This window comes from Protopterus annectens, chromosome 1.part1 (genome assembly GCF_019279795.1).
Source record: "Protopterus annectens isolate FY-2018-M chromosome 1.part1, PAN1.0, whole genome shotgun sequence".
Lineage (NCBI taxonomy): Eukaryota > Metazoa > Chordata > Ceratodontiformes > Protopteridae > Protopterus > Protopterus annectens.
Window position 1 is genome coordinate 862,566,498 of NC_056726.1, and position 144,179 is coordinate 862,710,676.

Sequence of the window (144,179 nt, forward strand, 5' to 3'; positions counted from 1 at the left end):
ATTGGGATGTTGTTCTGTGTGAGAAAAGGCTTCCATCTTCCAACCCTACCCCATGGGTCAGACATGTGGAGAATATGTGAGATTCGTGTCACATGTAGTACACAACCATTACATGCCAAAGATTCCTGCAACTTCTTCAGTGTTGCTGTAGGTCTCCTGGCAACCTTCCTGACCAGTTTGGGTCTTGCCTTTCAACACATTTGGAGGCATGTCCACTTCTTTGCAATGTCACCTATTCCCTGTTTTTTCACCACCTTTTGTTGACTGTTGTCACTGTGTTCCATGGTATATGCAATGCTGTGGAAACGTTTTTCTACCCTTCTCCAGGCAGAGGCCTTTCAACAATGACATCCCTTTGATGCTTCATAAGCTCTATGTAAACCATGGCTGTTGCTATTGCAGGCAGCTGGGTAAATGTCAGGGAAATCCTCGTAGGACAGCTGACCTTTATTTGGTGTTAATCAAAGAGTGTCTGTAATTGATGGCAGGTGTGTACCCAAGAAGACGTAATACTGTAATTATATCCAAAGCTGCTTCAACACAGTATTAGCTTCAGCTCATGCACACTTATACATGTAGCTTACTGTACATTTTTTTATTTGTCATAATTGTTCCCCTAACAGATCTGTTTATTTTACAATTGAATTGTACAGGTTATAGGTCACATTAAAAGTTGGAAGAGTTTGGAAATGTTTTATAGTGGTCTTTTGTTTGTATTTCACAGATTCCTGGCATTTTAACAGGGGTGTGTACACCTTTTGTATGTACTGTATAAAACTAATTTCAAAATAAGTCATTTTGGGCCTTTGCCCCCCCCCCCCATTTTGTCAGTCTTTGTCCATATTTCTTGCAATGATAGGTTGTAAGGGATGCTACAGATATGTTACATCTCCTGCAAATAGGCCTCTATGACCCCAGGAACTACCGCCCCATTAGCCTGACAAGCCTGGTTTGAAAGGCTATGGAATGTATCATGATGGAACTTATAAACAATGACATTGGTAATCTCCAAACTCTGGACCCTACCCAGTTCGGTTTTGTAAAAGGCAGATCATGTCTCCTAAACCTGATAGACTTCTTTGAAGCGGTCACCACAGTCGTAGATGATGGTAAGGATGTTCACACAGCCTATCTAGATCTCGCTAAGGCTTTTGACACCATCCCCCACTCTGGAATTATAGGAAAACTCACTAAACTAGGTATACATCCCTATGTCACAAGATGGGTTGCCAACTGGCTCACTGACAGAACCCACACTGTGAAAGTAGCAGACTCTAAATCCAAATTCAGACCAGTGACAAGTGGAGTACCACAGGGGTCAGTCCTAGGTCCTCTCCTGTTTGATATTTACTTCTCTGAAATACAGGCTAACACAGAAGGTCTTTGGCTAACAAAGTTTGCACATGACTGCAAACTAGGAGCCATAATCAAAACTCCTAATGATGTGAACATCCTACAAAAGGACCTCACTGAGACAGATGCCTGGTGTCAAAGCCATGGCCTCAAGCTCAATGCCAAAAAGTGCATTGTCATCCCTTTTGGTAAAAACTATGTACCCTTGAACTACCACATAGGCGGTAGTCTACTTAACACCAAAAGTTTGATAAGAGACCTTGGGACACAGGTAGACAGTAGTCTCTCCTTTGATAATCACATTGCCACAGTAGTCAGGAAATCCTTCTACGTAGCACATCTCATCACAAAATGTTTCACATCCAGGGAAAAAAGAGGTCATTGTTCCGCTCTACTCATCACTCATTTGACCTATTATAGAGTACAATGCCCCTCTTGGTATGTACCTCACAAGACATCTACAACAACTGAAAAGGCCACTGAAATAGCTTACAAAGAGGATTACCAGCTTCAAACAGATGCCCTATGCAGACCATCTAAAAAAACTCCAGCTTTACTCTGTTGCATTTCGACTACTCAGAGGCGATCTCTGTCTAACATGCAAAGCTATGTCAAACCCAGAGCTGTTAGACATGCTCCACTTAAAGAAATCCCAATCCCTCTGAGCTACACGCTCTAGGGACCTAAATCTTGTCACCACAATAAACAAAACATGCTGGAGGGATAGATTCCTGTCCCAGAGACTTCCCATACTCTGGAACAAAGTGCCTATCTATATCAAACAAAGCTCCTTATTAGCACTCTTCAAGAAAAATCTTGATGATTGGATGGGAGATAGGAAATTCACCCCGGGGATTACCTCTGTGGCTCTGCTCGACAGGGGCACAGGAAAATAAATGTCTAGGGTGGCAAAAGCCAGGGGACCTTTTGGCTAGGCTTATATAGGCCCTAGGGCCAATAGCCTAGTACCCACCTATGAACCTATGAACCTATACCATAGTTGTATTCACAAGTAACCTTTTATTTATTTATTTATTTATTTATTTATTTATTTATGTATTTATTTATTCATTTATTTATTTTACATTTGTTAACCGGGATAGTCTGAATGGATATATATCAGTTTTCAGTGGAGGCCCGGGGAGAAAAGCCTCCAAGGTTCATAATACACATACACATAAAGAAACATTTAGTAAATAGTAGTTACATACACACACATAAAGAAATTTTAGTAAAAAGTAGTTATACACATGTTGCATACTTGAACAGTACAAGTATTAAATAGAGATAATATGTGCATATTAACATTCAGGATAATCGCAAACTAAAGAAACAGATAAACTTGTAAAAAACAGAACTGCAGGCAACCTTATGTCCGGAAAGCAGGCTTTAACAAGCAGAAAGCACGAAACCAAATCTCCTTTAACGCACAAATTTAATATTACAAGAAAAGAGCGTTTTCGCCGTGACCCATGTCACAGCTTCATCAGAAGGAAAACATTTAAAACAGTTAAACAGCATTCATTTATATACAAACAGACAGGAAATGACTAAAAATTGAATTTCCTGAAAACACTTCAATTAATTAGTAAAATTCAATATCGTAAAATTTCATCAAATGTAAGCAATAAAGCTACAAGTCAATGACATATAAAACAACTTAAAATACAAAAAAAATGGGAATAGTAAATATAAAATAAACATATCTTATCAGATTAATTTAGTGTAATACACATACATTACATTTAGTCATGGCATAATAGTCACCTCAAGTAACTCTTAAGTTTTAGTATACTTGATATATTACAATTTTCATTCAGACCAGGTGGTCTGAATGCATCCAAGTTTAACTGCCATGCTAATTCTACATTTTCAAGAATAATTGAAAATGGACCTCCCCGAATCGTTGGAACAACCTGATCAATGCCCATAAAACTAAAGTTATGACCTGGGTTGATGTTTACATGCTTAGCCAAAGCATTTTCTAAAAGTGTTTTTTTTATTGCATAAGTGTGTTGGTAAACTCTCTCCTTAAGTTTACGGTTAGTCTTCCCAATATAAAAAGATGGACAACAATTGCATAAAGCAATGTAGACTACCGATTTCGATTCACAAGTGATCTTATATTGAATAAAAAACTTAGAATTCCTTATAGTAAAAGAGCTACCTGGTCTCATGAATTTACACATGTTGCAACAACCACATTTAAATGACCCCTTAAGCCTAGTAAAATCAGTAAAATTAGTGTTAAGTTGTAGTAACTCCTTAAGGTTACTTCCTCTTCTATAAATGACAAAAGGGCGAACTCCTAACTTGTCAATTAAATTTGAAGAGTTAATTACTAAGGGCCAGTTTTTTAAAATAATGGCCCAAGTATCAGTTGAATTTAAACTGTATTGGGTGATAAAACTCAAAGAAAAGTTCCTCCCTTGTTCTGCACGGTCAGTAAATTCATCCTGGGTATCAGTTTCATTATTCATCAAAACCCGAACAGGGTTGTACTGATCAAGCAAGGGTTTGTAAATGCCTCTAATTCGTTTAGAATTGACCTCTTCAATGAGGTTATTAACTAACGAGGCAGGGTAACCCCGATTCAGAAAAAGTTCTTTTAGAAACTGACATTCAATTCTGAAGTCATCTAATGTAGTGCACATCCTTCCTGCACGAACAAGCTGTCCCTTAACTATAGACTTTTTTTGTTTAGGTGGATGGGAACTAGTGTAGTGCAGGAAGGAATTGCAGTAAGTTGGCTTTCTAAAGATCCTAGAAAAGTAAACATCTTTATTGACATCCTTCACTAGTCTAACATCCAAATAGTCGACTTCAACAGTTGAAAAATTGAACGTGAATTTCAAAAATTCTGTAGTACTATTTAATGAATCAACAAACGTTTTAGCCTCATCTTCGCCACCATTAAACAGAATAAAAATGTCATCCAAGAATCTGGTGTAGTACTTAATGTTCTGCACCAAATTCTGGTTAGACATTAGAAAATGTTTTTCCCAAAAGGCTACAAATAAATTTGCCACGCTCGCCCCACAAGGCGAGCCCATGGCTATTCCACACTTTTGTAAGTAGAAATGCTGGTCAAATGTAAAGAAGTTACTAGCAAGAACAATACTTAAAAGTTCAGTGACTACTTCTATCTCTACTTGGGGCGCATCAAGATTTTTGAGTAACAGTTGAATCCATTCAACTGCCTCATTGTGTGGAATAGATGTATATAGATCGATAACATCAATTGTCAAAAAGTTCCAATGAGCATTAAACCTAATACTATTAATGTCTTGCAAAAAAGACCACGAGTCTTTACAAATAGTAGAAATCTTTTTTACATATTTTGACAAGATGTTATCAATTAATTTAGAGCAAGGGTAGGTCATGGATGACCTACCATCAATTAGTGCTCTCATAGGGGGGTTATTATGATCTTTATGTATCTTCGGTATTCCGAACATTACAGGTAATTTTGGAGGTACAATATCAATATAATTGTACGTATCCAAATCTATTTTACCTGCTAAAAAAAGATCACGGAAGTAACACCGTATGCGCCCATGGGACATATGAACCTCATTAAGAGAAGAAGGTTCATAAGCTGTTGAATCAAGTACCTGTAACATTCTTTCTTTGTATTGGTAATCGTCGAAAACAACAAGTCCACCACCTTTGTCAGGTTTTAAAAATCTGACCGGTAGGGACCTCAAGTTGTTAAGCCATTGACGTTGTTCTACAGATATATTAATCTGATAAGATATGTTTATTTTATATTTACTATTCCCATTTTTTTGTATTTTAAGTTGTTTTATATGTCATTGACTTGTAGCTTTATTGCTTACATTTGATGAAATTTTACGATATTGAATTTTACTAATTAATTGAAGTGTTTTCAGGTAAAATAGATTTGGATACGTACAATTATATTGATATTGTACCTCCAAAATTACCTGTAATGTTCGGAATACCGAAGATACATAAAGATCATAATAACCTCCCTATGAGAGCACTAATTGATGGTAGGTCATCCATGACCTACCCTTGCTCTAAATTAATTGATAACATCTTGTCAAAATATGTAAAAAAGATTTCTACTATTTGTAAAGACTCGTGGTCTTTTTTGCAAGACATTAATAGTATTAGGTTTAATGCTCATTGGAACTTTTTGACAATTGATGTTATCGATCTATATACATCTATTCCACACAATGAGGCAGTTGAATGGATTCAACTGTTACTCAAAAATCTTGATGCGCCCCAAGTAGAGATAGAAGTAGTCACTGAACTTTTAAGTATTGTTCTTGCTAGTAACTTCTTTACATTTGACCAGCATTTCTACTTACAAAAGTGTGGAATAGCCATGGGCTCGCCTTGTGGGGCGAGCGTGGCGAATTTATTTGTAGCCTTTTGGGAAAAACATTTTCTAATGTCTAACCAGAATTTGGTGCAGAACATTAAGTACTACACCAGATTATTGGATGACATTTTTATTCTGTTTAATGGTGGCGAAGATGAGGCTAAAACGTTTGTTGATTCATTAAACAGTACTACAGAATTTTTGAAATTCACGTTCAATTTTTCAACTGTTGAAGTCGACTATTTGGATGTTAGACTAGTGAAGGATGTCAATAAAGATGTTTACTTTTCTAGGATCTTTAGAAAGCCAACTTACTGCAATTCCTTCCTGCACTACACTAGTTTCCATCCACCTAAACAAAAAAAGTCTATAGTTAAGGGACAGCTTGTTCGTGCAGGAAGGATGTGCACTACATTAGATGACTTCAGAATTGAATGTCAGTTTCTAAAATAACTTTTTCTGAATCGGGGTTACCCTGCCTCGTTAGTTAATGACCTCATTGAAGAGGTCAATTCTAAACGAATTAGAGGCATTTACAAACCCTTGCTTGATCAGTACAACCCTGTTCAGGTTTTGATGAATAATGAAACTGATACCCAGGATGAATTTACTGACCGTGTAGAACAAGGGAGGAACTTTTCTTTGAGTTTTATCACCCAATACAGTTTAAATTCAACTGATACTTGGGCCATTATTTTAAAGAACTGGCCCTTAGTAATTAACTCTTCAAATTTAATTGACAAGTTAGGAGTTCGCCCTTTTGTCATTTATAGAAGAGGAAGTAACCTTAAGGAGTTACTACAACTTAACACTAATTTTACTGATTTTACTAGGCTTAAGGGGTCATTTAAATGTGGTTGTTGCAACATGTGTAAATTCATGAGACCAGGTAGCTCTTTTACTATAAGGAATTCTAAGTTTTTTATTCAATATAAGATCACTTGTGAATCGAAATCGGTAGTCTACATTGCTTTATGCAATTGTTGTCCATCTTTTTATATTGGGAAGACTAACCGTAAACTTAAGGAGAGAGTTTACCAACACACTTATGCAATAAAAAACACTTTTAGAAAATGCTTTGGCTAAGCATGTAAACATCAACCCAGGTCATAACTTTAGTTTTATGGGCATTGATCAGGTTGTTCCAACGATTCGGGAGGTCCATTTTCAATTATTCTTGAAAATGTAGAATTAGCATGGCAGTTAAACTTGGATGCATTCAGACCACCTGGTCTGAATGAAAATTGTAATATATCAAGTATACTAAAACTTAAGAGTTACTTGAGGTGACTATTATGCCATGACTAAATGTAATGTATGTGTATTACACTAAATTAATCTGATAAGATATGTTTATTTTATATTTACTATTCCCATTTTTTTTGTATTTTAAGTTGTTTTATATGTCATTGACTTGTAGCTTTATTGCTTACATTTGATGAAATTTTACGATATTGAATTTTACTAATTAATTGAAGTGTTTTCAGGAAATTCAATTTTTAGTCATTTCCTGTCTGTTTGTATATAAATGAATGCTGTTTAACTGTTTTAAATGTTTTCCTTCTGATGAAGCTGTGACATGGGTCACGGCGAAAACGCTCTTTTCTTGTAATATTAAATTTGTGCGTTAAAGGAGATTTGGTTTCGTGCTTTCTGCTTGTTAAAGCCTGCTTTCCGGACATAAGGTTGCCTGCAGTTCTGTTTTTTACAACATTCAGGATAATGACACAATGAGTTTCAGATTATTCGGTTTACCCTTCCTGGTATGAAAAAAAAAAAACTATTTCTAACAATAGAGGCAAAAGAAATAGAGAAATATGGAGAACACTAGTCAGGGTTAGAGCAAGGACATTATCAGTGTGTTTTGAGGTAATTCTTGAGTTTGTTTTTAAATGAGTTTAGCGATGGTTCTAAAGTCAGGTCTGCTGGAAGTGAGTTCCATGTTTTACCAACAGAGTTGGCAAATAGCGAGATTCCAGCAGAGTGGTTGGATTTGACCATTTGAACTAGGAGTCTTGTGGATGAGAAGAGTGGGTGGTTGTTACTGTAGGGGCTGATTATATTTTTTAGTGCAGGAATATTTTCTGGCCAGTAAAGAACTTTATGGGTTACTATGAATTGATTAAACTGCAGTAGGTAAGGCAGTTCTAGCCAGTCTAAGAGATTTAGGTTGAGGCAGTGATGAGTCTGGTAGGGTTTGCCAGTAGCAAATCTGGCAATCTGGTTAATTTATTAAGCTCTGTTTTGTTCAAGTTGGAGAAAAGAGGTGAGGCATAAAGAAGGGTTGATAGTAGCTGGGATTGGGCAACTGCAGTTCTAGCAAGTGGAGTGAAGAATGATTTGATCCTGTAAAGAGAGACAAGTTTTTTATAGATAGTTTTTATAGTTTGAGTGATGTGTTTGTCAGACCTGAAGTTGTTATCAACTATGACACCTAATAGTTTGGCTTGGGCTTCCGGGGAGATGATAGTGTCATTACTGATGTTATGTTGAAGGGTAGTAGTGGGGTCCTGCATGTAGGGGAGAAGAGAATCAGCTTAGTTTTGATGGGGTTTAGGAACAGACATTGGTTTGAAAGCCAATTTTATACTGTGTTGAAGGTGTTTTGGGTTAACATGAGTAGGCTTGCTGGGGAGGTTGTGGAACAAATCAGAGTAGAGTCATCCACATATTGAATGCAGGTAGGGATGACTGAGTGAAAGTCATTGATAAAGATAAAGAAAGAAGGGGTCCTAATATGGAGCCCTGGAGGACTCCTAGCATGATGAGAAGGCATGATGATAACTTATCCTGAAAAAGGACTGCCTGTTGCCTGCCCTGTAGATAAGATTCAAACTATTGGAGTGCCTGATTGTTTAAAGTAAAGACCTTCAAGGTGTTCATAAGCATTATATGGTCAACCATGTCAAAGTCCTTGGAAAGCTCTAAAAAGAGTGCAGAGGATAGTTTGTTGTCTTGTTTGTGATATAAAATGTTAGAAAAAGAGAGGAGGGCTGATGCAGTGCTGTGGTTTGGCCTAAAGCCATGCTGAGTGTTAAACAATAGTTTGTTCTGGGTGAGATAGTGCATAAGTTGTATGTTCATAGGTTCATATGTTCATAGGTAGGTACTAGGCTGTCAGCCCAAGGGCCTACATAAGCCTAGATAACAAGGTTCCCTGGCTTACGCCACCCAAGAAAGTTATTTTCCTGTGCCACTGAACAGAGACACAGAAGTGATCCCCGGGGTGTATTTCCTATTTCCCATCCAATCATCAAATTTTTTCTTGAAGAGTGCTAATAAACTTTGCTTGACATTGATGGGTAGCCTGTTCCAGAGTATGGGAAGTCCCTGGGACAGGAATCTGTCCCTCCAGCATGTCCTGTTTATTTTGGTGACAAGGTTTAGGTCCCTAGAGCATGTAGCTCAGAGGGATTGGGTTTTCTTTAGGTGTAGCATGTCCAACAGCTCTAGGTTTGACATAGCTTTATATGTTAGGCAAAGATCACCTCGGAGTAGGTGATATGCTATGGAGTAAAGCTGGTGTTTTTTGAGACGGTCACTGTAGGGCATTTGTTTCGGGCCAGTAATCCTCTTTGTGAGGTACTTCTGTGACCTTTCCAGCTGCTACAGATGTCTTGTGAGGTACATTCCAAAAGGGGTGTTGTACTCTATAATGGGTCTAATGAGTATCGAGTAGAGAGGAACAATGACCTCATTTTTCCTGGATGAGAACCCTTTTATGATGAGGTGTGCCACGTAGAAGGACTTCCTGACTACTGTGGCGATGTGACTATCAAACGAGAGACTACTGTCCACCTGGGTCCCAAGGTCTCTTATCGCACATTCAGTATTAAGTAGATTGTTGCCTATGTGGTAGTTCATGGGTACAGAGTTTTTACCAAAGGGGATGACACTGCACTTTTTGGCATTGAGCTTGAGGCCATGGCTCTGACACCATGCATCTGTCTCAGCGAGGCCCTTCTGTAGGATGTCCACATCATTTGGGGACTTGACTATGGCTCCTAGCTTGCAGTCATCTGCGAACTTCGTTAGCAAGAGGCCTTCTGTGTTAGCCTGTTCTTCAGAGGATTAGATACCAAACAGGAAATGCCCCAGGACGGAACCCTGTGTACTCCACTTGTCACTGCTTTGAGGTCAGATTTGAAGTCTGCAACTTTTATAGTGTGGGTTCTGTCAGTGAGTCAGTTGGCAACCCATCTTGTGACGTAGGGATTTATACCTAGTTTAGTGAGTTTAGCTATAATTCCAGAATGGAGGATGGTGTCGAAAGCCTTGGCGAGGTCAAGATAGGCTGTGTGAATGACCTTACCCTGATCTACGGCTTTGGTGACTGCCTCAAAGAAGTTGATCAGGTTCAGGAGTCATGATCTGCCTTTCACAAACCCTAACTGGGTGGTATCCAGAGTTTGGAGGTTACCAATGTCTTTGTTAATGAGTTCCATGATGATACGTTCCATGGGCTTGCAGACCAGGCTCATCAGGCTAATAGGTCAATAGTTCCTGGGATCAGTGGTGGGCCCCCTTTGTGGAGTGGGATAACTGTTGCTGTGTGCCATTCAGTGAGCACAAAGCCTGATGCAAGGCTATTATTGAACATGGTGCTTAAGTGGGGAGCCAGTTCATTCTGAAGTTTGTGTAAAATGCAGCCTGGGATGTAGTCTGGTCCCATGGATGCTGTGTTTTTGGCTTTAGAGAGTGCAGCTTTAACCTGCATAGTTGTTATTACAGGGACTCTGCATTCTTCCTGTATAGATATGGGCCCTTTAGGGGTGGGGGGGTAAAGTTAGCACTGAACCTATCTGCCAGGATGTTGGCAATATCAGTTGGTTGTGTAATTTTCATGCCATTGTGCTGTAACTCAGAGCAGATCTGGGTGTTGCAATCGAGATTCTTGACATAACTATAGAATGCTTTGTGTTGTCCTTAGAATTAGTGTGATTTTGTTTTCGTAGCTAGCTTTGGAGGATCTTATTAGGGATCTCAGCTTCTTACTGAGGCTGACCAGGTAGCTCCTCCACTCATGGTATTTTACTCTCTTTTGCAACAGTTTCTTCCTTCTGTTGTACAGTTTGTTTATGGCAGGGGGACCACCAGATTGGCTTCCTTTTTTGGGGGGATAGCGTCTTGGTTCTGTTTGGGATAGCACGATCCATGCACTCGTGTAAGTGCCTATAGAGTGCATTTGTGTAGGATTCAGCAGGCGTAACTGTATTGTCCATCTGCATGGGTGTCATGAAGTTCACCACTTCTGTCTTAAGAAGCATGAAGTTGGCTTTGGAGACATTTTTTACCATGGTTTCCTTAATGGGGGGTGGAGGTGGGATGTGCATATCATGGGTGATTAGCTTATGGTCGGATCAGACCAACAAGGAGTTGACTTCAGGTATGGAACACTGGTCACTCATGTTGGTAATGACCAAGTCTAGGATATTGTTGCCCCTGGTGGGGGTGTGGATAAGTTGATCCAGAGCAATGGAGTTTATGAATTCCAGAAAGCGAGCTAAGGAGTTGGTACACAAGTAGTTTTCCCAGTTAATGGTGGGGTAGTTGAAGTTGCCCATTATTAGGGTGTTTGGTTAAACCCTAATATTTTTCAGTACATCAAGAAAAGAGGAATGATAATCCTGGGGCATGGTGAGGGATCTTTAGCAAGCTACAATTCTGATTGCAGTTTTGCCCAGAGTTAGCTGCACTTGGATAACCTCGGATACATTATGCTGAGCAACTAGCCTGGAGGTGTGGATATCCTTAATGAATATGGACACACCTCTGCCTTTGGTGTTTCGGTCCAGGATACATGACCGAAAAGTGTGGTATGAGTTATAGCCTGGTAGTGCAGGGGTGCTCTCTGGAGCCTTGAACCAGGTCTCAGTCACTGCACAGATATCGATGTTCTCCATTTTAAGGAGTGCCTCGAGTGACTGCATTTTGAGATTTAGACTTCTAGCACTGAGTACAATTACCCTCAGTTTTTGCTTGCCTGTTCCTGCTATGGTGGTGAATTTCTCATTTTAACCTTGCCTAAAAAAGGCACTATAGGGTCAGCAAGAGCCTTAGCCAGTATCCAGAATCCCAGGGGAGACAAGTGCAGGCCATCTGTGGCAAAGCATCGTGGTCTGTCCACCATGTCATCCCAAGCAGACAGATACTGGATCCCCTTAGAATAACACCAGAATCTTAGCCAATTGCTGAAGTCAATCATTTTGTCCTTGTACTGCGGTGTCAGTCTGGGTGATGGCAGAATGCTACTCAGGGCTAGGGTCATACCTGCCTGGGCTACCAGATCGGAGAGCTCTTCCATGTCTCTTTTCATGTAGTCCAGGGAGGTACGTCTCAGGTCATTCACACCAACATGGACAATAACAAAGTCATATTTGTACTTGTTGTGAAGTGACCTGAGTGTGTGGGTTATGAGGCAGATCCTGGCACCCGACAGGCAGCTGACAGTGACCTTCTCCTTGTTTAGCCTGGTGAGTGGGACATCAGTTTGCCTGACTATAGAGTCACCTATGACTAGTGTATTGGGTACATTGTTTTGCTTTATTGGCTGTGGTTGAGTGGCACACTGAGTCTGTGGGCTATGTGTCATTTGGGTTGTGTTGGGGGATGGAGATTGCTTGCATTTCTGCTTTGGAGGTCTCTGTTGCTTAGACAGATTATTATTGAGAGCCTCCATGAATGTTTTTGTGTTACTATGTGTGGATTTTGGTGGTGTAGATTCAGTGAGACTATGTGTTGAGTGTGGAGTGGTGCAAATGTTTACTTTCTCCTCATGACTGTCAAGTTCAGTCTTGGTTGGAGAGAGCTTTACCCAGTTTGGCTAGATACGTGCATCTCTCACAGGTTGTAGTGTCAGGTGGTAGGAGGAGAGGATTGTCTGTGTACATGAGGAAGTTTCTACATTGCCTTAAGATGCCCAGATTCATCAGATAGACAGGAGAGAACACTGGGAGCTGATCCTTGGACATGCCAGAATAAAAAATTATTTTCCTCTAGATAAGTGAGGAAAGTGAGTACGAGAGCTGTTTTTTTTCTCTAAGCAAGTGAGAAAAGTTAGTACAAAAACTGTTTTCCTCCAGGTAATGAGGAAGGCTGAGTGCTATAGTAATTAGTAGCTTATTTAGTGCTTAAAAGTTCTGAACAAGTGCTGAGCATGAATAAGCAAATTTAAGTGCTGAAACTAAGAATATGTATCTGCACTAGACGAGTTACAGGACAGAAACAAGTGCAAATGCAGGCTTTCAGATCAGAAAGTTGAGAGATATGGAAGAGATTGCCCAAAAGGCCAATAACTACAATTTCTGGGCCAGAACTACTCCTTATGTGGTAGACAGGTTACCTAGTGCTTACCACTCCCACTGATAAGCTAGAAGGCTTCCCTCCAATACAGAAAGGCTTGGGGGGCTCAGAAGCTTACATACCATCCTGGATACAGCAAATCTGTATCTGGAACACTAGTTACAGGAAAGGTAGGAAACAGGCTTACATTTTTTTTTCAGAAAAGTAGCTAAAACAGTAGTAAAAACAATTCACATGCAGTGCAAGCTAGCACACTTAAGTATGTAGCAATATTAGACCAAACACAGTTTAAAAATGCAAGTAAATTAAAAAGGACTAAAAACAAGTTTAGAAAGAGTTTATTAGGTAGAATGTGGTAAAAAGATGGGACTAGGGGAGTGTCCCAGATCAAATCTACAGTAGGGCGGGCAACTGCAAAAGCCACCAAATTTAACTACAAGCCAGAAATAAGGAGATTGAGTGGAACAAAACTGTTTCAACAGAGATCTAAACAACAATTAACAGTACAAACTCTAAAATCAAAAAAGATATACTCAGCTTTGTCTATTTGCAGATAGATTGGAAGGCAGTTTCTCAGAACACAGGTTCCAGCAATTAAATGCAGGCTGTTACTAACAAGTCTAATTTTATGGAAGTGATCCTTGAGTTAGATAAGACACAAGCTGTAAAAAACAGTTATACCAACTGAAGACACGGCAGAAAATAGGGGGAGGTAGGGCAAAACTGTGTACACACTTCTCCATAAATTTAGCTAGTGGTGACAAAATTGCTATAGGCCTATAGTGTGACAGTTCAGTGGAACTGCCTCCCTTATGAAGAGGCATGACATGGGAGATTTTGCATATGGTGAGGATAGTGGCTTCAGATATAGTCTCGTTAATCAGGATAGAGACAGGGTATTATATAGCATCTGCAGCCTTTTGTAAGTAGTCTGCAGGGAGGAGATCTGGAGCCAGAGTTGTGGGTCTTAGAGTAAGGTCATAATGAGTTGGGTAGGAACAGGTTGGAAGCTAAAGGATGCTTGGGTATTGGTAGGGGCTGACCTTGGATTAGAGCCATCGGGAGTGAGTTGGCTGGCCAGAGATTGGATAGTCTCCATGAAAAATGTGTTAAAGGTGTTAGCAATATCTTCAGAGGATTTTTGTTTGAGGCTGAGGGGGTGGGGGGTGGGGGGTGGTTTGGCTTGGGTGGAAGAGTTTGTTTAGTCCTGCCCAGAACTTCTGAGGTTTATTTTGATGTATTTGTTGTAAATGGCAGTAGTACTTCTGTTTATCTAAGGTGATAGATTTTTAGTGTCATTTCTTAGCTGTCTAAATGTAAGTTGATCAAGTGGGGTTTTTGTTGTTTGGTAGGTGGCCCATGTTTTGTTTCTAAGTGTGATTTTTGCTTTGGTGTCTTTAGAGATCCATGGTGCACTGTTAACTTTCAGTCTGATGATACGGTTGGGAGCATGAGAGGTGAGAACAGCAAGGATTTTGGCATTAAAGTATGAGATAGGTTCGTCTAGGGGAAGATTTTTTAGGGCTGACAAATTACATGCCTTGAGTTCATTATTAAATTTATTGAGATTAAAGTTCTGGTTGCTTCTTATGGTTCTATAGATGGACGTTGGGAGTAGTTTACCTTGAGCTTGATTATATAGGTGAGACAGTGATCACTTTGGTCATCAGGTAAAGTGCCTGATGTATACTATTGCGGAAGGTTATTGATGTGTATCCAGTCCAGGGTACTTTCTTTATTGTAGGGTTTACCTGTCCTAGTGGGGGAGGATATGGTTTGAGTAAACCCATGGAGGTTTACATGGGTTGTGGGGAATTCAAAGGAACAAGCATTCCAATCAATGTTGAAATCCCCGAGAACAATGGTTTCTTGTGGATAGTTAATGGACAACCAGTTTAAGAATTATTCTAGGGTATCTGTGTTCCTTCCCAGGGGAATGTAGACACAGACAATGTTAATGCTTTTGTTACTATTAATATGTAGTTTTGAGATAAGAATTTCAGTGTTATTGATTTGGGAGGGGGGTTGTTGGACGTCCATGGTAGCAAATAAGTTAGACTTGTAAAGTATTGCTACCCCGCCACCCTTTCTAGAGGTACGATCTAGTCTAAACATATTATAACCTGGTGGCAGAACCTCATTGTCCTTAGTGGCAGGTTTTAGCCATGTTTCTGTGAGGCATAGTATATCAGGTGTATGAACAGCTACGAGGGCATGTGGATGATAAATTTTCTTATTTATGCTCCTGATGTTTAGATGGCAGGCCATCAGGGAGTCTGGTGGTCTATTTGATGGAGCAATGTTGGTAGGGGTATTGGTATGGTGATTAGGGTTAAAAGGTGGGGTTCGGCCATAGATTTTATGGATGTTGCCATCCATTGTGAGGTTGTTTTTTAACCCAGGTATTAGTTTCCAGATTTAGAAGAGAGTTTTATGATAGTGTGCAGGTTTGGGACTAATGTAGCTAGGTCTAGTAAGGATGTACTACTGTGGGGTTGAGGAGTAGGGTACAAGGGAAAGGGTGAGGTGGGCATTTTTATTTATTACTGGTAGGGTGGAAGTTTGGAATTTAGGGTTGTGGTAGCCCAGGTGACCCTTGATTTCATAAGCTGAGTGGAGATATGGGATGAGCAACAGAGATGGTAGCAGGCTTAGGAACAGTATTTTGGGAGACAGCATTGCTAATTAACTGACACCAGAGCTGAGGAAATAGCAGGGGGAGGGGCAAGTAGTAACAGACAGAGAGTGACGCTAATTAGATTATAGGTTGTTACTGATTAGTTTAGTAGATCTACGACATCACAGTAGCTGGCCTAGCATTGTCACAGTCAGTATTGTTCAACAGACACTCCAGTACTGGTCATATGTGAGCCATTCCTTCCTGGGGTGACTCAGGGGCCTGAGCTGTGATCTATGTCACTGTAGACAGACCCAGATGCTATGGCCATAGGTGCTGATCAGCAATATATCAGTACAGCAAGTCTTGTTGAGACATATTTGTTTAACAGCCTATATCCCATTATTGCATACCCCCTACTGCATTCCATTACATGCTTACTTGTTTGACATACCTTTTTCTCGCCCAAGTATTGTCATTTGGATTCCAATTACTGTTTCTGTTTCTGTCTGTGTGTGTGTGCCTCTCTCTCTCTGTCTACCCATGTAAAGGTATAGACCTGTTTTGCATAGGCAGCAGCTTGCCTTTTATAGGTTCATAGGTTGGTACTTGGTTATCAGCCCTAGGGCCTATACAAGCCTAGCCATAACAATTCCCTGGCTATTTCTTCCCACACTATTTACTTCCCTGGACCCTTGTCTAGCAGGGCGACTGATGTGATCCCCGGGGTGAATTTCCTTTCTCCCATCCAATCGTCAAGCTTCCTTTTGAAGAGGACCAAAGAAGCACTCTGCTTGACATGTATGGGCAATCTATTCCAGAGTCTGGGGAGTCTATAGTCTAGTATAGGTAATGCTCATGAGCAGGTGATGGCCTGTGCACCAATTGGTGTCCCACACCTGCAAATTGCATGAAAACCAGCTGTGCTGTTATTCCTATAACCACTGGCATGGCAACACACTCCTATAACTGAGTACTTTGTGTGGGCATTGCCCCTTTTCATTGCCTGTGAGAAGAACATCATGGAGGTGTGTGAACAACAGCATCACAGAGGGTAGTTGGAAATATCTCTTACAATGGAACATGTGGAGACAACCCAACAAAATGGGTGAGAAGGTCCAAGACTTAGGAACAAAACGTGAGAACTGCTGTTATACATTTGGATTCATGCTAGTTTAATAGTGTTTCTGTGGACATGGACATTCTGCATAGGTCTCAGTCTGACATGACAGGGCTAGCTGCAGAATGGCCATAGGTTTGACTCTTATGTTTGGTATGTTCCTCTGACAGTTGTTGTCCTTGGCAAATCATCAGGATACCCTGGGTATTGCAGTCAGTAAATGCTAACTTCCATTTGTGCTTCTCACATCATATCCCTCAGTTAAGATATGTTACAACAAACCCTGTAACATTAGCAACTTTCTCAGTTTAAAACAGCAATATTTCAGTTATGCCCCTGTCTTTAGGCCTCTGTCCTCCAATTATGTCTGGCCCTGTCCAGATGTCGCGCAGTAAGAGTTTGATAGGTATGGTATATCATTAGTTAGTGCCTTCCTTCCTGATATCATCCCAGTGATGTAGCAGAATGCCAGACATGTTATGAGGAAGGGGACATATATATATGAGGACAGAGCCTGAACATTCTATGATAATCTGTACAGTTTAGGGGTCTGTGTATGTGTATCAATTGTTAACAGACTGTCAGGGTTGTGTAGTAGTGTAGTGTATAAATGTTTGTTGCGCTGTGTAGGGAGTGAGATACATGTTAGTGTCATGGCTCCTTTCCTATCTGACTGTGCATTGCATGTTGCTCCAGTTTCTGGTGGCCTATCGGCTGTATAGGTTAGATTGAGACATGTCCAGTACCAGTGCAGGAGTCAGACAACACTGTGACTTGGGACAGTATATGTAGGGGTACTGTGTGAGTGTCAAACATGATATTTATGTTCACACCATCATTATACTCTACTGTTCATTTGGGTTACACGTATGTCACTGTGACTGTGGTGAAATCGGTTGTGGGTATGCAGGTTCACACTGGTGAGTATTTTTCACTACTGTTACATCCCTGTAGTGCCTGATAGTTTTGTAAATGCATGTGTAAATAGCCGACTTGGGGTAGTGTTGTGTCAGTTTGGCTGTAGTTTGGACGGTGCTTGGTGACATGCTAAGCAGCTCAGTGTACTTTCCCTAATGTCATGTTATGTCCAGATATTCATAGGATGTCCAGTTGTCTGGCTCATATGTTTGTTGTAGTCCCCATAAGTGTTGTGTATGTCTAACAAATCAGTGGGATGATGTAAGGATTTCAGGCACTAACTACTGAAAAGCAATTGAGTCTTGGAGTTGTGCTATTTCGGTCAATATATGTTAGAACAGACGGTGTTACTGTAGCAACTGTCTCAGCTTATCTAGTCAAGTATGTAAGATATGTCCCTATTTTCATGGCTTTCTCCCCTCACTTTGTCAGGCTTGGTCCAGATCCGTTGCACTAAGGAGTTCTTCACATACCTCTCAACTGGCCAGTTTGTTGCGGATATATTGCTCATATTTTGTCTCTGTTCCACAATTTATTTTAAATTCTCTGGTAAGTCGCTGTGATGATCTGAGGATGTCTGTCGGTAAATGATGACATAATTTCAGTTCCAGACCTCATATCCTTCAGATTGTTTATACTGAAACAGACCCTGTTACTCGAGCAACTTTCTACATTTCTAAGAGCAATATTTGAAATATGTCCATAGTTGTGGCCCATTGTCCCCCCGTTTTACAGCCATTGCCCAGATTACTTGCAGTAACAGGTTGAGAGGTATGGTTCTGAGATATGAGTGCACTACATGTTATGAGCATATATATATATATATATATATATATATATATATATATATATATATATAAATGTATAAATGTATCTATATATATATATATATATATATATATATATATATATATATATATATATATATATATGTATACGTATATGTATGTGTACGTGCAGATCAGTTCAGTGCTAACTTTACCCCGCCTCTCACCCCCTAAAGGGCCCATATCTATACAGGAAGAATGCAGCATCCCTGTAATCACAACTATGCAGGTAAAAGCTGCACTCTCTAAAGCCAAAAACACAGCATCCATGGGACCGGACAACATCCCAGGCTGCGTTTTACATGAACTTCAGAATGAACTGACTCCCCACTTAAGCACCATGTTCAATAATAGCCTTTCATCAGGCTTTGTGCCCACTGAATGGTGCACAACAACAGTTATCCCACTTCACAAAGGGGAAGCCACCACTGATCCCGAGAACTATCAACCTATTAGTCTGACGAGCCTGGTTTGCAAGGCCATGGAACGTATCATCATGGAACTCATAAACAAAGACATTGGAAACCTCCAAACTCTGGATCCCACCCAGTTTACATTTTTGAAAGGCAGATCATGCCTCCTGAACCTGATTGACTTCTTTGAGGCAGTCACCAAAGCTGTGGATGAGGGTAAGGTGGTTTACACAGCCTATCTTGACCTCACCAAGGCTTTCAACACCATCCCCCATTCTGGAATTATAGTTAAACTCACTAAACTAGGTATAAATCCCTACGTCACAAGGTGGGGTGCCAGCTGGCTCACTGACAGAACCCACAATGTAAAAGTTGCAGACTGCAAATCTGACCTCAAGTCAGTGACAAGTGGAGTGCCACAGGGATCCGTCCTGAGACCTCTCCTGTTTAGTATCAACTTCTCTGAAGTACAGGCTAACACAGAAGGCCTCTGGCTGACAACGTTTGCAGATAACTGAAAACTAGGCACCATAGTCAAGTCCCCGAATGATGTGGACATCCTACAGAAGGGCCTCACTGAGACAGATGCCTGGTGTCAGAGCCATGGCCTCAAGCTCAATGCCAAAAAGTGTATTGTCATCCCCTTTGGAAAAAACTCTGCACCCATGAACTACCACATAGGCAGCAATTTACTTAACACCAAATGGGTGATAAGAGACCTTGGGACCCAGGTGGGCAGTAGTCTCTCCTTTGATAGTCACATCGCCACAGTAGTCAGGAAGTCCCTCTACATGGCACACCTCATCATAAAAGGGTTCTCATCCAGGAAAAAAAGAGGTCATTGTTCCCCTCTACTCGTCACTCATTAGACCCATTATAGAGTACAACACCCCTTTTGGAATGTACCTCACAAGACATCTGTAGCAGCTGGAAAGGCCACAGAAGTACCTCACAAAGAGGAATACTGGCCTCAAACAAATGCCCTGCACTGACTGCCTCAAAAAACTCCAGCTTTACTCTGTAGCATATCGCTTACTCCGAGGTGATCTCTGCCTAACACATAAAGCTATGTCAAACCCAGAGCTGTTGGACATGCTACACCTAAAGAAATCTCAATCCATCCAAGCTACACACTCTAGGGACCTAAACCTTGTCCACCACAATAAACAGGACAAGCTGAAGGGATAAATTCCTGTCCCAGAGACTTCTTATACTCTGGAACAAGCTACCCATCTATGTCAAGCAAAGTTCTTCGTTAGCACTCTTCAAGAAAAATCTTGATGAGTGAGTGAGAAATAGGAAATACACCCCAGGGACCACTTCTGTGTCTCTGCTGGACAGTGGCACAGGAAAATAACTTTCATGGGTGGTGTAAGCTATGGTACCTTGCTGGCTAGGCTTACGTAGGCCCATGGGCCGATAGCCTAGTACCTACCTTTGAACCTATGAACCTATGAACCTATATGTATATATACAAAACCTAAGTGATCCACAGAGCTTTTTCCCTACTGTTAAATGACTCTACTGCATGATATGTTTGAAAAAGCATCAGGAATTCCTACACATCAAATGGTGTAGTGGTACATTACTCTGACACTAGTGTATAGGGTCCTGGGTTTGAGACTTATCAGGACTGATTATTTTGTTGCTAGGCTTTAAGTGACTTTAAATGGGTTTGCATGGGTTTGTGTGACATTAAGCAATGCCATCATATGGTTAACTGTACAGATGCTTAATCTGTTTTGGCTTCACTTAGCTTTGCGCAAACTCGCTTACTCCCGCTTACTCCCACTTACACCCATGCTAATTCCATTAAAAAAAAAGAAAAAGGTGGTATAGGAAAGTGTTGAAGAAGGGGCACGCAGAGGGGAAAACAATATGAAAGGTAACTAGGGATGTGCGAGACAGGTGTAGGGAAGGTCCATAGCTGTCCATTTCCTATACAGCAACATCTGTGCATTTGTATGGAATATGGAGGTGAATTTGGACACTCAAACCCCAGCGAGAGGGATGAGGACAACAGACATGTTGTCAAGCCAGTTTGACCAGATTACATGTGTCCAGTGGATACCTGTGCAAAATGGTCAGCTATGTATGTGGCAATAGTATTTTTGGGGACAGATTCCTTTTTTTCTTCATTGAGGTGAGAGTGGGATGTTGGGGAAGGATTGTAGGTAAGTCTGTGGAGGTAGTTTGGGTAGAGAGACAGACAAGACAGGACAGCTGACAGGGGCAGTGTATGACACATATGGGGGTAAACACCGTGGACTGGGAGGGTGCTTGGGAATCAGAGGCCCATGAACCCCTAGATAGATATGGTGGGACTGACATCCCTACCTGCAGGCAGTCACAACTGCACTTTCACAGCCCCAATGGGGCTATTGTACTGTACCTCAGATACATATATCTCAAACAGTAGAGGCCCCCAGACTGCTAGACCCCCAGTCCGATCCTTGGGGTACATCGTTGTGGATGAATCTGCTATTAGAGGTGGGTTCTACTAATTTGACTGAGTGGGTACTATCATTGGGCTTGTTAGCTACCCATCTAGTAACTTACAGTTTGGTTCCAAGCTGTGTAGGCTTATGTATCCTGTCCACCTAGGGACTAGTGTGAGACAATTGGGCTAGGTGAAGGTAGTCATTGTTCATCATCTTCCCCTTGTCCCTGTGTTCGTTGACCACTGCTGGAAGGTCAATCAGGTTTTACAGGCCTGTTCTCCTTTTGATAATACCATGGTGTGTGGGCCCAGCCATTTTAATGTTGCTGATGTCCCTGTTCATAATGTCTTTAATATTGTATCCTATGCCCTTGCAGAGCGGCTAGTTAGGCTGATGTGCATCATATTGGCTGGGTCAGTGGATTGCTACACCTTTCTGTATAGAGATGACATTGGCTGTCCTCTGTGCAGAAGGGATGACACTGGTGCTAAGGCTGTGGTTGACTACAGTGCGGAATGGATCTGACAGCCCATGCCTGTGTTCATGTGGGATGCAGCCAGAGATGGTATCATGACTATGGAGACCTATGTGTGTTGCCTTTGAGAGGGCATTATGGACCTGCTTCCTGATGATGAGGGGAGGGTGCAGGTGCTCTACATGCATCATATTGGCTGGGTCAGTGGATTGCTCCACCTTTGTGTATAGGGATGACATTGGCTGTCCTCTGTGCAGGAGGGATGACACTGGTGCTCAGGCTGTGGTTGACTACAGTGTGGAATGGATCTGACAGCCCATGCCTGTGTTCATGTGGGATGTAGCCAGAGATGGTATCATGACTATGGAGACCCATGTGTGTTGCCTTTGAGAGGGCATTATGGACCTCCTTCCTGATGATAAGGGGAGGGTGCAGGTGCTCTACATGCACATGTGTATCACTGGGGAGACAGGGGGTGGTGTTTACACTTCACCTGTCTGCAGCTGGTTGCCTATATCTATGCCATATGTGCATGTGGTGTTATTAACCATCACTACAGAGCAGATTACTGTGTTCCATCTGGAATTGTAGACACATGTGTGGAAGGCCTAGTGATTTTCCTTGGTGGATATATCCAATTTGCACTCAATTACAGCCTGAGGGTACATCACCTGTGTCATTATTTGATTGTACAGACCAAGGTGACATTGCTTCCGATGAGCAATTTGTTTTTACTTGGCCCATCCAGCAATTGTTTCCCCTTATTATGGTATTTCTGTATTGCTGTCGTCTACCACAGGCATTTACCCTACCTTGAGGGAGGTACTGCTGAGTCCATACAGATATGTGGGTGCCCACATAGTATTGAGATGTGGGCTGGGACACTGCTGCCAGTTCCAGCAAATGGGACATTGGCTGTACAGCTGCATCTACCTACTCTGAGGGGATTTATAGTAATTTCTGTAGAATTCATTCTGTTTGACGCTGTAAAGGTGGGTGGTGAGCAGTGGAGATGGTGACCTGAACAGTGATGGCTATGTGGTCATGTTCAGGTGGCATAGGTGAGGCACACTATGGTTGGGTATTTGAAGTCACCCAGGAGCAGGGTAGATGATTGAACCTTGACAAATTCCAGCAGGTCCCAATAGGTGTGGTGGGTGTCCATAGTCATGGTTGGAGGCCTGTAGCTAGCTATGATTTGAGTAGGTGTTTTGCCAACTGTTAACTGCACTCAGGATATCACCCATGTGACATACTGTTTGGCCGGCCTGCAGATCTGTATATGTATGCTAATGTTTAACACTCCACCTCCTGTGCTTTTATGGACCTCCATTTGTGGTCTGAATGTCTGATGGGATGAGTGACCTGGCAAGGTTGGTGTGCTCTCCACAGCTAGAAAGCAGGTGTCAGTGACTGCACAAATGTCAGCATCCTACAGGAGAATGGACACTTGCATTGACATGGGTGTCATGGTAAGCCACCTAGCTCCTGTTAGAGCAAGATATCTGCACAAAGGCACACATCAATGGTGGGTAAAAGCCAGTAGTGGCACTTTCCGAATCGAGCTGGAACACACTTATTCGCCGGCAAAGATGGTGTCACATTCACATGTATACTCTTTGGAATATGACATCTGACAATGAAATGTATGCTAATTTGTTATGACTTCAATTTTTAATGGGTTGCCAGTGATGTGCCAGACAATACACAACTGTCTGAGGCATTGACTACAAATATGAGGCAGACATGTGGTCAGGGTGGTTGGGAATCAGAAGCCCATGACCCTCAAATGGATACAGTGGGACTGAGATCCCCACCCATGGGCAGTCACCACTGATCCTTCACGACCCTGAAGGGTGCTGTGCTGGGGGCTGGACAGGAGGTGTGGCCTGCCCTCAAGGTGCATCAGGCGGCCTTCAAACTGGCACAGCGGCCCATCCAACTCGGATCAGATGGCACTGTGCACCAAACCCAGGAACTGAATGCAGGTGACACGCCCTTACTTGAGCACTTCCCAGGGGGGGATGGGCCCCGTCTCCTGAAGCAATTCCACCCAAAGGTGGTGCAGGACCATCATTTGAAGAAGTCCTGGGTTGGATCCCAAATGTGCTGGGACCTGGTGCCACAGACAGATGAGGTGGGACAGGTGGATCCACCAGGATCTGCCCTCCCAAGCATGCTATGGTGTTGAGATTTTAAAAAAATATGTTTGTTACTCATGACAACACATTTCCAGATTAGTTATAACAGCATGCATAGGTGATCCAGTTATCACCATAAACAGATTTGGAACAGTTGCATAGCAAAACAAACACATGCATAAATGAAACAACAGTATGCATCATAAAAGCATGCCAGTAACATTGATGGCAACTGGCCACCAACAATGGTATATGAAAAAGGTATATTAACATGCAACCAATCAAATATATGTACAATAATAGAACACAAGTCCCAACATTAGGTTTAGAGTAAAACATACCCATAGTATATGAATTATTGTATTTATCCAGATTTGGGGGGGGGGGATTCCATTGACAACTGTTTATGCTTCTATTTTCCACAACAGCACTGCCCAATACTCTATGGCTCTGACCTCACTTTATATCTGCCTATGGCCCATAGCTTCTGCAGAAACCTATTAAACTGTCAGCCTGGAATGGTATGGGGCAAATTGTGACAAATCTCGGTACATGACTAGAGGGGACTCGTACATATTAGGGTACCCTGAACTGCTGTTATGTGAGTGTGCTACTGGCATACTTCAACAGGTTTCCTATCTGCATCCAGGGTTATTGGCACCAGTGACCACTAGCCATGACAGTGTGACACTTGAGAGACATGTATCAGGAAGAGTACATGTTGTATGTACCTATCCTGCTGTCATTTGCAGGCCTGTAGTGGGACAGTTGAACCATACCTCTCAACTATACCGAATTCCTCAGTAAATACCAGTTTTGAGGGCAAAATATTGGGGTGCCACAAATTCCCGCTTGGCCCCTTTAATTTCCGATTTCCTGTTTTTTTTTTTTTTCGTTTTGACATCATCACGTGCAGGGCATCACAATGACATCGGCTTCTGCAGACCGGTCTGTGTGTGCACAAGTATTGGATTACTGTGTGAGCTTTACTTATGTAACATGCAGTTGCTTTTATTTTTGTGATAACTGTGTAATGGCTGTTGCTTTTATTTATGCGATTACAACTGTGTACTAACTGCAAAGAAACCTGTGCTTTTTACATTAACTGCTACAGAAAAACTTGTGCTTTCTTTTTACTGTGTGTTGCAGGCAGGTTACATTTATTTAAATTACTGTATGAGGCACTGTGATTTTTATTTATTTAACAGCTGAATGAGCTTTACGTATTTAATGGCTGCAGGCAGGAGAATGAGCTTTACATATTAAACAAACAGCAGCATTAAATTACTGTGTATGAGCTTTACTTATTTAACAGCTGCTTTTATTTATACTGTGTAAAGGCTGCAGAGAAACTTGTGCTTTGTTTTATGTACAGCTGCAGAGAAACTTGTGCTTTATTTTGTGTTTAGCTGCAGAGAAACGTGTGTGTGTGTGTGTGTGTGTGTGTGTGTGTGTGTGTGTGTGTGTGTGTGTGTGTGTGTGTGTGTGTAAATGTCCAAGTTAGTTATAACTGGACTGTTTGGCTCATACTATTGGTCTGTTAGTCTTAAAATTTGTGGTTTTCTGACAAATCAGTGAGAACTGAATTCACTAAATAATGATAGCCATTTAAGTTTCAGTCTTCCTATCTTTCAGGAAATGCATGGTAACAAAACATATTATTCTAGCAACATTTCTAAATTATACAAGCGATGTTTAAAATATGCCCCGGGTTTTGGGTTTTTGCACCCCCCCCCCATAAACTTTGGCTTTTTCTGGATTTCTTGTACTGCATAGTTCTACAGGGGGAGAGAAGTTTAGTGCTGCTTATGCCAACTCATTTTGTGTTGTTAGTCATGCAACAGGTAGAGTACTTGCTATTTGATATAGAAGGCTGTGAGTTCTATTCCCACAGTATGTAGATGGATTGCTGATACCATTCTATATTGTACTTTTAAAGGGGTGGCTGCTGCAGTCCTCAGAATGTCCTCTTTGGTGGAGATACCTAATAAATATGAACCTGTTATCAGTTTGCCATCCATTCCCTATTGGCAATATTACTAGCTTATAATTCTTTTTTATGTAACATAGACCATTTATTCCTCAAGGGCAATGGGCACTTTATTTGTAGATGAAATAATGAAATATTAAGTTGTTTGCTAGCAGCAACCTCTTCATTAGTTACAGACCTCTTTAATGTGGAGTTATTTAGATGACTTTTACTTTTGCAGAGATTGTGCATATTTACTGATACTGGTGGACTGTAGAAGTTTGAGTAGACTTTTATGATGGAAATGTTCTGAAGTGGGCAGTTTTGTCATTATTGATTCATGCATTTTGTTTCATTCCTTAATGGAAAAATGTTCATAACAGTAAATTTAAAACAAGCTCTAATGAGTGTGCTGTATTATACAAGAAATATAGTTTAATACAGTCAGGAAGGTGTATCAAAGGACACATGTATGCTTTTGTGTGCAAGAGGCCTGTGATTTGAAAACAGCCCAAAGGTAATCTTTATCCACCACTGGACAGATGCATTTTCATTGGATGTGGGTTTCAATGCTGTTAAAATGAATATGAATTTCAAGAGAAGAGAAGGTTTAATGCTAAGTCTGTTTTCATTGTCAACTCTATTGCTTTGTTTAGCAGATGTCTTAGTGTTTGTGCTATAAAATGTAAAATAAAATCCAAATAATAATTGTAGAAGTAAAGCAGTATGCACATTACAGTGTTTATCGTAAATGGGGAGAAATAGCCAAGTAATGGGATATTGGAATGGCTGCAGAGGGATTCTGGGGCCATATTTTGATTGTCTGTCCTTCAGATTGCACTTGAAATGTGGTGTCCCACAATTCCATTGGAGTGGGCGGTGTTACATAATTATGTATGCAAATGTTATGTTAATCAGCGCACCAATTTGTACCTATTTTTCATGGGCCTTTGTCCAGATGTTTGATGTTTCAAGGTTGAGAGGTATGAGTTGAACAGTTGTACACAGTTTATTAGTATACCCTTCATACAGCTACTACCAACATTTCCTTACCTGTACAAAATGTGGAGAAAATATCTGTTAACACTACCTGACTGTTTTTACATTTATTCCTGATTCCTTGCGTGTAGATATGCACACATCTTAGTACCATGCCCCGGATTCAAACCATGTCTGTGTGTGCAAAATTAACAACTAAGCTATTTCTCATCACACTGAGCTACTGTTGAACTGCTGTTTCTTCCTTCACTGGTTTCTACCTAATAGTCTCTTGTTTAGATAGTCTGAACTTGTAATCCTGTGATTCATTCATGACAGATAGCTATTGTACTGTGCATTAATCCTTTGGATTACTACACTCTGGAAAGCAAAGGTTAACACAAGGCAATGTTGGATGGAACACAGTTTGAAACTTTACACATTACTGTTCAGGGTTCAGACCTTAGTGCATTATATATTTCACATTTCGGTTATATCTTATTTTACAGCTCCACCATCTACAGTTTTTCTTACAGCTGGTTCACAGAAAAAGCTCAGTTAATGTATGCTGTCATGGCCTCACTTGCTGTGAAGAAACTGTATACATTATATATGTCTACAACATACCAGAATAAACATAACAGTTTTTTTGTAGGGAGTTTTGTTGCACAGTGATATTAGTCAGTCAAACTTTTTTATTTATTCACTTCATACAGTAACAGTATACCTAATAGCAGTAAGCAATGTACTCCTTCCTTACAGCCATGACCCTGGACTCCTGCATGCTCTAGTGCTGCATCCGAAAGAGCTCTCCCTATCCAACACCAGACATGTTCCTGCAGAGATCAAACTAAACAGGTTATGGATGTATTCCCAACTGCATGGCTTAAATAAGGCCATATTCTTGCCTTTTGCCTTTCATTGGACCATTTCAAAAATGCCGAACACAGCTTAGCAACGCACAAACCCACCAAGATAGGTTAAACAGTGCTTAAAGGGGTAATTACTGAGCACTGCTTAACAGTGCACACATCTGCTTAGCTGAGCTACCTGCTGCTTAGCAATGACGTCTAAGCAATGCTTAAACCTGGTAAGCATTGCTGGACATTGCTGACTATTTCTCACTTTTCATTTAAAAAAAATATCAGGATAATGGCTTCCTTTAGTAGGTGTATATGAGTTACTTTACATGACATCTCTCTGTGTGCTTTCATTACATTAGCAAGGGGTGTGACTATACTGTATGGGACACTTGAATAACATTGGTGATTTCACATGTTATATGTACTCACACTTCCATTTTACACCAGCTACACTACTTTGGTTGACAATAGCCAGTTACTAAATAATTTAAGTTTAAAAAACATTCTTATTTATTTTATTTATTTATTTAACATTTATTTAACATTTGTTGACCGGGAAAGTCTGACTAGATTCCACAGATCCTGTTTTCAGTGGAGGCCCGGGGAGAAATGCTCCAGAAACATGTCTTTAGACTTTTAACTTAAATAAATAAATAAATAATAGTCACTTTTAGATTTTTAACACTGCTTTTGGATATAAAGATAACTTGGCTGTCTTGGTACTTAAACCATGAATGACTGCATGTAAAGCCAGGATTCTACCCACTACACTATCGCAGTTTAGGAATTTCAGCTGTATATTTCTATTATCTCCTATGAGATGTTTAAGCAATGCTAAACAGAGAGCCATAACATACACACATGCTTAGCTATGCTTAAACATTGCTTAGCATCTAAAAAAGATTTGTTATATTATTATTATATTATTATGTTATATAGTGAGTATTGTTGTTTTCTGACAAGTCACTGAGGACTGCAGTCAGGAAAATAATGGCATACATTTGACTTTCAGTCTTCTACCATTCAGAAATTCATGCTAATGCATGACCTGTTTTCTATCAACTTTATAAGTTTTTATGGGCAAAATGTATGGAATGTTCATATTTTTAAGGCTTTGTCCCCCATTATTTGTGCCTTTCTCCACATGGACTGCTGTCAGGTAATAATGGCATACATTTGTCTTTCAGACTTCTATCCTTCGGAAATTTATGCTAATGCATGACCTGTTTTCTATCAACTTTCTAAGTTTGTGAAGGCAATATTTAAGAAGTGTCTCTTTTTTGACCCCCCCATTATTTGTGCCTTTGTCTAGATTTCCTGCTATACCAGGTTGCAAGGTGTCATACGGCATATTTACTATGCAGGGGGTGTGTCACAGAACCTGTCACACAACCTCTGCATTGCTTTCCTGCTCCCGTATGTATTTCAGTGTCCATGGACACTGAAATACATTTATTTTATTTCAGTGTCCATGGACACTGAAATACTGGCATCATATTAGAGAAATTCTCTAATATTATGCCACATCAGGTTTAAAAAGTGCCATACGGCACTTTCTGAGTGCAGGGGGCATTTTCATAGTCTGTACAGTACTTAAACATGCCCCATGCACTCATTCATGTTTTGTGTCCATTTAGCCTTAACAGCAACATGCCTTCATGAAGATGCAAGGCACGCTGATGTTAATGCTAATGTTACACGCAAGGGCGCCCGCAGGCAGGTGCAAGGGGGTGCACTTGCACCCCCCTGGAATCGGCTACGGCTAGATAATTAAACAAAAAAGTTTTTAGGAGTCCAGTCGCAGGCGTGCTGACATCATCGTTGTCAGTTTAAGGTTTGTGAGTGGGAACTCACACAGGCGGGACCTAGCAAGCGGCAACACTTTCAGGAAGAGAGAAGATGGGAGCGGGACCGGACACTTAGCAGAAACGAACGGAAGATGGGGCACTTTCAGGTAGTGTGTGTGTGTGTGTAAAATGCCCCAGGTGTACATGGTGGTGGGTAGTGAATAAGGCTTGAACCCTGTACCTTGGGCCCAAGTGGCAAGACCCTGAATTCCCTACCCACCACCATTTGTGAAAATGTTGCAGGATTTTCCCTCATACTTTTTCTGTTTTTCTGTTCCTCATAAAATCTGTGGTTTCTGCATTTGTGTCCTTGTTGCCTGACAGCTACATGTTCTCTGGTTTTATTCTTGGCTGTCTGGAGTGTTTCTCCCTGGGCCTCTGCTAAAACTTAGCTTTTTTTTTTTTTTTTTTTTTCAAAGTCAGACTTTCCTGGTTAACAAAAGTTAAAAAAAATGGACACTTGTCAGACTTCATATTCTTCAGAAAGTGTATGTTAACAAAAGCTTTTATTCTAGCAATTTTCTAAGTGTACAAGATGGATATTTGAAATGTATCCCTGTGTTTGGGACTGTATCCCCCCCCCCCCCATTATTGGCTTCGTCCAGGTTTTGTGCTAGGGTTGAGAGTTATGGTAAGAACTGAATTCACTGAATATGTTTGAGGGCTGTATTCACCCAGTATTGGCTTTGTTCAGGTATTTATTGGCTTCATCCAGGTTTTTGCTAATGTTGAGAGCTATGGTAAGAACTGATTTCACTGAATATGTTTGGCGGCTATATTCTCCCATTACTGGCTTTGTCCGGGTGTTATTTGCTAAGAGGTTGAGAGCTATGGTGAGAACTGAATTCACTGAATGTTTGGTGGTTGTAGTAGTCACCCATTATTGGCTTTGTTCAGGTCTTTTGTGCTAAGAGGCTGACAGCTGTGCTATGGTGAGAACTGAATTCACTAAATGGTAGCTATTTAAGTTTCAGTCTTCCTCTTTCACAAAACAGTTTATTTGGCGTAGTGGTATGTTGCTCTGACTGTTTTGCACGGGTCCCCTGGGTTCAAGACGTGGCAGTGAAATGTATGGTGGTAACGCAGCATTTTATTCTAGCAACTTTCAAACATTATACAAGCAATGTTTAAAATGTGTCCCTAGTTTTTGGCCTTTTGTCCCCCCCCAATAAATTTTGGCTTTTTCCAGATTTCTTGTGCTGAAAAGTTCAGAGATACAGCTGGGTGTCGGAGTAGATTTTACAAGGAGCTGAGAGCTGCAGGGGAGCAAAAGTTTAGTGCTGCTTGTGTTTAGTCTGCTTGCATTGTTAATAGCACAACAGATAGTGTACTTGCTTTAGATGCTGAAGGCTGTGGGTTCTACTCCCACAGTAAGTAAATGCATTGCTGATGCTGTATTGTGTTGTAAAGGGGGTGGATGCTGCAGTCTTTTTGGCAAAGATACCTAGTAACTATGAACCTGTTAACAGTTTGCTATCCATTCCCTATTGCGGTATTACTAGCTTTTCATTTTTTTATTGCATGCAACAAAAGCAATTTATTCTTCAAGAGTAACGGGCACTTTATTTGTAGATTAAACAATGACATATAAAGTGTTTGCTAGCAGCAACCTCTTTATTAGTTACAAATTTTTTCAATGTGGAGTTTACTACTTCAGAGATTGTGTATATTTTTTACTGATACTGGTGGACTTGAGTAGACTTTTATGATGGAAATGTTCTGAATTGGGCAGTTTTGTCATTAGTGGATGCTTTTGTTTCATTGTTTACTGGAAAAATGTTCAAAACAATAAATTTAAAATGCCCTCTAACAACTGTACTGTATTGTACAAGGAATATAATGTAATACAGTCAGGAAGGTGTATCGAAGAGCATGTGTATGTTATATTCGAGGGGCCTATGATTTTGTAGACAGCCCAGAGTTAATATTTGCCATTGGCAAAATGTATTTTCTCTGAAAGTGGGTTTCAGTGCTGTTTCAATGCATGCGAGTTTCAAGAGCAGAGAAGTTTTAATGTTGGTCTATTTTCATTGTGAGACTGCATTGCTTTAACAGATATGTATTAGGGTTTGTGCTGTAAAATGCAAAATAAAACTTTCAAATGAAATCCTAAATCATCGCAGAAGTGAAGCAGTATGCACATTAGTGTTTATGATAAATGGGACATTGGAATGGCTGCAGGCGGAGGCTCCATTTGACCATGATTTTGTGAGGGGGGGGTAGCAAGCTCAGACAGCCCCGGTTGAACTATACCTCTCAGTTGTCCATATCTTTGCAGAATGAATAGATATTTGCTGCTTATTTTGGTTTGTTCTCAAATTTGTGATTTTCTAGCAAATCATTTAGGAATGAAGCCATTAAATGACAGACATTGAGTTTCAGATGTCATAACCTTCAGAAAAATGCATGCTAATGCAAGACTGTCTTTACGCTTATACAAGAGCAATTTTAGTAGTGTTTGTATGTTCCCCAATATATTTGGCCTTGTTCAGATTTCCTGCATTAAGAGGTTGAGAGGTACGTGCAAATCACTTTGTAGATTAGGAATATCCAAACATCTCAATTGTCCCCAATTCTGGCTCAAAATGTTGCTCTCCCTAATAATCCCTCCTCCAAAATGGCAATTTTGGAAGAAAATGTGGAGGGTTTACAATTATATATAACTGTAATGATCACTTATAGATTACCTTTATTTCAGAAATGCATGTGGATGCTCTTATTTTGTTAGCTGCTTCAAGTTAACTGTTAATATTAAAAGGTGTCCCTTTTTGACAGGTATTTTGCATCACATTTTGGTCCGTTTTTCATAAAATTGTGTTTTTCTGGCAAATTAGTGGCAAGTCATTAAAGATTGAAGTTAGAAAATAATGGCAGACATTTGAGTTTCAGATTTCATACCCTTCAGAAAACTTGTACTAATGCAAGATCTACCTGTTCTATTTAAGTTATAATAGCAATATTTAAAAATTGGCCTTATTTTTGGGCTTGTCACACTTCTAGTTCTATGTATGGCTTTGTCCAGATTTCTTGCTCTGAAGTTGAGAGGTATGAGTGTCAGAGCCATCACTGTCAGCCAGAGACATTTCAAATTGTGACATACTTATTGCCAGAGACATTTCAAATTGTGACATACTTATTGCACCCCACTCTCCCCATTGTAGTGGCTCTGGATGTGTCCATGGAAGGCAAGGAGCAGTTATGCAGTGTAAATGTGCAGAGTATTCCCCCATCCAAAGTAGATCACAAATACGACCGTGGCTTTTCATCTGTCCTTGATTTTGCAAAATGTTCTGGTTTTCTATCAGATTTTTGTACTGTTGATTTATGCTTCTTATTCTGGAACTGTATGCTGTCAGTGCCCTGTTGCTCTGTTTAAGTAGCCATGGTTTAATGAACATCAGGTAAGCTTGTCGGAGATTGTAAGATGCAAGTAAGCTTTAGTAAGCTTGTCGGATATTGTAAGATGCAAGTAAGCTTTAGTAAGTATATTGTTAAAGAATTACCAGCATTGAAAGCCTTTTCGTTGTTGCCATGCAGAGAATATTTACATGACTAGATAATGTATAAGCCTTGGGTATTGAAATGCATATGACAGTTTTATTTATTTTATTTGCAGTTGGTTTGCCAGGATAGTCCATTGGGCCAAATGAACCCGTTTTCAATGGAGTCCTGGGGAGAAAAGCTCCAAAACTAAGTAGGTTATTAATAGATATACAAATTATACAATTACACAGAAGTTAATCATACAAGAAATAACAATTTGAAAATAATACAACTAGAGCGAGTACAATCTAGTGATGAAATTAATAGGTAATACAGACTAAAGGGAAATTTAGCACAAAAGCACTGAGAAATAACATATTTGGAAGCATTTCATGACAATATTGAGGAATAATAACATATTAGGAAGCAATGCACAAAAGTACTGAGAAGCAATAACGTATTAGGGAAGCAATACTTGGGAAGTGTGGCCTAGTATATTCTTTCTGATTATTCTAGGAATAATAATATGTATGAGTTAGGGTGGGTAATTAGGAAAGTTGCAGGAGGAAACAGAGGAAGAAAGAAGATGGAGTTTGCAAGTGTTATGTGGTGTGGGAGCAAGAGCATTCCCACTGGGATACTAGATGTGAGTGAAGAGATCTTTTAAATATAAAATGGTTGGGGTGGTGCGAATGGAAGGTGGTAGGGAGTTCCAAAGGCATGCAAGGAGAAGATTTTTGCCTGGGGACTAGTTGGTTTATATACTTCTAATAGATTTTGATTGTTGGATCTTGATACTCTTGCAGGAAGGTGCATTTTAAAGGCTGATGAAAGGGAGGGACAAAGGGAGGGGTTGAAAATGAGCTTATGTGCAAGATTTAGTTGAGTATATGTGAGATAACTGGGTAGCTCTAGCCATTTTAGTTTTTGGAGAGAGGAACAGTGGTGGGTGGAGGACTTGTGGTTGGTAGCGAACTTGGCAATTTTGTTGTAGCAAGAGGAAAGTTGTGTTGGAGGTCTGTAGATTAGTTAGGAGTGGAGCTCCATAGAGAAGGGAGAGGATAAGAAATGAGGTAGAGGGTGATTTTGGTAGCAGGTGTAAGGTAATGATTTTGTCGGTAAAGCATACCAGGCTTTTCTTGATATTTAACTGTAGGTGGGAGTTGAATTTGAGCTGGTATCAATTTGGACCCCAAGTAACTTGGTCTCTGACACCAGTTCCAGGAGTAGATTATTTTGTCTAGAGATGTGGAATGTGTTTATATTGAAAGAAGTTGCCTTGGAGGGGATGAATAACATTAATTTGGTTTTAGAGGCATTGAGTGCTAGGTGATTCCTTTTCATCCATTGCTCAGTTGTTGTAAAAGCATCTTGAGTCAGTTTTAGGAGTGAGGGGATAGAGGTGGCAGTGCAGATAATAGCAGAATCATCGGCATATTGGATGATGTCTGAGAATGGGATAGAGTTGCGGAAATCATTTATAAATATATTTAAGAGAAGGGGACTCTGTATAGAGCCCTGGGGTACCCCAGTAGGAGTATTTAGAAATGAGGAGGTGGCCTTTTCCATTTGACTGCTTGAGATCTGTTAGATAAGTAGCTGGAGAACCAGTTCAAGGAGGAGGGAGATGGGTAAAGTTTAGTTAGTAGCAGGCTGTGAGAGTGTGTCAAAGGCCTTAGAGAGGTCGAGTAGTAGGGTAGAAACAATTTGGCCAGAGTCGGGCTTTATTTACAGTTTAAAGGAAGGAGAGGAGGGCGGTCATAATGCTATGATGTGGTCTGACTCCATGTGTGGGAGTTAGTAGGTGATTATCTAAGAGATGTGGAAGGAGTTGTAGTTGGATACACTTTTCTAGGAGTTTAGAGATGGGGACAGAATAGCGATGGGGCGAAATTAGTAACATTGTTGTTGTTGCCACCTTTATGTAGAGGTATGATAAAGGCCCTTTTCCAGACTTGGGGTACTATACATTCTTGGATAGAGCAGTTGATTAAAATGCTAATAGGGTAGCGATTGCTTCAGCAGCTTTGCCAAGAAAGTAAGAAGGGATGTTATCAGGAGCATTGGTGCATGGCTTCAGTTTCATAAGGAATTTCTTTATAGTAGAAGTTGGGTATAGGTTTAAATGAGAAAAAAGGAGTGTGAAGAGGGAGAATTAGGGGCAGATGAAGCTGATGAAGTAGTAGGAGGAGTGGAGGGATGGGAGTTAGTAGATGGGAATGAGGAAGTAGTAGCAGTGTAGTGGTGTTAGAGAAAGATGGCGTTAATTTGGAAATGGATTCAATGAAAAGAGTTAAATTGAGTAGCCAAGTCTTGGTCAGGAGCGTTTGGGTCTGGGGTAGGGGTATCTGGTTTGCTGGGGTTAAGTAGAGTAGAGATACCTTTCCAAAATTTCTGAGGGTTTGATTTTATTATTTTGAAGTGTGGAAAAGTTTTGTCGGTCTAAGATTATGAGCTTTTTTACCTTATTTCGAAGTATTTTATATTCATTGTAATAAAAGGACAGGATTACAGTATTTTCAGAAGCTCATTACATTTTATTGCAGACCAGTGTCTTATAGCAGTGTCTGTGTGTTAGTACACTTGTAGTTGGGTCAGGGTGGCTTTAATGGTATATGGTAAATAAGCATTGCTACCTTATTTAAAAGCCAAGCCCTGCAACAACTAGCTTTCCAAAATTTCTGAGGGTTTGATTTTATTATTTTGAAGTGTGGAAAAGTTTTGTCGGTCTAAGATTATGAGCTTTTTTACCTTATTTCGAAGTATTTTATATTCATTGTAATAAAAGGACAGGATTACAGTATTTTCAGAAGCTCATTACATTTTATTGCAGACCAGTGTCTTATAGCAGTGTCTGTGTGTTAGTACACTTGTAGTTGGGTCAGGGTGGCTTTAATGGTATATGGTAAATAAGCATTGCTACCTTATTTAAAAGCCAAGCCCTGCAACAACTAGCTCCACACTGAAGTCAAAACACAATAGCTCTGGTGGGTAAATGTACTCTGTAGTAATCAAAAAAGGCAAATGTTTAAAATAACTACAGCTTATGTGCAAACACAATAGGTAGTGATGAAACAATGCTCTGCTAAAAATGCTTTAATGCTCCACAATGCTGAGCTGCAGATCAGTTATCACTGGCTACCAGGATTTCACCCACTTCAGCTCAAGCACGGTGCCGTTCAGTGCAACCTTCCCAGAACTAATTTGTCTGACCAGAATTATTTGGTGTGTGTATTAGAGGGAGGTAGCATACCCCTCAGCTGTCCAGATTTTTGCCCCATATTCCTCCTAAAAGGATTGAAGTTGCTAAATGAGACATTTCAGTTTTAGATGTCATGTCATTTAGAAAATGCATACCAACACAAATCCTGTTACTCTTGCAATTTTCTAAGTTTCTGAGAGCCATATTTATAATCTGTCCCTATTTATTTTAGGCTATGTCCAGATTTCTTGCACTAAGGTTGAGGCCTTGAGGGTATGGTATGTTTGTGAGAAAGTGAAATGCCCAAGTTAGAGTTAACAGGTGGAATTTTCAAGTGCATTTTCAAGGAACTGTGAGTTTTAAGGGAAGCTAAGTTCACTGCTGCTCATGCCAAGTCTATTTACAATGTGCAACTGTTTTGTTTAGCAAATGGTATCTCTATTGTGGTATAACGTTTTAAAGCTATGTTAGTAGCACCACAAGTAGAATACTTGCATCTTAATGTAAAGGCTTGAGGTTCTATTCCTACAGCATATACATTTGTATGTTGCAGTCCTCAGGATGCCCTCCTTTGGATGAGATGCCTAATAACTATGAACCTGTTTTTCAGCTTGTCATCCATTTTCTATTGCAATATACCAGCTTACCATTATTTTTAATTTAACATAGGCAATTTATTCTTTGACGGCAACAGGCACTGAATTTGTAAATGAAACACTGAAATATACAGCAACAACATCTTCATTAGTTTCAGATATCTTTAATGTGGAATTATTCAGATTACTTTTACTTCAGCAGAGTCACTCAAACAAGTGCTGCTGTATAATACAAGGGATATAATTCAATTATATATTATAATTAATACAATCAGGTAAATCTAATAACTTTTGCATGGCCCTAACGGTGTGCAAGGAGCCTATTGCTTGAAAACAGTTCAAAGGTAAATAACCTGCCACTGGCCAGATGCATTTTCTTTGAATGTGGGTTTCAATGCTGTTTCATTGAATGTGAGTTTCAAAAGTAGAGAAGCTTTAATGCCAAGTCTGTTTTCATTGTAAGACTATTGCTTTGTTTAGGTTTAGTAAATGTCTCAGTGTTTGGGCTATAATGTTTGAAATAAAAGTTGTAAATTAAATCCAACTGCCTGTAATCATTGTAGAACTAAAGCATAAAACAGTATGCACACAGATTTGAACAGTGTCTACAGTAAATGGGGAGAAATAGCCAAGTAATGGGACACTGGAATGGCTGTGTGGGCGGGGCTTGGGTGGGTGGACTTGGGCGGGGCTGTGTTGGCAGGGGGCGGGGTGAGCTATGTGGGTGGGGCTCTGGGTTTGCACCCCCCTGCAAAAAATCCTGCGGGCTCCCTTGGTTACACGGACACGAACTTCTCCATGCAGGAATAGCACTATTCCTGCACAGAGTTTACTGAATCCAGGGGATGGTTTTCTCCTCAGCTTTCTGAAATTAGTCTCAGAGGAGTGCTCAGTTTCTGACTTTCTCTGTGTGGTTTCTCTATCTCTAAGACTATTTTCAGAATGTGCTAGTATTTTCAGTGGGAAAACAGTGAGATTTCTCAATCCCTCAGAAAATATAATGAGTTGTCACAGAAGGAATTTCTAAAACATTCACCCATTCCCCCAGTTCTGCCAGCTTTGGAGTTTGTATGTGCTTGTGTGTGTGCGTGTGTGTGTGGTTGTATGGGTGTGTATCACTGCCTGCAATTTTCCTGATAATCAGCCTGCTGCCCCTAAAAAGGCAGTTAGAATGTATAAAGTTCTTCAATCTTTTAAATTTTTGTGTAACTAAGTAAGTTATTTTTTGAGCTATGATACAGAATCAAAACTGCCTAGATGTAGTAAGGCCTTGCTGAGTGTAATTGTGATAGCTGACAAAAAAGCAGTTACTAGAAAATGGAAATCAAAGTCTAAACCATCTTCACTAGAAGTAGCAAAGATAGTGACAGAGGTAAAACAATTGGAATTGGGATCTTTAGAAAAGGGTAGGAGCAAATTACATAGGAAAATAATGGAAACTGTGGGATCAATACCTGCAGAGGAGGAATGCGGTTTAAAAGAAGGCAGGATTTAAATCAGCTATGCAATGTTTGACTGATGAAGACTGGATAGATTATAAGTAATGTATAATATTTTGAACTACAGTTCTGTCAGCATGGTTTGTAATGTATAATGTTTGCAACTCAAATTGTGTTTTTATGGCTTATTTTCATTTATATAAATATAAAATTGTCTATGTTATACATGATAATTTAATAAGGATGTTTCTTATTTAAAAAAAAAGACAATCTTTTAAATGTTTATACACTCTTCCCAAACCTGACACAGCAGCTACAGCTTTAATTCATCCTACTGCAGCTAAACATTTGGTTAATTCCATTCTTAGTTTTCTGCCAAGGATGGGAAGATTATTAATAAGTATGATAAAAAAAGTTTATGCTTCTTCAGTTTTGATTTTCAGAATTTAGAATTGTCAGGCTCATATGTTAAAGTTTATTTTGACTATTTGCAAAAGTATCAAGAACGTTTCATCTGCATTCTTATTTTGGGGAGAAATCTGTTCTAAATAATTTATTTCCTTCTGGTATACAAGTCACTGGTCATTGGTTACAGTGTGTGTATTACTCAGTTGATACTTCTTCCAGTAATAGTGCCACTGGTAATGTTCTGAATTGGTTTCCCTGGCTGAATTCTCAGTACTTCCCAGATTATGTAAAAATCAAATGTTAAATTCTCCTTTAGATATAGATTTAGTTGTTGCCTCTTCTGCTGTAGAGGTTATCAAAAAGTGTGATGAAAGAAGTTAATTCAGAGAATCTCTATGATTTTCAGCTCTCCATTTCCAAATTTTCTAAGGGGATCTCCTCATCCTGCTTCAGCAAAAAAAAATAAATACATAAATAAACAGTATCAACAAAATGCTGGTAAACTGATGTTTAAGAAGAATTGACATGGGGGTTCCAAAAAGAATTCCGGACCCCCCCCCCCCCACACACACACACACACACATGCACACACACACACACACAAAATGTAGGACTGTCTAACAAGTCTGAATGACTATTTAAGAGACCTTGTCCCTCCTCCTCCCCCTCCCACCCTAGCAGTTTTTTTTCAAGGAAGTTTTCAGTGCCAAAGAAAGAAGAAGCTCAGAGACCACTTCTGGCTCTTCCTTTCCTAAACCTGTTTGAGATAATGCCCATGTTCCAATGGTGTCACTTTACAACTTGCCACTTCTTCTTCCTCATTTAATTTTCCTGGTAACACAAGATTTAATCACATCCTTATTCTTCCAGACTTCATGTGTTTCTGAAGATTTTGTGTGTTTGTATCACATCATCAGTTCTCTGCCATGCCCTTTGGACTACCTATTGCCCCAAGTCTGTTCACAAAGTGTCTAGCTCCATTTATTGCTCATTGCATGCTACAGAGTATCTCCATTTTTCCATATTTAGATGACTTGTTTATCTTTGCAGAGTCTTTTTCGGTGTGTCAGGAATCTGTCTTCTGAGTAAGAAATCTCTTACAAAAGCTCAGAATTCAAGAGAATATTCAGAAGTCTTTCTTGACTCCGTCACATAGGATTGTGTTGCTGAGCTATCATCTAGATATCTCAATTCAAAGCGCCTTTCTTCCATAGAAATAACATAAATCTATATCTAGATCTATTCTTAAGGGTTTCCTCTCAGGCTCCAGTTATTGCAAAGTAATATCCTGAGGATGTTGAGTCTCATGGCATACATGATTCACATGATATTCTTGACAAGACTTTATATGAGAAAGATACAATTGCATCTGAAGTCTCTTTGGTCCCAGCACCAACACACATATTGTCTTTCCAAATTCCAGTGCTGGGATTTGTCAGAAGAGAAATCACGTGGTGGAGACAGCAAACTTTCATCCAGGTCTCACCTTCTTCCTCTCTGCTGCAAAGTAATCAGTCACCACAGATGCCTTGGACTGTGCTTGGAGAGCAGAGTCAGGAAAGATGAAAGTGCTAGCTGTGTGGGAAATCAAGGACCGACACAAGCACATAAATATATATGAGAGGCTTTCCTGATCAATTCACTTAATTCTCTGCATCATCTTCGGTCCCTGAGACCTCTTTAAGTTGTTACAGACAAATGCCAGAGTCATGTAGTACATCAACCAACAATGGGCAACTACGTCCTACCCCCTTTGCAGATTAATGATATTACCTTGTCATACATCTTCACAGCACAGTGTCACTTTATAATCAACCTGAATTCCATTCGAGCAAAACTGTAGTAGACAAGGTGAACAGGACAAGGGCAGACCCTCATGAATAGAAACTAGATCAGTGAGTCTTCCAAGATTTGATCCATCTAAGGGGGGGGGGATTCCTTAAGCAGACCTCTTTGCCTGCTTTTTGAACAGTCATCAGGAAAGGTTCTACTCCAGGACTCCACGCAAGAAGGTCTGGAAAACAAAAGCCTTTTTTTTTCTTTGAGCAGGCATGTTCCTGTATGCTTTTCCACTAATATCCAGGGTACATCTGAAGATTTAGAAGGAATCCCCTCAGATTATTGTAGTGACTACATTTTGACCCAGGGAAGAGTGGTTCTCACTTCTTTTGGAAATGGCCAGAGGCAATTACCCAAGATTTCTTACAGAATAGATCTACTCACACAAGACCAGGGGTGTTTAATACACCCCAACCTAATCAACTTCAACTGACTGCCTGGATGATAGGATCTTAATTCCCTTTAGGCACCTGCTTACTGTGAGTGGTACTAATTGATGCAAGACATCTGTTACTAGAAAATTATATATTAGCAAATGGTAACAGTTTTCTACTTGGTGTAGCAACATAACCAGCACACATTCAGGGTTAGTTGTTCTCTAATTTTACAGTATTTGGTGTGAGTTGCTATCATATGGTTCTTCTTACTCCTCCATCCAGGTTCATTTACATTTATAAGGCATTCCAGAATATCTGCCCATGGATCCCCCTCTTTAAGTCCAATCTTGTGTCAAAATGTTTTCTGAAAAGGATTTTGCATAAAAGACCTCAAAAAAAAAAAAAAAAAAAAACTGAAGGTCCCTCCTTGGGATCTTAATTTTGTGCTAGATAAGGTAACACTTGCTACATTTAAGCTACTTAATCTGGCTAGCATAAGCATCTTAACCTGGAAAACCTCTACTTGATAGAGGCACTGTGAACTAACGTCAGGCAGAACAATGTTAGGGCACGTCTATGGGCTAGGCTTGTAAAGGCTCCAGGGACATTAGCTTAGTACACACCTATGAAACTATGAACATATGAAAACAGTGTTACTGACTGCTGTGACCTCTGCAAGAAGAGTATCTGATTTGCAAGCTCTTATAGTGAGTCAACCCTATCTCATCTACCACAGAGACAGAGATTCTTTGAGAACTAATCCTTCATTTTGCCTAATGTGTTAGCCATGTTTACTTTAAAGTAAACTATCTATCGCCCCTTTTTCTTTCCTGAACCTAAAAATGAAGGAGATAGGATAATCTATACCTTGGATGTCTATAGCCAACTCAGGTACTTTCTTGTCAGAATTAAATCTTTCCGATCTTCAGATCAATTGTTCCTTTCTTGTGAAGGTAAGAAAAAAGGACATCATGTGACTAAACAGACTATTTCCAAATGGTTGTCTAAGGTTATTACATTTTGTTATACTCTACACAACAAAACTATTCTAGGCAGGGTCAAAGGCCATTCTACCAGGACCTTGGATTCATCTTGTCATAACAATACTATCAAAAGCCAATAGATAATCCCAACTACAACACAAAAAAGTTTTGGAAAAGCACCAACAAACTCTTACAGCCAGGCAATCCTTCTACCCCCAGCCCCTGTCCTAACAGCTCACCAACAGACACTGCCTCCTTTCTAAATTCCTTCCTCATCGACTCTATAAAAAGTTAACTATACCTGACAACACCTCCCCTTCTGATCCCCTTCCCTCTACCAATTCCTCTCAGTTTTCTCTTAAACCTGTCCCTACTGCATAGATCAAATCTCTTCTTACCAAACTGAAAACCTGCTCCCACTCTACTGACAACTTACCTCCTATATTCCTTAAAAATGAAGCTAACTCTGTTGCATATCCAATTTCCATATTAATAAAAAGGTCAGTTCAAGAGAACACAGTCCCTGAGATCTGGAAAAAATCCTATGTCATATCCCTCCACAAAGGTGGCAATTCAACTGAAACAACCAACTATAGACCTATCACAATACTTTCCCCCTTATCCAAAATTCTAGAAAAATGCATTCATAACCAGCTTCTGAAACATATCACACAAGACAACCTGTTAACTCCCACCAAACACGGTTTCTGTCCTCACCACAGCACCTCTACAGCTCTCTTTTCATTTACTCAGAATATCGCCAAAGCATAGGACAATAACAAATTAGTCCCATGCCTCTCCTTAACCTATCTAAAACCTTCAACACTATTTCACATACCCTATTGCTCTCAAAACTTTCTTCCCTTAACCTCTCCTCTTCTATTATACTATGGTTCTCCAGTTTCCTCAAGAAAACAGATTCCAGTCCATCATATGGCTTTCTACCTCCTACCCCATCCAAACAAGTGTCGTCCAGGGGTCAATCCTTGGACCTCTCCTATAGATAGATAGATAGATAGATAGATAGATAGATAGATAGATAAGTACTGGGCTTACTGCCCTTGTGGGCCATTTTCAGCCTAGCCATTACCCCATGTGAGAATCAAACCCTGCACCTTGTGTCTGTAAGGTAAACACCTTAACCATTTTTACCAACCTCCCAACCCTGTATTTACAAATAACCTACACACTTCCTGTACAAGCTTCTCACTAATACAATATGCAGATGACTTCACTATTATCTCGTGCTCTGATAACCTTCCCCACCTCTTTGCTTTTACTCAAGTGTCCCTCCTTTCAGCTAAAAAATGGTTGACCAATAATCAACTACTTCTCAATCATAAAAAACAAAACTTCTACTCTTCCTCCTCAAATCACTACAGCAACACAACAATACCTTCACAGTATCTTCTCTTAATAATACACTTATCTCTGCTGAACCACATACTAAACTTCTGGGTGTAATCATAGATGACCAACTAAAGTTTGACGTGCATATTCATCAAGTCATCAAAAAGACCCACCAAAAACTTGCTCTCTCATACAGACATAAAAAATACCTCACTATTAATGTCAAACATTCTTTAGCACAGACTTTATTTCTGCCAACCTTAGTTTATTCAGCCCCTATTCTCACCAATATTCAATCGAATCTATTAGCTAAACTTGAAACCACCTACAACAAAATAGCCAGATTCACTGCCAACCTTCTCTATAGCTCTCACCACTTCATAACTTAAAAAAAACTACAATGGCTTGAGCTACATAACCATCTCCTTTTTCCCCAACTCCACCTCACACACACTGTCTTAAATCAATCTTCCCACTGTCCTGCCCTCACAGACCTCATCACTCCCCACTCTCCTAAGTGTAACCTACTCACCATAGACCTATACATTTTAGACATCTAGAAACCCAATAAAAATATTGGTAAACTTTTATACAGCCACTCCTTCGCCAATGCCTGGAACAAACTTCCCCTTTTTTCAAGAACAAACACCAACTTCCTTAACTTCAAAACCTTCTAAAGGACTTATTTACTAATTTCTGGACCTATCCTTGTCCTACTCCCACCTAAACTACTCCCTCTCCTCTTCCCTGTCCCCTTCCCCTCTCAGCTTTCACACTTTAATATAACTACTCACTTAAAGTCTTTCTGATGTTCTAACAACCTTGAATTTCTCTCTGATGGTAAATTTTAGATAGAATCTAACTTTTTATATAATAATTTATATACTTAATGTGTACTATGGCTGTTTAAACCCTAAATATCACTCTTGTATTCTAACATGTTCATTTATAACTTGTATTCTGTTTCTTCGGTGTATATACACTTGCATGTTAATATTGTATTATGTTTTGTTTTTGTATTTGTTTATTTGTGGAGCTTTTCTCCTTGGGCCTCCATTGAAAAAGAGTTCTGCTGCCCAGTCGGCGGACTAACCTGGTTAACTAATGTAAAATATATATATATATATATATATATATATATATATATATATATATATATATATATATATATATATCTATGGGTGTCGACTAGCATATGTCTGAATCACAAAACATCGAACACACATACATGAAAGCGCTTAACATCGAAAAGCGCTTCCGTGTATGTGTATTTCCAAAAAAAAAATCTACATTTCTGCAGGGGGGCTTCACCCCCCTGCACCCTCCACACCCCCCTTTCTTTATTATTCTCACTCCGAGATTGCACTACAGTGAGGAAAAGGGAATGTTCCCTTACCCGCACTGTAGTCCGATCTACGAAACAGGCACACATACACGGAAGCACTTTTCGATGTTAAGCGCTTTAGTGTATGTGTGTTCGATGTTTTGTGATTCGGATGTATGCTAGTGTCTGGCTCCTATATATATATATATATATATATATATATATATATATATATATATATATATATATTTTTTTTTTTTTTGGAAAGGGTTGGTTTTTAAAAGTATTCTACAGGCAGCAACTTGGTCCTCTTTTCATACTATTGAAAAGCACTATAACACTTGATTCCTTCTCTAGATCTAGATCCAACTCTGCTAGTAGCATTCTCATGGGGCTCCTGGAACCTTTTCATTCCACCTCCCAAATGTAGTAAGCTGTAGTAATCAACCAATATAGTTCTTGCTACTGAAGCAGTGATCAGTTTGAGGAACATATTGCCTCAGCTGCTTCAATTGCCTAACTGTGTGACTGAGCAAGTCACTTAACCAGACACCACTCTTGGCTGAATGCAAAAAAATGTCTATGGAGATCAATGTTCTACCCTGAAAATAAATACAAACAAGCAAATAAAATAAATAAGCATAGTACAGTTAAGTAAGTTTAATTTTCCATAACAGTTGATATTCATATGATAACTGCTGCAGTAGTCATTACCTCCATTATCCCCCCTTGTTTATGGTGTATTGTTTATGCCAGGGTGTGGGTATTTACTTTATTTTTTTTGTTCCAAGTATTGTTCTTTCAGGGCTCAGTCTCCCTCTCTCTATTGGTATAAAAGGATTGTCACCTAAACCTGTATGTTTAGTCAGCTCAGCTTGAAATGACTGACAGTTTATGTGCATGGAATGTGCCCTGAACCTTTAGAAGCTGGTCAGCTATTTTATCCTTGGCAGGATAAAACCTATATTGATATGACTATTGCAGTAGTGGCCATTCAAACATCTACCATTATGACAAATTTACTCACACAACTCTGCTTTTGTCAAGAAAGTGCTCAAAGAATTCCTATTCCAGAATCCCAGGCACACTTTGTTTCCATTATACTGATTAAGTGAATGCATTCACTCTTTGAACCTTTCAGCTGCTCCTCAACAAAAAGAAATAATGTTCTATTTAATTTCAATGTATAAGCAGTCTCCTAAGTAGATATATAGTACATGCAATAATTATCCTACGTAATTATTTACAACAAATTTCCAACTTGTTCATACAGATGTAAGTTGCTTGTATTATTGCTATTTATTTTGTATTACCGTGATAGTTTTTGCACCTTTTGTACCCGGGTCATGATTGAAAAGGGTCTCTGATATATATATATATATATATATATATATATATATATATATTAATAGATAAATAAATAATTAAAATGTGCCCTTTTCCAGGAAAATAACACTATTTTTTGCTTTTCTTTAAAAAAATACATTAATTTGGATGTATACTGAGTTTGACAACTTGAAAAAAAATGCAAAATATGTATTTTTAGGGAAACAATTTCAAAACCAGAGAACCCAAATGTTTATAAGACTATTGGTGGCACATAGCAATAATGAACAATTTCAAGGTTGCTATACAAGGTGTTATAGAAAGTTTTTCAGAGTAATATAAAATGACTCTCGGATACAAAATGGACTTAGCTGGTGATTCCACCTGTAAAAAGTCATGTGTAACTTTATCTCCTTGTAAATGTATATACATCTAAATGGGGGATTCATAGATCCAGTGACAAGAAATATATGCATTCATGAAAAATAAATAGAAATTTTACATCTGGTTTATTGTCAGCTCAGAAAGAAGTATCTTAGCCATCACTGTGTTCAATATACTGAGCAGAAGTCTACCACACCACATAATCTAAAAATTAAGTGTAATGAAAATGGCAGGCTATGGCAATAAAGGTACATCAACAAAAACACTGGAGCTCATCTTTATAGATTATATCCCTGTCCTCTTTAGAAATTGTATTACAAATCTTTAAAGTAATAACAATGTAGTATTCCACTGAGAAACATACTTATGTAGTACATATCTAACTTCAGGACTTTCAGTGCAGTAAACAACTGAATGTGACTCCATGGCATGTTATAGCTGAACAAAGCTAGCTAGATAGATAGATAAGATAGATAGATAGATAGATAGATAGATAGATAGATAGATAGATAGATAGATAGATAGATGGCTAGATATGTAGATAGATGGATATATATGTAGATAGACAAGTATTTTTTTTCTGATCTGCAACAGATGCTTTTTACTTCTGATGTATTCACACTCAATAAAGTAATATTTCTGGACAGTAATGTATTAAACCTAATGAACAGAAGTTCAGAACTGCACATACAGTGAAGACTGAGTATAACACAAATGTTAAAAATTGTGGCTGTAATGATTCATAATATGGGCCCAGCTACTGAGAAGCTATAGCTATGCCTCTCTGAAATTTCATTATAATAGTTTCAGGAACTACAACAACAGGGTATTTTATACAAAATAAACTTAAGACTATAATTCTAAATTAAGAGCTTCTAGTGCAGTAAACTTCTTAATTTGACTGCACAGTGACATTGCAATTACAGCATATTACTGTGTATATGTTTTTTTTTCTGTTGCATATGGAAATGTTTACATTTGATATACTGACAATGCACTGAGGAACCATTTAATGCCATTTGTGTAATTAGTGTACATTGGTGAAATTTACCACAGCACACCCAATGAAAGTCAAGTATCGAGAAAAATATCAAATGAGCAATGAAGGGCAATTAACTGAAGGCATATGCCAGAGCCTGTCTTTGAAAGGCTGTATCTCTATCTCACTTTAAGATTACATGTAAAACTTTCAGGCAATATAAACATGATAGTCAACTATAAAATACAGCTAAGCCTGCAAGTCTGACCTTAGAGCTTTTAATGTAACATAGCTCTAAATTTGACTCAAAGCATTATCAACTTCATAGCATAGCATTGTAGAAACATTTTACAGATTAATAAAATTATAATTTTTCTAGAAAAATGTACAAGATTTTAATTCTGATGTAATGGCAATTCATTAAAGAACTATGCCATGCTACTATCATGCTCTGCATTGTTAGAAGATGCTCACCAAAGCATGCATATTTAAAACCAAGCAGAATGTGAAATGTCAAACAGTGGCAGTGAAAGCAGATGAACTAAACCCACTGGGAGCTCTCTTTGATAGCCAATATCTCTGCACCTCACCTTAGAGTTCATTATGAAGCTTACAAGTAAGAGCATTAGAGTATTAGCACCCATAAAAAACACCTAAGTCTGCAACTCTGACCTCAGATTTCCCATTGCAATTCAGCTCCGAGTTTGACTGCACATCTTTAGCCACTCAAAACCATGGCATACACAACATTTCTGATGAAGTCTGTTTGGAGACGAAAACATGTGAAAAGCTGTAGTGTTTATTTTATTAAAAGGTTGACTTTATCCTGCAACCTGAGCTCTTCCTTGCACCTTTTGATTTGTTACTGGCTTTGAGTTGGTGGAAGCTTTATCTCCCATTTTTTGTTGAATACACAACATGTTACAGCCAAAGAAAACATTCTTCTCTCATGAAATAAATAAGATTTTTCTTCTGATGTAATGAGAACTTAGTGCACATATATTTTAAGACATTAGTTTTACACATCCTTTTGTGCAGAGGTCAAATAGCCAGTCAGTAAACACCAATCACAGTACCGATCACAGTGTCAGACTGTGATAGCTAAAAACCCTAGGAAATGCTGATCTTACTAATCATATATCAGTTTCCTTAAGGCAGTTCTCAAGAAAAAAATTAAGGACTTCTAGTAAGAAACTAGGTTGCAAAACACATAGACATAGACACACACACACACACACACACACACACACACACACACACACACACACACACACACACGCACAGTGACTTAATGGGGTGTTCCCTTTAGAGAGTATACTCCATCTCTAACTGTAAAGGAATAATGTAAGTATAGTGGCTATATTGTTCTTTTGGAGACATTGCCCCCAAACAAACCATATCAGTAATCATTCAGAAGCAATCCCGTAACTGTCATCTGCTTTCATAAATCATCTGCACCTCAAATGCTACCTACATTCTATATACTTTAAATGCTTCTTTAAGAAGAAAATGAAAATCATAGCAACCAGAGCAAAGTAATTCCACTTGCTGTTGTATGGCACATCCCGTGTAAATTGCAAAAAAAAAGTTAAATAAAAAACAAATATAAAGAGGTCAGTCTGGGAATCCCACATTACCTCTCACTGGAAAAAATCAGACATTATTCCTCTGCTCAAAGAAGGAAACTCAACAGACATTACTAATTCTAGGCCCATAGCAATCTCTCCAAAATAATTGAAAATATTTCTAGACTTGTCTAAAGCTTTTGACACAGTTTGTCACTGCAAACGTTTACTTCAAATGTCCTCAATTGTCCTCATTAGGTCTCTCTTAGCCCAGCATTCTGAGGTTCAAAAGCTACCTAACCAATATGTATCAATTGGTAAAATGACACTTCACCCTCTCTCCATACTTCCCAGTACCACAAGGCTCTATCCTTGGTCCCCTCCTCTTTAACATTCTCACCAACACCCTACATACATCTACATAACAGGTCAGCCAAATAGAGTATGCAGATGAATCCACATTCAGTTGCACATCTGACAATGTGGCACGTCTCCAAAAATAAAACATGGCTTTGTAACTCACAACTCATGCTCAATCCTAAAAAAGCAAGCTACAGTTTTTGTCCCCAGAATTATTCTCCCATAAAAAGTCATCTCTGTTGATAATACAACCACTGAAGTCACTTCTCATAGCAAATTTTTATGGATGATAGTGGATGATAATCTTAAATTCAACCTTGCGTAACAAAACCTTATAAAAATAGGGATGCTTTATAGAGCCAAAAGCTTGTTCACTGATACAGCTACAGCTGCACTTACCACTACTTATCTCCTCTATTTCCTTATGGTGCTCCCATCCTTACTAGCCTTCATGCGTCACAAAAATCAAACCTTGAGCAATGCTAAAACAAAGTTGCTAAATTTGCAGCAACTAACCCTTTCAGAATCCACCACTGTATAGCACTAAAAAGCCTAAATTGGTCAGAACTACCTCATCGACTCACATATACACAGGTTCTTACCACCTATAAAACTATCCAGAATCCATCTACTTGTCCAGCACTAAATAACGCTCTACACAACTATGTTTCTAGTTGGTCATTATGATCCAGTGACCAAAAACTCCTGTCAGTCAACAAACCTATCAAATCTGCTTGGGCTTGCCTGTATTCACACCATATTGCTAAGGCCTGCAACTCCTTATCTCTATTCATCAGGTCAATACCCTCCCCCCATCCTTCAAAACCATCCTGAAAGACTTTCTAGCCAAAAGCTGTCTATGTTCTTGCTCAGTGCCAGGATAAAGTATATCCCTAATTTGGACAAATACCTATTCATACCTTATATTTCCATATAACCACTTCTTCACTCACTTCCTTTCTTCTAAGCATTTCTCTCCCCAGGCTTTTCCTCTAAATATGCAGTAAGCCTGCTTTTCTCTCACTTTGTATTGCAGTTCCTGTTTGTATTATACTAACTTACCTCTATTTTTTTCTATAAACTGGCTAAAATTTCTTTATTAAATCATTTCATGTAACTTATATCCCCTCTTAACCAATTTTTCAAATTATGTCTACTCTGGTATAATTATCTAAACTGTATTTGTGTTTTGAATTATTTATAAAGAGTGTAAAATTATTATTCTTAAAACATTTTGTAACACTTTTGAGCTTTACACCTGGGCCTCCCATGTATATAGGCTCCTACCCAGTCAGACTTTCCCAGTAATCAAATGTCAATAAATAAATGAACCCCAGGATGCAATACAATCAGTGTAGGCTCTGCATACAGCCTACACAGAATTTATCAGTATACATGGCTATGGTTCCCTCTCAGCAGCGCGCCACTCTTATTAATCATGGCATACTGCAAAAGGAGATCACAGTAACACAGATATTGAATCAATTTAGGCAGTAGTATAGTGTCTCATGGTTGTGGATTGTCCAGGGAATTTCTGGACAGATGTTATGTACAGGAGAAGAATCCCTGAAATATACCCTGCTAGTGTAGAAATATGTATGAATTTTAATACGTTTTTTTTTATTTTTGCAATTTTTAAAAATGTTTTAATGCCCATTTGGTACGGTGAGGAGTGCAGCAGTGCAGATCTGCACTTGCACATACACAGCTGACACCTGGCAGACATCTAAAAATAGAAACTGGATATAATTAATTATGTATTTTGCTTCCTTTTAATGCTTGTTTGTGCAGCACAGAGTGGAGCGCAGCAATGTCGAGCTGCACTTACACACGCACAGGTGACATCTGCCAGACATCTACAATAAACAGAAACCAGATGTAATGTAAGTGAATAATGTAAGTATAGTGGCTATATTGCTCTTTTGGAGATATTGCCCCCAAACAAACTATATCAGTAATCATTCAGAAGCAATCCCGTAACTGTCATCTGCTTTCATAAATCGTCTGTACCTGAAATGTTACCTACATTCTATATACTTTAAATGCTTTTTTAAGAAGAAAATGAAAATCATAACAACCAGAGCAAAGTAATTTCACTTGCTGTTGTATGGCACAGCCCGTGTAGATTGCAAAAAAAAAGTTAAATAAAAAACAAATATAAAGAGGTCAGTCTGGGAATCCCACATTGCCTCTCACTGGAAAAAATCAGACATTATTCCACTGCTCAAAGAAGAAAACTCAACAGACATTACTAATTCTAGGCCCATAGCAATCTCCCCAAAATAATTGAAAAAGTATCCAGAAACAATTTTTAAACTTTCTCCTGCAGGAATAACTCCCGTTCCCCACACAAGATGGCTTCATCCCTTTCCTTAGTATTAACACTGCACCTCTAACCTATAAAGATGCTGTCAATAAAGCTAGAGATAACAAAACTACTCACCTCCTTATTTCTAGACTTGTCTAAAGCTTTTGACACAGTTTGTCACTGCAAACCTTTACTTCAAATGTCCTCATTAGGTCTCTCTTAGCCCAGCATTCTGAGGTTCAAAAGCTACCTATCCAATATGTATCAATTGGTAAAATGACACTTCACCCTCTCTCCATACTTCCCAGTCACCACTAGTGTACCACAAGGCTCTATCCTTGGTCCCCTCCTCTTTAACATTCTCACCAACACCCTACATACATCTACATAACAGGCCAGCCAAATAGAGTATGCAGATGAATCCACATTCACTTGCACATCTGACAATGTGGCACGTCTCCAAAAATAAAACATGGCTTTGTAACTCACAACTCATGCTCAATCCTAAAAAAGCAAGCTACTGTTTTTGTCCCCAGAATTATTCTCCCATAAAAAGTCATCTCTCTTGATAATACAACCAATGAAGTCACTTTTCATAGCAAATTTTTATGGATGATAGTGGATGATAATCTTAAATTCAACCTTGCGTAACAAAACCTTATAAAAATATGGATGCTTTATAGAGCCAACAGCTTGTTCACTGATACAGCTACAGCTGCACTTACTACTACTTATCTCCTGTATTTCCTTATGGTGCTCCCATCCTTACTAGTCTTCATGCATCACAAAAATCAAACCTTGAGCAATGCTAAAACAAAGTTGCTAAATTTGCAGCAACTACCCCTTTCAGAATCCACCACTGTATAGCACTAAAAAGCCTAAATTGGTCAGAACTACCTCATCAACTCACATATACACAGGTTCTTACCACTTATAAAATTATCCAGGATCCATCTACTTGTCCAGCACTAAATAATGCTCTACACAACTATGTTTCTAGTTGGTCATTATGATCCAGTGACCAAAAACACCTGTCAGTCAACAAACCTATCAAATCTGCTTGGGCTTGCCTGTATTCACACCATATTGCTAAGGCCTGCAACTCCTTATCTATATTCATCAGGTCAATACCCTCCCCCCATCCTATAAAACCATCCAGAAAGACTTTCTAGCCAAAAGTTGGCTATGTTCTTGCTCGGTGCCAGGATAAGATATATCCCTAATTTGGACAAATACCTATTCATACCTTATATTTCCATATTCCTCCTTCTTCACTCACTTACTTTCTTCTAAGCATTTCTCTCCCCAGGCTTTTCCTCTAAATATACAGTAAGCCTGCTTTTCTCTCACTTTGCATTGCAGTTCCTGTTTGTATTATACTAAATTACCTCTATTTTTTCTACAAGCTGGCTAAAATTTCTTTATTAAATCATTTCTTATAACTTATATCCCCTCTTAACCAATTTTTCAAATTATGTCTACTCTGGTATAATTATCTAAACTGTATTTGTGTTTTGAATTATTTTTAAAGAGTGTAAAATTATTATTCTTAAAATATTTTGTAACACTTTTGAGCATTTCACCTGGGCCTCACCTGTAAATAGGCTCCTACCCAGTCAGACTTTCCCAGTAATCAAATGTCAATAAATAAATAAATCCCAGGATTCAATACAATCATTGTAGGCTCTGCATACAGCCTACACAGAATGTATCAGTATACACGGTCATGGTTCCCTCTCAGCAGCGTGCCACTCATTAATCATGGCATACTGCTGAGGAAGATCACAGTAACACAGATATTGAATCCATTTAGGCAGTAGTTTAATGTCTCATGGTTGTGGATTGTCCAGGGAATTTCTGGACAGATGTTATGTACAGGAGAAGAATTCCTGTAATATACCCTGCTAGTGTAGAAATATGTATGAATTTTAATATGTTTTGTTTTATTTTTGCAATTTTTAAAAATGTTTTTAATGCCCATTTGTAAGGTGAAGAGCACAGCAGTGCAGACCTGCACTTACACATACACAGCTGACACCTGCCAGACATCTAAACATAGAAACTGGATTTAATTAATTATTTTGCTTCCTTTTAATGCTTGTTTGTGTAGCACAGTGTGGAGCGCAGCAATGTCGAGCTGCATTTACACATGCACAGGTGACTTCTGCCAGACATCTATAATAAACAGAAACCGGATGTAATTAATTATGTGTTTTTGTCAACTTGTTTTTATTTTATATTAAGAATGGCTATTTATGTGGCACGGTGTGGTGCTTAGCAATGCTAACAGACAGCGTAACAGTATATGTGAGAGTATACTAGTTTTATTACTATTCATGTAGCTTAATAGATACAGTCATGGCCAAAAGTGTTGTAGGTTCTGGGTTCAAGTCCCCAGCATCTTTTAACATTTATTGTTGTTGAAATGTGTTAGGTTACTTAAAGGGTGGTTTATTATAAAAACAAATTTTTTACATTTGAAAAAGCTGCACAGTGCTAACAATGCTTCGGCATGGTTAATAGTTACTCCTGTTTTAGGATTGCTAAGCTTCACTAAAACGGGTTCCATTCAGAATTTCGAGGATTGAAGATCATATGTTCGAAGTTTCAAAACTTTGAAATCCTGAACGGAGATCAGCATACAGCGTGGACTTGGAGATTTCCCTTGTCATCACTGTAGTGCGATCTCAGAGTTGGTATATTTAAGTTGCGGGGGGGCACATCCCCCCACATGGGGTGGTGCAGGAAAGCTTGCCCTCCTGCATACACATGTTTTACTGTGTTTAGGGGGGGTTCACAATTTCGAGATTCCAAGATCTCGAGATTCTGAACTGAATGTTCTGAAATTTGAGATTTTGGGATTTCGAAATTTCGTAGTGAACTCCTCTAAAACACATCTGTGCAAGTTTACACAATGCTTTGCTCTGCTAATCAGGTTTCCATGATGATAAGCAAAGCAGCACTTTTTTGAATGTTGTTATATGATGTGTAAGGGCAGGAAAACAGCCTATATTAAGGGCAATTGGTGGGAATTCTGCAACATTCGTTGGAGTCTTATTAACCTTTCAATATGCCTGGTGGTGTTGGGGAGAGAGCACACTTTCAAGCATAGAGGTGGGGTGTGCAGGAGTCTAGAGTGTTTGTTGGTTCGCAACTATGAAACTCGGCTGTTGCAGGGCAATTACCAGGGCTCAGAATGTAAAACGGAAGCCTAGTATCAGTTGGCCAGGGATCTTACCAGTGTTACTGGTATGTCCCGCACTGATGAGCAGTGTCATCACTACTATGGCGACCTGAAGTGACAGAAGAGGGGAACCTTGGACACCTGGGTCCAAGAGGATAGAGCTGGCCATGTCCCATGGATATGTAAGTATGTTTGTCACTACTTTACTAAAATACAATCTGAATTCATGCAAAGCTGTTATGCATAATGGTGGGGTTCTCTTACAACAACTGCAGCTGAACAGGCTCTCAATGTCCAATCTCATGCCGGGTGCCTAGCCAGGATATGCCATGAGTGTGGTAAGTACAGATATTTTCTGATAACTGTAGTGCAATAAACAATAAACAATAGTAATAACAATAAGCGATAAGGTATAAAGCAGGATTGTGGTTTGATAACTAATGTGTTGAAATAAGTGCAGTAGGGCTGTATTCACTGCATGTCTGTTCCAATGTTGCTGCAGTCAACTGTAAAACTGAAATAAATAAAGGATGCAAAAGTAATTGCCTGATAAATGTATTGCACAACCCGCAGTACGGTGCAGGGCTGTCTGCAGCCCACTTTCAGTCACATAATGCTCTCTATTCCTCCCACTCCAGGAACAATGTATATGGGTAAGGTAGCCCTCATTCTGGGCAGATATCATGTGTATACTTAACAAATTCTAAGCAGCAATACCAATAAAGTGTAAAGCAGGATCGTGATTTCATAAGAATGTGTTGAAATAACTGCAGTAGGAATGTATTCATTGCATGTCTGTTCTAATGTCACTGCAGTCAGTTGTTACATAATGCGCACATGTCCCCTGCAGTCACAGATTTTGGGTTCTACTCCCATGCCTGCCAACTAAGGCATGATGGCTGTCTAGTCTACTTAATTTACACAAACATACCTCTCAAGTGTTACAATTTTTCAAAATGTAATGACAACTGCCCAATCTGTCTGGTCTGTGATTAGCAGATAAATGATTACCTGGAATGCAATGTATTTTCAAATCCATTTACAGAACACCTTGGTAGTTATGCATATGCACATTATGTGAAACAGTTCTGAGTAGTTGTGTACCTGCATTTGTTAGTGCTTGGTCCATATTGTCCCATGCTAACAGCTTGAGAGATATGTCCATGCTACATCATCTATAGAAGAATTTGAGTCACTGTACTCACAACTGACACTGCACACCTGTAGAAGTATGTATTATCAGTCTGTGTATTAATATCATCTGTAACTGCACTAATGGTATGGTTTTCACTCTCTCACCACCCCTTATTTTCTTTAATTTATTAATGTTATTTACTATTGTGATTTAATATTAATATATTCTGTTAAACTAATTGTTTTTTGGCCTTATGGGTTATTTCATTCTGGTTTGCTGTTAACATACTTACTGTCATGTTATTTAATGTTGTATTACCACATACTATACCTTAACATGTGTTTGGATTAATCAATATTATGTTCCATTATGTTACTACTAACATTGGTTTGGTTATTACTAACCTTAACTTATTGTTATAACTAATTTACTACAGTGCAACAAGGTAGGCCAGTTCCAGGTGATTCACCTACCTTGGATCATCTGGCCATGGCACTGGGGCCCAGCACTCCTGGGACCCAGCATGGTGGTGCCCCCTCTGCTGCCCCTGCACTACCTGTTGGTGTTGGGTAGTTCCACCCCATAGGACAAGGTTTGGACGCCCTTCTGGGAGTGATGATAGTAGGGGTGTTGTCACCCACGATGAACTGCAAGGATTGGTGCACAGGATTCTGTCCCGTGGTTTTGGATGCTCCCTGCAGTGGATGGAGGGCATGCTGGCTACCCTGGTGGGGCAACCTCACTCAGAGCCCAGCCTCCACAGCTGCCACCCTGGGGGCAGTGAAGGAGCAGTGCCAACAGTCCCATGGGTTGGGACTTGAGACCTGCTGCTAACTTGTGGAGGTATGTGAGACTGGGATTCTACAACACCCTCCCCATCTAAAGTGTTCACTCCCTCTTGTGTTATACACCACCCTTGTCTGCTGTCTTGTCTGTTTGCAAAAGCTTCCACACCTTGCCAACTTACCTCTCCCACATGCACTTATGTCCTTTCCCCAACATTTCACTCTCACCTTAAAAAAACCTGCCACACCACACAGCTGTTAATTTAAACAGGTGGTATAAGCAAAGCATAGTAATTGCAGGTTATTGTAATTAAGTGTGTGTAAGCAGAGCTGTGCATTGCACCACATTGAACAAACCTGCTGAAAAAGTAATGTAAAAATTGGGAGTGTATTTCCAAGTCTGGTACGGGACTACACCTCTAGAAAGCCAACAAAAGACCAATGGATGTAACTGAGGTCTCTAATAGCAGGTAGATGGGCACTTTTAACAGCAACATGTACAATTCACCTGTTAAAACATTAATGGCAAAATACATGTTCAGCTGGGACTCTGGTGGAAAAATACATCCCTATAAAGCCAGGCACATAATAATGGATGTAATGGAGGTATGTCACAGACTGTATGAGTGCACTTATGCCTTCACAAATATACATTCTGTAACAGTGACTCAATAGCTTAGTTTGTTAAATGCTTTGCAAGCAGTATGTTTTGCCGCACATAGTCCTGTGTTCAAATCCAGTGGTGTGTAGCATTTAAATTACATTATTGTGAAGCCATCAATGAATGACTGAGTCATGCACTCTTGATCCACACAATGCATTTCAAATGAAATATCTGCTTTTCATTGATGGAAGTCACAGGCCTGCAGATAAGAACACATTTGACATATCCCTATAGCAACACTATAATTGCATAAAGTGTCAGGTAACGCATTAATATGTATTCACAGAGGATTTTAACTTAGGTAATGCAAATGAGGCCCACTAATTTCAGAGTGCAGCACACAATCATTTCATAATGATATTATATGTTAGCACTGCTGCACAGCTAACATACACATATGGAGGTCCTGCTAGTAACAAGGACTGCCAACACACACATTCCAAAAGACTACCATAAGGCAACACATCATCCGACAGTTGCCAAAATGGTTGACATAATAGTATATTTACTCCCATGTTGCTCAAGGACACAACAAACATGTTGCCTAGTACTCTGTTAGTGATACTGTTGCCTAACATACTTACCTTAAACACAGGCCTTAATTTGCAGTGGAATGGGTACCATCACTCTGTTTTTGCTTCTACAAGCTTGCCACAGCTCCCACAGTTACTCTTACAGCTGGTTGCCCACAAAGGTGTTCCCACTGTCTGCCTATGCCTATAGCCTGCAGCATCAGCTGCAGTCTGTAGCACACACATCTGTATGTAAATGTAGCTGCTACAGACATACCCTCTGAGATGATGTAGTACCCGGACCTCAGGATTGTCCAGCACAACATATCAGAAAGGGCTTCTAATCTACATGAAGGCCTTATATCTTGTTCAGTGGTTGGATGCCATTGGCTGATTATACTGCAATTCAGCCATGCTGGCTACAATTAGCATTTCAGAACCACAGATTGGTTAACTGTCAATCACCTGGTAATGAGAACCACGTTAAAAAGGGAAACAGCTGGCTAGGGGAACCAGTCTGTATGAGACTCTTCAGACAGTAAACCTGTTCCCAAAAACTTGATATATCTGCAAATATCAACATAGAAGTATTGTACTCTATCAGGTATGTAACCTTCTTGTTTACAAAATGATGCATATGTGTGAAAATACTTAGGGGGGATGAGGATTACATAATTAAGCCTTTCTTAGCACTATAATGACTTGTCATCGATCTCCAGATATGTTATACTTACAGAGGATGTACAGTACATCAAGGGTACAATGTTTTTTGTCAATGTGGCACACTGGTCTCGTGGGAATGTCCCTTTATTGAGGCTGAAATACCACACTGCTATTTGTTTGGCATTGTTATTTTGACATATTATTGGAGGTTGCCCCTAGGGGATGCACTACAATTGACTCCTGTGTTGGGTGTGTGATCATATAGCAGTATCTGTCATGGCAACATGGGAATAGCTGATTATTGGTAGTGTCTTAGTTGTATCCACACTGTTAGTATGTTTGCACACTGTAGAATATGACATGTGTGATGAAGCAGTGGATACTGTCAGCCATTCTGCTCTTGGAGTATTTCTACATAGTGTACTTCCATGTATCTGATCCTGACACATGTTCCCATTTTGCTGTCTTTCAGTAAACATGTATGCCAGATGTCATGCCCCTTTTATGGATGCTGAGAATTATATAATACTTGAAGGCCTCCATCAACACTATGAACTCCTACTGTCCAGGGGAAGGCAAAATGGAATAGCAGGAAGCACTGTGGGCTGACCTTGTCCATGATGTTAACATCATAGGTCAGTCCACCAGAGCAGGACATATGAGCAGGTTCAACACCATGCTACAGATATGATAAATGCTGCATGCCAAAGAGCAGCAGATGTGGCCAGGGATTATGGTGTCACCAGTGGAGGGCCTGCAGCAGAACAACAACTCTCAGCCACTGAGAAATTCCTGATAAACCTAGGAACACACAATAGCTAATACCCATCCAGAACACCATATATTATGAATGTGGGTGCCACAGTTTCCACACCAGATGAGTGTCCATGTAGGCTTAGTTTGATTAGCATTGGACTACTGTAGCATTCAGTGTGTCAGGGTGTAAATACTTTTACATGGGTGTCAAGTGTTTGTTCTTTAGAGGGGAGGAGTTGACCTGCAATTTGAAACTCATGCTTAGATTTTGACTACCATAGCAAATAACAAAGTAACCACTGTAAATGTGAGATATATGGATGTATTACTCTGTTATAGTACAACATGCACTGGTGTTTACATTACCTCTCCCTCAACTTTTCACAGGTCCCTCAGAAATCAGACAAGGCTGTGGTCCTGCTCCTGGTAAGCACAACACTGTTTTGCTACAGATGTAGATTTCCTACAATGTATTCCCTAAAATGTCATCCCAGGCCTGCTGGCTGGATTGCTGTACTGTTGACATGATTGCCAACTTCATAGATATTTTCTGACTGTACAAAATTTAGAGTCATACCTATGCCTTGTAGGTGTGACCACATGTGACCACACTGATAGATGTAACATTATTGTCAGGACATTACAGATTGCCATATGTTTCAACTGTGCAGAGACTTCACAAATGCCAACAGTGTACCTCATTGTCGGTGATGCGATTGCTGTGTAAAAAGCTTTTATTTACAAGTAATCACAGATATTTGCAAGAAAAGTAATGTTCTCTTGTCCTACTATATGAGGTTGGGAGTTAAACAGGTCTCTGATAGTGACAACAGTGTATACAGCTTTACATATGTTGCAACATAGCACTGCAGAGCATAATAGTGCAGGTATTTATGTACTGTTTTTCCCTTTCTTAACACAGGTAATAGGTTCATAGGTTAGTATTAGGCTAACTGCCCTTGCGAGCCATTTTAAGCCTAGCCAATTACCCCTTGTGAGATTCAAACCCTGCACCTTGTGTTTGTAAGGCAAACACCTTAACCATTAGGCCACCCTCCCAACCCAATTGGGGGGGGGATGGTCTCAGTCCACTACACAACCTGATGTCAATGTCTCCTCAGAATCTGATAATGATGGTGGCCAAAGTGAGGTACAGGTGGGGGTTTCAGGGGCTGAATCTGTCCCAGAGGTTTACAATCCTCTTCTGCCCTCATTATCACTGCACACAGTCAGTATGCCTACACATACCCAGTCCTCAGAGGCCACAGATACTGGACAGTCAAAGGGCGGGGACATTGAACAGGAAAGTGTGGCAACTATGGCTCCAGTGAATGTAGACACTGGCTATAGCCAGAAAGCTGGTGAGGTTCCACCAGGAGTATTGATAGGGGTGCTCATAGGAGGTCTGCTATCCTTCCACCAGCTGTTGCAGGTGTCTCATCACAGGTCACTCAGCATATGTTTTGGGCCATCATGGAGTAACAGATATGTTCTGAAAGGAACTCCAGATGAATGTTCAGGGTTATGGATGCAGCACAGTCTGACATTCATAATTGCCTCCACCACATTGGTGATACCCTGGATTGGTTCACTGATGCAGTGGAAAGAAGGTGGTCAGAGACAGATGGCAGACTATCTGTCTTGGAACACTCATTGTCCATGATGGAATGTCTGGCTGGTGTTGAGTGTCAGACTCGTGGACATAGGCCAGCAACTACATCTGCTGAGAGTCCATGTGGCCATGCACAATCACGCTCCCATAGTGGCAGTACGTCCAGTGCTCCACTGGGGAGTGTGCTGTCCATACCAAAACATGGCAGGCCCCAGGCTCATGGTCCTGGGCATTCCCATTGGATGACACAGTCTTAGCAGTCAATAGTCACCATCAGGTACTATCACTGCATGGAGGTGCCAGTGTATTTCCTGGCAGAGCCAGATCCCATGTTTGGGGGTGGAGACGGTAGACTGTCAGCTCTACCAAGCATGGTTCAAAGCTGTCCAACAAACACACATATAGGGCTAGCACTGAGCTTGATTCACTCACACACCACTGTCAAATTCAGGTCACCTACAGACACATACAGCATATTACCATGGTCTATTTTGCCTGCTTCCCTTCCTGACTCACACACATGCTTTCAACCTATTGGGTCAGCTTAGGCATCCTGCAGCCCCATACAACACCCTGTGCAAGTGATGACACCTGTGCCACATCCCTGTCATCCTCATCATTGATGCAGGTAAATGAAGCTGTGTCTCTGATGCACAGGGTGACTACATAAATTAATATGTAACTGGGTAATGCAGTGTTGTTTTGCCTTGACAATTGTACTGGTCACTGACAAGTACTATATACTGACATTTCTAATGAGTAAGCATCTTGACTTTGTGTACCTTATGTTGTATGATTTTGTAATGGCTGTATACTTACATGATGAAAGGTGTGTCATGAACCTGTTTATGGTTCAGTTTCAGGAGTCTGTATGGGACTCCTATGGATCCACAGCAGCAATAAACCCATAGATGTCACAACACAGGATGGAATGTCAATACAGAAGACATATGTCTCCACAAAGGTACAGCAGTATAGGTGGTGGCTCCATAAGGTATAAGTGTATAACAGGGTAACAAGGAGAATGACGTCATACAGCCTACTTATGCATCTCTCATCTATGACATGGTCCAATACCCTTAAGAAGTGTCACCAGGGTTTCTGGAGCTAACACATCTTCAAGCTATGGTGATGAAGATAACCCATCTACAAATTTATTGTATCTATTACAGACATTTGCCCTATACCAGTTATTATCATCTTGTTCTGCATCCCATTGTGTTACTTGCACATGATGTGCATTACAGCAGACATGTGTTTCTCATACTCGAGGAGCCTGTTACATATAGGGTGTAGTGTCTGTGTTATATACCTGTCTCTCCAGCATGTACTATTTATACCACAGTGGTAATGTAGGTGTGTAGAACAGGTAATACATGTGTTAGTTCTGTCTTGGATAAGCAGGAGGTACTCAGTAGGATCTGACACCTCCCTGTATGGCAGCCATACACATTCCCTCCAAAACACGTAGGAGATAGACTACACATGTACGCTTTTGACATGGACAACATCAGAGATGTTATCCACAATGTGTATTGGTTTACCATGGAACCTGTGTGGCTAATACAGGTATAAGATATGCCTGTGCAGTGACATAGCAAAGGTGCCATTGCACTCAATAATAGGTGTGATGAGAGCCAAATACAGTGTAACAATGACAGTCTGGGATTTACATGCCACACCTTTCTGTATAGGTTGTACAAAATTGAATGGATCCCCACATCTTACCAAACAGTGACAGTCACAGGCTACATTACTCTCTGTGTCCATAAGTCCATGAGTAATGGCTCAACTGTGTGTGGTGTGCGGACAGTACTATATTTTCCAGGGGTGGATGACTTCCAAAAGAATAGTATTGTGCATTTCTTGGCATTTACTATTTGTCAGTGGCTCTGACAAGAGCTAAATGTATGTTTCAGGCCATCCTGGATAACTGTTTGTTCTGTGTGGGATTCAGTGACAGCTCCTAATATGCAATCACCTACTAATGTAATCAGTCAGAGGTCACTGAAAGTGGCCGTGACTGCAGAGAAGGGAATGGCTACAAGGGGTACTACATTAATGATGTCTGAGGGAAGTCCACTGGTGACTGGCATCATTTTAGCATAGGTCTACCCAATGCTATCTTCCCAGATAATGACTATCAGACACTTGGCTATTGACCAGCTGACATACCAAGGCTATCCATCAGCTGACATACCACTCTGTAAATAAAATACACAGTTTTCAGCAAGGTTTGCTGGCCTAATATTGTCAAACATCTTGTCAGGCCATGGTAGGTGGAGTGAGTTATATTCCCTAATTATGAGTCTATCCTGAGTCTATCTGTTGCATAGTGTAACTCTCAGTGAGGGTCACCAGTTAAGGTAGGTAGATAGGTAGGCATGATCCCTTGAGCAAAACAAACTGTGTTTGGTCCAGTGTCAGTAGGTGTGCAACATTGTTACTAATCATATCCATGCTAACTCCTTTCATGGCTTTACATATCAGATGACTGAGAGATCTGAGGGCACTGCTTGGCACTGCATGCTAGTTGTCCTCTGTGCAACTAAGTATTGCAGTTACTTCCATCATGTTTCAAGAAAAAGAGTCATCCAAGGTGTCTGTACAGAGCACAGACAAACAATGGAGGAAAGCGTAACATGTATACCCTGTGAAGGTAAGGTAGGAGGTTTTACACAGGTATTTTGCAGTTGGACACTATTCAAGTGGTGTGTACCGAAAGGACGCAATTACCTTGTGAAAAACGAGGAAAGCAGGGGAGTCCCCTGGATTGCTGGTGCCTGGCTACTACTACTGCTGGTCTTACCACAAGCACTCTGTCATTGGATACCATGCTCTGATACTTCTTCTGTCATCACATGCAAACTGTTACTATGAAGCTCATAATGAGAAGCAGAACACAGCTGGTTTGTTCATCCACATGGTTGTCCCACATCATGAAAGACTCTATAGGCTTCACATATCCTACTCCAGGTAGATGCCTTGATTAGCAACCTGAGAAACCAGTTGGTTTTTGCATGTATTATGCCTTCTGTACCAGGGTTGATGGCATGTCACTAGGGAACTGACCAGATGGTGATTAGGAGAAAATCTGCAGCATCACAATATCATGTGCAATGTCCAGTGACATAGATATTAAGGCTTGCTGAAACAAGCAGCACAGTGGTGCGGATCCATCTTAGGTGACAATTTCACAGCACTTCATGCATCCTGCCCTTCAACAGATTAATTGTGGATATCTGCATGACATGGCTGTGAGGCCTACTGCAGTGGACTGGCCACCTTTGGTCAAAGTGTGTCCACCTGCCACATGTCCTAGGTATGTCATATTGTGCAGTTATGTACCTGGAACACATGTTGTGTTCCCAAATCATGTCACATAACAACCAGTTTTCTGTGTGGGTGCTTGACAGGCATTGTACACTTACAAGGCCAATGTAATGTCAGCAAAGTTGACAAAGTCCGGTGTGCATGAACAGGCATCCACATTTTCACTGCAAGTCATGCCTACAAACACTATGTTTCAAGCTGTCAACCCCAAGGGTGTGGCAGCATGACCCTAACTTTACAGGAGTTGCAGTGTCACATTTGTAGGTATGGTATTGGGACCATGCCTAAAGACAGGATTATGGTCAACCCAAGGTCCACATGGCTGGGAAAGCATGATATGACACAATGTTAGGTGCTGTATTACTTTAGTGGACCTACATAAAGGTTACATGTTACATTTCACCATCGGTCATGACACTGCCTAAAGATGGCATGCCATGACATACACACAAGCATGACTGTATTGCTAATGGCACTATCAATGACTGCTGATGAGATGTGGAAAGTGTCTCCACACCTCTACTCCTATGCCACACAAGCACAAAGTGTGATGGATTTTGTATTACTTTATTGCCTTTTTCTATTTTGTATACTGCAATTTGTTTTCTTTACAGTGTGTTTTACTTGTAATCTGCTTTTAACTGCATATTAAAACTTGAAAATATACCACAGCCCTGTCTCTTGTGAGTCAGACAGAATTTATTCTCACCCTCCTATCCTGTTACTGCTGCGTTGTTAAACACCATCTGTCTTTCTAAATGCCTGCCCCTTATGTTAATTTGACCATATATCTCCTTTTCTCTCTCCTTTCACTGGCATGTGTGAGAAAGCAAAAAAATATCATTTTGTGAAATCACCTCCCTTCAACTATTTTAATTTATTGCACATCCCACTGTACTCCATACTACCAGAATACAAAAGTGCCTACCCCCTATCAATCTATCTTGCCTTTTAACAATAGTGACTCTCCACTTAGACAGCTAAAACTTAAGTTACCCACTTTCATATCTAACTGCTTAGTGTACACTGCAGTGTTTAGGATAAAACATTTTTTTTCATCTTATCTTTAAGCATCTATTGCACGACCATCAGTTATTGGAGAGCCCACATTCTGCCTTTCAGTAGTCATCTTGGAATTAGTGGTTCTGTTTTCTTCTGGTGAGAGAAGGTGTACAGGGACATTATTTCCCGGAGACTGCTAATCACCAGAAAGCTTAATAACTGCTTTATAGGTGACAGCTTGGAATCTATGCTTATATTCTGCTCCTGGTTAGAGAAGGAGTAGAGTGCATTGATTCCTGACATTTCTGGTTGGAGAGTTAGTGTCTGTGCTTAATTTTCCTGACTGGACTAGTTGCTATTCAAGCAATTTACCAGAAAAAGGCTACAAGCTTACAGACCCTTGCATCATCTGGGACAAGACTGTGGATCACCAAACAGGCAGTGGCCTGATTCTCTTCTTAGGATTGGTGCTAATATTTTGCTTCTGGTGAGAGAAGAAGCAAAAGAGCATTGTATCTCAACAGAGTGAAGCTGTGGTGAGACCAGAATTAGTAGTAGCCAGGCCCAGGCAGTAACCATTCATGCGACTCCTCTCTTTTCATCATTCTTGACAAGCTAATTATTTATTTTCAGTAAGAACTGCTTGTTTTGTTTCTAACTTCAGAATATCTACATAAATACATCATCCTTACATTTTCAGGGTCTATGTATTAGCTTCCCCTCGAGTGTTTGGCAGTGCTCTGTACAGACTCAGACATCTTGAGTAATATTTTTCATGTAAAAGCACAATTGAAATTTCTCCAATACCTAGTTGTACACAGGACAACTAGTTTGCAGTGACAAGCACTGTCCACATAGTTGCAAACCAGGTATTCCTGACAGTGATTGATATTCTCACTTCAACTGTCTAATCAAAAAAGAAAGGGTCTGTTGCCATGGATATGAACTTTCCTACTGTATCTGTTACTGGCTTGGTGGATAATGGCATCCTGAGGCAATGTAGAAATTGCCTCATGTTTATTGACAACCAATTAATTCTCAAACAAACTGATATGATATATGAAAGATGTACTTGCAGAATGCCACTGGAGGCAAAGCTCTCATATAAAAGTACTCCTAATGTCAATAAGGTTGTCATTAGTAAACACACTGCAACCATAACACACAATTCAAAGCAGATATATCAACCCACATATGCTGAGGCACTTACATGTAACTTCCTAAACCACAAAGACCTCCAGGATGAAGTATACATAACAAATACCCTCAGCAGCCCAAAACGCACTCTTTCATAACAACAGCAACATCAAGACATAGAGCAACATCTCATGGAGCCTCTACTTCTGATCCCATAAGGCAAGCCACCACACAATACAACATTCTTGTCATTGGAGACTCCATTGTGAGACACACACTGATGTCCCTCTCATTAGGCTGAGTAAGAAGAGAGTTATGGTCAGTTGCTTAACAGGGGCTAGGATTCATCACATTACACATGCACTCATGACACTGGACCACAATTACCAATATGACTCAGTCATAGTCCATGCAGGAGTAGATGACCTGAGATGTACCTTCCTAGACTATATGAAGAGAGACATCAGGGAGCTCTCGGAATATGTGTCTCAGGCAGGTATGAGCATAGCATCGAGCAGCATTTTACCTTCTCCAAGGATGATGCCACAATATGAACAAAAAATGAATTACTTTAATAATTGGCTTAGTTTCTGGTGTCATTCTAAGGGGGTACAATACTTGTCAGCATGGAAGGAGATAGTCAACAGACCATGCTGCTTTGCCAGGAATGGTCTGCTCCTCTCCCCTCTGGGCTTTCAAATATTAATTAAAACATTGTCTTCCCCCATAGTGCCTTTTTTAGGCAATGCCAAACTGAAAGTAGTTCCAACATAGTGAATCAAAACCAAGAAAATCTAAATGTATTACTGCTTAATGCTAGGAGTCTACACAAAAAACTTCACCCCCTAGAAGTTTTTACCCTAGTAAATGCTGATGTCTATGAAGTCAATGATACATGGTTTAAAACTGCTGACAGAACACCTACAGTGCAAGGATACAATGCCTTCCACACATTTAGGCCAGCTACTTCACAGGCAAGGAATAAAGGTGGAGGTGTCTCTATTTACATCAAAATAAAATATACTTCAAGGCTGGTCAAACAGGACAATGCACTTGAGCTGCTCCATGTTCAAATCACCATAGGTAAAATCCAGTACCACTTCCTTGCAAGCTATAGGTTCCCCTCTATGACTCAGGATACACATCCCATGTATTTAAACTTGTTAGAAACACTAACCATCCAACCCAATACCATATTCATGAGTGACTTTAGTAACCCCACTATTAACTGGAAATCCTATGCCCCTCTATGACCAAGGAAACCCATACCATGTATTTAAACTTATCAGAAACACTAACTAGTCAACCCAATACCACATTCATGGGTGTTTAATTACCCCACTATTAACTGAGAATTCTATACAACATCAAATGTACATGCACAGAGATTCCTGGAATTTGTTAACATGAACTCTCTGGGACAGATAGGCAATACACCAACCAGGGGTGCAAACATACTGAATCTGGTCCTCACTAATATGGGAGACTGCTGCACACCCCCTACTGTAATGCCTTCCCTGGTAATGTCAGACCACAAAATGCTCTCCTTTGATGTAAAAATAAAACCCGAATGCCCAGCTAAACCTGGAATATTCATGGACTATTCTAAGACTAACATCCTGCTATTAAGTGAGAACCTGGCACATTGTCAAGCCACCATAAACCCTGAGAACACTTCTGCCTATGCAGAACTATTCACAGAAATCCTGTACAAGCATGTTAATAGCTGCATAGAGGCAGCTGTACCCACCAGGAAGAAGTACAGAACTAACTAAAAAAACAAGCCACCCTGGTGGAATCACAAAATAAATCAGCTGTATAACAGGAGGAAGAAAATCATGACAAACGTTAGGAGGTTCAGCAGCCATCAGGATAAAAGCACTCTCATCAAACTAAACAAACAACTCAGAGGAGAAATAAAATCTACCAAAGCCAAATTTGAGTTAAGTTTTTTTCCTCCCAGGCCAAGGACAACCACAAAGCATTCTTTAGCTATATCCTCAACCTCAAAAGCAATACAACAATTGCATGCAGAGCTCATTGTAAATGGAGCCACCCATACTGATCCAGAAGATATAGCAATCCTCCTGGCTAATAAATTCAGCTCCAACTTTACCCCTCTCTCCCCCTCAACCTTTCCTCAGGAAATATCATCAAATATAACTCACCCTACTATCACTAGGCAACAGGTCCTTAATGGTCTCTCTAAGACCAAGAACACTGCATCAATGGGCCCAGACAATATCCCAGGATGCCTTCTAAGTAGCACGAAACATAACCTATCAGGGCCGATGAAATTATTATTTAACAGTAGCCTCCAAACAGACTTTATGCCTCATGAATGGAGAAAGGCAACAGTCATCCCTTTGCACAAAGGTGGGCCATCTACAGACTCTGGAAACTACAGACCCATTAGTCTCACTAGTCTTATATGTAAAGGCATGGAAAGTATTATCATGGAGATGATCAACAAAGATCTAGTAAACCTCCAGACACTGGACCTAACCCAGTTTGGTTTTGTCAAGGGCAAATCATGCCTACTCAACCTGGTAGACTTCTTTGAGAATGTCACCAAAGCAATGGATGAGGGCAAAATCATTCACATTGCTTACTTTTACCTGGCCAAGGCATTTGACACAACACCCGACTCAGGCATTGGTGACAAACTCAAGATGTTAGGTACAAACCCATATGTCACCCAGTGGATAACAAACTGGCTCACAGACAGGACCCAGGAATTTAGAACTGGGAGTCCAACTCTACAAAGAGGCCAGTCACAAGTGGAGTCCCTCAGGGATCAGTTCTTGGACCGCTCCTTTTTTGGCGTTTACTTCTCAAAAGTCAAGGCTAATGTCAGTGGTCTCTGGCTTATTAAATTTACAGATGATTGCAAATAAGGAGCTTTCATTGAATCTCACACTGACACAAATGTTCTGCAAGAGGTGCTGATGCAGACAAACAACTGGTGTCAGAGCCATGGCTTAAAAATAAATGCCAAGAAATGCATAATAGTATCATTTGTGAAGTCACTCATCCCTGGTAACAATCATATTGACAATGTACTCCTTAAAGCTGACCCAGTAGTCACGGACATAGAGACACACATAGTAGTAATCTAGTCTTAGATCATCACATGTCTACAGTGGTGAGGAAATAATTCTATGTTGCACAACTTATAAACAAAGGTATGGCATCTAAGTCCAAGGATGTCATTGGTCCACTGTATTTGGCATTCATCAGACCTATCATTGAGTACAATTACCCCTTTGGTATGTACCTAACCAGGCATATCCAACAATTGGATCTTCCACAGAACTTTCCCACTAAATGAATACAGGGCTTAAGTAATATGTCCTATGCAGATCACCTCAAGTCCCTATACATGTAGGTAAATAGATTAGTACTAAGCTAACTGCCCTCGCGAGCCATTTTAAGCTTAGCCAATTATCCCTTGTGAGACTCAAACCCTGCATCTTGTGTTTGTAAGGTAAATACCTTAACCATTTAGGCCACCCTCCCAGCCCCTTTGTTCTGCATTGTATTCTGTCTCCTACAGGCTTTTGAGGGGAGATCTCTAACTGGTGTACAGGGCATTGCAGACCACACTCTAATGGAATTCCTGCATATCCACAAAACAAACAACACCATTCTAAAGACTTAAACTTTGCCTCTGATATAAACCTGCTGGAGACATAGGTATGTATCCCAGAGAAAACCCTATCTATGGAATAGGTTCCCCACCCATATGAAGGAGAGTTCCTCCCTAACCCAATTCAAGTGCACTTTGGACAACTGGATAGGAAACTGGAAACTCATTCCTGGTTTGGCACATATGTCTTTAATGGACAGAGGTAACCTGTAAATGGTTCATCTCCCAGGGCCATGCTTGCACTTATCAAGGGTATCAGAACTTGTCAGAGATTTGGGATGCATGGTTATGCTTAAAAAGCCCTTGTGGTGATTAGTTTAGTAAACACCTATGAACCTATATGACTGTATTTCAAACCTTGATTCCATGGCATCTCACACAGCAGTCTGTACATGTGACAATGGACATTTTGCCAACATGCACAGCTCACCTCCTGCACCACCCACATCCACATCCCACAAACCTGCATGCGTGCAACTCCTTACCAGATACATTCCCAAACAACAGACACCTTAAAAAATCATACCTCTGGAGATCACAGTACACATAATAGTGTTTGCACCATTGTCTCGCCAGTCAAACACCTGAGACAAAACACAAAATCAAACCTATTATTCATAGGTGATTAAATCCTGAAACACATTGATGTCCGTGTCACCAGGCTACATATGGGAAACATCACAGATAGCTGTCTGTGGGTTGACACGATATGCCATACCACAACTTGGTGCAAATCAAGGAATATCAGATAACATAATGATGACATCATGGTTGCTGCAGATGTATACGACTAGGGACATACATCACCGGACTGTTTGCAGACACATGACTGAGCTCAGACACTCTGTGTCTCTTGTGGGTATGCCGTTAGCTTTCAGTTGCATTTGACCCTCACCTTGGATGATGGCTCAATTGTTGTTGTGTCTTTTGGCTTTTCCCAGTTAGGGGTCACCACAGCAGAAATCCGGTCCGCTAATGATTGGTAGTTGATTTTTACGTGCCGAGTTACCAGCCCTGATGCACAACCTTCAACAAAGGTACGCCCATTCACACATGTATCCACGCAGAAGACGCTCTAGCTGAGAATCAAACTGGACAGCGTCTTACTATGAGGCAACAACGCTACCGCAGCACCACCACCGCCAATGGAAAATGATGGATGTCAATAATTGCCTTAATGTGTGGTGTCATTGTAAGGGGATCCACAAAATGTCTGCCTTGGATGACTTGCTCAACAGACATCAATGCTTTGCCAGAGGTGGTCTTCATCTCTTACCCCTGGGATTTTGAGTACTGGCCAAGGCTGCTAACACACCCACAGTGCATCTTATAGGTACTATCTGGAGGGAAAACTTTTCAATGAGAACCCCATCTTCATACAACATCATGGTTATGCTGCTACATGCTGGGAATGACAAAACTAGACCCCACTCTGTGGATGGTGTCCCCACCTTAGAATATGCAGACATTTGTGCAGTCAAAGACACCTGGTTCAAGGTTGTGTACAGCACCACAGCCATACCAGACTGCACGTCCTTCCACATGTTCAGACCTTAGACTGAAAGTGAGTGAGGTAATGCAGGTGGTGTATACATAGTTATTAAGGATAACTACACATTCAGATTTAGTGAAACACTATGCTTTCCCAGAGACACTGCAGGTGCTATTCACTGCTGTAAGGGCACCTAATCAAGCCATTATCAGCTACAGGAGCAGTTCCATGAATCCAGACACTCGTGCTTATTTGAATATACTTGTATCTATCAAGATATATCAATACACCATGGTTTGGGGTGGCATTAAGTAACCAACAACTGTGCTGTTTAGTCATGTTGAAGCTCACTTGCCCAAAGGATAGTCCATGCCCTTAACTATAATGCCTTGGACCAGTTGTGTGACATTCCAAGGGGAGTCAACATTGTGCTTTATGTGTTTCCCAATATGGGTGGCCAGTGCAGCCCCCCACTGTAAGGTCCTCCCTAGTAAGATCTGAACATAGATCAGTGTCATTAAAACTATTAGACCTAACTCCCCTCCTTGAAGAAAATACAGAAATATACTTCAACAAAGCAATGTATTACCTCCTATAGGATAGTTTATATAGCATGACTGCACCTCCACCATCAGATGGAGCAGGCAAGCATGCAGAGCTCTACACCCATGCATTATGTGAGCAGCAGTACAATTGTATAGACCTGGCTGTACCTGACAGGAGGAACACAAGCTCCTTTTGGCACAGCAAACCTGTGTGGTGGACAGCTGCCATTAGCAGGTTGTACAATAAGAGATGGACATTGGTGTGTAACATTTGGGGTGAGGGTGCCCCCTAAAATGGAGGCACAATTTCCTCAGCTAACACAAGCACATAGTGTTGTTATGACATTGTTTAGAAATGGTATGAGTGCAAAATTATTCTCCCCCACAAATCAGAACCACAACGTACAGTGTAGTTACATGTGTAAGCTCAGAGGACAGGCCCAGATTGTTGATGGACTTGTATTTAATGATACCACATATAATGGGTCTATGCTCTTAGCTAACCTGTTGGCCCACAGGTTCTGTGTCAACTTCGCTACCCTGTCCCCACCACATGTGCCACATGACAATCCTACAACCTGTCCCATACCTTCCATATCTACAGAGCAGGTCATAACTGTCCTCTCTGTGGGAGATCCACAGCATCTCTTGGATATGCTAACATCTCAGGCTGCATCCTACATATGATCTGGAAGGGATTATTAACACCATTGGGAACTCCTTGCAACCATACCGTAATCACTGTCTGCATTCCAGCTGACTGGATAATGGCAACTGTTATCCTCTTGCACAGAGGTGGTGCATCCACCAAGCACTGGAACTATAGACCTATTTGCCTGTGTAGCCATATCTGCATGCCTGTAGGGCAAATCATCATGAAGCTGATCAACAGAAATTTATGTGATCTACAAACAGTTGACTGTATATAGTTTCGATTTTTGAATCTATGGCTGTTGAACATGGTGGACATGTTCGAGGTAGTCAACAAGGACCTGGGTGAGGGGACATCAGGGCATATAACCCTATGGATTTAACCAAGCCATGTGACTCTATCCCCCACTCAGGCATCATTGATAAAAGCACCCACTTAGGCATTCATGGTAATATCATTATCACAGGTTCATAGGTAAGTACTAGGCTATCGGCCCAAGGGCCTAAGTAAGCCTAGCCAACAAAGTTCCCTGGCTTATGCCACCCAAGAAAGTTAATTTCCTGTGCCCCTGTTGAGCAGAGCCACAGAAGTGATCCCCAGGGTGTATTTCCTATTTCCCATCCACTCATCAAGATTTTTCTTGAAGAGTGCTAATGAGGAGCTTTGCTTGACATAGATGGATAGCTTGTTCCAGAGTATAGGAAGTCTCTGGGACAGGAATATATCCCTCCAGCATGTCTTGTTTATTGTGGTGACAAGGTTTAGGTCCCTAGACTGTTTAGCTCAGAGGGATTGAGATTTCATTAGGTGTAGCATGTCCAACAGCTCTGGGTTTAACATAGCTTTATACATTAGGCAGAGATCTCCTTGGAGTAGACAATATGCTACAGAGTAAAGCTGGAGTTTTTTGAGATGGTCAGTGTAGGGCATTTGTTTGAGGCTTTGTGAGGTACTTTTGTGGCCTTTCCAGCTGCTGCAGATGTCTTGTGAGGTACATTCCAAAAGGAGCATTGTACTCTATAATGGGTCTAATGAGTGCCGAGTAGAGGGGAACAATGACCTCTTTTATCCTGGATGAGAACCCTTTTGTGATGAGGTGTACTACATAAAAGGATTTCCTGACTACTGTGGTGATGTGATTATCAAAGCAGAGACTACTGTCCACCTGGGTCGGAAGGTCTCTTATCACACATTCGGTTTTAAGTAGACGGCCATTTATGTAGTAGTTCATGGGTACAGAGTTTTTACCAAAGTGGATGACAATGCACTTTTTGGCATTAAGCTTGAGGCCATGCCTCTGTCACCAGGCATCTTCCTCAGTGAGGCCCTTCTGTAGGATGTCCACATCATTTGGGGACTCGACTATGACTCCTAGTTTGCAGTCATCTGCAAACTTCGTTAGCCAGAGGCCTTCTGTGTTAGCCTGTACTTCAGAGAAGTAGATACCAAACAGGAGAGGTCCCAGGACTGAACCCTGTGGTATTCCACTTGTCACTGGTCTGAAGTCAGATTTGGAGTCTGCAACTTTTACAGTGTGGGTTCTGTCAGTGAGTCAGTTGGCAACCCATCTTGTGATGTAGGGATTTATACCTAGTTTAGTGAGTTTAGCTATAATTCCAGAATGGGGTTTGGTGTTGAAAGCCTCGGCGGGGTCAAGATAGGCTGTGTGAACCACCTTACCCTCATCTACAGCTTTGGTGACTGCTTCAAAGAAGTCAATCAAGTTCAGAAGGCATGATCTGCCTTTCGCAAACCTGAACTGGGTGGGGTCCAGAGTTTGAGGTTACCAATATATTTGTTTATGAGATCCATGATGATATGTTCCATGGCCTTGCAGACCAGGCTCGTCAGGCTAATAGGGCGATAGTTCCAAGGATCAGTGATGGCTCCCTCTTTGTGGAGTGGGATAACTGTTGCTGTGTGCCATTCAGTGAACACAAAGCCTGATGTGAGACTATGACTGAACACGGTGCTTAGGTGGGGAGCCAGTTCGTTCTGAAGTTCATGTAAAACACAGCCTGGGATGTTGTCCGGTCCCATGAATGCTGTGTTTTTGGTTTTAGAGAGTGCAGCTTTTACCTGCATATATGTGATTACAGGGACTCTGCATTCTTCCTGTATAGATATGGGCCCTTTAGGGGGTGAGAGGGGGGTAACGTTAGCACTGACCCTATCTGCCAGGATGTTGGCAATATCAGTTGGTTCTGTAATTTTCATGCCGTTGTGCTGTAACTCAGAGCAGATCTGGGTGTTGCCATTGAGATTCTTGACATAGCTATAGAATGCTTTATGGTTTCCCTTAGAATCAGTGGGGGTTTCGTTTTTGTAGTTAACTTTGGAAGATCTTATAAGGGATCTCAGCTTCTTACTGAGGCAGACCAGGGACTTCTTCCACTCATGGGATTTTACTCTCTTTTGCAACAGTTTATTTCTTTTGTTGCAGAGTCTGTTTATGGCAGGGCACCACCAGATTGGTTTCCTTTTTTTTGAGGATAGCATCTTGGTTCTTTTTGGGATAGCACAATTGTAGAGGTCACTAAGTGGCTCAGTGAAAGTACACATACTCAAAATAGAGAAATCCACCTCCGATAGCTGATCTGTAAACAGCAGTGTTCAACAGGGCTCAGTACATGGTACATGGTTCTGTACTGCTTGGAATCTACTGAATGTGTGTGGCTGGCAATGTTGGTTGATGGCCTGCCAACTGTAAGCGGTGATAGACTCTGTGAGGTTATGTCAATTTCCTACAAGACGGTATTGATGATCAAATGCCTGTTGACATACAAATGGCCATAAACTCTATGCAAGTATCTATGTAGTATCATTTCTACTGGTAACACATATGTTCTTGGTAAGCAGCATATCAGTCACAACACGTGATGTACATACTCAGGGGTGATAGACCTGGGCACACAGGCCCAGCCACACAGGTTAACACCTCATGTACCTGAGATCACCGTGTCTCCCTAGTGGTAAGACAGGAATTACATGTCATAACTGAGGGTACAGTCACCCAAAATTGACATATTCATAACCTCCAATTTCTCTTCTGTCAACATGCCAATATTTGAGTGCAATTGCCATTTGGTAATGTACCTTTCCAAGCACTACTGGCAATTGCACACACCACAATGATCCCTCACAACAGAACTTCACGTCTTCAGTATCTGTTCAATGGGGTTCATCTGAAATCAGTGGTCATTGTAGCCTGGGGCATATAGACTACTCAGATATGATCTCTGCCTTGCATACTTTGCTATGTGTGACCCTGCTTGACTGGAAATTCTGCATATCTGTAGGTGGCATGGTACATGTATTACTCACTCTAAGGACATTAACCTGGTATGTGACATTAATAATACATGGTGGTGAGAGAGATCTGTCTAGCAAACTGTAACACATCTTTGAAACAGAATCCGGCCTAATGGCAAACAGAGCACCTCAGTGGACCTCATCAGATGCCATCTGTATTATTGGTTGGATGACCCTCATTTCACCACAGGGCTTCTGCCTGTGTCCCTCGTGGACAGGGGCAATTCTTGGTGATCATGTAAATAAGGGTATAAACTTGGCTAGGAGTGTGGGACTGTAGGGCCATTATGCTACTAAAGTTCAAAGATCCTATGATTCCATGAGCTGATGTAAAATGCTTTAACAGCCACACACATAAACCTGGCTACATTGAGGATAGCACCACGTCCAATTACTGTTTACAGGACACACATACACTACAAGTTGGTTGCATGTAGATTAGAACACTTACCTATATAATGGTACACACTTCATATCACAGTACATGATGCACATGCTACACCTCAAGTCTTCTATTCCTATTTCTTTAGGACATTTTATGCTTGATGACATCAGCAGGCCTAGTTGTGGTTAGGCGTTTGGAGGCCCACATCACCTGCTTCAAACAAAATACTGGAAAACCATTCTTTCTAAGTTACTGAGGTGATCGTATTTATATTATACAGCAATGCACACACACACACATACACACACACACACACACACACACACACACACACACACACACACACACACACACACAAACACAAACAGACACACACATACACACACACACACACACACACACACACACACACACACACACACACACACACACACTGAATGGCCTAGAGTGATATTAAAACCCCTACCTAACTAGTTTTACACACTGCAGATTACAGTATTTATAGCACATGCCATAGCGTACATCTGGCATTATAATGGCAGCTGGTAGTCTTAAGGTCGATGACATCAGCAGGCCTTGTAAGAAGAGGGCAGTTTGAAAACTGGCAACAACTTACAGGGCCAAAAAGTGAAGAACTATTGCAGCTTGATAGTCAATAAGGGATTCTCAGTTGTTTTAGCAGGAGGATACATGCCCGCACACACACACACCAAGAGGCCTGGAGAGAGATTATAACCCCTACCTAATTAGTCTTTCACACTATAGATCACAGCATTTATCACATGCACCATGGCTTAAGTTTGACATTGCAATTGCAGCTGGTAGTCTTAAGGTTGATGACATCAGCAGGCCTTGTAGAAGAGGGAAGTTTGGAAATTGGCAACAACTTACAGGGGCAAAAAGTGCAGAACTATTGCAGTTTGATAGTCAATGAGGGACTCCAAGTTGTTTTGCAGGGGGATACATGTGCACAAACACACACACACCAAGTGGTCTCGAGATAGAAGAGAACCCCTACCTAACTACTCTTACACACTGTAGGTCACAGTGTTTATCACACATGGCACAGCTTAAGGCTGATAATACAATGGCAGTGGTAGTCTTAAGGTCGATGACATCAGCAGGCCTTGTAGAAGAGGACACTTTGGCAACCGGCAGCAACATATAGGGCCAAAAAGTGCAGAACCATTGTAGTTTGATAGTCACTGATGGATTCTCAGTTGTTTTGCAGGGGGATTCATGTGCGCAAACACACACAAAGTGAACTAGAGTGAGCTTAAACCCTTACCCAACTACTCTTTCACACTACAGATCATTGTACTTATCACACGCTGCACGGCTGATGTCAGTTTTAGAGATGACTGCAGGCAAATTGCTTGTGGATTACACAAACTAGACTTGTGCTAAACAGCATCTGTGGCATGCAGAGTGAAATTGCTTCATACTGTTATCTGCATCTAATAGCCTGACAGTCAGATAACTGTTATTTATCCTAGCTATGTGGTTACAGTTGCTAGTTTGGTCACATGTGGCTGTTTGCATTTGGATGGGCAAGCCTATGGGGAAGAACAATGTTCCTTGTCCATGCGTGCATAGACAACATTATGCATTACACCACCTGATTGCCTGTTGCTGTATGTGTGGTGACATCCAGCAGTCACAGGGGTCTGTAGGTAAGTGCATTATGTACTGTTGAGCCCTTACTTTGGATTATTTGAGCAACAAAATAGATGTGTAATAGTGCAGCTTTACTCACCATTATCAGGGTATGTAGGACACTACAGACATCCACACACATATTTATGCATATAACAGGATGTATATAAAATGTAGCTGTGTCTGTATGATATATATATATATATATATATATATATATATATATATATATATATATATATATATATATATATATATATATATATATACATACACCCACGAGTCTACTTCACTTACCTGACATCCCACATAACCTACATGCAAAACACAGAGACGACAACACCGACAATTCACAACACCGAACTGCACATACCCAACACACACAATACCGACACTTCAAAACCCCAACACACCTCTGTAAAACATGCACACAACACACATAAACAACATACAAAAGAAAAAACACAGCACTCAACATAAAACTACCTAGCTTTCTTCAATCACACCTTGCCCACCATCTACACTAAACTCGACAGACCAACTTGAGTGGAACAGGAAATTCGCTCTTGTGGACATTGCAGTGCAATCTTGGAGTTGGTTTATTTAAGTTACGTAGGGTATGGGAGTGCAGAGTGGTGTAGCCCCCTGCAAGAACGTGAAATGTGAAAGTGTTTTAGATTTTTTATTTGTAGTGTATGTTTTGTTTTAGTTTTCAGTAAGAAGCTGAGATCCCTCATAAAATCCTCCAAAGCTAGTTATGAAAACAAAATCGCTACGGATTCTAAAGACAACCACAAAGCATTCTATAGCTATGTCAAGAATCTCAATGGCAACACTCAGATCTGCTCTGAGTTACAGCACAATGACACTAAATATACAGAACCAACTGATATTGCTAACATCCTGGCAGACAGGTTCATTGCTAACTTTACCCCCCTCACCACCTAAAGGGCCCATCTCTATACCAGAAGAATGCAAAGTTCCTATAATCACGGCTAGACTGGTAAAACCCACACTCTTCAAAGCCAAGAACTCAGCATCCATGTGACTTGACAACATCCCAGGTTGTGTTCTACATGAACTACAGAATGAACTGGCACCCCAACTAAGCACCATGTTCAGTCATAGCCTCACCTCAGGCTTTGTTCCCACTGAATGGCACACAGCAACGGTTATCCAACTCCACAAAGGGGGAGCCACCACAGACCAGGGGAACTACTGTCCCATTAGCCTAATGAGCCTGGTTTGCATGGAACGTATCATCATGGAACTTATAAACAAAGACATTGGTAATCTCCAAACTCTGGACCCCACCCAGTTCGGGATTGTAAAAGGCAGCTCATGTCTCCTAAACCTGATTGACTTCTTTGAAGCAGTCTCCAAAGCTGTAGACAAGGGTAAGGTGGTTCACACAGCCTATCATAGTCTCGCCAAGGCTTTTGACACCATCCCCACTCTGGAATTATAGATACACTCACTAAACTAGGTATAAATTCCTATGTCACAAGATGGTTTGCCAACTGGGCACTGACAGAACCCACACTGGGAAAGGAGCAGACTCCAAATCCGACTTCCGACCAATGACAAGTGGAGAACCACAGGGTTCAGTCCTGGGTCCTCTCTTGTTTGGTATCTACTTTTCTGAAGTACAGGCTAACACAGAAGGTCTTTGGCTAACAAAGTTTGCAGTAGACTGCAAACTATGAGCCATAATTGAAACACCTAACGATGTGGACATCCTACAAAAGGACATCACTGAGACAGATGCCTGGTGTCTAAATCATGGCTTTTTGCTCAGTGCCAAAAAGTGCATTGTCATCCCCCTTTGGTAAAAACTCTGTACCCATGAGCTACCATTTAGGTGGTAGTCTACTTAACACTGAAAGTGTGATATGAGACCTTGGGACACTGGTGGACAGTAGTCTCGCCTTTGATAATCACATCACCACAGTAGTCAGGAAATCCTTTTATGTGGCACACTTCATCACAAAAGGTTTCTTATTCAGGAAAAAAGAGGTCTTTGATCACCTCTACCCGTCACTCATTATACCCATTATAGAGTACAATGACCCTTTTGGTATGTACCTCACAAGACATCTACAACAACTGGAAAAGCTGCAGAAATACCTCACAAAGGGTATTACTGGCCTCAAATAGATGCCCTATGCAGACCGTCTCAAAAAACTCCAGCTTTACTTTGTCGCATATCGCCTACTCAGAGGCGATCTTTGCCTAACATACAAAGCTATGTAAAACCAAGAGCTATTGGACATGCTCCACTTAAAGAAATCCAATCCCTCTGAGCTACACATTCTAGGGACCTAAACCTTGTCACCACAATAAACAGAACATGCTGTAGGGATAGATTCCTGTCCCAGAGACTTCTCATACTCTGGAACAAACTACCTATCTATATCAAACAAAGCTCCTCATTAGCACTCTTCAAGAAAAATCTTGATTGGGTGGGAAATAGGAAATTCACCCCGTGGATCACCTCTGTGGGGCACAGGAAAATAATTTTCTTTGGTGGCGAATGCCAGGGTACCTTTTTGGCTAGGCTTGTATAGGCCCTAGGGCTGATAGCCTAGTACCTACCTATGAACCTGTGAACCTACTACATATATATATATATATATATATATATATATATATATATATATATATATATATATATTTATAGGTTCACTTTATAATTTTGAAATACTGAAATTCCAAATTTCAGTATCCCGAAATTATAAAGTCGAACCTTTAAAATCGCAAAAGTGCATAATCGTGAATCCAAATACCTCAAATTGGTGGTTATAGCTTTAAGGTACATTACGTGCATTGTTGTGAGTGGTTGGTGTCTGGTGTTGTGTGTGGATTTAGGTGTAATTTAAGGTATGTGAGTGTTTTGCAAGGGTGTTGTGTGTGAGTTTGAGTGTGTGTGAATTTGTTTTTCTGTTGTATGTGGGTTAGGGTAGGCAGGTGAAAGTATTAGTGTGTAAGTGTTGGATGTGTTGGTTTTTGTTTATGCGTGATGTTTTTGTGTTTGCAAGGGACTGTAGAATGTGTGGGTGTGAGTTTCCTTTGTGTGTCTGTGCGATCTCGGAGTTAGTGTGTTGTTGTTGTGTCTTTTGGCTTTTCCTGGTTAGGGATCACCACAGCGGAACTCCGGTCCGCTAATGATTGGCAGTTGATTTTTACGTGCTGAGTTGCCAGCCCTAATGCACAACCTTCAACGAAGGTACGCCCATTCATGCATGTCTCCACGCAGAAGACGCTGTAGTTGTGAGTCGAACCGTACAGCATCTTACTGTGAAGTGACAGCACTACCGCAGCACCACCACCACCACGGATAGTTAGTGTGTGTGTGTGTATATATATATATATATATATATATATATATATATAAGTAGGGGGTGGGGGCCCCCCTGCTTATATGTAGTGTAGGTTTGTTTGTTTGTGTTTTTGTGTTTGTGTGTATTTTTTTCTGTTGTGGTGTAGGTTGGATGATGTAGGTGTTGTGTGATGTATGGTGCGTTTGTGTTTGTGATTTTATGTTTTGTGATTGTGTAGTTTCAGGATTTGGGACGTTCGACTTTATGATTTCGAAATACTGATATTCGGGATTTCAGTATTTCAAGATTATAAAGTAAACCCACATATATATATATATATATATATATATATATATATACATATATACATATATATATATATATATATATATATATATATATATATATATATATATTTTTTATATATATATATATATATATATATATATATATGTGTGTGTGTGTGTGTGTGTGTGTGTGTGTATAGACATACCTATACATATCATATCATTTTGAGTAAGGGGCAATAGAACTGCACTCTTTTTAAGTGTATGAGCATGCCCAGTGGGATTGCCAGTACTTATGAACTGACACCAGGCCACACCTATCTGTACTCCAGTCTGGGATTTTGTGTGTTATAGACAATGACATCTGTCCCCCTTTGTGCAGTACTATACTTCACTCAAATTGTCCATGGCATTCTTGAGCTGTCTGATGTAATTTATATGTGACAGAGATTAATAATGTTACACCACACACACACTGACAGTCTGTAAGAAAACCAACATAATAATACTTCACACCCCTAAGGATGTGGATACTTCCAGATTAAAACCATCAACACCATCACTCATGCTAACTTCCCTAGTCCACTGAGCCACACAAGCTGCCAGACAGAGAATAGTCATTCATCACGCAATCAACTGCATAAATATGTACAATGTTATTCCTGAGTTGTGAGACATACAATGTATAATCAATTTCTATGTCACTGTCCTGAGATTGCCTGGACTGCTGATATTCCATTGATTAGTTACTGTTACAGCAGTTATATGGAAATACTGCTATGTTGGGGTTGGGAGAGCATCACTGCATATTCTGTTGGGATACACAGTAGTCTAAATATCATGCATCCCCAATGTTTAACATCTCTCTTGATTAATGCAGTGAATATTCCATGCATGTGGTCTAGTGACTATTAAAGGACACATGGTTTTGGACTGGGTATCTATAGTCCCATGTGGATGTTACTTCTGTCCAAATAGCCCACAATATTTACTTGCATAAATGTAGCAGATCCATACATGCAATACCATATCATACTAATTCTTACAAGTATTGTGTAGGTTAGAGACTTACCTTGTGAATGCAGCAGTTGACAGACCTGTAGTTCAGGGCTGACTCTCTCTGATGCAGGCAGTACACAACCATTACAAGGATAGGTGCAGGTTGTGTGTGTTGCCTGGTATCAATTTTAATATATGTATGTGAGTAAGAGTATGGTGTCATTCCCTATGTCTCTAGGTTGTCAGTGGATGTGCAAGGTGCTGTCTTTTACCCAAGACCAGGGTGTACTGGGCATGTCTACATCTGCCTAGAGGGCCTCCGAGTCCTCCTGTGACTGCCGTGACCTAGGCATTGGTGGAGGACTGTGTATCCCTTCCATTTGCTGATCCTGCTGCAGCTGTTTCCACAGGATCAGATTGTATTGCATAGCACATACTGTGAACATATGTGCACATGTGGCTAGAGAGTACTGCAGGGGACCCAAAGATATATCGAGGCACTGGAACCATTGCTTCAGAAGCTCAAACACATGCTCTATGATATTCCTCGCTTGTGCGTGTGCCTCATTATGACATTCTTCCATGGGTGTGTGTGCATTTCTGATGGGTGTCATCATTCATGGTTCCAAGGTGTAGCCAGCATCCCCCAGTGAATGGACACGTGGAATGTCCCCTCTAGCAAACATTTGGTACAGCTCTGATGCATGACAGATATGGGAGTCATGATAACTGCCAGGGCTACCAGCACACACATTCAGGATAATCCCCTGTGTATTGCACATGACCTGTCAGTTGATGGAGTGGTACCCCTTGCAGCTGACATAGATTCTACCCTCCTCACAGGGTGGTGCCTTGATGTGTACATGAGTGCAATCTATAGCACCCAGTATGTCAGGGTAGTGTGCTACGTGTTAGAAGTGTTGCATATTACTGGCCATCACCTCAGATGTGCGATGGAAAGATATGTGCTCACTGGCATGTGGTAGCATGGCATCCAGGAACTGTTGCAGTATCCTGGATGAAGATGCCTGTGAGACTCCCATCATGTCCCCAGTTGGTCTTTAGAAAGTACCTGTAGCTAGTATCATAAGGGCTACATATATCTTTGTTTCCACTGGGAGGGGTTCCCCTCTGTTGGCTCTGGGTCTCAGTTGAGGGCAGCAGAGCTCAGTGAGTTCTTATAGTATTTCCCTGTCCATCCTGCAGTACTCTACACTCTCCAGCTCATGCAGCCCCTGGAAGGTTACCATGGGCCTGGACACTCTTCTCTTTCTCTGCCTAGGCCTATTGTTATCAGTGCCAGCAGGACTGATTTCAGTATCTAGTAGATATAAATGTAGCTGACTTGCAGCAGCCCGTAACATTATCTCAGTTAAAATTCCCAAGTCTGTACTCCAATGGTCCAGAGTATGGGGGAGAATCAGAATGCAGAGTGTATGCATACTTTATACAGTTCCACTGTAGGTGCAGAATGTGTGATTTGGTATCCATGATGCCTTCACTTACCTACAATATAAATTAACAGCATTTAATGGCCTTATTTCAGTGTGTGATGCTGCACACAGTGCCACACCATGCAGCATAGCTTATACAAAGGTCAGCATTTCTAATTGATACATCTGGTTTTAAGAACATACTTAGCCAGGCGGCATGACACACAAACAGAAAACATGTGCACCTAAGATTAAAAGACCTTAGAAGTGAGAAGACTCACACCCCTGATGTCAGCCACATCCTGTGTAAACATCAACATAGTGTAAGACTGTACACGAAGAGGATATGCAGATACGATTACTCCTTTCTGCTATTCAATAACTCCACATCATTTGCATACTTATCCATGCTGACAGCCTAGAAACTACACACTTCATAGCCCTATCACCTTAGCAACAGCAACAATACACCATTATAGGGACCCCAAGCAAGGTCCTATAACTTATTTCTGTCACATAGTATAAAATTCTTTTTTTCCTATTTTTTTTAATTTTTCTATTAAGCATGTTTGCGCACTGTGCACATAGAGCAAACATGCTGAGATTATTACAAAATGTAACTTATTCTCTTTAATCTTTCCGATATACAGAATAATAGTTTTGCTCATATGTGTATGTGGTATTACATTTTCAGGGAATTTATGGAAATATATTCTGTCTAGACTCCTGTACATGGCATTTTTCCAAGTTCACTATGGACACTGACAAGGGGTCTGAACAGATGCAATTCTGCTTGTTGGATTACTCTAGCTGTCTCATTTGCATGAGATTCACCTGCTTATGAGGCAATTTGCATGCCACAGAATTTTCCACGATAAATAAAAACATGCAGGCTTTGTTAAATTCCCCCTATAGTGTATAGTGCTGTGTGTAGTGTGAAGTTTGTATTGTCATCATTATTCACAGTACTGCCTGGTTTCCTACCAGAAAAAAAGAAGTGGAGAACAAAAAAATCATTGTTAAGTACTTCAACTTGGAGCTTTGAGACAGTAAAATCTACCCTCACCTCAAAAGACCCATAGCAGTAATCAAATTAATAAGATCGGACTTATCTCCCCAAAGGGGTTGGCATTTCTAGTGTTCAGATTTCTAAACCAAAGGCTTGAAAAATAACCACTGTGATATATTTCAAGTTGTTGCTTCTGAAGTGAAAGTGCAGTGAAAGGAATACCTCCTAACACCGAGCATGCTAAGTATAAATAGGAAAGAGTGCATTCTGCTGTGGGCAGTGTCTAGTGTTACCATTGCCCACAATTTTATTTCATTTTCTCCTACAAAAATAAAAAAAACACAAAACTCCAAGTGAAAAACATCTATTAATGTCCAAGTGTCTGCACCTCCCAATAGAGTTGAGTCTTGTGACTAGAGATTGCTGATATAACAGTGAGATCAGTTGTTAAGGAAATTTGATGCCAGGTAACTGACAGCAAAGTAAAAGAACATGGGTGGGAAGATGATATGGTTGGAATAATAGCTGAGGTTATCATTTCATGGACACAAGGTGCTGGGTTCAATTTCTGCAGTCACTGTCTTTGAGCAGTTTGCCTTTTCTCTGCATGCCTGTGTAGGATTCTTCCCCAGAAACATGCCAGGTGTATCCATCTCAAAGATGGAAGGTGTTGGGCTCAAACCCACCTTCCCAGTCCCCAAATGATCTTGTGATGTATACCAACAGAGTGAACTAAAAATTAATTCAAGAAAGTCATAGGCAGCAGCTGCAACATATAGTCTAAGTGGTACCTGTTGTGGAAAGAATTGTGTAGCCTAATTGCTTTAGGCATCAGCTATGCCATGCAGGATCATCTAGGCTGGATAACAGACTGCAAGCCAGGTCAGGGGAAGACAAGAGGTTGGATGTGATGTTAATGGAATGAAACCATGCAAATTGGAGGCTATAAATATATATTTGGGTGGTGTGCGAGATCACTCCTGTATTATAATGTTGTGAAAAGTGGTAGGGAGGGTTTGTCAGCTGGAAATGGAATCCAAGTAAGTCAAAGGGGCTAGAGCTGGTAGAATGGTTAGAGGAGATGGCTAAAGGTGTGATGGAAAGGTATATATATTAGAAGGAGACAGAGAAGGGATTAAAGAGTATGATGGAACCAATGACTTCCAGAGATTGGAAGTGATGATGTATAGAGTTTGGAAAAATAAATGGCGATGATATCAAGTTGGGGGGATAGATTTGCAATAGGAACAGATTAATCTAAATGTAGAGAAAGAGGAGCAAACAGAGGAAGAAATTATAGGAAAGGATGAGAGGATTAAAGAGCTGCAGGAGAAATTAGATGAGTTAGAAAAGGAGCACAAACAAGTGAAGTAAAGAGGATGAGCAAGTGTAGAACTACAGAGAAAGTAGGCATGAGATTGTTAGCATACAAGCTAAAGCACATGAGGAAGAGAACATGGCTACCCAAAATGGAAATAGAAGACGTCAGGAGGGTTACCCAATGTAGACAAACAAAAAAGGAGTACAGGAAATTATACACAGAATGATACTTGCAATAGGAAGTCAGTTACATGAAGTTTGGTAAAGGAGATGGCTCAGGGAGAGGGGGAAGAAAACAGAGAAGTGATGTATAAAGAGATTATCATTGGGGGGATTGCAATAGGGATCAAACACATGAAAAAAGGATAAGAAGTGGCCCAGATGGCTTTCCATCTAATTACTATACAGTAGTAAAACTGCAGGTAGAGAACACATTTATTACAATAGGGAGTAAATGAAAAATAGTGGCATCCATGTGCAAACAGAGATGGTGATATTAGAAAAATGGCTCGGGGGAAGAAGCACTTGAGGAATTACAAACCAATATGATATGTAACAGTGACAGGTACTGGCATCCATGTGCAAACAGAGATGGTGATATTAGAAAAATGGCTCGGGGGAAGAAGCACTTGAGGAATTACAAACCAATATGATATGTAACAGTGACAGGTACTGGCATCCATGTGCAAACAGAGATGGTGATATTAGAAAAATGGCTCGGGGGAAGAAGCACTTGAGGAATTACAAACCAATATGATATGTAACAGTGACAGGTACTGGCATCCATGTGCAAACAGAGATGGTGATATTAGAAAAATGGCTCGGGGGAAGAAGCACTTGAGGAATTACAAACCAATATGATATGTAACAGTGACAGGTACTGGCATCCATGTGCAAACAGAGATGGTGATATTAGAAAAATGGCTCGGGGGAAGAAGCACTTGAGGAATTACAAACCAATATGATATGTAACAGTGACAGGAAAATAATGGCTAGAGTATAAGTACCAGGTTGTACACCCTGTTACAAAAGGTTGTAGAAAAATCACAAGTGAGTCTCATCACAGGCATGTAGTCTACAGATTTTAGCTTTTTCCTTGGTACAAGGTGTAAGCTGCTCACTGAGCTATATGGAAAAAAAACAGATCTTTGAAGGCTGATGGTGAACTACAAGTGTTGGTGAGAAAAGGAAAGGATAAAAGGGTTGGGGTAGTAGTTAGTGGTGTTCACAATACATTCTTCTCAGTAAATTGTATATTTATTGGGAAGATCGTAGATAAGATTTTAGGGAAGGAAGAGCTACAGTATTAGGATATTAAACAAGGAATCTAAGGTTCAAAGTAGGATAAGATGGAACTTGTCAGATCAGGTAAGGATAGGTGGGGAACATGGCAGGTATGTCCGTTATCACCAAGGAGTTTCATACTGGTCAAAGAAAAGTTGATAAAGAAGATTTACAGTATGATAGAAAGCTGAGGAAAGGGGAAAAAAGGTATAAATCTGTGTTTAGGATGAAGAGAAGATGCTGCCTCGGGTGGTAAATATTTTTTGAGGAGTTTGGAAAAAAAAGTAAGGCTTGGTTTATTACTCCAGGAAAACACAGACAATACATGTTGTGCATGTGCGTGTGTGTGTGTGTGTGGGGGGGGGACTGTAAAAAACAACACAGATGTGTTGGTTAAAAGGATGGAAGAAGTATTTGGATGATAAGATGTATCCAACAGTAGATTAAACTTGTAGGCAAATTTTGGAAGAGCTACAGGATATGATAAAGGAAATGCTGGATAAACAGGCAGATAGGATGAGTATTCTGAGTGGGAGAATAGAAGTATTATGAGTGATTGTATTCTGATAACATCAATGTCAGTATGGCTAGTGGCAATGCAGAAGATGTGTGGTAAATTTATTACGATAACACTGACATTTAAGACAGGGAAGGGAAGAGTGAAGGCCCAGAATGGGATTGGGCATGCCCGAGTTTAAGAGATACGTTGTGATAAATGTATTGCAAAATGTCAGATTTACAGAAAATTAAACGATTATCTAGAAGATAAAGAACAATACCAAAGAGAGGAAGGGAAAGAATACATTTAGGGAGATACAGAAAGCAATAGTGATGGGTCTGATGAAAGATTGATTGAGCCAAAAGGCTAGTAATGTGATAAGTACAATGCAGTAGCAAATATTTAAGATAGCACTGTAGAGTGGAAAGAAAAAAAGGTTGAGATATGTTAAGCAGATAAGAGAGGAAGTAAAGAGCAGTACATATCCTATGAGCAAGTGAGGAGGATTTGTAACATATAAAGGAGCAATTGGGAGAATAGATGTGAAGAAGAAAGAAGAAATACAGTAAGAAAATAAAGAGATAGAAGAAAGGAGTGTGGGATGTACAGAAAGAGAAATGTATGGAAAATATCAAGGGATCTTGGAAAAGATGAGAAAGTAGTTTTATTATGTTAAAACTGAACTGGGTAAAGGAAAGAAGAGAAGAGAATTAGCAAATGATTAGAAATGGGTGAAGCATTGCAAATGGTAAAAAGCATGAATGGAACAGAACCAATGAGTGATCAGAATTAGGGGATGTTTTGGTAGGCATGGCAAATGGTAAAAAGCATGAATCTAAGAGATCAACATTTACAGGGTATTACATTCGTGATATAGGACTCCAAGAATATTGGAAGAGGAGAGTAAATTGGAGACCTCAGACTGCTAGATACGTGGAGAAAAATAAGTAGATAACACTGATATGCGGCAAGGATGTAAGGTAATTCAGAGAGAACAGTGGGAAATGAAAACAGTATAAAAATCATATAAACAAAATATTACAGGATGAAAGAAAGAGTGATATGCTTATTGGGAATTAATGAAGGTCAAGGTTCACAGGAAGGAGATGAAAAGAGGGCTATGTTATTATAGACAGTATAGTTTAAAATATAATTTACTAATGGCTGGAAATCAGGGGATATTAGAAATTATTAAGGTAACTCACACAAAGACAGTGGGTAAAGCAAATAGTGGTGAGTTAAGATCATAATAGCAGATTAAAAAAGACAAAGGAAAAGTATACTGCTGGATGGAGAGGTAGACAGAAGAGAGAGAAGATGTATAAAGGAGAAGATAGGTAAGAGGACTGAGTATTAAAATATAAGGGGGTGAGAGACTGCTAATATGAGTTACTTGTGGTATGGCTGAAATAAATAGGAATGGTAAGGCCTAAACATAATGATGCACATTTTGTGAATGTACAAATGCTGAATATAGTAAAATATTGAAATACTGATATGTCAAAATTTGTGTTGGGTTTAACATGGGTGAATTCAACAACAGTGCTTAAGATGGAAAAAAAATCAGAGAGTAAATAGCAGTAAGGATGCTGTGTCTGGGTTTCATCCTAGTTTGCATATCTGTAACTTGTTAATTTGGTCTATGTTTTGGTAGTAAAGTTTTTTTTTTATTTCTTGGCTAAAATACAGAAAAGGGATATGAGTCTGTAAAGTCTGCAATCTCCTGGGGAAATGTGAATGGGTAGCTTCAGAACTGGGAATATTAAGATGTTTTTCATAGTACATGTTCAATTAATTTAGCCTCTGAAAGGTTGAAGATACGGGGATATATATATATATATATATGTGACACCTAAACAGAAAAAATAAGGAATTAATTGATTAAGGGCTGGTGGTAATGTTTATTAGCACATTCTTCTAGCAGTTTTGTTGAAAATAGGTAGATGGTAGTGCAGACATAGAGGGCTGAGCCTGATGGAGACATTTGTCTGGAGCAGGAACCTTTTGAGAGGAAGGAAACTTCCATATGTCATGACGTTGTTAAAACCCAGTCTTACCTTGGACCTCATGGTTTGATCATGGCGGCTGCAGCACAGAATGTTACATTTTGTAGACTAGCCTATTAAAGGCCCTAGTTCTTATGCACTTTTTCCTAGAGTGCACACACACACATATACACATACACGAGCACTGCTTTTCAGATAACATTAATAACTCTACCCCACTCCTCCAGCCCCCATGATGTGGTACTCACAAAATGTTCTCCCAGATCACTGGGGGACAAAAAATTGCATGCGTGATAGGTGGTGGTGTCTGATCATCCATGTCTCTAGTCTCCTCCATTGAAGTCAACCATTCATAAAATCATTGATTTCTGACTATACAATATATTAATTGATAATAAAGTTCCTCTGCATAAATTACTATTGTACTATATCTCCACTGAATAGCCAATTTACCTACTGAGTCAGATTGCATGTACAAAGCTCACAAATATTTAGCCACAGTGCTTTTAGAATATTGTTAACCTCCACCCAACACCCAGAAAATGTCTAATAAATAATATAGACCTGATATAGTTGTTGCATTTTCAAAATAATATAAATGAAATCTAAATGCAGTGTGCAAAGAAATGTCTGTTCATTTCATACACAATTAATATAAATTGGAACTAACAAAATGATATTATGCATCAATAACCAAATTCATCTTATAACAAACCCAATATAAGTTCTCAGTTATTAAAGTAACAGCCACAGTAATGAGGATTATTGAAAAAAGCAGAACCTGTGGTTTTGCTGGCAGCCTGGGGTTGCAATTCATTTTCAGCAGACAGGCTCTTCTTTGCTACTTTTGAATCTTCTGGAAACTAACACTAACTGCAGCCTAAAGCTTGGTGTCATGACTTATTTTCTTGAGAATTGTGATAGAAAATGTCAAGCAATTTCAATGATATAGTCCTATCTTGGCAGTGACCACTATTACACTGCTCGCTTTTGTAAAATAAGCTTCACAACAAGCATGAAAATGTAACATTTTTACTATGAAAAACAAATTATTAGAATAATATAATTATTGTATTGGTATAATGTCTGGATGAATACAGTGTTTAAAGAACAGCAAGACGAGATAATTATACATATTTAAATGAGCAGTGCAATGAACTAGAGGAATATAGAAGACAAGATGCAAGTGACCATGATAGGTGATGAAGAGGGTGCAGACACAGGGCAAACAAGATAGAGACAGGAATGGTGAGGGACACAAAAGTTTGTGAGACACCATGAATAGGGATAGGGAGGGGAGATGGGAGGAACATACCCATAGCCGGCCTTAGGCATAGGCCAACTAGGCGACCGCCTAGGGCACAACTCTAGCAGGGGCGCTTTTCTAGTATTTATTTGGTGTAGGTAGACCAAGATGGGGGCACTGGGTGGTGTGGTGGGGGCACCATGGAGCCCTTTTGCCTAGGGCACTAGTTGACCTAAGGCCGCTCCTGAACATACCCATCAAGCATGGGGACAGTGAGAATGTAGTCCTCACCCTCAGAAATGTCATCACCTTCCTCTTCCTCAGTTTACTGTTGGAATGCTTGACATTTTTCCAGCATTCCAGAAAGCATCTTCTCCATTTGGCTCAGATGTGCACCAATGGTACTTTCCACATCCTCACTCACCATGATTGGCATCTCCTGGAGGCTGACAAAATCACTACCTCCACCAATACTCCCAGAGGGTACCACTGCATAAGCTGCCAGGGTAATGCTTCCTGATGTTGAAGGCCAAGGTAATGCAGGGTCTGGCGAGGCAGTAATGCCAAGTTTCATCCCAGATGACCTAGACATTGGTGTAGCAGTCATTGGAGGGGTGGCAGGCTGAGCTCCACTGGTTGGTCTACCTCCCTCTGCTGGAAATCATTTTGCCAGTTGACAGAAATTGATGACATCCGAATGTTGTGATCGCACATATAAAATTAAACAAGAGAGCTAAGGGGTGGGGTAAGAGACAAAAAAAGGAAAAGATAATTAGAACCATCATATGTCACATGCAATAAATTAGTACAATATGAATATATTTTTACTTTTACATTAACTATACATTTTAAACACTATAAACTAGGACCGATAGATGTTCCAAGTAATCCTTGCAATATGCATATATTGCACATATGCTTTTTGAAATAATACAAATTAGCAACATGGCATTTATGCCAATGTTGTAATTAACATTTAATATTTTTTATTATTTTAGTATATATTTCTTACTTCCCAGATTTGAATCCACAACATCTGAATACACTATTACAATTGACTCCTACAATTCCTTTAAGCTACAGAATGAAGCATGCATGCTTGATTTTACAGTTAAGATATGCATGTTTAATTTGCTACTAATATATATCAAAACAGTACTTTTCATACAATAATATTCATTTTGTGCTGAATATGAATACATATCTCTTGCTTCTCTTAGCCTTTCTAAGTGTTCAGCATGGGCTTCCCTGTTTGCTGCAATCTCCTGGTCAGCTGTAAAATACAGAAGAGAGAAAAAGAGAAGAGCATTATGCATACCAGCCTTGCCTATCTTCAGCTTTAGGTGTCTTTATCTGTATACTTACACACCTGTGGGATGTCAGCAGTCCTAAACTTATACAGCCACTGGTTATGTTGTGCCTGCTTGCTCCTTTTCAAGTCATTGAAGTGGTGCCTGCACTGCTCTCCAGTGTGTGTAGAATGCCAGCGGCACTGGAGACAGCCTTGACAAGACTATTCCAAGCCTCTGATTTATATTGAGACCTGCTATGGTCCCCCTGCAGTAGCCTACAGCTGTGGTGCTTTACAAGGAGTCCAGTGAATATTGTGGACTCTTCTACACCCCATCTTTGAGCCCTGAATTGGGCACCTTCCTTTCTTGGTCTTGCCATGTCTACACAGGTCATACAGCAAAGGATAAAGTGTTTTCCTGCCAATTTGTGATATCACATTTAACAGCCAATGAGTGAATCTGAACAAAGATGCCAACTGTGTTTTATTAATGTTAAGTGGAGAGTGACATTGGCAAACAGAAAGGAAGGCAGTTTATTAATTAGGAAAGCTAATGTGACAGTTGTTATTAGTTTATGGGTTGGATGCTGATGTACCTGTATGATGAGTTAACTTTTCAGACATTGGGGTGTATAAATTTTATGACCTGACATTTTTAGTGGCTTTAGACACTGATAAAAGTAAGTAATGTCTTTCAGCTTCTCTCATTAGGGGTTACCACAGTGGATCACCAGTCCACAGATAGATTGGCAGTGGAGTTTTTAAGGTGTTGAGTTGCTAGCCTGGCACCCTACCTTCACAGAAGGCACATGCACACACACACAAACCTACCTGCATGTCTTTAAAACTCACTCAACTGCAGGGAGGACGTGCAGATTCTGCAGAGAAAGGCACTCCAGTTGAGAATCAAACAGGAGAACCTCTTGCTGTGAGGTGACAACACTAACCACAGCACCACCACAGCCAACTTTAGATTCTGATAAAAGTAATTAATACAATGTGGAATTCAAACCTATGTAAAATAGACACACATAATCTTCCACATAAGTGCTTTTACCACCTTTACTCCAAACAAAGAAAGAAAGCCAGCCACTCTTCAAATGTCACAGACTCAATAGACTTTTATTAAAACACAACAGATTAAGCGCTTTCATCCTCCAACACTAGGACTTCATCAGAATCTGTCCCAAACTATCCCACACCCTTTTTATAAGATACCATTACTTGTAATTAATTAGTCAAATCATTTAAAGACACATTATCTAAATCTATTAAAATTTCATTCATACTAACAGCAAGTAAATAAAACATTTAGTTTTATCTTGTGTCAAAAAAATTAAAAACACTTCAAAGACATTTTTTTCCAAAATAATGTATACAACTCCATCACTTTAATAATGTTCACTTGTATAATAAAGCTTTTCTATTTAATATTGGCTGCAGAGAGATATGTTCATTGATACAAGAGGGAGTGAATGCTTGTAGTTTTAACTGCCACGTGATTTCCCTCTCCTCTAGCACTGAAGCAGTATTATCCCCTCTAGGGTTTACCCTAACTTGATCTAATATGGCAAACATACATTTCTGAAAGTTTGGACATAATTTAGAATGTTTGAAAAGCGCATTGTTATCATTCATTTTCTCTATATTGTAACAGTGCTCATAAATCCATTTTCTTAAGGCGTGTTCCATTTTGCCTATGTAAAAAACACTGGGCAGGTGTAGCATTTTGCTAAGTAAATCACCTTGCTAGTTCGGAAATTATCATTTAAAAAAGTTATTTTTAGATCTAATTCTGTTCTCCAATGTAATGCTCCTGGACTGCAATATATATGGGCACTGGGTACATCATCCACACCTTTTAGTACCTGTATTGTGTCTCTTCATCTCCATCATCCTGAATACATCTCAAAACCCTGTTTAAGGTTTAGTCCTGTCTTAAAAATGAATGTCAGTTCTGGCCCTAAAAGTTGGTGTATCTCGGAAATTGTTTTTAATATGTTCCAATTCCTTATCACTGTTGATTTAATATCTTGTTCTCTTGTCCCAAATTCCACTATAAGGCCCCTCTCATAGTTCCTATTGTTAGTGCACCTTCTGTCAACCCAAAACCTAGTAGGGGTTGATATCTTATACCTCACTGGATGTAAATGTAGTTGACTAACTCTTGTATAAGCTTTGTGGGGTAACCTCTAACCAAAAACATTTCCTCCACCTTTTGTAACTCCCCCATAAGTTCTTCTTTGTGGGATGTCATCGTGGCTACACTTATAAGTTGACCCTTTACAATACTCTTTTTTTTGCTTAAAAGGATGAAAAGTTGAAAAGTGTAGGTAATAGATATTAAAAGCCTCCTTCTTGTATACATTTGAGTTAAAACCCTTTTCTGTATGTCCCACTAAAACATCTAAAAAGTTAATTTACTTTTTGTCGTACTTATGGGTGAATTTTAAAAAAACTGACACCGTGTTTAAAAAACACATAAAATATTGGATCTGTTCCTCATTAACTTTCCATAAAATAAATATATCATCCAGGAATCTACAATATAATTTAATATATTTGTAAAAACTACTTTGCAAAATATACGTGTTTTCCCAGTCCAAGAGCACTAGGTTGGTGTAAATCAGGGCACATGATGCCCCCATCGTCACCCCTTTCTTTTTCTCAAACAGCTCATCCTCAAATAATATATAATTGTCCAAAACTATGGCCAACAGATCATGCAGAAGAATAATTTTGCAGCTACTAAAATTCATATGGGTATTCATGCTCTTATAAAATAGTTCAACCCCTCATCCCTTTGAGTCAAGGTGAAATGGTCTACAACATCTGTTGTTAAAAATAAATTGTTACCACACCATATCTCATTTTTTAACTTACCTAGAAAATCCCAAGAATCTACTCAAAGATGTAGAATTTTACTATAAATGAATTTCAACCATCTATCTACACAAATCCCAATAGGATAGGTTTTAAGTTTTTTTTAACACAATATAGAACTAAATTCTTTGTCTTAGTTCCTGTGCTATCCATATCCTTATTTGGATAAGAGGAAGCTTCTTTGTTCACCAGTGGGAGTGGGGAGCACTGAGCAACCTATTTGCCCCTAGAGTAGTGGTTCCAGCCCAGCAACTTGTAGTTTATTGGCCATTTTGGGTCAATTCCTGGCTCTTTTCAACCCCCTGCTATAAAGCCCATTTTTGCATGCTTTAGCGTGCTTTTGCGCGAATTAGCGCGAAGTTGCTCAGAGAGCAGCATAGGGCAGCGCCGGTTAATCAAGTTTAAACTATTTCTGGCTCCGTAAAGTCTGCTCTTCAATATTTCCCTTAGAACTGCTCTACTTGCAATCTAAACAGCCTGTACTCTATCTGAAAAGCTCAGCACTTGCTCCTAAAGCATTTTTTATACAGGTAAAGCACTCTTAAACAAAAGAAAGTACTTCATTCACCTAAATTCCCTTGAGTACCCATTTCCCTATAGGTCCTTTCTGACTCAGTTACACAGCAATCTTTTTCACTATTCTAGCATGTCGAAGGGTCAGTTGCTGGCGTCCTCTCCTGTTCAGCTGGTGAATCTGGGAATTTTGAGGCAATGTTACAATTGCCTCATGTACACAGACAACCCTCTCCTCCTCCCAACAAATACAAATATATGCGAGAGATGCAACTATATAGCCAAACTGGAGGCTGAGCTCTCTCAATTCAGTACTGGCAAGACCAGTCAGGAGGAGAAGGTAACCACGCACACCACAAACCCAGTCTCACATAGAACTATCACAACTGCAAACCAAACACATAAACACACAAAAACATACTCGAGGCGCTGATTAAAATCTACCAAAACAACAGAGGCCTCCAAAGCAGACACCCAAGCAACTGCCACCTCAAGACATAGCACATGCAACACATAGTTCACAAAGTCAGTGTGCTAAACAGTCACAGCACTTAAGGCCAAACAACATGCCAGACACACTTGTAAAAGGTGACTCCATAGTCAGACACACTGACGTCCCGCTCACCAGACTGAACAAGGAAAAGGTCACAGTAAGCTGCCTGTCGGGAGCTAGAATCCGCCACATAACACAAGCACTCAGGTCACTCCACAGTAAGTACAAATATGACTCAGTCATTGTACATGCCGGTGTGAACGACCTGAGACATACCTCCCTGGACTACATGAAAAGAGACATAGAGGAGCTCTCTGATTATGTAGCCCAGGCCGGTATGACCCTGACCCTGAGCAGCATCTTACCCTCACCAAGAATGATGCCACAGTACAAAGACAAAATGATCAGTTTTAACAATTGTCTTAATTACTGGTGTCATTCTAAGGGGATCCAGTGTCTATCTGCTTGGGATGACACCCTCGACAAGCCACGCTGCTTCACAAGGGATGGCTTGCATCTGTCACCCCTGGGCTTCCGGATATTGGCCAAGGCTCTTGCCACCCCCATAGTGCCTTTTTTAGGCAAGGCTCAAATGACAAACCTACCTCCCTAGAAAACACAAGTGGAAAAAAACTAAGGGTAATGCTGCTCAATGCCAGAAGTCTAAACCTCAAGATGCATGCCCTCAAAGCCCTCCTCAGTATGGAGAACATCGATGTCTGTGCAGTGACTGAAACCTGGTTCAAGGCTCCTGAGAGCACCCCAGCACTATCAGGTTTTACCTCATATCATGCTTTCCGGCCCCAAAACTTGGACCGAACCACAAAAGGAGGGGGAGTATCCATATTCATCAAAGATACCCACACCTCCAGGTTAGTGGCAGCGCACGAAGCATTAGAGACCATCCAGGTACAACTAACCATAGGCAAAACTGCCTTACAGTTTGTAGCATGCTGCAGACCATGCTCTCAAACTCAGGAACCCCACACAGCCTTCCTGAAGACACTGGAGAGTACGAATGTCTCTCCAAATACCATCATATTGGGAGACTTCAACTACCCAAACATAGACTGGGAACATTACTCAAGCCCCAACACCCTAGCCCAAAGGTTCCTAGAATTCATAAACTCAAATGTGATGGAACAACTAGTCACCATTCCCACAAGAGGAGACAAAATACTAGACCTGATCATCACAAACATGGGGACAAAATGCTCCACACCGGAAGTATATCCCTCATTGGTAAGATCAGACCATAAATTAATCTCACTGGAAATCCACATCCCGCCCCCACCCCCTGCACAAAAGACCACAGTGAAGAACTTCTCAAAAGCCAACTTCACACTTCTTAAGACTGAAGTGGTATCCTTCAAGGCCCCTGGGCCAGTGGAAACCACAACCCACACTGCTGAATCCTTTACAAATGCCTTCTACGGGCACCTTCAAGAATGCATGGATCATGCAATCCCAAATAAAACCAAGACCCATTCCCCCAAAGGCAGGCGCCCGGTCTGGTGGACCCCAGATAAACAAACTTTACAACAGAAGGAGGAAGCTACTACATGACAGAGCAAAATCCCTAAAAGGGAAGGCATCTCTGATCAGTACTAGCAAAAAACTACGATCACTCATGAAATCATCCAAGGCCAACTTTGAGAGAAAAATCGCAAAAGACACAAAAAACAATCACAAGGCCTTCTTTAGCTATGTTAGAAACCTGGGTGGAAACTCCCAGATATGCTCAGAGTTAGTCCAAAATGACACAAAATACACTGAACCCACTGACATTGCCAACATTCTGGCAGACAGGTTCAGTGCAAATTTCTCCTCCCCCTCCCCCCCAAAAGGAGAAATAACTACCCAGCAGAGTGTAGCCTCCCTAACATCTTAGATGCCCAGGTGAGAGCCGCCCTCTCTAAAGCTAAAAACACAGCATCAATGGGACCGGACGGTGTCCCGGGCTGTGTGCTACATGAACTCCAAGAGGAACTAAACCCACACATAAGGCTGCTGTTTAATCTTAGCCTTACTACAGGATACGTACCAAAGAGTGGCGTACGGCAACAGTGGTCCCACTTCACAAAGGCGGTGCTTCTATGGACCCTGGAAATTACCGCCCCATAAGCTTGATGAGCCTGGTCTGCAAAGCTATGGAGAGGATCATTATGGAACTCATAAACAAAGATATTGGGGACCTACAGACATTGGATCTTACCCAATTTGGCTTTGTCAAGGGCAAATCCTGCCTTTTGAACTTGGTCGACTTTTTTGAAACAGTCACTAAGGCCATTGATGAGGGTAAGGCAGTTCACACAGCCTACCTTGACCTTGCAAAAGCCTTTGACACAATAACCCACTCGGGCATCATAGACAAACTCACCAGCTTAAATGTAAACCCATATGTCACGAGATGGGTTGCAAACTGGCTCAAGGACAGAACCCACAGGGTCAGAGTTGCTGGAGCTATGTCAGACTCTAAGCCAATCACAAGCGGTGTCCCACAGGGCTCAGTCCTGGGACCCCTCTTGTTCGGCATTTATTTTTCCGAGGTACATGCAAACATAGGAGGATTGTGGCTGACAAAGTTCGCAGATGACTGCAAACTGGGTGCCATAATTGATACTCCAGCGGACACAAACATCCTTCAGAGAGGCCTCATAGAAATGGATAATTGGTGCCAGAGCCATGGCCTTAAGCTGAACGCCAAAAAATGTATAGTTATACCCTTTGGGAAAAACAAGGTACCCACAAATTACCACATAGGTGGTAATCCATTAAGTACGGAAGAGATAATCAGGGACCTAGGAACCCAGGTTGACAGTAACCTCTCATTTGACACTCACATTGCCAAAGTGGTTAGGAAGACCTTCTATATTGCCCACCTTATCATGAAGGGTTTCACATCTAGATCAAGAGAGGTCATTGTGCCCCTGTACTCTTCTCTTATCAGGCCAATGATTGAGTACAATGCCCCATTTGGGATGTATCTTACCCTTCACCTGCAGCAGTTGGAAAGACCCCAAAAGTTCATCACCAAGAGGATAAAGGGTCTTAAACATATGTCATATGCTGCCCAACTGAAAAAACTCCAGCTCTATTCAGTCACATACCGCCTACTCAGAGGTGACCTGTGCCTGACGTACAAGGCCATGTCCAATCCGGAATTAATGAACATGCTCCACCTCAGAAATCCAAATCCATCAGAGCCATGAGAGCAAGAGACTTAAACCTCAACACAGAAATAAATAGGACATGCTGGAGGGACAGATTCATAACCCAGAGGCTTCCTACACTCTGGAACAGAATCCCAGTCCATGTTAGGCAGAGCCCCTCACTAACTCTATTCAAGAGAAATCTTGACGAGTGGATGGGAGATCGTAGGTTTACCCCGGGGGTCATCTCTGTGTCACTACTAGACAGAGGCACAGTAAACTAAACCCTAAATGGGCGTAGTATTCTCATCCTAAGGGGTGGTGAAAGCCACACACACTCTGGCTAGGCTTATAAATGCCCTAGGGCAGATAGCCTAGTATGAACCTATGAACCTATGAACCTATTTACTTGCTGTTAGTATGAATGAGATTTTAGTAGATTTAGAAACTGTGTCTTTAAATGGGTGGCTGCGGTGGTGCAGCAGTTAGCGTTGCAGCCTCACAACAAGAGGTTCTCTGGTTCGATTCTCGGCTGGAGTGCCTTCTGTGTGGAGTCTGCATCTCCTCCCTGTGGTCATGTGGGTTTCCTCCAGGTGCTCCAGTTTCCTCCCACATCCCAAAGACATGCAGTAGTTGGATTGGACACTCTAAATTGGCCCTAGGTGTGAGTGTGTGTGTGCCTTCTGTGGAAGGTTGGGTGCAGGGCTGGCAACTCGACACCGTAAAACTCCACTGCCAATCATGAGCGGACAAGATGATCCGCTGTGGTGATCCCTAAAAGCCAGAAGAAGAAGATACTGTGTCTTTAAATGATTTGACAAATTAATTACAAGTAACCATATCTTATAAAAAGGGTTGTGGGGTAGTTTGGGACAGAGTCTAATAAAGTCAGTGTTGGTGGATGAAAGCACTTAATCTGTTGTATTTTAATAAAAGTCTGAATATTAACTGAATATTGTGGTCACTGTCTTTCTGCTTTGTTGTGGTGCTAATCTTGGTGGCTTTGGACTTGCCCACCTCTGCTGCAAATTTTTTTGGACACTCGTCCTGGGCCCATCTCATTTGCTCAATCAATTGAATACAGTGAGATCATATTTTGATTTCAGACACTCCTACCAGTCCCATCGTTTCTGCTGTGTACAGAGAGAGCACTTGGGAAAGACATCCCCTATAGTCTCCTAATCTGATCTGTTCTCTCCCTCTCCAGCAAAAAAAAAAAATAATAATAATTTAAACTTTCTTCAGCTGCTCTTACTTAACTGTCTTCTACCGTATTACCTTAGTTTGCTGTTCTGTGTGCTCTTAAGTGTACAAGTGCTCTTATTCTGCACTTATTACTGCTTGGTAGTAGCATTTATTACTGCTTGTTATTAGCCTGATTAATATTCTGAGCACCTTAGTTTTGGTTGTAGCACTTGTGCTACAGGCCATTTATTTTACATTTAGAATTTTTGCAGACAAACTCTTATCAAACCCAGTTCTCCATAAGTCCACCAAATACTCAGAGCACTAGAAAAACAACAAATTCAAGTACCAGATCTCAAACGCTCACCCAGATTTATTCAGACTTAGCGCTTCAGCTCCAAGCCTTCAACTAGGATAACATTCACAATCATCTCATCTTAAATAGTATAAAAAATTATTCAATAAATCAATCATTCAATCAATTAATCAATTCAAATAACATATTCCAGTTACATTCTTTGTCCAACGTTCCAAGGTATTATACTTTGATGATCTGATTTTTTTGTGTAAAGGGAATATGGAAGAAGCCCAATTGTTTGTAAAGGATTTACAGGTTAACAGTTTTGGCTTTAAATGTGATGGCATACAGATGGGGAAAAAAGTTAAGTTTCGGGATATAGATGTTAAGTGCCTAGAAACTACCATCCATAGAAAATTCAACTAGAATAATGCATTTCTTTTTGGAACTAGCTGCCATCCACAACATTTAATCTCAGTATTGCCGTACAATGAATATTTAAGAATAAGTAGATTGTGCAGCTCTGATAGTGCATTTGAAAAGGAGCTAACGATGGCATAAAACATGTTTCTGGAAGGGGGATATGAAGAAGGGATGGTGAAAGAATCCAAGGAGAAAATATTAAGATATAGATATAAAAAGGCAGACATAAGAGAAAAAAATGTTTCAAAGAACCTGAGTAAGACTGGAAAAAGAGAAATGGGTAAGGAATGTCTAAATAATAGCAGTAAAAGAAATAAGAATAGTGAAGACGGTAGGGAGGTATATTTTGTAACTACGTATAGTTAAAGAATATTGGTCGATGCTAGTGAGAGATAAGAATTTAAAATATTTACTTCAGAAATATGTAAATATCTCTTATAGGAGAATTAGAAATGTAGCTGATATGGTGGTGCATAATCATTTTTTTGCCATCAGATGTCGCTATAGGTATTAGTCCTAGTGTTAATAAATGCTCCATTTATAAACACATTGAAAATACCTTTCCTAAGATAAATAATATAAAGTTTACCCCTAGAGCATTGTTTATGTGCAACATGGAAGGGGTAGTTTATGCCCTAAAATGTGGTTGCAATTTATATTGTATAGTGGAGATGGGCAGAACTTTTAAAACTCGCCTGCAAGAACACATTCATGATATTAAAAATCGAAAATTTGATAGCCCCTTGGGGTATCACTTTGCTTCTGTGCATAATTCAAATCCAGAGAGCTTAAAGGGCTGTATTTTAGAAAAAAACAGAAATGTCATTAGGTGATTGTGGGGGAATTAAGGACAAACTGCTTAGTAAAGAAACCATTTTTATTTTAAAGTATAACACCTTGGAGCCCTTTGGGCTGAGCAAAGAATGTACCTGGAAATATGTTATTTGAATTGATTGACTGATTGAATGATTGATTTATTGAATAATATTTTATACTATTTAAGATGAGATGATGATTGTGAATTTTATACTCGATGAAGGCTTGGAGCCGAAGCGCTATGTCTGAATAAATTTTGTGAACTTTTGAGATTCTTGACTTGAGTTTGTTGTTTCTTTATTGTTTTTTCGCTGCTTATTGTTGTGGTCTCTACTCAGAGCACTAGGTCTGGACAATTCCCATCAGTTTCTCCTGCCAGCCTGGTCGACAGGGGCATGCTGAGACAGTGCAGCAATTGCCTCATGTTCACAGACAGTCCCCTTCTCCTAGCACATAATTCTTCTACTTGTGAGAGATGCATCTACATCAGTAAGCTGGAATCCATGCTCTCTCACACCACATTCAGTACTCCTGACAAAGAGGAGGTTGCCAGTACAAGCACCACATCACCTACATCACAGAACCACACACCCACATATGCAGGGGTCCTCAACAAAAACTTACCTAAGCAACAGAGACCCCCAAAACACAAACACACTCACAGACATTCCACACACACCAGTCACATCACACACAGTAGTCAGTGCACCAGTGTCTCACAAACACAGCCCATTAAGCAAAACAAGAAACCAATACAGCCCATAAAGCATAATAATAAACCAAACATACTAGTCGTTGGTGACTCGATAATGAAACACACCAATGTCCCCATCACCAGGCTCAACAAGGAGAAGGTCACGGTCAGCTGTTTGTCAGGCGCTAGAATCCAACACATCACACACCCACTCATGTCTCTCCACAACAGGTAAAAGTACGACTCTGTCATTGTCTATGTTGGTGTGAATGACTTGAGATGTACCTCCCTGGACTATATGAAGAGAGACATGATTGAGCTCTCAGAGTATGTGCTCCAGGCAGGTATAACCCTAGCCCTAAGCAGCATCCTACCTTCACCTAGAATGATACCACAATACCAACAAAAAATGTTTGACTTCAGCAATTGGCTTAGTTTCTGGAGTCTTTTTAAGGGATCCAGTATCTGTATGACTGGGATGACATGGTTAAAAGGCCACGATGCTTTGCCAGAGATGGCCTCCACCTGTCACTCTTGGGTTTCTGGATCTTGGCCAAAGCTCTTGCCTCCCCCATCGTGCCTTTTAAAGCCATGTCCCAAAGACAAATCTTCCAACATAAAAGATCTGTCAAAAAGCAAACTGAAGGTTGTGGTGCTCAATGCTAGGATCCTTAATCTGAAAATGCACTCATTAGAGGCACTCCTCACACTGGAAGATGACGATGTCTGTGCAGTCACAGAAACTTGGTTCAGGGCTGCAGAAAACACCCCTGCCTTACCAGGCTATACCTCATTCCACACTTTCTGACCCCAAAATGAGGTCAGAAAGACTAAGGGTGATGGAATCTCTATCTTCATTAAATAGAGGCATACCTCCAGACTGGTTTACCAACATGATGCACTAGAATTACTCCAGGTGCAACTGACAGGTGGCAAAACACCCATCCAAGTTATAGCCAGTTATAGACCCCCTCCATGTCTCAGGACACCCACACCTCCTACCTGGACCTACTTGACTCCATCAAGGTACCCCCTAACACCCTGATCCTTGGTGACTTCAACTACCCCACTACTGACTAGGTGAACTATTCCTGCACTAATGTACTCACCCAATGATTCCTTTACTTCATAAATTCTAATGCACTAGATCAGCTGGTCTTATCTGGGGATATAACATACTGGACTTGGCTCTCACCAACATGGGCAAAAGCTGTACCACTCCCATAGTATGTTCTTCCCTGATGAGATCAGATCATTGGTCTGTCTCATTTGAAGTGTCTATCCCACCCAACCCCTCCCCAGCTGAAACCAGGCTAAATTACTTCTCAAAAGCTGACTATTACCTCCTAAGGGAGGGTATCAGCAGCTTCACACTACCACTCCCCTCAGATGATGCAGACAACTATGCTGAACAGTACTCCAGTGCAGTATACAAGCACCTGTACAACTGCATGGGCTAAGCCATACCCAACAGCACTGAAATATTCTCCTCGAGGAAACACAAACCTGTCTGGTGGACATCCTCTATCAACAGGCTTTACAACAAAAGGAAGAAACTGTTGTCCAAGGGTAAAAAGGAACAAATTCCAAATCAGAAAAACTCCCTCCTCTGCCAAAACAAACAAATTAGATCACTAGTGAAAACCTACAAAGCTAATTATGACTTGAAACTAGCCTCCAAAACAAAGGGAAACCACAAGCCCTTCTTCAGTAACATAAGGAACCTCCATGGCAAAGCCCAAGTTTGTTCTGAACTAGTGTTTAACGGTACTGCTTACACTGATCCTGCTGACCTAGCCAATCTGCTGGCTGATAAGTTCAGCACAAACTTCACCCCCTTCTAGCCCCACAAAGGCCCAGTTGACATCTCTGATACTTGTCCCACACCTCACATCTCTGTATATCAAGTGTTAAAGGCCCTATCCAAGGCAAAGAACACAGATTCCATGGGACCTGATAGTATCCCAGGCTGTATTCTGCACCATCTCCAGCAAGAACTAGCTTCGCCATTGAGCACCCTATTCAACCGCAGCCTAACTACAGGCTTCATTCCAGCATAGTGGAGAACTGCCATTGTCATCCCTTTGCACAAAGGTGGTGTCACTACTGACCCTAGAAACTATTGCCCCATCAGCTTGACAAGTCTGATATGTAAAGTCATAGAGGATATTATTATAGATCTCATAAACAATGACATAGGCAATCTCCAAGCACTTGGCTCCACCCAGTTTGGATTCACCAGGGCCATATCTTGCCTATTGAACCTAGTTGACTTCTTTGAGACTGTCACCAAGGCCATGGATGAGGGAAAGTCAGTACATACAGCTTACCTTGACCTGGCCAAGGCCTTTGACACAATCCCCCACTCGGGCATCATCAAAAAGCTAACACAACTTGATGTTAATCCCTATCTAGTCAGATGGGAGGACTGGCCCACAAATAGGACCCACAAGGTCAAATTAGGTGCTGCCACCACGACAGCAGACCTGTCACTAGTGGTGTTCCCCAGGGATCTGTCCCAGGACCACTACTGTTTGGCATATACTTCTCTGAGGTCCAAGCAAAGACAGAGGGCCTGTAACTGACCAAGTATGCTGATGACTGTAAGTTGGGTGTTGTCATTGTCTCCCCAGTTGATGTTAACATACTGCAGGAGGGTCTCACAGCTACAAATGACTAGTGCCAAAGTCATGGCCTTAAGTTAAATAGAAAAAAAAATGCATTATCATACCATTCAGCAAAAACATTGCCCCTACTGATTACCACATCAACGGCAACCCCTGAAGCACGCAGACTGTGGTGAGAGACCTGGGTACTCAGGTTAACAACAGTCTCACATTCGACCATCATGTGGCGGCAGTGGTCAGAAAAGCCTTTTACTTGGTTCACCTCATAAGTAAAGGGATTGTATCCAGAAAAAAAAAGAGGTTATTGCCTCTCTGTACTCCTCCCTTATTAGACATATAATTAAGTATAACGCCCTGCTTGGTATGTACCTCTCCAAACATCTGCACCAACTGGAAAGGCCACAGAAATACCTCACAAAGAGAATCCATGGCCTTCAACACCTATCCTGTGTGGACAGGCTGAAATCACTATCACTCTATTTGGTATCATACAGATTGCTCAGAGGTGATCTGTGTCTTGCCTACAAGGCAATGTCAGACCCTGCCTTACTGGAGATGCTCCATATCCGTAAATCTAACTCTTCACGTATTACCCGCTTGGTAGGCCTAAATCTAATATGTGACATCAACAAAAACCTCCTAGAGAGACAGGTTTGTCTCCCAGAGGCTGCCCCATCTCTGGAATACTTTCCATACATGTCAGAGTACCTCATTGGCCCTCTTTTTTTCTTGATGAGAGGATGGGAAACCATAAATTTGTCCCAGGGGTTCCACCTTTGTCCATCATTGACAGGGGTGACAGGTGCTGACTAAGGTTTCTTTTTTTTTTTTTTTTTTTTTTTAGGGGGAGGATAAACTCTTGGCTAGGCTTGTAAGGGTCCCAGGGCCATTAGCCTAGTAATCTCCTATGATCCTATGTTTCTATGATCCTATTGAGTCTGTGACATTTGAAGCATGACTGGCTTTCTTTCTTTGTTTGGATTATTGGTAGCGCTTCAACCATTGTGTTTAGTAAAGCTTGTAACACCTTGCCACAGAGAAAGTGCCTTTCAAACAAGCTCATTAATCATATATACATATTTAAGAGTGAATGGTTAACCATATGTCTGTGGTCTGACAATATCCTGGTTTATACATTCATCTGTATATGACTATTATTGAAGTATGATGTCCATCCCAGGCAGAAAAGGCACTTGTAAGTACAGAAACATAATTATATTTATCAGTATACCTTCCATCAAACATAAAATTCATATGATATCCACTGCTATACAAAGTTATTGTTATGTCTAATTATCTTTATATTGTTCTTTATTTTTAAAAAATTGAGTGGAACTGCATTAATAAAATTTGGATTAAGCTAGATTAGAACTCTGGTTCTTTTGGATTGTGGCCACAAACTTACACCATGTGCCAAAGGGAAGGCTGGGCAACACATGTATTTTTACTGTCATTACTGTGCAGACTGCTCATTGAACCTGAGGACATGCCTGTCATGGATCTATATCACCATGTTGAAAGACATGTTCGCCGAACTCATCACATCAACACAGTAATATCGACTTGTCTAAAACCTGAACAGCCGAGTCAGTGAATTTCTTCCCGAGGGAAAAAAATCGCTCAGCCGTACAGAAAAAAAAACACATTTTCAAACCCTACAACTGGAGGTGCTTTGCCCCCCACACCCCTGAGCCCTCCCAACTAAATATACCAACTCCAAGATCACACTACCCTGGGGAAAAGGGTAAATCCCAGATGATGGCCGAGCGATTTTTTTCTCCTGGGAAAAAATCGCTTATTCGGCTTTTCGGGTTTTAGACAAGTTGATATAACTGTGTCAATTAAGACATATTCGGCAAACATGTCTTTCAACACAGTAATATAGACCCACTTGTCACACATGCTCATTAGTTATATATGCACATTAAAGTATTGAGTAGTTAACAATGTATGTGTTTGACATGAAAGTTCAGAAAATAAATGTTTAATTGTAAAACCATGATTGTACTGATAACCACATTTAAACATATAATATATATGATATAATATGTATGCTCAATCCACGTGCTATACATAGTTATCTGTATGTATAATTATTATTAATTTTTAAATAAATTACAGTGGACCGGCATTAACAAAACATACAATTTGCTGGATTAGAACTCTGGCTCAACTGTATTGTGCATCTTAACTTGCACCTGTTGCCACAGAGGAGCTAGGTAGCAGCTGTATTTTTTGCACTCATTACTGTGTATGATGCTGACTACCACACAATACTGCTTACTGTGATTGTACCATAGAAGACAATACATGTTACAATGTATGTTTTTGGAAACTGACAAGTCTGCAGGTGTTGTGGAAGCATGCTAACCACCGTGCAATGCCGCCTAGCATGTTTGCGCAATGGAAAGCCCAAGATGTTAGAATGTATCTTTTTGAAAATTTACAATGACTGCATATTGTCTGCAGGTGCTGTGGAGGTGAAGGTGTCATGGAATCATGCTGACCACCAAGCAACGCTGCTTAGCGTGTTTGAGCAATGGAAAGCAAAAGGTGTAACAATGTATCTTTTTAGAAATTGACAATGTCTGCTTGTTGTCTGGGGTATTATGCCATGGTTGAGCAGAGGTGAGTAATTTGCAAACAAGATAGGCAAAGCTCAACATATATCATTCTTGTAAAAATGTTTATTAGTTTTTATCATTAAAAGATAAATATGGGACTTGAACCATGACATACATATCCTATGTGATGTGTGATTCATCCGGTTTACCAGATATGCTACACACAGAAACACACACACAGAAACACACACACACACACACACACACACACTCACACACTTAGTTCACAGCTATAATTTATGCTGTCCTTACCACAGAAGCAACTTCCATTAATTTTAATGTATTCATCCATTTCACCATATTTGCACTAAGCTGCATGTTAGTTTTTTGTTTGTTTGTGTCTTTCGGCTTTTCCCGGTTAGGGGTCGCCACAGCAGAAGTCCGGTCCGCTAATGACTGGCAGTTGATTTTTACATACCGGCTTGCCAGGCCTGACGCACAACCTTCAATGAAGGTACGCCTATTCACGAGTAAGCTGCATGTTAGTAAATATTAATATTTTAAAAAGTAAGCATAAACAATATTACAAAGTACATTTTAACATACCTTACAGATTTTTACACAATTCTAGATTTGAACTATAATACAAATGAACCTACCAAACACACTAGGAGTGACTTATCTCTCTTTGCCACAGAAACAAATTTGCAGCAGGAAAGTGAATCATTGTACATCCAAGCAAGACCCATTTTCTCCACATTATTAACAAGACATAAGCACTTTTGCACTCTCAGTTGTTGCTTACAGATCTATTGCAATGAGTGATCACACAACCAGCTAAGAGTTTTGATTGGACCAATGTAGCTCTGTTTTCTATTTGTATTGTGTTCATTCTTCTCTTATTTGTGATGTACTCAATGACATGAAAATATGTAGGGCATTTTGTATCATTGTCCTTAAAATATATGATAAAATGGCATGGCACTGAAAAAAAATCAGCAAAGGCAGGAGAGTTTGCCTATTAGTAAACAAAAATGAGAATTGTGTGCTATTCACTTCCATTTAAAAGCTTGCTACAGTTGCTTCTACACTTTGTAAGTGTATCCTGGGTAACACACCCAATGCTTCTCATTTACACTAATCATTCACAGTTCAGTTTATTAGCAGCAAACACTGAGGTAGTGCCTGCAATATATTTATACCTGCTACACAAAGTAAAATGTTTGGGATTCAGCGATTCTAATCAGTTCACACCTCATTTGCATCTTCACCATGCCAGAATTTGCATTATAAAAGTGACTGTGTAGCTAGGGAACTTGAAGGTGAGGAGACTTAAGTATCTGCAGAACACAGAAGATTGCTATTCCTTTTGACTTGTCTGCAAAGAAGGTTCAGATCTTGCTAATGAATGACTGTATTTTTCAAATACATTATAGATTTGTTAATATGTTTCAAAGAAAATGTTTATATACATGCATTAAAAATGGAACGTTTATCTGTATGCAATTCTTATAGTTCACTGCTGGCATAAGAATTTTGGGTAGACATTCATTCTCTGTTAAGACAGCCTGTTAACTTTCATCACAAGTTTTTTTGTTAAAACTGGGTTATCTTACAATTTTCTTATGTTATTTCAGGGAAATGTAATGTACTATATTGCCAATGACAGAGGTGTTATGCTTTTAATATAGCCCATAGACATCTTCAAGGGAGAACTGGCCACAGTGAGAGGGTACTGCCAATAATATAAAATTGACTTTTATGTTTAAAATGTGTACACATTTTGTGAGAATTATGTTGAAAGCATATATAACGAATGATGTGGTATTCCTTGGTTTGTACAAACTTTTCATTTGATTGATTTTTTTTTTTTTTTTTGGTGGTGGGGGGAGCCAGTTACCATTTGTGTTTACCACAATAAACGTGTGTGTGTGTGTGTGTGTGTGTGGGTGGGTGTAGGTGTGTGTGTGTGTGTGTGTGTGTGTGTGTGTGTGTGTGTGTGTGTGTGTGTGTGTGTGTGTGTGTGTGTGTGTGTGTGTGTCTTTAAGGAGTTTTCCTCTTGAAATTGTGCAGTCATCCTGTCATTTTTGTGGTAAACAATACATTACTAAAGTGGAATTATTTTTTGGACCAAACATTTGTTTGTGTGTGAGTGTGATATGGTACAACCACATAATCTTCAATTTTTTTAACTGAAATGTGTGCCTCCACTCCTTAATATTGAAAATATATCTGTGTATATGAGCAAGAATTTAATTATGTGATATTTATATATTGCAGCCTTCTCTGTTTTATGTCATATAGGATTACGGCACCCAAGCATACCAATCCACATAAACTCTCTTTAAGTGACTCTGAAAACTGACATCATAGTGCAGGCATTCAGGTGCCATGACACCTTTTTTCTTGAGAGAGGATGTGGGGATATGGCTGCCACAATACAGATTTGGAACCAGACAGTCAATGTTGTGAGTGCAGTAAGAGAGTGCATCAGGAATTATGATCATGCACATCATAGGGCCACTGTTATGATTTCAACAGCCTGGAAGAGATCAGCTGCAGCTGCCCATGAACAGCTGGCTATGGGGGGGGGGGGGTACCACTGACATCAAATGAAGAGTTACTGCCCACTATCAGAGATCCAGAGTGCTCATACATATGTGTAAGATTTGTAGTAAAATATAGAAAAAAAACTAATACTTCAAGTTTTTTTTTTTGGATGAACTTATTGATAACTTAAGATAGTTAATGACACATTTTTGTTCTTTACACATGTGCTTGGGTGGACATGTCGGCCAAATTTCATCTAAAATTATTAACTCACATATAGGCAAAAAATATGTGTTCACTGTCCCCTGTGTTATTGGAATTGTGATAACTGCATCTTTACCTCACTTCATCTTTTCAAAGACCATCCTCCTTACCAAGTGTGGAGTCGTTTACACATGGTAAGGCAATTGTCTTTGATTATTGATGAGAATTTGTCAGATATAGGCATTTATCTCTACATGTGGGTTGGGTGTAATGAGTACCATCTGCAATAGTGTCACCATTGTTTGTTTGTTATCATATAAATAGTTTTAAATATTTACTGCACTATTAATTTCTTTCATATGTTTTCAGCTTATTATCACAGGTGATCCTGAAAGTGGAAGTATAGGACTCTTACCACCTGATGACAGAGTATTGACAGACTCTGATGATGATGATGGCTAAACGCAAGCACAGTGTTGGGGTGCACAGGTTGAATCTGACACTGAGTTTGACATTAGCCATCTCCTGTATTTCCCTTGGGCACAGTCATTAGGCCTACACAGACCTATTATACTGAGCCCTCAGATATTATACAAGTGGAGGGTGACACAGTTGATCAGGGTAGTATGGTTACTGTAGCTTCAGTGCCGGTTGACTCCAGCCATAGCCAAAGTGTGGGTGAGGTACCATGCAGGAGGGTTGTTAGGGGTGCTCAAAGGAGGTCTGCTGTCTACCCTCCACCTGATCCTGGTGTGTCTTTACATGCCAATCGATGTATGTTTAGGGTCATTGTGGAGGTGCAGGCATGTTCCACCAGGGCCTCTGAGGACATGCTTAAGGTTGCTTAGGGTTGCAGATATGGCACATGCTGATGTGCATGATTGTCTCTGCCATGTGGCCAATTCAATGGATCAGATGAATGACACGATGGAACATCTGCTGGGAGGGGGACAGCATCCATTTGGACATAGGTCAGCATCATCATCTGATGTTAGCCCACATAGCTATGGCCGATCATGATCCCATAGTGGCACTATTTCTATTGCTCTGCCAGTGATTGAGGTGTCCACACCCAGATGTGGTAGACTATGGGGTCCTGGTCCTGGGCATACTTGTGAGGATAGCTTGTCCAGCAGATATCTCTCACGTTCAGGTAGCAGCAGCACATCTGACCATGGGAATGGACATACAAGTGCGACTCCTGTCAGAACCAGGTCTTGCAGTCAGGGGTGATGACAATGAACTGTTACCTCTATAATGCATGGCTCACACCTGTCCAATATACCAGGATGTAGAGGTAGCACAGATCTTGGCTATGTTCTTGCAGACACTCACACACATGTTTGAACTTAATTGCCCATATAGACACACAAACATAGCAGTTACATGAGTCAGTCATGAGACTTGCAGCTCATTCTGTCTCAGTGGCCATTTGATACTTTATTAAAATTTTTGCCTGCCTGTCTGTCTTACTCACACACATTCACTACCATTTGAATCAGCCTTAGCCTCCTGCCTTCCTCCAACAACACCCTAGGCAAATGATGATAACTGTGTCATAGCCTTCATTCTATCTTTTGGATTCGGGGATACATAAGTCTTTTGTCTGATGCCCAGGGTGCATAGCTAACTGAGTGCTTCTATATGTAATAAAAAATACCAAATCTCATACAGTGGTGTACTCAGAAAAGCAGTACTTAATAGCAGTTCAATAAAGCAGTCTTCCAGGCAGTTTCTGATTTTATACTTTCATTATAATTCTCTGCTCTTTCTGCTCATTACTGCCTGGAAGATTGCTTCATTGGACTGTTATTAAGCACTGCCTTTTTGAGTACAGCACTACATGAAGTTTGGTATTTTTTATTAGTTACTGTTTTGCTGCACAGTGACATGCTGTTTTGTTGGTTCCTTATTATATATATATGTGTTTGTGATGCTCTTTTGAAAATCTTTGATGCAAGAGGCCTATTAGTTGATAGAGAATACATCTATTGACATACGTCATTGCTGTCACATATTGAAGTCATTGCTGTAAAAATCACCCACCTTCTACTTAGTTACATTATCAAATAACATTATGCAAAGATCTACCATTCATTTATATTATTATCTGTTTGTTTTCCTGCTCCAGGTTCAACACGCACCTTCATAGTTTGCAGTTACAAGTGTTTTAATTCAGGGCTAACTCAGTGTGATGCTAGCAGTACACAGTCATTCATTACATGGGTAAGTAAAGGTTATGAGTGTTGCCTGGAATCAATTTTACTGTGTGTATGTGCATAGTGACAACTTTACCCCCTTAGATGATACGCATCTGTACTATCCATTGCCTCTTGGCCAGGGCAAGGGCATATTGTGCACATCTGCAACTACCTACACCACAGCAGCTGGTGGTTCCCCCTCTGACTCCTTACCTGCGTATGGCTGTGGTGACCTTGCCAATGGTAGTGGGATGTGTGCCCCTTCCACTTGGTGATACTGCTGAAGCTATTTTCTTAGAATAATATTGTGAAGGATAGCAACAACAGTGAAAACTTCAGCCAAGGTACAGGGATTGTACTGCAAGGCTCCTCCTGATGTATCTAGACACCAGAACCGTGACATCAGCAGCCCAAACACATGCTCTATGATATTTCTTGTTTGATCATGTGCCCATTATAGCATTCTTCAGTGGGTAGGTGTGCATTTCTGATAAGCATCATCAGCCACAGCTTGAGTTAATACCCTGTATCCCCTAGTAAATGACCCTGTGGGATATCACCCCTAGAAAACCTCAGATATATTTGAAGTTATGCCAGATATGGCAGTTGTGGTAACTACCTGGGTTGCCAGCACACACATTCAGGATGATTCCCTTAGCATTACACAGAACCTGGTAGTTAATGGAGTGGAAGCCCTTACTGTTTAGGTACACCCTTCCCTGTTCCTTCGGTGGTGCTTTGATTTCAGTGTGTGCAGTCTACGGCACCCAACACTTCTGGGAAGTGTGCTACAGGGTAGAAATCCTGCACAGTTGTAGTTCTGTCCTCGGGTGTATGTTGCAGCATAGCATTCAGGAATTGATGGAGGATTCTGGATGCTGATGCCTGTGGCACCCCCAGCATATCCCCTGTTCATCTCTGGAAGGTTCCTGTAGCTAATAATCTAAGTGTTACGCATACTTTAGTCTCCACAGGTATTGGTTTCCCTCAGTTTGCCCTTATCACTTGAGAATGACAGGTTTCACAGATCCTACAGTGTGTCTCTATCAACCCTATAGCCCTCTATAATTTCCTCCTCATGCAGACCGTGAAAAGTTAAACAGGTCTAAACACCCTTCTCCTTCTTGGCTGAGGTCTATTAGCAGCAGCAGACGCAGTATAGACTTGGGCCTGTTGCACATGCACATAAATAACAGCAACCCCTAACAATGTTTCCGTATAGAGTAGTTTGTGTGGCTGTATTACAATAGGTTTTGGAATTCGCAGGCAAAACCTGTATTGAGTCTACATGATTGCTTTATAGCTTTTTGAATAGCTCCTCCATTTTGGATTGTTTGATTAGCATTAGCATGCTTCAATGTTTACAGTGTTTGTGTGGCTCTACATACTGTGTAGAACTGCTTACTGAATACAAAACAACATGCTACCATGTGCATCTCATTGCACAATGCGCACACAGTCTTAGCATATCATGTAGGCTTTATTGTATCCACCCCTATATAACACAGTCCAAGTTATTAATGAATTAATTCATTCTGTATTGCAGTGACTAAAGAAAAACAATTAAAGACAATATAAATACAGCAGAAGCTTTTGTTCAACAACACACAAATCAGAAATATTACACCATACTGTTTTTTTTGGGGAGGGGTCACATGCCTGCAGTACACCTACATCTCAGTTTTGACTTCTCTATATATTATCTGCCATCAAGAATAACCATCCCATCTGATATCATTCAGTGCAGTTCTGTCCTACCTGAATGGCAAATAATGCTGTCTTGTTGCAAAATGTATCTCCAGAGTCACTGGAACCAGGTCATGAATAAATGTCATTCTGTGTATGGTAATGAATTAGGCCCCTGCCAGCTACACCAATATCTCATTATTTAGCTATCTGTCCCCATTTACCATAACCTCTGTTCAAAGCTATCAGTGTACATTGGTTCTTTTTTACTTTTACAATTACCATAGAGATGTGTATTTCACGTTAGACATTTATTTAAAATTTTAAAGAAAAAACATTGGCAGCTTTTTCCTGAACAAAACACTCCCATATTGAAAACAGACAGTTTGAAAAACAGTAAACTTCTTTTTCCTTGAAACTCACATTCAGTGTAAATGCATGTGGCAACCCATTAAACTGCAGCAGACATACTGGGAATTCATACTCAAATAGCATATAGTAAAGTACTAATTGGTGTCTAACTGAAGGATACAGGAATTCAGAAGACAAGTGTGTAATGCATTTGTTAACAGCCAGGGACAGCCCACTGAGCACAAGTGTCCCTTTTCATGAGTAGCCCAGGAATATTGTCTGGAGAAGTAACTTGGTAGAGTCACATAAAAGAGAAATGAAGACTGAGGTAATGAAACCATGTACTACAGCAAGCAACTCTTTAACAGATCTTAGCCTTACTACTCTGCATTAAGTGCTACACAACCTGTGCAACCCCATGCACTCTGCCTTTCATACCTGTTTGCCTGCAAAAAACAAGCTACGTTAAAATGTATTCATAGTTAAAATGCTAACATAAATTCATAGACATGCTGTTAAGAGTAATCACAGATAATTAATAAGCACAACTGGTCAATATTCAACAAAACAAGGAAGCCAAGGATCACATGGTTCATTTGATGATGTTGCTATTTACTACAATTTCCTTCCATTCACCATAAGTACTCTGGTTCATAGATAGTTATTAATATTGCAGTCCATGTGACCAATGAGGAGCCTAAACAAAATTTCCAGTTGCCCCAAAGTACTGTCTGGTTAAGTGTATTGCTCAAGAACAGGGAATAAGAACGCAAGTGTTATTTATTTGTTTATTTATTTATTTGACATCTGTTAACCGGGTTAGTCTAACTGGACCAGAGGCCCATTTTCAGTGGAGACCCGAGGAGAAAAGCTCCGATACAGACAATTTAGGGTACATAATATTCACAGTTGAATATAAAGAAATTTACAATACAAAAGCTATAGTTAAAGAGAAATATAATACATAATGATAAGACTACAGTGAAGTATAATGCTCATGATTTTTTTAAATTTTATTTTACAGTGAAAAAATAAGCAGCAATTGACCTTGCATAGAGAGAGAGCTATTGATATAGTGGATTAAGTAATAGAGAGATGTATTTAGACATGAGGAAGTAATATTTACATATGTACATGCAGTGAAGTTGTAAGGTAATGGGGCATTTTGTGGTAGGACTATGAGTAAAGGGAGGAAACTAAGAGGTAGTATAGTAAATAGTGAGGTTGGAGTAAAACAATAAGGTTATGTAGAGTTCATTAGTGTAGTAGGTTAGGTGGGGTCATTACAGGGGCAAGACTTGTTGTTTAGCAGGTGAAGTTTAAGTTCCTTTTTGAAGTGTTTAGGATGAGAAATGGATCTAATATGTGCAGGGAGTTTGGTCCAACCTTGGGCTGTAGTGAATTTGTAAAGTAGCTTACCAACGTTTTTGTGTGGTTGGTAAATGTCAAGGAGTTGTTGAGTAGAGGTGAAGAGAGTACGATCTGGAGTATAAGAGGATACCAGGGAGTAGATGGAAAGGCAGGAGGAAGGTGTCTATAATGCAGAGTGTACGATTTGAAGCTGGGATAGAAGGAGTTGTTGCGGAAACTCCAGCCATTGGATAAAGTGGAGAGCAAGGCAGTGGTGGGAGTTGTAAGGAGAGGTAGTGACAAATCTAATTATTTTGTGGTATGTTTGTTGTAGTTTGGACAGGGTGATAGATTGTATGTTAGTTAGGACTGGGGCAGCATAAAGAAGGGAGGGGAGAAGGAAAGCATGAGCTAGGAAAATCTACCATTAGAAGTTAGACATTTTCTATTTTGATACAGTAGTCCAGTTTTTGATGTTTTTTTTTATGCTTTCAAAGATATGTAAGCTATATTTTAGTTCATCATCAATGATGGTACCTAGGAGCTTAGTGTGTGGATCAGGTTGAATGATCGTGTTGTTAGAGAAAGTAATGGCAAAGACTGATTTGTGTTGAGAGAGAGAGAGAGAGCGAGGGAGAAAAAGCACAAGTTTCGTTTTTTGGGGGTTTAAGATGAGCTGATTATCAGACAGCCACTTTTCAATGGACAGAAAGGTGTCTTGGGTATGAGCATGAGTTTTGAGATGCTACTGGAGATAGAGATGAGAGTGGAATTGTCAGCATATTGAATTAGGGAGGAATGATTACAAGCTGTGTGTAACTCATTTGTGAAAATGTTAAACAGGAGGGGACCCAGGATGGAAACTTGGGGTACACCAGATGTGACAGGAAGGGAGGAGGACCAGGAGGAGACCCATTTGTCAGATTGTAACCTACTGGAGAGGTAACTGGTGAACCAGGCCAGGGAGGGAGCAGGGAGATTGAGGTTAGCAAGTTTAGATAAAATTATAGGATGAGAGAGTGTCAAATACATTGGAGAGGTCACGGAAAAGACAGGATACAAGATGGTTGTTGTCTCTGGCCTCATCTACTGTAAGAGTGAAAGATAAGAGGGCTGTAGTTATGCTGTGGTTTGGCCGGAAGCCATGTTGAGTGGGTGTGAGAAGGTTTTCCTGTAGGAGAAAATTTAGCAGCTGAGTATGAATTAATTTTTCAAGTATTTTAGATAGAGGAGAAAGGATGGCTATGGGTCTGTAGTTGGATGGATCAGTATAATTCCCTCGTTTATGCAGAGCAATGGTAAATAAGGCTTTCCAGATGTTAGGGACAGTAGGTTCTTGAATGGATCTATTGATAAGCAGGGATACAGGATAGGTTATGAATTCAGCAGCTAGTTTGAGGAAGGTAGGTGGGAGATTATCACAGGAGGGTGAACAGGATTTGAGAAGGGTAGCAATTTCTAGAGGGGTGTTATTTGGGAACGGGGAGGGTGAAGAAGGGAAACCAGGCTGGAGAATTTTGTTGAAGATGGTCCAGAATGTATGTGGGTTTGATTTGTAGTTGATTTGGGGGGGATTGTAGTAGGATTTTTTATTATTGTTGATTTGTTTTTTGACAAGGTTCCTGAGTTCTTTGTAGTTCTGGAACAGGGCTAGTGCTTTGGTTTTAGCCTAGGTCTTTCAAGCACTATCTCTTCTGTGCAAAAGAGTGGGGGTTTCCTTAGAAAGTCAGGGGGCATAATTAGATTTGATTCTAATTCTCCTGGAGGGGGCGAGGGAATTGAGAGTATCTACAAAACTGTTGTTAAATTTTTGCACAGCTTCATTGAGGGGGAAATGCTGGAGGAACAACTAATGAGTGCTGGATAGTATGGAGTTAAATAAGTTAGTATTAAAGTTAGAGAGTTTACGGCATTCTCTATAAGAGTGACATTTGGTTAGGTGGGCAGAGTGCCTCTGGATGAAGGTGGGAAGATGATCACTTAAGGTGTCAGGTAAGGTACAAGGGCTGTGATATAGATTAGGTGAGCTAGTGAGGATCCAGTTGATAGCTGGATTGGAGGAATAGGATTTGTGAATACAGGTGGGGGAGATTACCAGTTGGTGGAAATCATGTAATTTCATACTGAGTTGTGGAGATTCAGTTGTTAGTTTAGCTCAGTCAATATTGACGCCACCAAGGATAAGTGTTTCATAAGGTACTTTGTGGGGAAAACCAGGAAAGGATACGTTCTAGGGTTAAAATATTATTTCCACAGGGGGTGTATATGGAGGTTATAGCAAATTTCTTGTGGGAGTTTAGATGGCAATTTAGGATGATAAGTTCAGCTTGGTGGAAGTTGGGAATAGGGATGTATACAGGGAAGAGATTGTTAGAGTAGAGGATGGCAATGCCACCTCCCTTTTTTGCGGATATGCCAGAGTGGTAAATATCGTAGCGAGGGGGTAGAATTTCATTGTTTGTGATATGGGGTTTTACCCAGGTTTCAGATAAGGCTAGAATTTGTGGGGCGGTATGGGCTACCCAGGTGTGAAGCTCTTTGATTTTGTTACCAAGACTTTTGAGCAATTCAGAGATATTCTGTACAACTGGAGACAGGTAAGAGCAGACTACTGTTAATCATTTAAAATGTTCACAGAGTAACAGGTTTTGCATCAACAAGAATTGTATTACTATTTTTTATTTATATATCATTTGTTAACCAGATTATCCCCACTAAGCTAGTGGTCTCTTTTCAGGGGAAACCCAAAATGGTATTTATACTACTGGGGGAAATGTGTACAGGGCATCAGGAAACTTCTCTTACTCTTTTCAGTAGGTGCTGTGGGATCTCTTACATCCACCTGAACTACCACCAACTCAGGCAATTGGGACCTTGTTTTAATATGTCCACCAAAGGGCAACACCCCCTTATGCTACACTGCAGGGTCAGCAGTCAATCTAGCTGGTTTGGGAATAGAACTCACAAGCTTCCACACCAAAGGCAAGTGTGTTACCTGTTCCACCACTGGCAGTGATTGTAAACACAAAACCATGAATCTCTATGACTAACACTGACAAACAAACTGTAATTCTCAGTGATTTATAACCAAATAAAAAAGTTAATAGCAATGGCAGCCATTGTAGAGGATTAAGGCTCTTACCTTGCAATAGGTAAGGCTCAGGGTTTGACTCTGATCAAAATCACTTAACTAGACAGTGCCCCTAACTAGGGCATTACACACACAAGCACACACAAAAGTGATCTCTCCCTCCTGCATGACAACAACATACTGCTAACAATCTATGCAATGCTGATATCTACACTCATATGCAGTTTCTGAGCTTGCAGCTACCTATGCTGTTACTGAGGTGCTATTCTTTATCTCCATGTGAAGCTGAGAAAGGAAAGTCCCAAGGTGCTGTGCTGCTATTCCCATGTGATGTCTATGTATATCCATTGTGAGCAATGCTGAGTAGATTTTTAAAGGGAAACCTTATGCTGAATCCAACCCTGGCAGAAGCATCCAACACACCTCGCTGTTAGTTAGTGATAATTGTTATTAAATCCTTACCATTTAATAGTCCATCTTCTGATTCAGTCTCACAGACTTTTCACCATGGCCTCACTCTAGAACTTCAGTAACATTCTAAGTCAGTTATTAAATCCTTACCATGTAATAGTCCATCTTCTTATTCAGTCTCACACACCTTTCACCATGGCCTCATTCTATAACTTTAGTAACATTCTAGGAAAGTTATTAAATCCTTACCATTTAATAATCCATCTTCTGATTCAGTCACACACACTTTTCACGATGGCCTCATTCTATAACTTTAGTAACATTCCAGGTCAGTTATTAAATCCTTACCATTTAGTAGTCCATCTTCTGATTCAGTCTCACACACATTTCGCCATGGCATCATTCCATAACTTCAGTAACATTCTAGGTCATCTTCTTCAGCAACACTGAAAAGTTATTAAATACCACACACCACTCTTTTAGCTGTACTTGTTTTTGGTATCATACATTGTCCCAATCACAATAATATTTATTCCTCCCTCATACAGTTACAAATCTAGTGAATCCCGGCTTGCTGCTTCCACCCAGTGACTGAGTGACTCGTTTCCACCATAAAATGATAATGTTATGTAAGTGGTTACTGATAACAACAATTATCAATTTATGGGAAGGCTGCAAATAATAGCTTAATTATTTGTTAGATGTAAATGTTTCTAAATCCTGTTCCATGTCATACTGGTAGCTAGACTGCCTGTTGGTCCAATGACCCCCAAAAGTAGAGTATAATAGCCTGTTCATCCAGATCATGACTACATTTTTTCATTATGTTAATCTGTTTTACTGTACAGAAAGATAAACTGCCTTAATGATCTGCTGAAGAAATTGCTTGGCCTACTACACAAAAAATATATATTTTTTCCTATACCTCAGACAATAACACTGTTTTTTTTTGGATGCAGACTAGCAGATGAGATGTTTTGCTTTGGTGCAATTATCATTACCTAAGTAAATAAGGAGTGACTATTTTGTGGGTATATACCTAAGTAGTACTCACCCTGATGAGAACAATGTTAAAGACAACATTTTTTCAACAAGCTTTTGCTTCACATCAAGCAAATCAGTCATGTAACAATATGCTTATGTGTGTATTTTTCTACAGTCTTAAATACGTAGGCAATCAAGCTTTTTCTTTTCTTTATTTGCAATGTAATATACGCTTTGGCATTTTCAACATGATCAACTGATCAGTAAGACCATTAAGCTCTTGAATGTAAATTAAAAATACCAATACAGAGCAATGTATAATATAAATAAAGTTAAATAACACCCACTCACAATCTTAACAGCAGAAGACTACATAACACTAATAGGTTCATAGGTTGGTACTAGGCTATCTGCCCGAAGGCATTTATAAGCCTAACCAGAATGTGTTGGATTTCACCGCCCCCTTAGATTAGTTCCCTGTCCCTCTGTCCAGCAGAGCCACTGAAGTGATCCTTGAGGTAAACTTTCTGTTTCCCATCCACTCATCAAGGTTTCTTTATAGGTAACATTTATCATTCCCAAAGACACAGAAATCAAATTAGATAACGCATATAGCTAACAGGGACAAATATGAAGAGGATTAATTCAGGAAGATCATGATATTAAAGTGTATTCAACCTGTGTGAGCTTTAGAGTTAGGAGATTACTGCCCATACTGCCTGACAAATGATCCAGAGAACTGGTCCACTTTTGTCCATTTACTGCCACATAGTTCAGTCTTGGTTGTAGCCAGTCTTTAAGGCCAAGGAAGGCAAATCTCTTCCAGGAAAGGGTATCAGTATAGGGCATGAAATCTATAGTCTGGAGAGAAGAGTCAAAAAGACATTCCTCCATGGTAAATGAGCTGATAAAGTAGAAACAGGATTTGCTTCCAGTTATATTTCATTTCAAGACCTGAAATTTGTAGGCAAAACCATACAATTATAATGCTGGTCATTTCTTTACCCCACATTTTGTATTTTACCTCTGAAACTTCACATCACATTAATACTAATAAACACCGGAGTGAAATAAGCACTAAACCAAAGTTTAATGTAACTGACTATAAGTATTGCTGAGTAAGTAGGGATTTATAATTCTGGCAAAAAAAAATCTACCAAGTGTATCACATTCAACAGGCTAGCAATATATTGTCCAAGATATTATATTTCAGTGGCAAATGTATCACCAGAATGATACTCTTTATCTTGCCTGTGTTATAGTAATTATAATGAGGATATAGTGCATGTGAACATTTAACAACCCAACCAAAGAGTTTCTTATTCCAGGGCATATTGCTATTCCATTCAGAATAGCATGATATAACTGGTGAATCAACTGTCACTGTTTGGACTGATCAGGTTGTTAGCAAAAGATCTCCATGTCCAATATGGTATCTAATTTCCCAGACTTAATCTCTCGTGATTCTTACATAGCTCAAACATCCAGAGTGAGAACAAAATGTGGATTATACAGGAGACATTGACAACTATCAAGTGTTTCATTCACTTTGGTGATATTTCACATCTGGACTCAAATTTTTAGGTCAATGCTTACTATTCATCTTCATGACCTTCTTGATAGGTATTTAATATTCACATAACAGAATTTTTGTGCTAAAATCCTAATCATAATAAGAATCCCACATGTTTGCTATACTAGATCCCTTGAAATCTAAACAAGCCATAATCTTGATTTCCAAAATGCTATATCATAGCAAAAGTAATAGCCAATGAAAAGCTGTGTAGGCCAATCAAAGTTTAGCACTTACAAAACAAATTTGTTGACACAAGCAGATTTGTGTAAACAAGGCCCTAAGTCTATAGGTAACATACATAGCCTGGAAACTAAAAACAGCATTATTGTCCTTCTGAGACACTGATCCTACCAATATCCATGAGGGGGTAATAATGTCCAGTGGTTAATGTCATGATGGATTCTATTTCCTGATGAATCCATTGTAAAACAGTGCATCTCACTATAATCACTAAGCAGGCATAACCCTAGGAAGTTAGTACTCACTGAGGCCCATATTATACCCCACTGGGTGATCTACAGGTCCTTGAGACTAGACTGCAGGCAAAACATGGAGGTTTAGCTCTTGTTTAGTTTATAGTTATTATGGGCGCAATAATCAGCTCCAACAACCATCTAATAGAAGATATAATAGGATTTGCTGTCAACAAAATATCTTTCTAGACTCACAGTCTAATAAGAAAATATCTCATGATCATAGATAACTCCACAATATCATACTTTATTTAGCAGATTAAATGCTGTAATAAAAGTGAAGGGGGGTATATTGGGCACATGGTTGATAAAAGTAATGTTTAATTTTTTTGGATTTTTTTTCATAAATCTGGTAGGTGTGATGACAAATTATAATTAATATTAAATTTGATTTGACACCAGTTACATGTTTTATAGGGTTGAAAAAATGTGCTACCTTGGTAATAATGCATATGAAATTAAATTACAGACTTTTCATACTTCTAAGCTTGAAAAGGCTGTTGGCATAAACCTGCTAATGGGAAAGCCAAAACGTCATGGTTATTTCACTTTACTCCTCAAGTAATACAGGCATATTGCAAAGTATAGCTAGAAGAATTTGTAGATTCTCAGCATGTTCCAAAGTTTGTGAGCATCACTTTCTCTCTACTTATAGAACACAGAAAGCAGAGTGTTTCTCTGTTACAAATTATCTACTTTGTTGCTAGCCTTACTTGCACTTAAAGTTTTACATTGGAATATTATAGGATTCTGGCACATCTATTGCAAATGCCAAGGCATCAGTATGAAGTAGGATCCCAGAATGCTAGGCATCTAAGGTTAAAGGTGCTAACACCAGGCTATTGGCTGGATGAGAAACTTTCAGTAAAGATGGCCCTTCTCTTTGGAGTCAATCACAACAGAATATTAGAGAACATTATAAATGTGATTGTTATAGGGACTGACTTGATATGTTTTTCTGAGTAGATAGTTATCTATACGTTTTTTGTTTTGTTCTCTCTACAATTATTTCTTTTGACCTATGTTTTATACAGCTAGTTTAAGAATATTCCCTTTTCAAATACTTTATTTTGCTGTTCTTCTTAGTGTAATAAAAATGTACATTTTTAGTTAGATGCAAATATTTAATATCATTCTTACCATATTCAGTCATGTTTGTTGTCAGTCTTATACATTATATTAAGGTTGTGGATGAAAAGGGTATTTATATCAGACTAACTTCCTGGATAATAAGGAAATATGTAAATAAGTTAATAGCTAAGTAGACTAGACTGAAATAAAACAGAATAAAACGAGTAAGCACTCCACCTCTCTGGTAAAACATCCAGGCCCCATCAGGCCACATTCAAGAGAGGGTGCCATATAACAATGGATGAAGCCAGATGACAGGCAGTATAGGCTATCCTTCTTCCTAGGATGCATATAATCTCCCACTTGCATAACCAGAGGTGGGATAAGTTTATCAGCAGCCACGTTCTTCCATCTGAATTATAGTTGGATATAATACCCACAAAAACTGGTGATTGATCAAGTAATCACTGGAGTATGCAGTTTCAGCAATAATATGCTATGTATTATACTGTAGAAGTCATAGCCTAAGTGAAATACTAAGTAGCAAATTATATAGGATGTTAAATATTATGTGGCCTCCATAAAGCTTAGAAAATCCACAACAGGGTACTCACACCAATCAATGTAAACCAAACAGCATACTTCAGTCTATGGGTTGCATCTAGTGAGAAAAAAAAATGCAGAGTAATGACAAAAGTAGAAATGTAGGCATTACAGCAGCCATTATTGCTGTAGTGATAGCCTAACATCAAACTTAGCTCAAACTAGCACAGAAAATTGACCACAACATGCAAACCACACAAGATGACTAGACGATAGCCAATACCCTCTAAAATAACTTAGAAGTATTAATGTTTTACTGGCTTTGAAAGCTAGTAAAGCACTTAGCAAGCTGTCACAAAGACGGCATGTAAATATAATTATAAAAAAAAAGTCAAGGGTAGTTTTCAGATACTGTTCTAATTTTGCTACATACTGCGGTGGTGGTGCTGCGGTAGCGTTGTCGCCTCATAGCAAGATGTTGTCCCGTTCGATTCTCAGTTAGAGTGTCTTCTGTGTAGAGGCATATGTGAATGGGGCGTGCCTTCGTTGAAGGTTGTGCATCAAGGCTGGTAATGCGGTACGTAAAAATCCATTACCAATCATTAGTGGACCGGAGTTCCGCTGTTGCGACCCCTAACCGGGAAAAGCTGAAAGACACAAACAAACAGACTGACATCTGTAAAGTTCTACAGACAAAATATCAGGCAATTTATTCAGGGACAATTTAGAGTGAAGAGACATTCCTTGAGTGAGGCCTGACCATGACAGTGCTTAGGAGGTGTCTAATAATCGTTAAACATCTCTAAAAGCAATGTTACAGACAGGTCTTGCGCTACAGAAGTGTGTCACAGGTTTATTTTCTGATTTTGGAGCATAATCACAGAGCCCTATGCACTACAACAAAATACCACGATTGTTTTTCACACTGAATCTTGCACACATCCTAGTTAACAAAGATGGTGCACAAAAAGATCTTGACAATTCTCATTTACATCATATTAAAGCAGATATTGATCCATCCCTCTAGAGAGGTGGACTATGCAATATAAAACCAGCTTTTCTCCTGAAATGGTGGCAAATGCACTAGTTTCTCTTCAGGATTATCTCTTTACAAAAACAGGTTTGAAAATCAGATAAGCTTGGGTGGCATGTTAAAATGTCCGTACTTAGCAGATCAGGGAAAACAAAGGGGTTAGCAATACCCTTAAATAGTGCAAATTATCAGGCATAATGTAGTTATTAAATGCAGACTATCATTCAGTGTAGGTCCATTATGAGGTGCAATTGTAGCCATTACCTCACCAGAGTATTTCACTGAAATAAGTTGGAAATCTCATGAGTTATACCTATTGTAGCCTCATTGGTGTTATTTTGTGGGTGCCAGCAGTATATAGGTAAAACATTTAGGGGTGTCTGGGTATTTCACAAAAAAGCTTAGGCAAAATCAGCTGGTCACAGATATTGGTAGAGTCTGTTTTGCTGCATACCTAAATGCAATGCTGCAGTAACTCTTAATGTAAAGTTTTACAGAATGACATGCAATAGACACTGAACTTGAATCAGCACATCACACTATAAAAAATAGTGGATATGCCATTTGACCTCAAATATCTATCTGTCTGATTAATAATATGCAACAGAATTTATTTAGTGTGTCCAATTTTTTTCAACAGTAACATCTCCACAAAAGTGATTTGTGCCTATCTGTCTCTCTCTCTCTCTCTCTCCCTCTCTCTCTCTCTCTTTCTTCCCGATCAGGCTGATTAATGCCAAGAGGATTTTTGGGCTTGAAGCTTCCCTGTAAGGCTTAAAGCTTCAGCTCCATCTTTTTACTTGTAGCAAACACATTTCACTTTCTAATGTTACAGCTTCCTGCCTGCTTTTCAGTGGGGATAACTGAAGCAGTAATGACTGGATCTTCTTTCAGTTTGACCATTGTGCCATTGATGTAGGGATACAAACACATAATGAAAAAAAACTGTATGAAGGTGGCCACTTCATGGAAAAACATGCCGTTTAAAAGACGAGTGGAATCTGTTACTTGCTCTTGTTTATAATTATTAAGAGAATAGCCATCAGAGTAAAAACAGTTATTGCTCCTTGCTGCTAACTGTCTTTGTCAATGTCATCTCAAACATTATTTATGTTGTCTGTTTTAACAAAGTAGGCTGCATTTCAAGGGATGCATCCTCATGGTTCCCAATAATGCAAAATGGGAAAATAGTACCATAGAGTGAAGACACTTTTTAAGTGCATTGCTCTAAAGAAGATAAAATAGCTGGTGCCAGGAGGTGGCTTGTGGTGATGGAGTAATGGAGCTGCAGCTACCAGCTTCACTGGAATGACCTTATAACACCCAAAGCCTGACTGCAAGTTTTGTTCATAGGTTCATAGGTTTATAGGTGTTTACTAGACTATCAACCACAAGAACTTTTTTAAGCTTAGCCATGCATCACAAATCTCTGATAAGATCTGATACCTTTGATAAGTGTAAACATGGGCCTGGGAGATGAACCATTTACAGCTTACCTGTGTCCATTAGAGACATAGATGCCAAACCAGGGATGGATTTCTGCTTTCCCATCCAGTTATCCAAGTTGCACTTGGTTAGGGAGGAACTCTGCTTCACATGGATGGGGAGTCTGTTCCATAGACGAGGTAGTCTCTGGAATACATACCTATCTATCCAGCAAGTCCAATTTATATCACAGGCAAGGTTTAAGTCTTCAGAATGAGTAATTCTGGTGCTGTTTGTTTTGGCTATCAGTAGATCAATATGATGGTTTTGGTGGTAAATATTTATGAGATACATGTATAGCATAAGGAACCTTGATGATTGGATGGGAGATAGGAAATTCACCCCGGGGATCATGTCAGTCGCCCTGCTAGACAGGGACCTGGAGAAGTAAATATTGTGGGAAGAAATATCCAGGGAATTGTTATGGCAAGGCTTGCATAGGCCCTAGGGCCAATAGCCTAGTAGCAACCTATGAACCTATGAACCTATGAACCTATATGAACAAGCATTTGGCTGATTGCTGCTATGCTAGTGTTATGTGCTCTAAACAGTGATAGCTAAGGCAATATCGAGGTGAAGTACAAGAAGGAAGGAGGGAATATGATGAAACTGTTGGAAGCTTCAGATATGTAGATAAAAATAGGAGCAGTAGTGATCTTGAAATAGGTAGAGAGATATTGGAATTCCATAAGAGAAGGGATAGTTTGGATGTTAGAATTTAGTAAGGGGAGAGCTATTTTGGTTGTAAAAAACAAGGAAGGACAGAATGATCAGCCTGGATTAGTGCAGGAGCAAACCCAGTTTTCAGTTAGCTATTCCTTAAGCAGTAGTTTAAATTTGGATGTGTTGCTAGAATTTAGTCTTGTCTGAGGCATGGAATTTTAGGACTTAGATATTTGGTGGGAGAATAGGAGAGTTACCATAACAATTATTACGTTTAGTTACTTTGAGTAGTTTGTTGGAGGATCTTAGTGACCTTCTGTTTGAGGAGGACTGCACTAAACTATTGAGTGCTGGACAGTTGTCTGGATGGCGGAAGATGGAATGAATGAAAGTTAATTGGTTGAGGGATAGGAGATTGGGTAGTGCAATCCAATTTAGTTTATGAAGTGCTGTGTAGTGATGTGATCTGTAAGGGAGGTTAGTAGCAAATCTTGCGATTTTGTTATAGCAGGACTCCAGTTTGTTTTAATTTGATTTTCTGAGATTAGTGAATATTGCTGAGACATATAGAAGGATAAACAGTAGATGAGTCCTTGCTATGTAATGTCTAGTGGCCTCAGTTAGGTATGGATTGACTCTGGATAGTGAACCTAGCTTAATGTGGACCTTTTTGGTAGTTAGAGTAAGGTGTTTGTCAAATTTTAGGTTGTTGTCAATTGTGACTCCAAGGAGTTTGGTGTGCTGGACAGGTTCAATTTTAGTTTTATTGGCTGAGCAGATGGTGAAGGGGAGGGGGAGAGATTTATCAGGAACTTTGCTATTAGTGAAGAGCATAAGCTTTGTTTTATTTGGACTGAGTATGAGTTGTGAGTCTGAGAGGTATTTTTCAATGTCTTGGAAAGATTGTTGAGTTGTTTGCAGCAGTTCTGGTAGGAAGTAATCTATTTATTGAAACAACCTAGTACAACAGACAAAATAAATGTGTGAAAAATCAAATAACAGGCAAGACGGTATTAGGAATCAGATAAACTAAACAATAAAATATATCAAACTAAATATAACACTTCTTGAATAACAAAATAAATTACATAAGGATATTAATTCACCCACCTCTGGACTGGGAATTGAGCATTGGGGTACTCCTACTGAGATGAGTAATAGGGTGGAGAGTTCATTTTATCACTTAACTGCCTGTTGGTGGTCAGCTAAGTAGCTGAGAAACCAGAATAGGGCTGGCTGAGTTAGATTTAAGGAAGCTAGCTCATTTAGTAGTTTTTGGTAAGATACTGTATCAAAGGCCTTAGACATATCTAGAAAGAAAGACAAGACAAGCTGGTTGTCATTTCTAAGCTGGTTGATTGAGTTTGTAAAGCTAACGAGGGCAGTGGTTGTACTATGTTTAGGTCTGAAGTCATGCTGAGATGCAGATAGGAGATTATTGCTTAGTAGATAGTCGAGGAGTTGTCTGTGTAAGCATTTTTTCAAGAATCTTGGCTATGGGAGGGAGGAGGGCAATTGGCCTGTAGTTTAAGAACCCAGTAGAGGAGCAACCTTTGTGAAGAGGGATGATATAAGAGACTTTCCAGAGTTTGGTGATGTAGTGCTCAGCAATGGAATGGTTTATTAGGAGAGATATAGGGTAGAAAATGGCATCTGCTGCTAGCTTTAGAAATTCACTGGGAAGTTGGATAGCTGCAAGGGAGGAGGGCTTAAGTTTGGAAATATGTGTTTTGATGGTATTAGTTTGAATTGGCTTGATTGAAAAAGAATTGCGGGTTCTGTCCAATTCATTAGGAATCAATGGGGGGGGGGGTCTTACTGCTGTTTTTTACTAGAGAGAGCATATTGTTGATAAAGTGTGAATTAAATTGTAAGACAATGCTATCAGTGGAATTTGTTGTGGTTGGAGCTGGGGTTGTGATCTGCCCAGGATTTAGTAGTTGTTTTATGGCTTCCCAAAATTTCTGGGGATTGTTTTGGTGTCTTTGTTGCATTGTTTTATAGTATAGCTTTTTGTAGTGTCTGAGTTGTTTTTTTGGCAAGGTTGTGTAATTGACAGTAGGTAAGAAGGGAGTCTTGATGTTTTGTCTTGTAGTATAGGGACCAGGCTCTGTCTCTCTGTTTCAGGATCTGCTTGGTGTCATTGGTAAGCCATGGTATGTGGTTGGAGTTAGAATGGGTCTTCCTAAGGGGAGCTAGGTTGTTTAGGATATTGAGGAACCAGTGACTGAAATAGTGAACAGCTGAGTCAAGGTGCAGATATTTTAAATGGGACCAGTCACATTGCTGTAGGAGGGATTTGAAGACTTCAGGGGAGAAATGCCTTTTGTTCCGGACAACTTTGTAAATTATATTTTTAGTAGGGCAAATGCATTGCCTAAGAAGGTAAGTGGGTAGGTGATCACTTAGACTGTTAATGAGACAGCCAGATTGGTGACAGAGAGAGGGTTTGTTTGTAAGTGTCCAGTCTAGGATTCATTATTTTTTGCTGTGTTTGTCAAATCTGGTAGGCTATTGTATAATTTGACAGAAACCATAAAGGTTAATAACATAGGAGGAATTTTCTGAGGAGTAGGTGTACCAGTCCATGTTGAAATCCCCCATTATTATTGTTTCTTGACTAAAATATGAGGCACACCAACAAAGAAGATCTTCAGTAATGTCTGGGTTTTATATGGGGTTATATAAATAGCTATTATAATGATGTGTTTGTTGGAGTTTTGATAACAATTTCAGAATTCAAGAGGACTAGGGGGTTGATTTGAAGTCTTTCTGGTTTGATAGCATTTTTATATATTACAGCTATGCCACCACCTTATTTATGAGTGCTGTTATGTCTATGGATGTTATAAGCATTGGTTACAATTTCACTATCTGGGGTTTTAGTCACATTTCTGTTAGGACCGCTAATTCAGGAGAGTATTGGGTGATAGTTGTATGAAAATAATGACTTTTATTTAGGATGTTTCTTAGGTTCATGTTTAATGAAAAGTGATCGTAGCTACTTCATGTGGGATTAGTGATGTTTGCAGAGTAAGGGTTGTTTGGAGTGAGAAAATAGATAAATATATAAGTAAATAAATAAAATAAAAACTAAAACTTACCATTGAGAATGCATGTGAATATGTTTCTATTCACAAAAAAAAAAAAAAAAAAAGATTAATTGTGATTGTACTTGCTTCTCACTTAGTCATCATCTTCTTTCGGCTGTTCCCTTTAGGGGGTCGCCACAGCGGATCATCTGTTTCCATTTCTTCCTGTCCTCTGCATCTTGCTCTTTCACACCAACCGCCTGCATGTCCTCTCTCACCACATCCATAAACCTTATCCTAGACCTTCCTCTTTTCCTCTTACCTGGCAGCTCCATCCTTAGCATCCTTTTCCCAATATACCCAGCATCCCTTCTCAGCACATGTCCAAACCAACGCAATCTCGCCTCTCTTGCTTTGTCTCCAAACTGTCCAACCTGAGCTGACCCTCTAATATACTGATTCCTAATCTTGTTCATCCTAGTCACACCCAGTGCAAATCTTAACATATTTAACTGTGCCACATCCAGCTTTGACTCCTGCCTTTTTGTCAATGCCACCGTCTCCAACCCATATAACATAGCTGGTCTCACTATCCTCTTGTAGACCTTCCCTTTCACTCTTACTGGTACCCATCTGTCACAAATCACTCCTGACACTCTTCTCCATCCATTCCACCTAGCCTGTACTCTCTTCTTCACCTCTCTTCCACACTCACTATTACTTGAACTGTTGAACCCAAGTACTTAAACTCATCCACCTTTACCAACTCTACTCCCTGCATCCACACCATTCCTCTACTCTCCCTCTCATTTACACACATATATTCTGTTTTAGCCCTGCCAACCTTCATTCCTCTCCTCTGTAAAGCATATCACCACTTCTCCAGGGTCTCCTCAACCTGGTCCCTACTCTGACTACACACTCAAACTCACAATGTCATATGCAAACATCATAGTCCACGGGGCCTCCTGTCTGATCTCATCTGTCAACCTGTCCATCACCATTGCAAATAAGAAAGGACTCAGAGCTGATCTTTGATGTAATCCCACCTCCACCTTAAACGTATCTTTCACTCCCACTGCAGTCCTCACCAATGTCACACTGCCCTCGTACATATCCTGTACCACTCTTACATACTTCTCTGCCACTCCAGACTTCCTCATACAATACCACAACTCCTGTCTAGACACCCTGTCATATGCTTTCTCTAAGTCCACAAAGACACAATGCAACTCCTTCTGACCTTATCTGTATTTCTCCAACAACATTCTCAGAGCAAACATTGCATCTCTAGTGCTCTTTCCTGGCATGAAACCCTACTGCTGATCACTAATCATCACCTCCCTTCTTAACCTAGCTTCCACTACTCTTTCCCATAACTTCAAGCTGTGACTGATCAGTTTTATCCCTCTGTAGTTACTGCAGCTCTGCACATTACCCTTATTCTTAAAGATAGGTACCAAAACACTTTTTCTCCACTCCTCAGGCATCCTCTGACTTTCCAAAATTTCATTAAACAATCTGGTTAAAAATTCCACTGCCATTTCTCCTAAGCACCTCCGTGCTTCCACTGGTATGTCATCTGGGCCAACAGCCTTTCTAGTCTTCATCCTCTTCATAGCTGTCCTTACTTCCTCCTTGCTAATCTGTTTCACTTCCTGATTCACTATCCCCACATCATCCAAACTTCTCTCTCTCTCAGAATTCTCTTCATTCATCAGCCCTTCAAAGTACTCTTTCCATCTACGCAACACACTCTCCTCACTTGTGAGTACGTTTCCCTCACTGTCCTTTATCACCCTTACCTGCTGCACATCTTTCCCAGCTCTGTCCCTCTGTCTAGCCAATCAGTACAGCTCCTTTTCTTCCTCTTTAGTATCCAATCTCTCATACAACTCTCCATATGCCTTATCCTTAGCCTTCGTCACCTCTCTCTTTGCCATGCGCCTCATCTCCTTATACTCATGTCTACTTTCTTCATCTCTTTGACAATCCCACTTCTTCTTCACTAGCCTCTTCCTCTGTATACTCTCCTGTACTTCCTCATTCCACCACCAGGTCTCCTTGTCCTCCTTTCTCTGTCCAGATGTCACACCAAGCACCTTTCTAGCAGTCTCCCTTACTAGCTTTGCTGTAGTTACCCAGCTATTTGGTAAATCTTCATTGCCTCCCAGTGCCTGTCTTAACTCTTCCCTGAATTCCACCTCACAATCACCCTTTTTTAACTTCCACCATTTAATCCTTGGCACTGCTTTCACACTCCTCCTCCTCTTCTTGATCACCACCTTCATAATAATCTAAATCTAAATACCTAACCCTGTAATGCTATCTCAAAAATTAAAACTAAAACAAACATGTATATTACTAATACAAGAACACACTCGGTTTTCCATTATGGGGAATCCCTTCTTTATATAAAATCAGAACTGTACCCTCACAGCATTAATTCTATGTATACTAATTCAAATGTTTTTAAATTCATAAACAAGGGAAATGTGTCAGAAAAAAAAGCAGCTCACCATTTCCTCTTCTCTGACTCCCATAACCAAACAAAGAAACACTGTATCTGTGGCAGGAAAATTCCAGCATACTAAAATGGTGATAACATATAACATAAATGTGGGTGGGATGGTTGGTATAAGGGTTAACGTGCTGATCTCACAGTCACAAGTTCCAGGGCTTGACTCTGACCTTTAAAAGAGAAATTGGTTAGGCTTAAAATGACCTACGAAAGCAGCTAGCTTAGTACTTAGCCAAGAATCTATACTTACTATATTTGATAATGCTTAATAGTATGCTCCACACAAGTAACTAGATGTTCACAAAAACATTCCTAGACACCCAATGTATTTTAAAATACTGTATATAAAATGCATCAGCTCAGTAAAACAAATATAAAGCCCATTCTGTATTTACCACAATGCTTTCAAAGTAGGCATTATATGGAAACAGCAGATCTTCAGGAATAAGGTGGACACCTGTGCTTGAGGGTTTAGGCATCAAAACATCTCTGGGCAGTTTGTTATCTTTCTATACTGACACTATTAGACTGGTAAATACATGCAAATATGGTATAATGTTTTGTACATTATTTATTTATTTATTTATTTATTCATGGATGCATTGCATTTGTTACCAGGATAGTCTAACTGGGCAAAACAAAAATGCCCCATGTGATGACCCTGCCCACTGGACCAGAAATCAAGGAGCCTTAGTTCTCACAACTGGCACCAGTGGGGGACATACATTGGGAGGATGACAAGTACACACACAGTATTACCAGATGTAGCTCTCTGCATCAAGTGCAATTTCCATTAAGAGCACACAGAGACCACAGTCAGTCTGGGGCTGGTTCCTCTACCTTTTTCCAGATCCACAATAAGACTCTCCACTGGCACATCTATAAAGTTGAGATCTCACCCCAGTGATGAAGCCAAAGGCCTCCAGCACTCCCTCTGTCCAACCAGTGCTTCTTCTCCATATTCAAGTAGCTGACACACGCTCTTTGAGGTTCGATTTACACACACACACACACACACACACACACACACACACACACACACACACACACACACACATACTCACACACACCTGGGAGAGACTGGCACAGGTTTATTAGCTGTACCCCCTTCTGCCCAGACTATAAGGTAGTTATCACTGCCACCAGTCAACTCCTTGTCAGCTACATTAAGGCCCTTAACAAGGGTATCCAATCTTACTGTGTAATATTAATATTAACACAATGGTAGGTTGACCAAGAGCAAGGCTGTTAAGAGTGGCCCACACAGTGTCACCAAATAAGTATGGAATTACTATCAAAACTTAAATATCTGTACACAGATCAGGCAAAAGGTTTAAATATATTTAATAATAAATAATAGAAGAACAATACAATTCTAAATACATATTCACCATGACATCATAGAAGTCTCAAATAAATAAATAAAAATATCTAAGATAAGATTTACTATATTCCTGGCTGTATACAAGAAAATTACTATAACCTAGAAACTTACTTATAGAGGAAGGCATATGTGTGGTGAATGGTTCTTGCCAGGTCCAAGAGAGAATACAGAATGCTCTAAGAGACTTCTGAAATTAATATCACAAATATTACTGCTGGGATAGCTTGCAGAATGACATCATTTCTTGTCTTCTGAGTCTATGCCATATGAAACCCGCACTGCTGGAAGTTGACAGTATTTAGCATCTACCTGTGAAAATACATAGGCCTCAGATCTTTGCCATATGCTGGAAGTCATAAAAAAACTTACATAACTCCACATTTCAAGACTAGTAATTGTTTCACCCTAAGGAAAATACAAAAATCTCCCTAGTATAGACATTATGCTTCTAGCTGCCTTGAAACTGACAGATACCATCTTGTATTGCACAGCCAAAAAGTAATTTAATTTAATCTATTTTTCTGAAGTTAACCTCCTGCATTCCATTTTCCATTGTTAAAACATATACAGTTAAACATTTCCAATAGGTCATTTACATTTCTGTTCTCTTCCACTAGGGTACACTGGGGTTACATTTCAAACAGCACTTTGCAAAAACCTTTTCAACACACTCTTCTGTACCAGCAGTTTGATATACACATGACATACAGTTCTATGGAATTTGTAACACAGGCATCTTACACAAATCATTTTGATATTTACCACTGACATATAATTATTTACAAAATTCCAGCTAGCTGGGCTGGCAGTAGCTCCTTTAATCACCCCCCCCAAAGACTCAAGTTAGATTTTCAAGTGACCCTTCAGAAATGTTGCTTGAGAGGAATGAGCCTATCTGGGAATACATTATCCCATACCCTGTCTTGAGATTCCAGTTGTGTTGGCATTGCTTAGCCCAATACAATGATGCACTGTCCAGTCATATGCCTGCAACCATAGGCTCATTCATAGTAACTTGGGATTTTGCTGGTTGTGTTTCTGTGGCCATAGATCCTCTACAGACTCCTCCTGCTTTCTACTGCAAATACTTAGCACCAGGGCCTCCCTATCATAGGTTCATAGGTAGGTACTAGGCTATCAGCCCAGGGGTCTATGTAACAAGGTACCATGGCTTATGCCACCCAAGAAAGTTATTTTCCTGTACCACTATCGAGCAGAGACACAGAAGTGATCCCTGGGGTGTATTTCCTATTTCCCATCCACTCATAAAGATTTTTCTTGAAGAGTGCTAATGAAGAACTTTGCTTGACATAGATGGGTAGCTTGTTCCAGAGTATAGGAAGTCTCTGGGACAGGAATCTATCCCTCCAGTGTGTCCTGTTTATTGTGGTGACAAAGTTTAGGTCCCTAGAGCGTATAGCTTGGAGGGATTGGGATTTCTTTAGGTGTAGCATGTCCAACAGCTCTGGGTTTGACATAGCTTTATATGTTAGGCAGAGATCACCTCAGAGTAGGTGATATGTAAGGTTTCATCATATTAACATGGTACAGTTTGTGCCCCTGCCTCCTGCCTAGCAGTTCTACCATGTAATTAATATCACTGACTTTCCTTACCCCTTTGAAGGGTCCCTCCCAAGCTGCCTGCATCTTGTTGTGTCCGACAGGAATGAGAACCATAACCTGCTACCCTAGAGCATACTCTCTGGCTTGAGCATTCCTGTCATACCAGACCTTCCTTTGCAGTTTGGTTTCCTCCAGGTTCTCCTGGGCCAAGCCCATGAGTTCCCTGAACCTTGTCCTGAGGTTTACGACATATGCCACAACAGACTCCTTGTGGGATTCACACTCTCCCCCATTCACACTCATCACAAATCAAATCTAGAGGTCTCCTCACCCTATGCCCATACAGCAACTTCAAGGGTGAAAAACCTGTGGATTCCTGGGGCACTTCTCTGTAAACAAGCAACAGATGGGGCAAATATTTCTCCCACTCCCTCTTGAACTGCTCTTCAAATGCCCATATCATGGTTTTTAGTGTAAAGTTTAACCTCTCCACCTGAACATTAGTCTGGGGATGGTAGGGGATGGTCTTTAGATGCTTCACTCTACAGAGTTACCACAGGTAAGCCAGCAGGTCTGAAGTTATATTGGCACCTCTGTCAGTCACTATTTCTTTTGGGAAACCTACCCTGCTGAAAATCTCTAACAAAGCATTTGCTACTTTTCTGCTTGAATGGAGGACAGAGCCACCACATCTGGGTATCTGGTAGCATAATCTACTATTACTAGGGTATACACTTCCCTGTGGAACCTGGGGTACTCGGAGGCTCCACAATATCCATACCTACACTCTGAAATGGCTCCTCAATCACAGGCAGAGGCATCAAAGGAGCTTTGACCTTGTCTCCTGCCTTGTCTACTTTTGGCACTGCTCAAAGGTCCTGAAAGTACCCTGTTACATCCCTGGAAATCTGAGGCCAATAAAAGTTTTGCATACTATGTCTCTTTGTATGCTTTATGTCCATATGACCTGAAAGGGAATATCAATGGCTATGGCTAAAAGTGCCAGACGGTAGGGTCTGGGCACTATCAACTGCTATATTCTTTCACCCTACAGCCCTCCCTCAGGGGTCTACTCTCTATACAGTAGCCCTTTGTCCCAGTATGCAGGTTCCCCTTTTCCTTGAGAATCAGGCACCTCCCTGGCTACATCCCTCAAGCCTTGTAATGCAGGGTCTGAGAGCTAAACCTGTCTCAACTCTCTTTGTAAAGCTTCTCAGATCCCCTTCCACAGAAAGCCTGGAATCATCTGACAGTAGTGCCTCACTGTCAGCCTGGGTACTAATACTCACCTCTGCCCTTGCAGTCACTCTGTTCAAGGGAAAATCAGTACCCACAAGCATCTGTGGCTCACTATTAGTCTCACTGTTACAGGGTAGCCCCCTCCTTGAAGTATAAGAGACAAAACAAGGGCAGGTGTTTGAACTAGGGCTCAGTACCAAGAACAATTCAATAAAACCAAATAAAAAAAAATCAAAGCACCAAACCACACGGCCACAAAACGTAATAGTTATTATAAAAACAGAGTAAGCACTTTCACAATAAAATATCACTTCTTCAGACTACCACACTACAAATCAATTAAGTATTTAAACATCCATTCAACCTATCAACTGAAAGCAATTCCCAACATCCGATAAAAACAGTCACTCATTCAACACACATCTTAATGAATTTATACTTAAATGCAACTATGAAAAACACAAAATATTATTAACAAAAATAGTAATAACACTCCCTAAAACACTGCAACATATATCTTAAAAATAACATTAATGTAATAAATTACGAGCTCGAAGAAAAGGTTTTAAAGTCACAGCATCACTAATTCCAGGTGGCTTATCTGCTCTAAAGTACACTACCCATTTTTGTACTGCCATCTCCGTGTTATTGTTTAACTCCCCACCCCTATTATTCTCTGCCAGAATGTCTAACACAAAAAAACTTAAACATATGCTGTGAACCTTGAGTCTTAACATGTCATGCTATAGCTTTATTTTCTCCATATAGTAGCCACCTCATAATTCCTGCTTCAAGTGTGCGGTCTGTCTGGGTCCTCCCCCAGGCTGCCAGACCTACATGCTTGTCTCCACATCTAATTACATGTAACTGCATGCACACAAGGTACTGCATTATCAAAATCATTCCCTATCAGGACATCTGCAGGGATATCCTCAAACACACCTACTTGCTTGCTTCATTTTCTACCCTCCCAGTCAAGGTGAACCCTAATCAATGATATTTGGAATGGGGTCCCTCCTAAAGCTCTGACTGGAGTAGACTGCCCAAGAAAGTAGTGCTTCTCTTTAACCATTGCAGGCTTCACAATGATTAGGTCAGAGGCTGTATCTCTGTTATCAGTGGCCTATTTCCCATCTACTAAGATAGGATATAACCTCTTGTGGTAGTTTTGGTACCTTTGTTGCCACCAGACAACTTGCCACTGGCATTCTGTCATTCTCACTTGCTGACTCCCCTAACTTTTGTTCCCCACCTTGCCTCCATGGACATCTATATGCTACATCATCCCACTGGTTACATTTAAAACATTTAACCCTTGATCCTGGCCGTGTACCTGAACTAGTGGTTTCCCCTGAACTGGGGGACTCTGTTGGGGTGCTTTAGGCTTCCCATCATGGGTTGGTGGGACACAGCTGGAACAGATATTTGATAGGACAGTGCTGGAATTAACAGTGTTTTCTGAATGTCTGCAGGTAGGTGTGTGTGTGTGTGTGTGTGTGTGTGTGTGTGTGTGTGTTTGTGTGTGTGTGTGTGTGTGTGTGTGTGTGTGTGTGTGTGTGTGTGTGTGTGTGTGTGTGTGTGTGTTATATGTCAGCCTTCATTTGTCTAATGTGCAAGTACAAACAAGTTACTTTACCAGATAGTGCTCTTGGTCTGCCTCTGAAATGAAACACTTACACCCAGTGGTCTATCTGAGTTGTTAGCAAATGCCTTATAAATTTATCTTTTGAATTCCTGCAATCTTCAAATAACAGCTAATTAATGCTAATTAATGCTTCATTATATGCAATTTGACTATAAAACCCTGAACGCCTCTTGTTGCACTATGAGTTAGCAGATGCATTTTCTATAAATGTGAGTTTTGAAGGAAGAAAACTTTACCATTGCACATATTTTGTTCTATTTTTGACCTGAGTGCATACATCTCAGATGTCCATATTTTCATAGAATATCCAGATTTTTCCCTCATGTTTTTGGTCTGTTTCTCATAAAAATTGTTGTTTTCTCGAAAATCTGTGAGAATTGACTTCATTAAATAATGAAAAACATTTCAGTTTCAAGCTTCATATCTTTCAGAATTTGTATGATATCACAAAACCTTTCACTCTAGCTACTTTCTAAGTTTGTAAGATCAATATTTAAAAGTCATCCAATATTTAAAAGTTGTTCATATTTTTGGGCCTGGAATGGTCTGTTCTTATGACGCTAAGTGGAATTAAACAGGTAATCATAGAATTAATGAAATCATATAATGCAATACCATGCTACATGTTATCATATGCTTCAACTCAATTTTCTTTTCAAAGAGGAATAGCCCTGTTAGCATTATTCTAAGTTTCAAAGTCATCTGACATAAGTACATAGTTAATGGAAACAGAGCCCTACCATATTTTTTTCTAGTTCATGATCTTCTGATTGATTGATTTATTTTGTCTTTCTTATTTAACTTTAGCTTTCTTTTCTACAACTATATGCATCACTGTAAGCATGAAAGACAAAACAAATAAGGAACGGAAAAATTGTTTCCAATGACTTTGTCTGAAGTCTATATGATTATTATATAATTTGTATACTATGGTTTGCAATACAGATGTAAAGATGCAGACTGCTGAATGCAGTTTAAAGTACATACATTTTTATTTCTGCTTTGTACCTTTGTTTCTTAAATTACTTTATATCCAATGCACATTTGGTTCATAAAAAGTTCAGTTTCCTCAGGAGTACAAATTATAAGCTAATATTGAAATTCCATTCACTGACTATAATTCCTTTATATAGGCTACCCAGCTGACCTCATTGTAATATAATTGTCTGAATATCTTCTATTGGGAACATTAGGTCTGAAACAAATCAACCATTTTGCTTGTTAAAAGCTCCTGGAGCTGTCCCTGGATTCCATGTTCAGTGAATGAACGAATGACCTCAAAAACAAACTCCATTAAATTAACAGCCATCACTAACATTGTAGTAAAACAAATTAAATTACATTATAAATGTGTTCTTTCAAAGTTTTGAAGGGAAAGTGCCCTCAATTATTTCAAGCAAATTACAGTTGTGCAAGTGTCACAAAAGCTTGGCAATATACATTAAATGACAATGTTTAAATTGTAAACACATATAGTCCTTTATGACCTTTCTTCTGCCCAAGGGACAGTTTGCATTAGCACAGTTATTTCCTTTACTGGGTAACACAAACAATAGAGACTTATGAAACACTTCAAATTTCAGAGACATTTTTTCTTAAATGTTGCATTGCATGGAGTATAATAAGCTTATCATTTGCAAAGCATCAATTTATTCCAGGTTAATGAAAATTTATTTCTCAGTTTGAAATGATTAACTTGTGGTTGCAATCATTTCTTTCTGTGAGATGGTAGCTAGAATTAATGTTTAAACGATGTTTTCTATGCGACAAAACTGAAATAAAATCCCTTAAGAACACAGGATGCACACTACACAAATGGTAGCATAACACCATTCTCTTTTTGTGAGGATGTGGAAGCATTATATCATAGATGCATGCACTGACTGGTCACATCATAGAAAGAATATAGCCCCATCCTCAATTTCTATGATACAGGATCATTAAATGGACATATATAACTGAAACTGATGCAGTGAATTTTGAATGTGAATGTTTAAAGCCCTTCATCCTGTTTGCAGTTTAACATATAGTTAGACAACATAATACACATTTCATGTATTCCTTCTGTTATATAAAAAATGTAGCAAAATATTGTAAAAGAAAATGTCAGTGAAAGCCTTCTAAATAAAGATGATCTAAACATTTATCTCTACTTTGGATAAGATGTAAACAAGTATCATTAAATAAGATATTATTAGCCTTACTATTGATTCCTTCAATTCAGTAACCTTTTAAGTGTGCAAAATTAGCAGTTAGTGCTACCTGTCAGTCTTTTGGGAAAAATAATGGGACAGAGGTTGGAAAACATACTTTCTTAGTGTGATATACAAAGCTCATGAGGTTAAATGATGCAAAGGTGGATATCTGGCCAAAAACATATATGTTCAGTTTTGAATGAAGGCAAGAAAGCACATGGATGCAGTGGCCAACTATTGCTGATTTGCAGCCCTTGGGGGAGGATTCAGTGAAGCCTACATGGTCATTTATGACCATGTGTACATCACATTGTAATGTGCACATGGCCATGAATATTTTTTGATTCAGTAAACTCCCTGTAGTGGGGCACACTCATGTGCAAACATGGAAATTTTCATGGCATGCAGATTACAGCATAAGTAGATGAACCGTATGCTAATGAAGCAAACCGACATGGTGGAGTGATTCAACAAGCTGTAAAGCAGCCATGTAAACTCCATGATTGTGTTGCCTGTGTATTCAAAAACTTTTCAAATTCAGGCACAGAAAGTAGTCTACATGGAAACAACAGAAAGTAAATGTGATTAGATTTGAACAGAACTGACCTTAACATGTAACAGCAGACAAATTATGACATTATTAGACAGAGTGGATGCTACAAAAGTGTAGTAACAATAGCAAGTATCCTTATTAAGTGCCATAATGTAAATTATGCCTTACTCCCCACTCCCAGATGAAGAATATACTTGTAACTAATGTAGATGGTTAAAGTGTAAACCCCAAGAAAAAGAATATTCATACTGTCATGTAGGCACGTGCAGTATGTATCTGATGGAATACAGTCAAACTTTATCTACACCTGTAGTCCTCTGTGCAGATAAATAGTGAAGCAATACCCTTCCTTTTATGTACAACAGTGGGCACCCCTTCATTTTCCCTGCCTACACGGTTACCAACTGTGTAGATTCAGGGCTGTCAGCATGGTGAAGATGCAAATGAGGTTAAAACTCATTAGAATTGCTGAATCAAAATAATTGTAACGTAGGGATGTTTGTGTTATGTAGGAATTTCCACAGTATTTGTTTTCAATGGATGGCAACAGTGAATGTCATCAGGATGTGCCAGGTTACACTTACAGAGGTATACATGTAGGTCTCTGAAGTGTGAAACTGCATGTAAGCATTGCACAGTTCACTAGGTCTGTTTCTTCCTCTTTATTGTTTTTTAAAATGTGTCATCTCTGTCTGGTTTAAGTAATTTAAAAAAAAAATTGAATTGTTTGTGCGATACAGTGCTTAGCGTAACCACAGGAAATGGAGGAATGAATGGCAGGTTTCTTGGTACTTGTCATATAACTATTCCTGTGGTAGCATGTGTATGTGCAGGGCTAGAGTATAGATGGTCTTGGGTCCTAGTACAGGATCTGCAACCTTTCCTTTACTTTTTGAGCAGCATATTTGCATGATATCACAGGAATGGAGGAAAATAATAACATGATAACCTGTGTTTACCTTATTTAAGCATAGGTGTACACAACGGCATGCAGGTGCCCGTCACACACCGATAGGCTCCAATGGGGTTCACATAGCAGCAGGTGTATTTCATAGGTGCTAATTACAGCATAAGCAGGCAATTTTCAGCATGGTGGAACTATTCAACAAGCTATAAAGCATACATGTAGCCTACATTCTGGTTTTCCCTGAATACATCAATACCATTGGAGTAGATACAAGGAAAGTTTAGCCCTGGTATAAAATTGTGTCAAGTGCTACATTTGCAAAGTAAGTCCTGAACCTAGCAAGTATTCTTTAACATTATGACATATCCTTGTTATTTCTTAACTTGTTGCAGAAATCAAGCAAATAGTGGTGGATTTGTACAGAAAGTACCTTAACGTGTAAGAGCAGACACTTATTTTACTTATAAGCTTACATTAGTAAGCTTTTTTTCTTATTCTTCTAATTTTTAATTGCATTTTTTGCATGATGCAACTCATAGTGCAAACAGTAGAAGCAGAGAATGGTTGTGTGTGTCTGGTTTGCTCAATACATGGCAGACCACCTATGAAGCAGACAGCCAAAAACAGAAACCAGATACGTTCAATTAATGCCCTTGGCCATCTTGAAATGCCAGCCTGATGTACAGATGGTACTGGGTTCTAGTACAGACTGTGCAACCTTTGTTTTACTACTGTGACATTGCAGTTTACAGCAATGAAGTGCAACATAAACAGCTGTTTCCTTAACATTCTTGTGGCAACAGGTGTAAGTGCAGGATTGCCATACACATGGTCCAGGGTTTGAGTACAGTATGTCCTGTGCAGTATTTCTTTTACTGATGGAGTAATCTATGTATTATCACATTTATGATCAAATGTATGACTGCTGGTATACTGTGTAGTATAGTCCTGTAAATGTATACCTGCTATCTTGACGGACATGGCTTTAACTTTTGAAAAACACACATATGCAACTGCCTATACATGCAATTGCTTGCCACTGTTGCATGCTGTTTGTCACACGTTAGCAATATAGGTCGCATTTGCACACTGCTTACTTATGCACAAACAG